The sequence below is a fragment of the Coptis chinensis genome, chromosome 4 (genome assembly GCF_015680905.1).
Source record: "Coptis chinensis isolate HL-2020 chromosome 4, ASM1568090v1, whole genome shotgun sequence".
NCBI lineage: Eukaryota > Viridiplantae > Streptophyta > Magnoliopsida > Ranunculales > Ranunculaceae > Coptis > Coptis chinensis.
Genome location: NC_141459.1, coordinates 53,300,631 through 53,425,939, shown reverse-complemented (window position 1 = coordinate 53,425,939; position 125,309 = coordinate 53,300,631). Strand labels below are relative to the sequence as shown.

Sequence of the window (125,309 nt, the reverse complement as noted above, 5' to 3'; positions counted from 1 at the left end):
AAAGCCCATGCACGAAATTGTAAACCTAGTCCTCTCTTATATAAAGAGGACTAAGGCATAACTCTTAGCTACCTAGGATTTAATTCATATAACTCTTTCATTAGTTTTAAGTTAGTTAATTATTCAATACTTAGTCTTTAATATAGTTAATTTTTAAACTTTCTTCCATTAGATTAATAAAATCAAGTTATTGTTCTTCATTATGTCTTCTTCTTATTCTTCTATTAATAATAGTCTAATGACTTCTAGCTAAACCTCCATTAGAGGGGTTTGATGAAGCTTGATGAAAACTTGATGTGTTAGTTAGGATTATTTCTTTTTAAGAGTTTCACTCTAGTAGGTTAATTAATTCGCCATGAGAATGGGTTGAACTTCCTCATATGCTAATTATTAGTTGGCAGAAATTGCCATGAATAATTAGGGATCAAATACTTAATTTTTATTGGTTAGGATTGCAATAATCTACATTAGCATATTAGGATTAAATCAAAGTGGAATCAAATCCCCCTAATCTCTTCTCCATATTCACATCTTAGTATTTAATTACCATAGTATAACTTAGAACAATTTAATTAGTTAAATTACCATATTAGTATAATCACAATCCATTACTCTTATTCGTTTTGTTATAATCGATTAAACTAGGGAAACTTACGTCTAAGGAACTAAGAATGGAACGAATTCTCTACTCCATATATTGCATGATAAACGAGAGTAGATAACTTTGATTATCGAGTAGTAAATAGTTTTAGTTTTACTTATTCATAGCATAATTAGTTAAGAGTATGTAAAACTATTATTTTTAACTTTATCATGTTATAAAATAAAAAACTTGAAAAACTTGAAAAGAAATGAAAAAGAATGAAGAAGAATAGTTTAGAAATGGTTGTTTGTATTCATCTTCTTCCCAAGCTCAGATCCATGACGATGGCGCCATTTGGCAAGATTGATTTTTAGTGGTAAGTATTCTTTATGTGGTAAGTTGAAATTTCATCGTAAATCTTAAGATGGGAAAAATGGTTGATAACTAAAAAGAAGAACTTCTTTAACTTTTCTTATTCATTGTTCTAGATCTAAAGGATATTAAAAAACAAGTTTCTTATGAAGGGAAAAACATTGAAGTTGGTTGTTGGATTAAAACATGAAATGAAAAGAGAGGAAAGAAGATGACTTTGTTACCAAGTCACACTCATTTGATGTCTTCGAATGAGTGTAACTTGTTTTCTTTAGATTTAAATGACAAGGAAAGTTTAGAAACAAGTTGATTGAAATGACAATATTGAAAATAAGTATTGAATGTAATGAAGAACTTGGAAACAAAGGAAACCAATAAGATTGAAATAAAAGGAAATAACTAACAAGACAAGAAAATAAATTGTAATAATATAAATCTATCTAAGAAAGCATGATAAAATTGATCTCAATTCTTGGGTTGTCAAACCAAGAATTGAATAAATGTTTTCTCTCTCTATTTTTTGTTTTTATACTCCTTTTACAATAACTGATTTGCCCTCTCCCTCTACAATTAATACACCTCACACTTTTGCTTTTATACTTTTCCTTTTTCCTTTATGATTTTTCTTTGCTTATTTCTTCATGACCAAGCTTAGGTTTAAGGAAGGCTACTTTTGAGACAAGGCTATCCATCTCTAGTCTTCTGAGTTAAGGACATAATCTTAACCTTCAGTCTTCTCGATTTGAGTCCTTGACCATTAACTATTAACTGTTGACTTTGACTTTTCAGCATTTTCTCCTATAAGCTCGAGTTTTCCTAAGAAGCATTAATAGAGCTCCTTTTGGCGCTAAAATGCATCTTTTATGATAAGTAATCTGAAATGACATGTAACCTACAAAAGGCAGTAAAAGCTATGAGTTGTCTGTTTATTATGTGTAAGAAAGGTTGTAATGCAATAATGTAAATGGATAAATATGCACATTTGGGGTCTGATCACCTTCTTGGACGAAACATTGTTAACATTTATTTCTACTTTAGATTGTTCCTATGTTTATGCTATTAATATCTTATTTCATTTTATGTAAGCTCGGGCAACCATTCAATGTATTACTGAGAGCAACATCAAGGAGTACTTCATAATTAGGCAATCATTCAATAAATTACCACTTAAGGCAAACATAAAGAATACTTCTCCTAGGCAGGCACTCACTGAGCTACACTTTCTAGGGCAACACAAAGAATACTTCCCTAACTCTAAAGAACTATACTACTAGAAGAAAAGTAAAGAATACTAACATGATATTAATATTGCAAAACATAAACCCTATTCTATATTTCCATCCTCTGGTGTGGGCAATGTGACTAATAACTAAAAACATAAAGAACTAACCTAATTGAAAAACATCATGAACCAGAAGAATCACCGAACCCTAAACACTAGCTTCATCTCCTGCTTGAAGGAGAATATTAGTCTTCCATCAAGAAGGAAGAACACGAAGAAGAAGAAAAGAACATAAGACTAGGGAGATTAATTTATAAGGACTTGGCAAGTGAAAACTGAATCTCTTATTATTAACCTCTCTCAGCCTCAAGTTCTGGAGACAAGAATGAATGAATGTGAATTGGCAATTACAACTGACACTGAAGTGCTCCTTATATAAGGGTTACAATGAGCTCTAGAAACATCTCAAAACATGGGCTTTTGGACCTAATTTCCTATTACATTCCAATTTCATCTTTGTTTCCAAAAGCGTTACGAGGTGGAGCTACTGAGTCGGTTTCATGCGTCTAGATGCACGAGACAGTATAAATCCATGTGTCCCAGACACATGAATCTGCTTTCCTCTTTTGTTCCATCTTTCGTTCCTCTTTTATGAACTTTGGTCTAAGTAACGTGTCTTTTTGCCTTGGACTTCCAAGTAAGCTCTAAAACAAGTCCCAGTCATATCTTTTCATAGCTTCAAAACCTTGGGCCTTCTTCATAATTATCCATGAGCTCCCATGTGATCATTAATGCTCCAAATTACTCCTTTTTGCCCCTTTAACTCTAATATTTTGCAAAACTCTCTTTTTCATATGTAAAGTCATAAAACACAACTTACAAGTACTATTATATTAGTCCAATAAGATGGCTAAACAAGAAATATAAATGAGGGTTAAAATACACTTTTTGAACACTTATCATTTTCCCATTTATTCCATGCAAACTAACCTATTTTCTAAATCTTTTTGTTATCACCTGGATACGTTAAATTCTAATTTTTGGTGAGGACTGAATGATAGAGTTCAACATAAAATTCATTTGTTGAACCGGCATTCTTGTTGTAAAAAATGAAGTGTGGGAGGTGCTGGTTTCAAGCACTCTTATTCTCAGAATAAGGCTCTCTTTGCAAAAACTTGTTGGAATGAAGCTAATCATTAAACCAGATGATCTTCTCTGGGTAAAATGTTTAAAATATAAATACTTTAAAATGTGCATTTCCTTAATGCCAAATCCACCAAGTCTGCCTCCACTTGGTGGAAGAATATCATTAGCATAAAAAAATGATCTCTCTCTTATACCTTGTTAGCCGCTCACTATATAAGAGGATGGCTGGATTCCTTCCATTCCTTTTTAAAATCCCTTTGGTCCAAGACCAAACTCTCTCCATCATATCAGGTATGTTTCATACCTCATTGATCATAATACTCACTCTTGGAATCTGACTCTTTTAAATAACTTGTTTTATGATGCTATTGTTACTGAGATTTTAAAAACTAAAATTCACCCTTCTAACATCTCTCCAAAAATGATTTGGTCCTTAGAAAAAATAATGGTATATTTTCTGTTAAATCTGCTTATTTACAACTGGTTTACTTCTCTCTTACCTAAAAAAAAGTGTCCACCCCTTTAACTTTTATGAAAAAAACTTGGAACCTTATTTGGAAAATAAACACCTCACATAGAATTAAATTGTTTGATTGGAAAGTTATGAATTGCATTATATTCTCCCTACTAGGAAAATTATGTTTGATAGCAGGCATCCACTGTTGTGATTATGATGTATGCCTCGTTATTTAACTGTGTGTGAAACTGTTGAACATGCTTTATTTGGTTGTACTTGTCTGGATATGATTTGGTTTGCTTTTCCCCTTGCTATTAGATTTAGTACTTGGAATAGAAATTTTAAAGTTAATGATGTGCTTAACATAATATTTTCTCATTGTTCATCTACTCACAACAGCATAAAAAATCTAACAATATTAGCTACCATAGCATACTCTATTTGGATTGACATAAATAATATTATCTTTGATCCCAAATACAAAATACTTGGCGTCAATCTTGTGCTAAACCAAGCTGCCCGATCCATTATCCCTGCTAAATCTCCCATTATCCTCAAGTATCTAATATCGGCAAGTCATATTCCTTTGTTGTTTATGCTAGCTACTAATATAATGGAGGATTTAATCCTCTCACAAAAATGGCTAGTGCAGGATTCACCATTAACTCTTGGAATGGTAATTGTAAGTACCCTCCGTTCTACACTACGGAGCACGTGTCCACAAGGCAGGACGTCTTACTTCAGCTCGTCCCACAACATCAAATCGTACCAACGACCCAACACCCAGGTCGTTACCAGCAGCAGTTACAGCCATTCATGGAAAGATATCAACTAGCGCAATCCTGGAGCTCAGTCAACGAACAATCAAGGAGTCATTTACTTTGTAACATCAGAGTAATGGTGAATCATCAAGATAGCATACAAGATATATCTACAATCCATAATGGTTCAAACACACATCTATAAATAGAGAGAGATGAACTACGTAAGGCTCTATTCAAGTTTACACCGAGAAACTTGATACGTAGGCAACTCTTATCCCAAGAAGAGTGCATCCACTTCCTATCCAACAAATCATAAGGTCGTAGTCCCAAAATAACCAACATCTACATTGGCGTCGTCTGCCGGTTCATTTCCTTAAGAAAAGAACAACCACTCTTTTCTAAAGCCCACGAAGCTGGTCAGAAAAACCACAATGGAGCCCAACCTACAAGCATTGGCAGACCAGATGAGGACACTCCAAGAAGCCTTCATCACTTTGCAACAAGAAAACCAAACAATGCGGGAGCAGGCCAACTCCAACGCCAACAATGGCACCACAGAAGTCGGGGAGCACAACACTGCTGCAGCCCCAACCAACACCACCAATCAGCGTTTAGAGGAATTCGCGCAAAAACTAGAGAAGTCAAAAGAAAGAGCCAGCGACGATCCAGATTGCTCAGAAGATGCTAGAACCATTCATCAGGATATCAGAGACAAACAACCTCCTTCAGAGTTCATCCAACCAAAGTTCCCGCTGTATGACGGTACTTCATGCCCAGGCGAGCACGTAGCTCGCTTCAATCAAATCCTTGCACTCTACAACCATCCAGACTAAGATTACACCGTGCAAACTTTTTCCAAATGCATTTTAAAGGGATCGGAGCAATAGGGATGGTTTTACACACCCCTCCAAATTCGATCAACAACTTCGACGACCTTCTTTGCGATGTTCGTGAGCGAGTTCGATCCACAATGAAGAAGCGGCGCCGACACGGACTCCTTGCTCCAGCTCAAGCAAGCTCATGGCGAAATGATCCGAGCCTTCCTAGGACGTTTTAAGAACCTCTCTCTGGAGTCAGGACTCAGCGACGGTTTTGCAATTTCTGCGTTCACAAACGCTCTCTTGGACGACTCCGACCTAGCAGGGTCCCTCATGCGCAACAAGCCAGACACCTCAACCGACCTGTACCACAGAGTCGACAAGTATATCAAGTACGAAAAGTGGATGGCCAAGCGCAAAGGCAAAGAGGTCCTCGCAGTTAGCAACGAGCCAGACCCCAAGGAAAGCAAGCAATATTCAAGCAACAACAACAACAACAAGAGATCCAACGCAAGCAAGCCCTCATACATAAAGAGGGAATTCTTCAACTTTTCCAGGATGCCACGTCAAATCCTAAAGAAAATCTATACAACACCATACTTCAAACCAAACATCAACAAGGTGATAGCCATACCAAAGCGTCCATACTGCCATTTCCACAAACTCCACCACCACGACACCAATGATTGCTGGAGCCTCAAGCACTACTTCCAAGACCTAGTGATTAAAAGAGTTATTGCCAGAAAGCGACCTGAGGCACAAGATGGATGCCAAATGCCACAGAAGCAGGAGCCGCAGTGCAATGAACGGCCTTCCACCAACAGAAATAGAAGCAGGGGCAGATCAACTCGATGATCTAAGTCTCCAGGTCGGTCAAGGCACAACAGGAGACAACACTCCTCCGACCAAGATGAGGACAAAGTAATCAACATGATTACAGACAGCTCAAACAATGAAACCTCAAGTCGGGAGAAGCACAGAAGAGTGGGAGCAATCCAAGAAATCTACCACCTCTCACACAAAGCCGAGATGATCAACCCCACCGACCCTAAGAGGAGAACAACAATTTCATTCACAGGAGAGGATCTAGACAAGGTGTGCCTACCTCACAATGATGCCTTGGTAGTACATGTCAAAATCAACAGTTGGATAGTCAAAAGAGTCCTTATCGATCCAGGGAGCTCATGCGACATACTGTTCTATCAAACATACAAGGACATGCACCTGCCAGACTCGGTGATGATAGAGTCCAATGCACCGCTCTATGGGTTCAACGGAGATCGTATAGATGCCATCGGAGACGTTATCCTACTAGTCTCCATTGGCAAAAAAGAGGACATGGTTAAAACTTCAACACGCTTCAGTGTGATCGATGTCAGGTCGTCTTACATTGCCATTTTAGGATGTCATTGGATTCACAAGATCCAAGCAATTCCATCAACCCTACACCAGGTCCTACGATATCCCAGTCCCAGAGGCATCATGGAGCTCAGAAGCAACCAACTAGAAGCTCACCGATGCAATTAGGTTAGCACTACGACCTCACCCAAGCCTCAGGTCGTCGAAGCCAAGGACGTCCCAAAGAAGTAGGATCCTCAAACATCCAGCCCTCCAGCAACGGCATTAGAAAAGCTCAAAGGAAAACAAGCTCAAATAGAACTAGGAGAAAAAATCAATTTGGGCACAACTGATGACCCAAAATTTGTTTATGTAAGGGCTAACTTAGACCCCAAGCTCAATAAGCAGCTTATCAAATTTCTATCTCTCAATAAAGATGTTTTTGCTTGGTCGTATATCCATATGCCAGGAATCGACCCTCAGGTCGCTTGCCATAAGTTAAATGTAGATCCAACCATCAAGTTTATCAAACAACGACCTAGAAAGCTAGCACTCAAGTTTCAAAAAGCCATCAACAAAGAGATAGAAAAGCTCAAAAATGTGGGATTCATCAGAGAAATCGAATACCCGACCTGGCTTGCCAACATAGTAGCCGTCCCAAAGAAGAACGGTCAGGTATGACTCTGCATAGATTTCACCAATGTCAACAAACACTGCCCAAAAGATAGCTTCCCCCTACCAAGAACCGACATACTGGTAGATCAAACTTGCGGCCATGAGCTTTTATCGTTCATGGACGCATACAGTGGATACAACCAAATACCACTTGCAAAAGAAGATCAGGAAAAGACGTCCTTCATAACCGAACAAGGTACGTTCTGCTATAACGTCCTACCTTTCGGCTTGAAGAACGCAAGCGCGACCTACCAAAGACTGGTCACCAAAATGTTCAAAGACTTGCTAGGAGACACTATGGAGGTCTACATAGACGACATGGTGGTCAAAAGCGAAAAGGCAGGTGATCACATCTCCCACCTACAAGAGGCCTTTGAACGACTCCGCCAAAACAAGATGAAGCTCAACCCAGCCAAATGTGTATTTGGAGTAGCCTTAGGGAAATTCTTAGGTTACCTCGTCTCACAAAGACGCATTGAAGCAAACCCAGAACCAACTACAAAGAAACAAATCCACAAGTTATCTGGCATGGTTTCAGCCCTCAACAGGTTCATCTCAAGAGCATCTGACAAATGCAGACCATTCCTACAAATACTCAAAAAGGGAGCAACATTCACTTGGACAGATGAGTGCCATAAAGCCTTTAACGACCTGAAAACTTATTTATCAACTCCACCCGTCCTGTCCAAACCAAAAGAAGGAGAAACATTAGGGTTGTACCTTGCAACTACCGACTTCGTAATCAGCTCAGTTCTCTTTTGCGAGCATAATGGAATCAAAAAGCCGGTCTACTTCACTAATAAGACGTTGGCAGATGCAGAAAAGCACTACTCTCCGATGGAAAAAGAAATGCTTTCTTTACTCTACTCAGCTCAGAAAATCCAACCTTACTTCCAATCTCACAGCATCAAGGTCATCATTGATGTACCTATCAAACAGGTATTGAGTTCTAACAACAAAACAGCCTGCATGGCCAAATAGGCTTAAGAACTCGAAGAACATCACATCGAGTTCGTTCCCAAAACATCTCGCAAAGGCCAGGTCATTGCTAATTTCTTGGCAGATTTCTCCGTCGAAAACACCAACTGGGAACCCGAGCTAATCACTTCACTCCATCAACAAGCCACCCCAGACACATGGCACCTCCACGTAGATGGCGCATGCAATAACAGTGGTAGTGGATTGGGGGCTGATTAACTTCACCAGAGGGAGCCCAGCTACAAAAATCAATCAAAATCGATTTTGCAACGTCCAACAACAAAGCAGAATATGAAGCATTGATCACAGGCCTCCGAATGGCACATCAACTACAAGTCTCAAAGTTTAAAGCTTACAGCGATTCCCAGCTAATCGTCAAGCAGATCACCAAAGAATATGTCACAAACGGAGCAAACTTGGCAAAGTATGCTCAGGTCGTTTATGACATAATCAGCTCATTCAAAACATTATTCTTAGACCATATTCCTCGAGAAGACAACAGACAAGCAGACAGTTTGGCTTTCCTAGCCTCCAAAACACAAGAGGCATGTCCAACCACAGTCTACATTGACATTCTGGAACGACCTGCCTATCAGAAAGAAAATATCAATAGCCTCACAGATTTTTAGCCCTCATCTAAAGAAGAGATCAATCAATCTTGGATGGGCCCATTCCTCAAGTTCATCTTACATGGTGATATCCCATCAAAAACAAAGAATGCTCGTGCAATACAACTCCGAGCCCCAAGATACACAGTGATCAAAGGAAGACTATTCCGCAAATCAATAGGAGGACCCTTCCTAAGGTGCATAACTCCAAGGGAGGTACAACTCATTTTCGACGAAATCCACAAAGGTGAATGTGGCAACCACGCAGGAGCAAGATCACTGGCACACAAAGCAATCGCCCAAGGGTATTATTGGCCAGGCGTGCATATCGAGGCAAAAAGGTACGTTCTTAAATGCCTCCAATGTAAAACTTTTGGCCACAATCACCTAAGTCCAGCAAGAGAATTGATTAACATAGCCAGCCCATGGCCGTTCCACATGTGGGGGCTAGACATCATGGGACCGTTCATCCCGCAAAAGAAATCAGGGCTCAAATACGTCCTAGCTGCCACAGATTACTTCACCAAGTGGGTTGAAGCAATCCCACTAGTCCAAGTCAAGGAAGTCAATATAATCAACTTCATCTGGACTAATATCATCACTAGATTTGGTCTACCCCACACCCTAGTCATGGACAACGGAACACAATTTGCTGGCACACAAGTCAAGGATTTTCTACAAAAATGGCGCATCACTCAAGCATTTTCTACGCCTAGATATGCACAAAGCAATGGCCAATCAGAGGCCACCAACAAGGTCATTAAAGAAAACCTCCAAAAGAAGCTGGAGAGCAAGAAAAACCAATGGCCAGAGCAACTCGAAAACATTCTATGGGCATACAGAACAACAGCTAGAGCCAATACAAATGAGTCTCCTTTCACACTTTGCTTCAGAACGGAAGCAGTGATACCATCAGAACTCACAATCACAACTACACATTCTAACATTGTGGAATCAGGAGTCAATGACAACGTCTTGGCAAAAGAAGTTGATCTCCTAGAAGAAGGTAGAGAAATTGCCACAATATCCCTAGCTTGGTACCACCAAACAATCCAATGTTCTTACAACAAGAGGGTCGTCCCAAGATCTTTCCAAGCTGGCGACCTAGTCCTCAAAAAGACTTTAGTACTAGCCAAGCTCGACCCAACATGGGAAGGCCCCTACATTGTTGACAAAGTCGTTGGAAATGGCGCATACTGGATTAAAACCCAGCTCGGTGATAGGCTTCCCCGACCTTGGAATACAGCTCTCCTCAAGCGCTTTTATCAATAAGTTTTTTTCTCCAAGTACATAATTCAATATGAATGAAATTTCATCAACACTTTGAGTGTAGCTATCATTTTTGCATTACATGAGCACCTCGCATTTCATACTACGCAGCCCGACCTAAGAAATCACAATGTCATGTCGGATATCAAAGATGAAATCCAGAACGACTCAACAACAGCCACGCAGTGGTTAATTTTCAATCAATTCAAACCAAAGTCCCCCAAAAGGACCTAAACCAACTTAAACACCAACACCAGGGTTAAGTATGGTTCAATTGTAATTGACACTCAAAAGCCAATTATCAGACAAATTCAATCTAGGGGACCCCAAAAGACCCCAAGTCAACTTACGACCTCACAAAAGGTTTAAGTCAGACTCAAATATAATGGCCACTCAAAGGCTAATTATATCAATCAGAAGTTCCCCCAAAAGGAACGAATCAGGGCGTACACCTAGGTGCCAACTACGCAAATGCATCAGGTCGTACTCAAACGCTCTACAACCTGTGACAAAAGACGACCTAGCAAAGTCAAGCAGTCCATCAGGACTAGTACTATATAGCACATGTCGTCAAACAACAAATCAGTCAAAACCAAAGCAATCACATGCATACTTCAAGCCGACTTCAATAAGTAAGTAATTAAAAATTTTCTAATTACAGAATCGGTTAGATACCGAGGCCCTCAGGTTATCCTAGGAAAACGACCTCAGTATCCCCATCAAAAAATAATATTGTATCAGTATCAAGAACAAAAGCTGTTTAAATATTGTTCAAATACCTCCCAACCCAAGAAAAAGAACAAGCATAAGACGTTGAAAGACCTCCCAACCCAATCAAAGACAAGCACAAGACGTTCATAATCAGTTCACACAAAAAGATTATCCACATTCAAAGGGTCCAAATCACCACCCTCTACAACACCAAAACCAGTAGCCTGATCAACAACAACTTCAGAAACACCTGACCCAGAAACAACAGGAACAACAGCTGGAGCAACCGGTAACATAACGACTTGGTCAGATGGCAGATCAGATGGTCTACTAGCATCTACACCAGCATCTGCAGCAGACACTGTTGCAGCCCCACTTTCAATAGACATCTTAAGGCGATCATACTTATCTAATGCCTCAACATAATCATCCAACAGAATGTACACATCGCCACTCTCCACCGTGTCCACTAAGTCGTTATATGAAGTCTCAGCTCGTTCAGCAACGGAGCGCAGCCTCTTGCACCCATCGACCCATTCTTTGAACCTCCGGCTTTTATGGAATCCAGGCGGGTTGCAGCAAAAGCACTTTACCACCAAGTCATTGCGGTTGATCTCCGACCGCAACCTCCGTTCTCTCCACTTGCTATTCAGCCACCAGTCTGCTACAAGTTTGCTTGCTGACATCCAGCTACTTCTTATAACGGTCGGAGAAAGACGTCATATCCTTCAGCTTCCGATACATCACCAGAACCTAGCAAACAAAATAACAAATACAGACATTAAAATGGATCAAAATCAACAAGACCAAAAAGGAGCAAGCTCAGGACGGAAGAATACTCACAAAGCACAACGACCGGTCCATCTCTACAAAGTTCACGTCCAAACCCTTACCATCCAGTTTGCACCTATCCCCAGCAAGCGCAATGCTCTCCAACAATGCCCCACCAACCAAAGGGGACTTGAAGCTACAGTCACCATTCTCAACAAACTTCTTCAACCCACTATAGGGGTATCAATGACAGCACGGTCACTCTTCTTACCTGGGTCCGTACTTTCGACCCGCCTCGCCTTCTTTCGGCAAGAAGCTCAGCCTCACCAACTTTCTTCTTTCCACGTGTCTCACCACCAAAGATCATCATCCAAAATCAATCGGGGTTCATCCTCTTTGGGAAGCCCGACTGAAGACGCGCCGACCTTCAACGAGGGCAGTCGGTCTTCAGACTCAGATCGGGCCTTCTTCGCTCCCTCCAACTTAACCACTTCGGAATGCCTTTTCAAATTAGGCTTCCGAAACGAAGTGGGAGCATCACCCCTCCCCACGACCAGACTACCACCACCGGCACCCACCGCAAAGACTTCCGGCACCCGCGATCTCCGAGGAGAGTTGGTTGGATGCGAATGATCTACATCACCGCGAGGAGAAAGCGGTTGGGCCAGAGCCTCCACCCCCCCCAAATTAACGTTGGAGTGCCAAACGATTTGCATCACCCAACTCAGAACGTTGGAATAGCAAACGATTTACGTCACCCAACTCAAGACGTCTAGAAGGCGTCCTCCCTCCAGCCGCCCTCACCGCTCTAGAATGGTGTTCAACGACCCCACCAGACGTCCTAGCTCCACCAGAACGGCTGTCACCAGCACCTCCACTCCTTTTCACTTCAGAAACAGGTGCTTTCTTGTGACTCTCCCTCTCCATGGCAGATTCCGAGCTAGAATCAGAAAGTTCAACCACAACCTTGCGAGCCCTAGCTTTTTGCTCCAGCCTCTTACCGTTGATTTTCTTCCCTCCACGCCTCTTAAAGTAATGCGCAACCTCACCCAACAAAGCCTGCTTATCCTCCAAACTCAAACAAGCAAATCTTTCAATAACACCATTCTTCGTACGATCACGGATTGTAATCTCTGCAAAAACAAACCAAATAAATTAGAACGTCCAAATTATAATTTAAAACACACACATTACGACCTACAACCAACGACCTACCACGAGGTTGTACAACACGTTTATCAATCTCCAAACCATGCGGGCAATATCTACCTACAGCAAACATTGGCTTACGCCCCCATTCCTCTTTGCTTACCCCCACAATAACAGAAGACTTCCCCTTATAAACATGAAAATTAAAGTTCACAGCACCCGACTTCCTCATAACAAAGTGCTCTGTTACATCGTGTAAACAGATGTTGTAGCCCCTGTCATTCAACAGGTCCAACACATGGAGAATCCTCCAACTGTTCCCCATGAGCTGACAAGGGGCTTTCCCCAAAAAGTTCAAAACCTCCACAGTAAAACGGGAAAAGGGTAGCCTCATCCCAGCCTTCATCTGCCTATAACAAACAACTACTCCTCCACCCCAAGGAACGTAGTCGTTAGTATACAAATTCTTCTCCCCAGCCAGATCGTACATAGATAGATCGGATTTCACCCAACCAAACTCCTTCCTCAAAGCGGCATAACAATTCACCAACATAGGCTTCCTCTCATCCACCGTCTCCAATGAGGAAGACGACGAAGCCTCATCACCACTATGAACCCTCTTCTCAGTTTCTTCACTTACAGTTCTCTCTCTCTATTCATTAACTTCAACCCCACCACTCAAACTATCACAAGTCATAGACATTGCACAATCAAAGAACAAAAGAAAGCTCAAATTTTTAAAGTTGAAGGACTAACCTGTTTCAAAAAGGACAAGAAGTTTTTTCTTCTTTCTTTCTCTTTTTCTTTTTTTTTCTTTCACTCTGGATTCTTTTTTTTCCTTTGGTTGAAAAGTGAACAAACAAAATCTTCTACAAGTCAAAAAACCCCTCAACTGCCCAAACACATCGAGACAATAAAAAACGTTTCATGTTCTCAAAACTTAAATCATTACTCGCCCACAAATTGCCGTAACTCCGGGCCCACAAATCCAGCCCAGCAGGTCCCGTACATTCCCCAAAACCTAAATTCAAAACAAACCAGCTGTCAGACACGTGCTTTCAAACTTTACTTTTTAAACCGTTCTTGTTCCATGCAACAGCTGTCCAAAGAACAAATAAAAAGTAAAGGGGGTTGTGTAAGTACCCTCCGTTCTACACTACGAAGCACGTGTCCACAAGGCATGATGTCTTACTTCAGCTCATTCCACAACATCAGATCGTACCAACGACCCAACACCCAAGTCGTTACCGGCAGATTCTGACCATTCATGGAAAGATATCAACTAAATAAAGTAATCCACGAGCTCAATCAACGCAACAATCAATGAGTCATTTACTTTGTAACATCAGAATAATGGTGAATCATCAAGATAGCATACAAGATGGATCTGCAATCCATAACGGTTCAAGCACACATCTATAAATAGAGAGAGATGAACTACGTAAGGCTTGATTCAAGTTTATCCCGAGAAACTTAATATGTAGGCAATTCTTATCCCAAGAAGAGTGCAGCCACTTCCTATCCAACAAATCATCAGGTCATAGTCCCAAAATAACCAACATCTACAGTAATATTATTTTTGTAAAAAGCAAGGACATCACAGCCGATTTAGCGAAAGATGCAGACTTGCAAGTGCTCCTCATAGACTTGCAACATGCTGCCTTTCAACTAAATATTGAAAAGGTGATCGTATGCTCGGACAATTAAACCATGGAGAGTCTCCTTCTGTTTCATGGTCGATCTCTTTTGAGTCTTTTGCGGGAAACTTTAGATTTGAAAAAATCCTGCGAAATCTTATCCAACATGCACGACATCTCATGGTTGAATCTGCTAAGTCCAATTTTCAGTTATCTTGTAATGCCTATGTCAGTGAAGTTAAGCTTCAGTCGTGTCCAAAACGATTTGTACCATCTCTTTCTTTGCTATATGTTAATGAAATGGTCTGTTTGTGTCAAAAAAATGGCAAAATACATAGCGAGATATTATTATCAATCAATCGATCGATCTGTTTTCTTATTCTTGTTCTTGTTCGAAAGATATTTATTATTAATTTATTATGGTTTGCAAGCTAAAGAAGTCGCTGTTCAGCCTAGTGAGCTGAGAAAGTACGTATATACCCCCTTCAGGATAAAGAAGGGAAACAAATGCCAAAATTAACAGAAGATTAGAGAAAGCTAAAAGTCAAAATAAGCAGGTGGGTGGTTCGGTGGTCCCAAACTAAAAAGAAAAAGTTATAGATTTATTAGTGGGTGTAAAAAGCGAGTCTAAATTTTTGCTTTCTTCTTCTTCACACATTTCACATTTTCATGGAATTTCGCCTTGAAACTTGAAAATTTTACCTCAAATTCACAGTTTTAATAAAGTAATTGAATCCCATTCCTCCAAATTTCATTAATTTGGGTTTAATTTTCATTTAAATTGACCACTTAAATGTTTAATTTGATGTTTTTTTTTTGTTTAGATATGAATAAAGGCAGACCACCAGAGCCTTTGGATTTCTTTATATGGACTGTTGAGGTATGTTAAAGTTAAAAAGTTTTGTTTTTTACTGTTTTTTCGATTGTTAATGATTGAATTATGTTAATTATTGGGAATTTTAATAGTGGGAATTTGTTGAGATCTGTTGGTAGATTTTTTTTTTGTTGGTAATTGCATCAATTTGACTTAATTTAGTCTTATGATTTGTTTAATTTTATGGCAATAAAATATGTTCATTGATAAGGATTTGTTTGGTATAACAAAATTTTAGACAGGTTTATATGAAGTGTATATAGACTATTTATAAATAATTAAGCCATAGTATTCAATAATTGGTGAAGTTTTAGTGGTTCGGGTTCAGTTAGTGCTAAAGTTATAGGATATTGCACTCTCTAGTGAATCGTGAGGTGATGAGCTACCGTTTCATGTTGGCGGTTTGTGAAACTGAATAGTGGGTCTTTCCCGTGAGACAAAGTGACATTCAGTAGGATACGATGTGTAATGGCATCTGATACGTCGAGATACCAAAAATGATTTATTGTTATAACCTTCATCCTCTGTGTTGGTTGAACTGGAGAAGGTGGAGATGCAGAGTGGGAGAAGAATGAAAGAGGAAATGAAGTGTTTTGGAAAAATGAAGAGGAAATTAATTCAAAGTTGTACTATTTTTATCTGAACCTTTTGCCCATGAGAGAGGACTAGAGAGCAGAAGAGGGGTGGGCAGTATTGGGGAAGGAGATTATTGGTGAAATGCAAATAGATAGGGATGAAAACAAAAGAGATCTTAATAACAGATGTTTCATAGTTCATAATACCAACGTTTTGTTAATATGTTTGTGACGGGGGGGTTTGTAACTCTGGGTTCATATAATGGGAGTTTACAACCAAAAATCCCTTCTTTTATTTTCTATGGTGGTTATTAGATCATGACCTATAAAATTGAAATCTTATTCAGTAAGTAGTTTGTCCATGCTGGAGTGTGTGGTTGCTAGGTGTACTGATTTAAAAAGTGATAAAAGAGAGAAATAGGCTAGTAGTAGGATGTAATAAAGGAGGAGAATAGAGTCAATAGACAACCATTAACTTTGTTAGCTTTTAGCTTGATTCCAACTTAAGTACGTGATGGCTCTTAGAACCGACTTTAGCAAGATCTCTCCATAATGTAGTTGTCACTGAATTATTAGAAGTTTACAGCATTTTTCACTAGCTCTTAACATTTGTCACTATGTTCAAGAATAGTCAAAAAAGCTTGATACTTTTAATTGTCTTTTCCATGTGAAGAACACAAAAACACATTGACTGTTAACATGTTAAAAGTTAATGCACTTTTTTTTAACATCTACACATCTTTATCAAACTAGCATGACATGTGGAAATGATATGAGAAATATCTAGTCTTTTAGGCTACTCTATCTAGTAACAAGAGTTTAAGAACCTAGTAACATGTGTCAAGATCTTGTGACAAGTGTTGTACACTAGCCTAGAAGCTATGACAAATCTATCAATTTTAAGGGACATCTGTCTAGCAAGAACAAAGGGATCTCTTGCTCAAGTTACTTCTAAGAGGCTACACATAGCATGATGTAACTCAGTTGGAGGCAAGCTGAAAAGCTAAAAGCTAATTAAGTTTTTTTTTTTGTCAAAAGTCTATTATTCTCCTCCTTTATTACATCTACTACTAGCCTATTGCTCATAGCTAGTCTATTCTCTCCCTTCTCACCTTTTTAATCAATACCACTCTTAGCTAACCTATCTCACCTAGCACACACACACGAAGACTAACACTGCTATACGCACCCCAAATGAGCTCCTCAGCCCAAAAGTGTATCTACGCAATGATTTGAGTACTGAATTTTGGTGAATATGATCTCCTTGCCATGGAGATTTCACACAAAAAAATCTGCTCAGTTGAGTACGTCTAACCTTACCAAATAGTGTTGCGAAGCGGAAAATGGGTCGACCGTTTGATAAATTCTAACAGTTGAACACATCTTTTGATATGGGCATATTCGAAGGGTTGTGTCCTGTGTCCATTTGGGGTGTTTGTTTGGGAAGTAAATGAAGGGAGAATAAACTATGAGTTGATAGTGTAGTATAGTACTAGGTTCTTAGCACATGTCGCTATGATTTAGACACATGTACATGTTCAAGTGTAGTCTCCATAGCTAGATATTTCTAGTATTAGTATCACATGTCATACCATATTGTGAAGAATATAGAAAACTCTAGAAAGTGTGTTAAATTTTGACACTCCTTAATGGTAGGTTCTTATTTTACACTTGCTGCATTAAGTCATACATTTTCCTAGGTACTAATCTACTCTGTTGACACTTCTAGGTTTCAACACATCACAGTTTCTAGAGAAATCTACAACAGTGAAACTTTTTAGTACTACATGTCTCAATATGTTTAGAAAGATATGGATTTCTCTAGAAATCACAAATGTGCATTAATTTTTAATACTTCTCCTAATTGCACTTTGTGTTACTCCAAGCTTTTTTGCAGTATCTTAAACTTTGGTAAAGCCAACACATCGACCTAAATTTGAGAAATTGCGAAGTGCACTCCTCTTTATTGCACTTTTTTGTTACTCCAAACGTGTTTTGCAGTATCTCAAATAGGGCAGGGAATCAGGTCGACCCGAGCCGAATCCAATTTGGATCAGGTTTGGGTAAAAAAATATATTTGTTTTTTAATTTGGATACAGATATATCCAGTCGGATTCGAATACGGAGAAATAATAAAATATTATATTATTTTCAATTAAATACAAAATTTAGTGTTACCCGATCGGGTTTTTATTCGAATTTGGATAGAAATATTTTAAGAAATTCGAATTCTGATACGATGAAAAAATTCGGATATGGATTCGGATAGTCATATCTGACCTGAACCCGACCCGTTCCCTGCCCTAATCTCAAACGTAGGTATTGCCATTTTCTTGACCTTAATTTGAGATACTGAAGTATGATTGGAGTAAGAGGAGTGTTAAAACTTAATGCACTTTAAGAGTTCTCTACATTCTTTTCAATATGGTTGACATGTGAAGCTAATACTAGAAATATAGCTATGGAGACTACCAGTCTGCTGGAGCATGTACGTGTTTGAGTCATAGTGACATGTGTGAAGAACCTAGTACAACTGTACTACAATAGTCTAGTACCCAAGACAAACATATTACTTCAAACAACAAATGTCAAGCGAGAACTTAGAGAGCTCTTGTAGATTCAGTTCATAGAGGCGTATAAATAGGCTTGTTGTACCTCATTTGTGTAATCAAGCCAAAAGTCTAAAAAGCTATCTAATGTCTAAGTCTACGTATTGTTGTCCACTATTTTTGTCCTCAATACATAGCACTAACCTATTTCTTCTCCTATATTGCATTGCTAGTCTATTGATATTTTATCCACGATACCCAATCATAAGAGATGCTTTGGTTGAGTTAATCTTCAAACGTGAGAATCAACTCAAACTGAAGAAAAATCATTTTGATGAAACATGATATAAACTTATAGATGATTAGGGTCAAGGAAAAGCATCTTCTGTAAACTTAAGCATATATTGATGAAGTCAAGAATGGTCCTCCTTATCTGCCCCAAGAGAACCCCAGGATAATTCTTGTTGAGTTAAAAGCTGCATCGTCCAATTAAATCATTGTTGCACTCGATGAAGTCTTGTTCAAAGTTGCAAGGTCCAATAAAACATTTATAGAGGGAGAAGGGTGTGCAATGATCTGAAAACAAAAGGCAGAAATTGCTTGTGCCAGCTAGCTTAGCTGGTCAAACCTCTGGGTGATTATACTGGATATCTGGGGTTTGACCCCCTCCAACACTACTGAGTTACTGATCTCATTAAAAACGGGCTTGTCAAAATAAAAATAAAAATGCAGATCTGTTTATCTTTTGGTATGGCATACGCTTAGTTAATTAATTTAAGGTAAAAATATGTTTGCGTATTTTTTTCTTTGATACGGTATTCTCTAGTACTGTATATGATACTAACACTGTGAATATTTTTATGTTTTTGTGTCTTGATGAACAAAAGTTTGTTAAGAAGCAAATCTAAGCGTATGAGGGCAGAGGAACAGCATTTTATGAAGCTAAAGTCCTTAGTCCACCTAGGTGACATTTGGCACAGGGTCAAGTGGTGTCGATGTCCAACACACGTACAATGTGCGGCGCGGCTTCTTGAAATCGTCGCTACTCGGCTGTGTGAATACTTTGTGTTTAGACTAGCTTTCCAACTCTTATTGATCAATTTAAACACGTGATTATTTTTTACCATCTCATTGTTGTCGACTATAAAACATAACTAAAGTTCATTGGCGGTGACACATGATTTACACTGAGTATAATATTTATTTTCTTCATCGTTTTTCTTGTATTTCCTTCCAGTGTCACTGGATATAGGAGTAAGAGCTTTGTCATTTCTCTCCTGCCTTTTCACTTCTTCTTTTCATTCTTTAGGGTTTTAGCTTTTAACTAAGCTGAAGTCATTTGCATCAGAATGTCCGTGTGTTTGACACAAGTATCGGTGTGTCAGACATGGTTTTTCTGAAATATGAAGGTCGATGCTACATAGGTCTGAACTAAGTTAGTAGTAGGCTGCGTGTCAATTGATTCTCATCCCCAAGATAAGAGAGGCATTGATTGGGAGCTTTCTGAGGATTACAAAGGAGCTAGCAAAACTCTTTCTCTATGTTTTCGTTTTCTCTAAAGCTGTGTCTTCTTGGTCAGGAGATGTTTTTATGGCTGACTCATGTTGCATGTTTTTAAGGATGTTGGATTATGGTTGGAGGAGATAAATCTTGGTAGCTATCGCCAAGTTTTCGAAGAAAATGGTGTCAATGGAGAGTATTTGGAGAGCTTATCCATGTTTACCACAGAACAGATTCTCAGATTTATTAGGCGATGCCACATGAAATGGGGAGACTTTATCACTCTGTGCAAGGAGCTCAGACGCATTAAAGGTTCTCTCTCTCTCTCATTTCTGGCGTTGTAATTTTTCATTAGTCAAATATGTCGACACTGATTTAATAAAGCAGTGCTTATCTTACTCTAAAATTATCTGTTGGAGTTCATATATTCAATTTGTACGACCTCAGGACCCATCTACATGTTCTTATGCTAGCACATGTTGAATGTATGATCAGTTCGTTATGCAAATTCAAGATGTGATGTAGAATGGTCATAGTATCTAATTGACTTGTATTTTGAGCTTGCTTGTAGTGTGAAGACTAAAATTATCGAAATCAACTATTTCTAGAACATTTCTTGTAGTCTTCTGATAATATTGAGTCACTGGTTGCCTTATATATAGTATCGAATATTTCATACACTGTCACTGAAATTCCTTTCTTTCAGTTTGTTATGCAAGTACCACATATATGATGTTGGATGTTCTTAGTGTCAACTTGACCTGTACTTTGAGTTTGCTTTTGGTGTGAAGACTAAAAATTATCTAATTCCACTATTTCTGGGACATACAGTTGCCCTTGTTTTGATGTGGAATGAATGGTTGTCCTTAGTCTGTTATTATAGAGTATGGAATTTTTACTACAGTGTCACCAATATTTTTCCACTGCACTGTCTGACCTCAAAGTTCAACAGTGGCTTGTTTGAAAGGAGAGCAAGCAGTACGAAGGCCATGGTGGGCCCCAGCCTGCCTTTCAGTAGTTTTTGTTAAAGTGGCGAAGCGCAACAGACAGTCTCGAGTTGTTTCCTTGAAGCTAGAACCGTGATCCAAGCTTCATTTGTATGTAAACTTTTTTCTAACTCTTTCTTTTTCTTTTTCATATTGTAATTTTCTTTTTTCTTTTAAATGGAAAAACATGTCTGTTTGTTCTGAAAATCTGCCGCAGTTTGGAAGAAGTCTCCTGCCCATAGTGGCATAGTGCAAGCTTTTCTGTGCATTTCATTTGTATTTGTTGGTTATCTTTTATATGTTTGTATTAATTCATAAAAAACATAGAATGTTTACAGGAAGTATGACGGTTCAACATATTTGAATGGAGTCCATAAGGCTTTGTTATCATGTTGTCTTTCTTTGCATTTACAATTATCTAGAGAGAAGTTGATCGTAAACCTTAAAAAGGAGATCAAAGTTGACAACACATGATACCTGACAGGGTATTTTAGTGTTCTGGCCCTTGGATACAAATGTTATCTTTTTAATTGTGTTGAGATTTTTAAGGAGAATTCTACACGTGGTAGTCTATGATCACACATTTGAGTATTTGACACAACAAAACTAGCTCAATCCATAAATATACTGTTTCTGCCCTGTGTGATTTTCATGCTTAAAGATGGCCATGTTTTAAACATGAAACTAGCATGATAACTTGATTGGTGCATTCATCAAGTTGGCTTCCCGTATCATGCATTTATTTGCACGTTTGTTTGACACGATTGTTTGACGCTCCAAAATATTTATATAGTTATTTGTTTATGCAGGATAACTATTTCTAACCTTTCATTTAAGTGTTCTTTAGGTATTGGCTTTAAAAGTGTAAGTAGTTGCGGACTTGTAGGAATTTTACGTTTTATTTTATCACTAATTTGAAGTAAGAGCTCCCCACTGTCACAAAGTCCTTTTAAGAGGACAGACGTGTAAGATTGACCAATGATCTCGGTGAAGGGTTGCGGGATTTACACTCCACATGCCTGATAGTTCCACGGCAGTGAGTTACCGCGAGATCTCACATATTCCGTGGCGGCTGCAAAATCCCACATTTCACGGGAGTGAATTTCTGTATAGGATTTTTTTGATTCTATTTTTTTTTTCACTTCAAATTTTGAACACATGGCTACGGATATCCCATCTTTTTCTTTAGAGTTTCTTCATACGCTCTAAGAACAACACCAAAGCCATGAAAAAAATATATACAATCGATGAATAGCCTTGCTATCATGTAGCAAATTTTTTCATACACTCTAAGGAAAAACTTGTTATCAAGTTGATGAAGAAGAGTTTTGGTAATTAATATAAGCAAAGACTCTATTGTGGTGAACATAACCATCTCCCGGTAATTGAATTTTTTTGCGGTGACTATCAAAAAAAAATTAAACGAAAAAAGGCTCACGGTAACAATCTTCCGTGTCTATTATCTTTTCGCAGCAACTTATAGTGAAAAAAAACGTAAATTATTCCGAATTATTGAAAAGTGCTGAAGTATTAAACGTTTAGGCCTTCAAAAATTTGATTTTCGTGTAAAATTCGATTAGTGTATTATTCATAAATTATTTAGAGAATTGCTAGCATGGGTGTGCGGACAATCTTCCATGAGTTTTATTTGTAGTATATTTCGCGCTGATTGCCCTATTTAGCACCTCTTTGAGTTTGAACACTCAGGAACAAAAAAAACAGAAGAAAAGAAGGCTCACCCATTGGATAAATCCAGGATCCTCGGTTCAAATGTTAATTTATTATATAGTCTTTGGGTCGTCCTCTAGATATAAAGCGTGATAACTAATTTCAGGAGCACCAGAGGTTGCTCCCCCTTGATAACAATCGTTTCTATAGCCAAAAGCGAAAAAAAATATAGCCAAAAGGGAAGTTCTGACAGACTAAAAGACAACAACTTTTGATATCTCCATGCGTTGAAAGTTTGAAACAAATTGGGTTTCTTGTGGATTTAGTGGAGTTCCTTTGGGTTTCTTGTGGGTTTAGTGGAGTTCCTTTGGGTTTCTTGTGCTTCTCCTAGTAAGTTCTGCACCAACATTAAGATCAAATGCATCTCCATAGAGCAAATAGTGTCAGCTCGGTATAGAGTTCGAAAGAACTATTGACACTAACTAACGCGCACATCTCATACGGCATGCTGAAAGTGACCCAATGTCTACTCCTGAAGGTCATATGCTTCTTGACATTTTAATACTTTATTGCTGTGAATAACAGAACAAAATTTGAAAAGCCTCACTTGTACGTTCTTGTCCATGAATTTGTATCTGGAAATGTTTATATGAACATGTTAGAACGGATTTTAGCCTGTATATATCGCTTTAAGGTTAGCTACTTCTATATAGTGATCTCCTTTTCAGTCACATCAACTATTGCCAAACCTTTGGGAAAATATTAAAACTTATTCAGTATCTGCTTCCGAGTTCAAGTTGGTTTGTTACCTTGAGTAGCATCAATTGTATCATTTTCATATGGTTAGTTGTGGTGCATTACCTGAGGCCTTTAGAATGAGTAGGCACTCTCACTGTTAAGACTTTCTTTTCACATATGATTTAGCGCATTATGATCCTATGAATGGACGTTTGGACGTTGTCGGTGATAATGTTTCCGTGGACAACAGAAAGTACAAAGTGTCTTCTTCCTCCGAACTTAAAGATTCTTATACATTGGGTTGCTCAGAAATTTTACAACCCAAAGCATATCAGTATTACTTTTGCTGAATGCTAAAGTCATTCCCATCCAACAAGTGAAAGACAGAGAGTTGGCGGAGGCTTGGGTAGGTATCTTTCTCTGTCCTCAACATTGTGTAAATTAGAGAAGGTAAAAAGCATGCATGATAGATTCTAGCTATATCTCTGATTTTTTAGTGTGATTTTAATCAGAACACCAACTCCAAAAGTTATTCCCTCCAAACTTGTCTTATCTGCACAACCTACTCTAAGTTCAAAAGAAAGAATGATACAAAATCATTACACAGCCAATCAGAAACGCTACCATCTTCCCCAAAGCCAAAGTGATATCATTAGGACAACAAGACAAATATTTCAATCAACCTTCTTATTCTTTCATAGACATCTTTCCAATAGCTACCTTCCACTCTTGTTTGGATTTTCTCTTCACTCTTTTCTCTCTTGCAAGTTCTTTTGCCTACACCACCCACCAAACCAAGCATCCTTAGGCTAGTCATAAAACCTTTACTTCTTGGATTTAGTACATTACCCGCCGATTCCTCTGTCCCCATTAGATCATCAAGAATAAAAAGGAGGGCTGTAATACAATAAGTTGAAGGGAAAAAACAATGTACATCTACTATATATACAAACATACACCCTATTAGAGCCTCTCATTGCTCTCACTCTCAATACTTCCAATTACAATTACTCATTCTAAAAGAATGGTTAGGCAGCAAGACGGTGATCTTATTGTTTCACATTCATCTATAGCTCTGCTGCAAGAGAGGTTCAAACAGTTGGAGAGAATGAAGGAAATGAGAGAACAAAAAGAAGTACTAAGACTCTTTCCAGTGTCCGAAAGGACGACTAGTCCAACCATGCATTATGAGCCTTCTAGGCGATACTGCAATCCGGAATTGAGCCTATCTCCTCGACCATCTCCCCAAGGTTCGCTTTCCTCTCGACCGGAGTCCCACCACAACAAGCAGACTGATTATAGGGATGTTGATACGCCACTCTTGATGAACTTATGGCCTAAAAATAGAGCTTTGCACAGAACCTCGTTTACCTGTGACAATAATGAAGTTGATACTTCTCTTCATCTCTAGACAAGCTAGATATCAAATTTTTCCGTCTTTGATTTGTTTTTTTGTTATTATATCGTTTTGGTATTGTAAAAGTAATGTAAACTATATATGGTCAGTTGTTAGTTGCCACTAGACCATCATCTTCATAGTTAGCAAATACGTGTTCAATAATAATGAGGCTGCGCGCCGCCCTATTGTTTCTCAACCGAGAGAGAAGCTGTTATAGCCATTGTGACGTAACAAAATAATGTACAACTACAATAAGTTCATGGACTACATGGTTAAAAACCAAAGATGTGAGACAAAGTTTTGCTGTCATGTATAGGGATTGACTTTTCTTGGGCGTTTTTGTTCATGTTCTACTATATTAATATTCATTTTGGATTAAGGATTAGAGCTTGTAAATTAACTTGATTGCGCCTGATGCAAAGTCGATCTAAGCTACTGCAGTACTGTGCACTGTCACTGAACTAGTTTACTTTGCATAAGAATGTTGTAATGAAAGTTGGATAATGTGATGTAAAATATCAAAAACAGAAAGAAAGAAAGAAAGAAAGAAAGAAGCAACTGAGTTCCAAGACTCGCAATTTATACTTGAGAGTAAGACGTTGCCATGTCACTCTTGCTTGTCCTGCTGGAGGTCTGGAACCGGGCATTTTGACCCATTCTCTAAAATAACAATGATAAAACTAGAATAAGGCAGGAGTTGATGTAAATGTCTAATTTTATCCCTAAGGATTAATAGGACATTACACCAAAAGATGATTTAGCTCAGGGTTTAGTAAAAAGAAAAGGTGTTGGTTGGTTGAAAATAGTTGCTCTTCTCAAGAGAGGAAGATATCTACGTATCCAGTATCTTGGGTGGAATTGGAATCAAACCAATGTAGTTCTGGATTGGCTTTTATAGGTGTTGGGAGCATGCATTTGAAAGGACACGTGATGGCATGGACATGTGTGCTGTTAGGATGAACCACACATGCTCATAAATTGCACGTGTGTAGTGAGTGGTTCTTGATATTGTGGTGTTTGAGTTGATATTAGGATGTATCTCTCGACTCTTTTGTAAAAGAGGATAGATGCACATGGAAAAATCTATGTAAGATATTGAATTTCTAATACAGGTAGGGTAGTGGTCTGCCTAACCCAATAACTTTGTTATAAAAAAAACTAATGATGGTAATGATTTGAATGTTATAGTGGACAAAGTTTTGGTGCTAATGATAACAATGATGAATCTTGCAAGTGATAATGTCATGAGATGTGGTTGTGTATTAGCTGTCTAGAACTGAATCGATCTTGAGGACTACACGAGTGCAATGAGTGTCTGAGTCGAGTCGACTTCATGTGTGACGAGTATATGGAGTCGAGTCGTCATCTTGAGTCATGTCTTATAGAGTTCTCTGGATACGAGTCGTGGATCATGTGTATATCACGTGAGCATTACATAAGATGTCCCTTACAGTTGATATGATTGAATTGTGCATTTTTGTGTAGGATACAGAAAGTTGAAGTATACACAACCCACGTTTTCTTAGAGAACTAAAATAAGATTATTCGTTTTAATACAAAATATTCTCCTTCAAAGTTTACTTTAGGCTGCTCAAAGTCCTTATCGGTGGCTGTAGCTGTTGCAAGAGATTACTAGCTCCATTTCTTTAACACCCCCCCTCCTGTTGGTGCAAATATTATATATATATATATATATATATATATATATATATATAACACCCAACTTGGACAAGATTATTATTTGTTAAACTGGATATATTTTTGTGGCATCTCTTGATACTGAATGGAATTGTCCTTGTGAGCAAGGTGACACACCTTTTAAGGAAAACCACAGGTTAGAGAAAAAGACAGAGGTATCACATTTGTCGCATTTAATTTCTTGAAACAATGGCAAGTGAAGAATCAGTAGGTGTCTCGTCGCCTTCCTCTACGCCACTGCTGCTGCCAAGGGAAGAAACGTACACTGCTAATCCTCTCCTGCTACTTCTGGCCAGAGCAGCGGCTCCCCTTGATATAGAATGGAACCTAGCGTTAATTGTAGTATCTGTTGTCATACTGTCTTGCACTCTGAGTGAATATACTACCACTCCCATTAGGATTTGGATTGGTGTGTATGCATTTCTTTGCGTGGTTCATGTGATTCTAATCTAGGTCGAAACGTATTACTCCAGGTGAGCTAATGGTTCAGAAATCAGGACTACTTGCACTTCTTGTTTTGCTATATACATCTATGGATCATTTGATTTATGTGCTGATAATTCATTAATTCATATGATTATATTGTTCCAGTACTGGGAAGATATGGAAAACTCTATTAACTGCAGCATCTTTTGCGTGGTGGATTATTGGAATTTACTGGATAGTATCTGGTGGTTACCTCCTGCAGCACTATGCTCCCCGTCTCTATTGGTATGCAATAATTTAAGTCAACTGCTTATTATGCCTATTAATTTATTGCACACATCCATTTTGTTTATTTATCTTTGAACCACTAGCTAATTCATTGCGGATTACTGATTTGTTTGATCACTCTCTAATAGTTTCGTGGTAAATTTGTGCAAGTTGGTTGTAGTATTTCTTGCAATGCATGCCATCTTTTACCTTGTTTCTTTGCCGTGTATGTGCTGTTGTATGCCTTGCATGATCATCCTCCTTTCTTACATAGGTGGCCAGGTATATACAAATGGAGAATTAGAGAATATATCACTAATGAGTCATTATGAATTATCATCACTAATTCACTGCTTACACCATTATTTCTGGCATGACTGAACAGGAAGGTGCTACAGAATCAGATGTTGGAGTCCTTACAAAATATACATACCAAACTTCTGACAATGCAGAAGAATTGTATGCTGGGGCAGGATCAACTGTACCTGTAGCTGGGAAGTCGACTGATGAACACGTTTAATACATTGTTTCTCATTTAGTTTCATTATTTTTTAATATAAAATGTATAAATTAACGTTTGCTCCCAATGCATCGTCTACTTGGATATAGATATGCACTGTTTGAGGCAAGTTGATCAGAAACCCGAATGCACAACCTACTTTGAAGCTCAATGCGAAGTCTAGCCTGAAATCCATTCTTTTGATTTGGCCGTTATTTGCTGTCTCACAATCTCTATGAAGATCAATTTGATTATTTTCTCCAACATTTAACTTAAATCTGTATCGTATATCCAACATAAGTGACACAATCTTTTGTCAAACTACGTAGGACATCTATGTGTACACTAATTAGTAGGACCAAACGCACATGTATCTCTTGTTACACTGGCCCTGTATGGCTGTATCATCAAAGGAACAAGACAAGTGAAATGGTTTTTGTGATTTCTTTTCAATTTAGGTTCTGTTTGCAGTGTGCTTGTTGCGGGGCCTTAGTTTGCTATTGGGCCATCTTGCAACCATGGCCTTAAAGATATGTTAAAAGAGTTGTGCGTTTTTATATGCAATACTATTATTCTTATGGAGATTTTACAAAAACTAAAAAAGAAAAAAGAGATTCATGGGTGTATGGCTGTTAAACTTGATATGCATAAAGCTTTTGATCAAATTGAATAGGTTTTCCTTTTTCAAATTTTAAAACAATTTGGTTTTTGCTCTAAATGGATTAACTGGATTAAAATCTGTTTTACATCTACCTCTTTCTCGGTTAATCTTAATGGTTCTCCATTTGGGAAGTTCACTGCTTCAAGAGGGATAAGGCAAGGTGACCCTTATCCCCATTTCTATTCATTATTTGCACTGAATTCTTTTCTAGGCATATTTTGCATTTGTTAGCTACTAAGCAGATTGATTTTTTTTTTTTCCTCAAACATTTTCATATTATTTAAACTAAACGGGGCGTTGAAATACCCATACAGTCGAAAAAAAGATCTTTACATATGATATCTGGAGGTCTATCGTGCCAGCTCATGTGATGAGCTAAAGAAATGCCATACTTGTGCCGCTGTGTCACCGCTTGCATTTCCTTCTCTCAATGATGGATATGTTTTCAACAAGGAGAAAAGTTGGCTTAATATCCTCAATGATCCCACCTCCCTCCATGGACTATCCCTCGTCTTCTCCCTTAATGCACCCGATCAAAGCCCGGGAGTCACTTTGGATATGTATGTGGGTGATGCCATAGGAGATTGCTAGGTATAGACCTAGTCTCATGGCCAACGCCTGATGTTCCGACAGGGCGTAATCCAATGATCGCAAATCACTACACCATAATAGGATATTTGAACACGCACCTTTTTGCTTTGCAACGCTTTATTTACCGTTAGAAATCGCCAACGCTAAATAAGCGTTAGCGAATTAGAAAAGCGTTGGTTTATTTGAATTGAATTTCCGAAATTAATTGCTAACGCTTAAAAAGCGTTGGAGAAGTGTTACAAATCCAAAAAACCAAAACAACTTCGAAATTTCAAAAATACGGAAACAAAAAAGAAATCGCCGTCGGTATGTCAAAATAGAAAACCTCTCTTTCTCTCTCACAGCCGCTAGGTTAGGTTAGGGTTTTTTTATTCTTGCTGGTGACCCCTCCTCCTCTTTCTGTCCTTCAACCTCCTCCTCTTTCTGAAAAGCACAAATTATCGAAAACAAATAACCCAAAACAAAATAGACCTAACTATTTTCTCTCTTTTCCAAACTAAACTAGGCGGCTGTAATCTCAAAACCCTTTTTCATACCTTTTACCGAAAGCAAAAGATTTCAACATACTACTAATTCACAACCAGGTTCATTGTCTTTTTTCCTTCTAAAAATTCATTTAATTTGAAGTGGAGATTCCTCATTGTTTTGGTGTTGTAATGGCAGTCGGTGGAGAGCTTTCCAGCCGAAATTTCTACTACTTTATCGGTTCAGGTATTTGAATCTCGAATTTTACATTTCTTTGCCTCTATTTTTTGTTTCTTTTGGGTGGATGAATGTTTTGGTCTTCTTGTTTTGAATACAAAACATTTAATAGGATTGCAAATTGCATTTATTTGCAGTGAGCATTTAGTTTCATGTTCTGGTGTGATATTGCTAATGTCGTTTTGTTTGCAGCTGTTGTCTTGCTTGGGAAAGGGCAATTGCAACCATTGGCATATACTCAAAGTACAAGAGAAAGATCTTTTGGTGTGTTTCCTTTTCTTTATTATCTATGGATTAAGAGATTTTTATTGTTACATTTCTAATACTACGTTATTCAACAATGGGCAAATTTTTTTTAAAAAAAAAAAAGAAAAAGTAAAAGAGAAGAGAGTAAGAATAAGGTCTTACTTATTTTAACTCTCCAAATAGAAAACAATAGTTTCAGAAGTTATTTTTACTGCAGTAAGTGTACAAAGCCAAGTACAGTGATTATTTCGCCTATACTATAAGCATATTAATAAGGAATTAATGATTAGTGATCATAGCTTAACGGTGAAATGCAACTTGCTGAATCTGTTTATGTCTGCAGGATCTCAAATTGTTGCTATCTACAACAAAGAGCTTAATTTAAAGTCTTACAATCCCAATTGCATGATGATTTACAAGTACTAGGTATGTTTTCATTTGGAAAGAAGGTTTATGTGGAGAAATGGTGTATGTTTCTATTTGTTTGATTGCAAATTTAATTTGTTATCTCCTGTTTTGATGCCTTGGACTGTGTCCCCAACTTCATAAGTTTATAAAGTGATCCCAACGCTAACCCTATTAGCAAAAAGGTATCTATGTGATTTCCTGATACTGAGCTCTAGCGCAACCAGACCTTATATAGCCATTTACAGTACATAGGATGATGAACTTGTAATAATCGCCATGTTCCTCCATTAGAAAGGCTTCAGTGTTCTCCACTATTGCAGGGGACAAGGTTCAAGAAATGTCAGTTGCTGCTCTTGGATATCAAAGAGTTGTAAAAGAAAATAGGGATCTTTATAATATGGTCCAGGATCTCAAAGGTTAATTTACTTTTGAAAATTTGATTATTGTCATTATTAAACTTTGAAGTAATAGGAACCAAAGGAGATTCTTGAATGTGTGCCTAATTAGCCTTTCCAGGAAATATTCGAGTTTACTGCAGGATTCGACCAGCCTTTGGTACTGAAACAAGAAGTATTGTTGACCATATTGGGGATGATGAATCTCTTGTGGTGGTAGATCCATTGAAACCAAGCAAACATGAGTTATAGTGGTTTACGTGCTTGAAGGTTCCCCCATTTTGGTATTCGATATGGGGATTGTGGTGTTTAGGTTATTTATTATTCTATTATTTATACTGATTAGGTTTAATTATACCTATACAAAAGCACTGTCTTCTCTATTGGCTTTAGTAGTCTATGCATGCTTAGGCTTTTTGGGTTTTGTATTATGTGAAAAATTTGGAACTGATTGTTGCGTTACAGATGTGTTTTGTGGGCTTGTTGCCCTGTAAGTTTTGAAAGGTTTGGTATTTTTTGTGTGCAGATTGGTCCAGAGCAGATTGAAGCGTTGTATCAGCATGCCAAGTTTCAGTTTGAATGTGGAAACTACTCTGGTGCAGCTGACTTTTTGTATCAGTACCGGGCTTTATGCTCAAACAGTGACAGGAACTTGAGTGCATTATGGGGAAAGCTTGCGCTGAAATACTGATGCAGAACTGGGCTGTTAAGCTTTGAAGAGCTCAATCATTTGAGGGAGATAATTAATGCAAAGGTTTGTGATGAGTACTTCTCTGCATATGTATACTTCTCGCAATCTCTGATGTATGTCTTACACCCTATCTGTGCTGCAGAACTTTCAAACTCCACTCAATCAGCTGCAAAGTAGAATTTGGCTAATGCATTGGAGCCTTTTCATATTTTTCAACCATGAAGGTGGCAGAAATGGGATAATAGATCTTTTCCTCTATGACAGGTATATAATTTCTTTTTAATGTATGATGTTTTTGTTATGTCTATCACTATTTCCTGAAAGAGCTGTTCCACCCTCATTCAGAATACATCATACATTAAAAAGAGTAGAGTCAGTGACCACACAAAAACCATAACTTGAAAGTAAAATAATCTGTATTTTTTTATGCATATGAAGTTGACAAATATAATTTCAGGTATCTTAATGCAATTCAGACAAATGCACCCCATCTTTTGTGATATCTAGCTACTGCATTGATTATCACCAAAAAGAGAAGGCCCCAGCTCAAAGAATTTATCAAAGTAATCCAGCAGGAACAGTACTCTTACAAAGACCCGATTACAGAATTCTTGCAGTGTCTATATGTGAACTACGACTTTGATGGTGCACAACAAAAGCTGCGAGAATGTGAGGATGTAAGTTTTGAAATCTGCATTATATATTTTATGTGCCACACGTCCTTACAATGACACATATTTTGTCTTCTGAAATATATTTCTGCTCTACCATAAGTAGTTTTTACTTTTTCCTTTTAAGGGAAGTTGCCATAGCTGGAACCCACGACAGCATGCTATAGTTGAATTTATAATTTATCCCATTGATGATGATTTTAGGAAAAAATGTTAAAGTTGAAAAAGAATTGAGGTACAATCCATTTTGAGAACTCGTGGAATACATGTGACAACTAGATAGTTATAGTAGCACTTGTGCCTCTGCACCAAATGCTTTCCTTGAGATTGTCCCGTCTACCATGACGTGTATACTTGACACAAATCCTGTATACCATGCCATGTGGTTTGCTTGTATGGTCCATGATGTGTGTAGGGTTGCGATTCTGCTACAACCAGTTAGCCATCTTTCCGTGTAAGTTGTTCATATAGAATGACTACTTGTTTGACAGGGATGTTTTCAGTAGAATACGACACCGTCACTGTTACAGCTGATTGCATCACTTGAAACCTTCTATGTGTGCGAACTTGTACCTATGCTTTTAGTAATTGTTTGGTGGGGAAACTCTATGGAACTCATTTACGTCTGAATGAAATTATTATCTTCTAACTAGGGGAAAAAATAGTAATCTCACTTCCAAAGATTTCATTTAGTTGTGTACTTGAGAGATGCTTGAGATGAGTGCTTAAGTTGCACTTTTTAATTTTATGTTTTCTAGTTCACCCCATCTCTTGCTTCAAGTTGAGGTTCCACTGAAAGGAGAGTTTGAATTTCTCACTTCTAGGTTTTGCTCTTCTTTAATCTTTTTCAAACACGAGGACAGGTTATCTTCAGTAGTTTCCAGGTTCTGCTCGTGTCTATTTTTTAGCTCTATAGGGAGAATCATCCACCATACGTTTGAATGATTGTTATGTCTTATTTACTGGGTTTCTTACTTGTCATATGAAAGTTAATTATCATGTTCGTACCTCATTTGAATGACACGTTTCTCTGGTCGCTTTTAGATTTGAAATCTGCACTTGGAAAGAAGCGTAATGATGGAAAAAGTGCACCTTTGCAACCTCTGACTTCATTGCAGCGTGTTCATATTGGTCGGCTGATTGAGAAACACGGGCATGACTACAAGGTTCGTTACAAAACTTTCTTCTTTTCTCTTTTCTTCTATTTTTTTCCTTGTATTCCTATTGAACTAGCCTTTATCTTATTATTCAACATGACAGAGGATGTTCATGGATACCAAGTTAAACTCTATGCAGCACTCGGTAGCAGTTTTGGAGAAACTATGCAAAAGGTATCACACCTATAAAGATAAAAATCTCATGATCAGGAACTCATAATCTTGTCCCACTGGCAAGGACTCCATTTTGATAAGAAGATGCTTCAACTTGTGGAAGCTGGTATCATTTTGTTTACCATATCCATACGGGTGGATCTACTTTGTCCCATCTGTTTGAGTGATCATGTAGAATATAAATCTGTATCAGGTATTGGTTATGAAGGTTTCTTTCAGACAAAAACTATGTTTTCTGTGAAACCAAATGATTGTTCTGTATTTGCCATTTAGATTAACGTGTAATAGATAGATTCTTCTGGATTAGTAATTTTCTTTCAGGCTTTCACCATCTTAGTTCTTTCATGTTTTCTTTGCTATTAAATTCTATTTTGTGAACCGAATGGATAACGGTTAGCAGTTTGGCTATACAGTTTTTTAAATGATAATATCTTTCTTTTGTTGGCTATTTAACCGCATTCACAAACAAACTCTGTAAGTTTGTAGCACTCATATCCGACACATAGTTCACTTCCCTGTTTTCGCAATTTCATATAGTAAAACCAGTTTACAGTTTTGCTGTTTTGCAGATAATGATTAATTTCCATTTCTTGTTTAACATTTCTCTTTATAAAAACAAAACATGCAGTGTCAGTACACTAAATTGTTCCAATCTATATATGCGTTGCAGGTTGTGATTTATTCGCCTGCTCGAACTGCAACCCAACAAGGGTCTGGGAAGGTTGGGAAGTGGAAGATTAATTTTGTCTCAACCCAGAAGTGAGTTCTTTTGCATAGCTTTGATATATGGTTGTCTTCATTTTAACTTGTATTGTGTTATATTATTATCCATTGACTTGTATTTTTTGTAGGTGGGAAAATCCTTTGATGGGCTGGACATCGACAGGAGACCCATACGCTAATGTTGGTGATGCTGGACTCAGTTTTGAAAGTGAAGAAGCTGCAAAGCAGTTTGCTGAGAAGTGATGGGACTATGTGGTATGTCAGTATAATGCTTTGAATAGATGGGCAAAGATAGTTTTTTTTTTTTTTTATTAGTTTCCTTCCGTGGTGATCGTTAATGTTTATTTTTTAAATATCATGGCTTGCATATTAATATCCTTGAGCACTGTGACTCTAACACCACATCTTTGTATCTATGGTGCAATTGCATCGCCTATAGCATTCTGTGGTTTTATATATTACTTTACCAATAATTGTAGTCTTATATATTACTTTGCTTTCAAACCTCTTGGTCACTTGTAGATTTAAGGAAATAGGAAGGCCAGAACTGTTTCTCTAAGATTGTACTTCCAGCTTTGGCCTCAGTTTGCAGTTTGTTTTTTATATAGATGCGACATCAGGAACCTTCATGTTTAAATGGTTTTCAATTTTTCGGTAATTTTCAAATTCATAGCATCTTGCTTTACTTGCCAATTTGTGGGATTATTTTGTGGAAACATTCAACCGGTTCAGGCATATTTCGAGATATATATATATATATATATATATATATATATATATATATATATGGAATTAATGGAAATATTAAGGATTATTCGTTGAAATTTCAGGGAATGTCCAAATGAGCCTTGGCAAATACTCAAAGCTCATCAAACTACGACAAAGAACTAGTTGGAGGGATGGGGCATGATCTATAGCATTTGAAATGTTAATAGAAGCTGTTGCAAGGATTTGAGACCTTGCTAGAGAAATAAACAGAAATTCACCATGCTGCTTAAACATATTAGAAATGTAAAGAATTTTTTTCATTTTGTTCCTCATGATTTCTTGCTAGGTCCTTAAACCTTTTCCCCTGACATCTGTATAACATTAAATGCTTGTAGCTATATATATATTTGTCTAAACCATTCTTGTATTCATTGGTTATTGTAGGTTTAGCTGGTCTCGCTACAAAATGAGAAATTATTATTTTTTTATTAGCAACCCATCAGCAACGGTTTATAACCGTTACAAATGAATTTTAAATTATTTTTTTTTAAATTAACTGACAACTTTGCAACGGTTACAAACCGTTGGTAAAATTTTTAACAAATTACCAACGCTTAAAAAGCGTTTGTGAAATTTCTGTTTGTTTGCAACGCTTTTAAAAGCCGTTGGAAATTTCTGTTTGCAACGCTTTGAATTTCTGTTTGTAACGCTTTTAAGCGTTGAAATTTTTATTTGCAACGCTTTTAAAGCTGTTGCAAATATTTCCAACACTTTACCGACGCCATATTTGCAGCGCTTAAAAGCGTTGCAAAAAATTATTAGCAACGCTTTTTTGCCGTTGCAAATAGCCTGTTATGGTGTAGTGAATAAAACCCCCGTCGTAGTTCCTTAATACACATCCCATACCTGCGGGGCTGGATTTCCGTGACTCGCACCATCGGTGTTTAGAGTTACGTATGGGTTGAATGAGGCTTCCAGCCAGAGATGATGGAGTTGTTTCGGACTCTTGGGTTTAAGGAGTAGTGACTGGGCATCCTTTGTGCTTCTCCAGAAAACAAGACTAGCTTTGATTGTGCCTTGAGGAGTGACCCTTTTTGTTCAAAAATCATTTCATTTCGCTTCTTCCGGATGTTCCAAACCAGATGATTACAAAGAGTTCCATAGCAAAGGGTATATCTACGGTTGATTTCTCAATAATTGTTGAGTCTTTGATATCCATCTCTCGGTGTGTCATTGAAGGGTGCGCTAACAATTTGGGGATTGGGGTGAGTCTCCATATTGTCCGAAAGTGAAAGGGCATTCTTTGAACAGGTGTTGTGAGGTATCTGGGTAGCTTTTACAGAAGACACAGTCTGGGTTAAAGTTTAAACCTATATTGAATAGGTTAGAGGATGAGTTTAAAGCATCAAGCGCAAGTTTCCACATGAATACCTTTACTCGCGGGGGGCATCGAAGTTTCCAGATGATTCTCCAATCAAAGAGAGTGGGTTTTGGTTGACGGTTATAGCTTGATACCCTGATTTCACCGTGTATTTTCCATTAATTGTTCGTGTCCAAACTCTTCTGTCGGGTTTCTCAGTATGCGAAAGTGGAATGGAGATAATTTGTTTCGCAGTATCTTCCGGCCAGCAGTGATAGATAGTGTTGGAGCGCCATTTCCTTGTGTTGCTATCAATGAGGTCCGAGACGAAAATCGGTTTGACAGTAGGATTGGAGTATATTGGAGCCGTGATACCTTCTTTATTTGGGATCCATCTTTCTGTGAACAGGTTGATATCTGAACCATTTCCTATTTCCCATCCCAATCCTTTAGTGAGGACTGTACGGGCCTTTAGGATGTCTCTCCAGACTCTAGAGTCAAGTGGTTTGGGACACACAGTCAAGAAATCTTGATTTCTCAAGTATTTTGCCTTGACAATATCGATCCATAAAGACTTGTTGCTTGCAATGACTTCCCAACCTTTCTTAGCAAGGAGAGCTAGATTTGTATGCTGAAGATTTCTGACTCCTAGGCTGCCATATAACTTTGGCTTTTCAATCACTTCCCAGTTAACCGAGTGAACTTTCCTAGTGTTTACTTCATGTCCCCTAAAAATGCACCGATGTACATCAATGGGATGAGTAATCACTTCGGTAGTTTAAAACCCCCATCCGATGATTTGGGATCATGGAGCAAACCGCGTTAATAAGTGTCGGTCCTACCCGCGCAGAGAGGGTAGATGCCTTCCATAACCCGAAATCCGCTTTGTAGTCTCGTAGAAGCGGGTTGAAGGACTTGCTTGTTACTCTGCTGAGGCAAGTTGGGCTCCCCAGATAGTTTGAGATTGGCTGCTATCTTTTGATGTCAAAAATTGTGCGAGAGTTTTGCTTAAAATCTCTCGTCGCATGAGTACTGAAGAGCAGATCAGATTTTTCAAAGTTGATTTTATGACCTGATGCTTGACAGAATAGCTTCAAAGCCTCGACCATTTCATTAACTTCTTTGAGCTCATTATTGCCAAAGAGTACAAGATCATCTCCGTATAGCAGGTGGTGAATCGATGGGACACCCCGGCCAATAGAGATTCCTTTAATGAGTTTGGCCTGTTGAAGTTTTAGGAGATGGGTAGACAGGACCTCCATGCCTAGAATAAAGAGGTATGGTGAGAGCGGATCTCCTTGACGTATGCCTCTCTTTGGACTAAAATAGCCGCATGGTCTGCCATTGACGATAATAGAGTAGGAGACAGATTGCACACAAAACATCACCATGTTGCACCAGTGTTCATTGAAACCAAATGAAGAAAGAGTTTTCCTCAGGAAATTCCAGCCAACACGATCATACGCTTTAGATAGGTCAATTTTTGCTCCCCATTTTTGTTTGGCTTTTTTGTTTCTAGTGTTGAGGTGGTGAAAAAGTTCGTTGGCTATAAGAATGTTGTCATTGATGCATCGATCTGGAATGAAAGCGCTTTGGAAAGGGCCTATTATCTTATTCAGTAGTGGTCGTAAAACGATTCACTATAACTTTTGACAGATTTTATAGGCCACATTACAAAGGCCGATTGACTAAAATGTGTAGGTTGTTCAGATTTTTTGTTTTTGGGATTAGTACTATGTTTGTATGATTCATTTTGTGAAATGGGCAAATGAGGTAGAATTGTTGAATGAAGTTTGTGATGTCCCTCCGATGATATCCCAATAGGTATGATAGAACTTTCCTCAGAATCCATCCGCCCCGCAGATTTCGTCCTCCTCAGAAATCCATCGGCCGCTTCTTCTAATTTCGGCCCTCCTCCGGGGTTCTCGTTCATGTCGATGTTGTCTAGATCGATCCTTGGTGTACAAGAGTTGAAAATCTGGCTTGTCGCATCATCATCTGACCTCTCAAAGTTTTTCTGGAAATGGTCCACAAAAACCTTTGAGATAGCTTCTGGATCCCTTTGCCATATGCCGTCCCTGTCTTTGACTGTAGTGATACCTGTGGCTTGTCTGTTGATGATAATAGACATATGGAAAAATTTTGTATTATCATCCCCTTCTTGGTGCCAGCTGGTGTTTGCTCTTTGTGCCCAATGACTTTCTTCCCGTAATACCAAATTTGCAAGCCACTCTGCTATACCTATCACTCATTTAATGTTTGCTGACGATTGCTTTATTTTCATGAGGGCTAACCTAGCTAAAACTCATAATGTTCTTAAGTGCCTTAATATGTATTGTGATCTTTCCGGACAATATGTGAATTTTAGTAAATCATCTCTTATCTTTAGTCATAACCTGCATAAGAGACATAAAAAGATCATTTCCAAATTCCTTAAGATCCCTTTAGCTAACTGTAATAACACCTATTTAGGCATTGATTTCAATCCTACTAAACCCAGTCTTATTAGTTCTACTAGAATCATGAAAAAAGTTTTAGATAAGTTCAAATCTTGGAATAACAAATTTTTGTCTATGGCTGGACGTAGTACCTTAGTTAAAAGTGTAACTTCTGCTATTCCTATATATACTATGCAAACTAATCTTTTTCACAAATCTCTTTTTCATCAATTAGATATGTTAAACTCTAATTTCTGGTGGGGCGTTAATGAGATTGGAAGTCACAAGACACACCTGTTAGATTGGAATGCTTGTTGTGCAAAAAAAAGTGTGGGGTATTAGGTTTTAAACACACCTTCTCTCAGAATAAAGCCTTGCTAGCTAAGCTGTGTTAGAAGCTTATTACTGAGACTAAATATAAAAATTATGGATAAAAATTATAAAAGCTAAATATTTTCAAAATGTAACCTTCCTTAAAGCTAAAGCTTCTAAATCTGCTTCTTTGTGGTGGAAAAATATCATTCGGATTATAAATGAGATCTCTTTTATACCTTGTTGGATCATTACTGATGGTCGAGGAATCGACATTTGGGTGGATAACTAGATTCCATCCATTCCTTGCAAAAGGCCTGTTGGTCCTCAATCACTATTGCATCATAACATCAGGTATGTCTCTGATCTCATTGACAATGTGATTCACTCTTGGAAATTGATAGGCTCCAATCCCTTTTTACTAAGGATATTCAAGATGAAATTTTAAAAACAAAGATTCACTCCTCTAATATAATATGGATCAAAGGATGGTTTGGTCCTTGGAAAAAAATGGTAAGTTTATAGTCAAATCCGCGTTTAATTGGTTTTATAACCAACTACCTACTTCGGTTGTGCCCCCCCTCTCTTTGAGTCATGTACAAAAATACAAAATGTTTGGAACCTAATCTAGAAGCTGAATGTACCACATTGTATCAAATTGTTTGCTTGGAAAATCATGCGGGTATTTTGCCAACAAAAAAAGTTTTGTTTGATATAGGCATACAGTTGTGACTCAGATGTTTGCTCGAGGTGTTTATTTGATTCTGAAACACTTGAGCATGCTCGCTTTAGTTGCTCATGCCTTGAAAGAATCTAGTTTGCTTCTTTTCTAGCTCTTAACTTTAGCAATTGGCCTATACACTTCACTATATATGATGTGTTCAACCGTATTATTATAACTCATAGTTTATATAAGACTTGTAGTATAGAGAATCTTACGATTCTTGTTACCATAGCTTATACGCACTATATGGATAGATAGAAATAATATGGTCTTTGTCTTGAATTATAAGATTCTTAATCCTAACTACATTCTTAATCAGGCCTGTAGGTCTATTTTACCTGTTAAGCCTTCTATCATTCTCAGATATTTTATTCCTAAGTTTCACATTCCACTTCTCTTCATGTTTGCTACTAATGGTGGTTTTGACCTTATTTTAAAAAAAAACAGGTGTCAGCTATACTATTAATAGTTGGAATGGTGAAATTCTCATTGAGGAAGCAGACCTGTCGCAGCAGATTTAGCAGAGGATGGAGAGTTGCAAGTTCTAAGACTTGGATTGCTTCAGGTCTCTCAGCTTAATCTATGCAAGGTGGTGGTTTGTTCTGACAACCAGGCTGTTGTCAATGTAGTTAATGGAGCGTCTTCTGATATCTCTTGGAGTTTATCAAGTCTTTTGCTAGAAACTGTGGCTCTAAATGCAACTTTTAGTTTTTGTAAATGTGTTTTTTTGTCCTAAAAGGCTGGTTCACCATGCCCACCTTTTGGCTGATGCAGCGAAGTCTAGTAAAACATGTAGCTCCGTATGTTAATAGTTTATACACACCCTAACTAATAAAATTTAACTTAGTAAAATAACTTAGTCAATACCGCGCCGCGCCCTTCATCCTTGGCTAATTGAGAAGTGTAGGTAGGATTTTTGGGGATAAAAACTGTACAAGTCCAACCCATGTTAACCCATTTTCGTAGAGTACGTAAAATAAAATATGCACAATTCTGACACAAAATAATGATCTTCTTTATTTGTAGTCTATTGGCCTGAAGGAATCAAGGACCCAGCCCAATTTTTCCATTTCGGTCAATATATCGGAGGGGTCAAAAACCAAATATATTGATATATCGGTTGATATATTTTTTTTTGTTGATTAGTTATTTTTTTTAGAAAAGTTGAAATATCAAAAATATTGCTGATATATATAAAAAATATCGGAGATTTTAATTAAAAAATTGGTCAAAGTCAACAAAATTAACAAATCTATTAGATATATCGGTCGATATTTATCAATATATCAAATATATCAGTTTGAAATTATATCAATATATCTATCCGAAATATCTTAATATCTTTATATTGTATACCTCAAAAACTAAAATATATCGCCGATATATCAATATATCGTTCGATATTTTTGACTCTGCCTTTAGCTGCTTCAAGATTATGATGTTTCGACTGTACATATTTTTATGGCATCTCTTAGATACTTGGAATTGTCTTTCACATCTCTTATTTCTCAGTAGCAAATTATGCAATGTACAGATTAAAGAAAGACAGAGTCACAGAGTTACCACCTTTGAATATATTCCTACTAGTTTTGAAAGTGTTTTATTCATGTAATAATTATTGATTTTAACTTAATGATTTGGATGCCTCATGATTATGTCTTAAGGAATTGACCAACCGTACACGAAATGAAACCATGGGAGACAATAGATTTGACAATAAAGATACATATCCATTGTTCCTTCCTTCTCAGTAGGCTTTTAATTTGGCGTACTTTTTTTGCTCTGTTCTTCCTTGCTTCCATGAGATAAAGATGGTGGAGTACTTTTCTTTATTGTTGAGAGTATTTGCAATGCAGGGAAATCAGGAGGGTTTGTGACTTTTTTCACTTAGTTGGGACCAAAAGCGCTGTGCAATGCATGGTGAAAAACTCGGTGACTATTTTCCCCAGTTCAAAACAAGGTGAAACCTTCTACCGAGATAGTCACTAATAATTTGTTAACTTCGAACGGGATATTGGATTCCGTCTGGATTACAAAACTCACCGGACGGAATCCAACATCCCGTCCGGAGTCTTAACGGCTAGTTTACCAACGGTCAAAAAGTCAGAACGGTCAAAAACGGTCAAAATAAAAAACTTAGGTATATATACAACATTTGTTTCATTTCAACTCACACTTCCAACAATCATATATCATATTTTTTCTTCTTCTTTAAAATCAGTTCTTAAAAAAAACCAAATATCAAATGGCATCAACTCAAGCATCTCAAGCAAGTGGTAGCACTCAAGCAAAAGCTAAAACTCACTTTAGCATGTCCGATAATCAAGCTCTATGTCTTGCTTGGATAAAAAATTAGTGAAGACTCCATTGTTGGTGCTTTCCAAAATGCAAAAGGATTTTGGAATCGTGTAACAAACAAGTTCAATCAAGCACGTGGGTCGGATAGGTCTTCTGATTTAATTAGCGGTAGATGAAAATATATTTCAAAAATGATGAACAAGTTTGTTGCAATTGTGAATGCGGTGGATGCTCGACATGCAAGTGGTACAACAATACAAAGCCGGGTAATTACAAAGTTGTCAATTTGGAATTTATTGATTATCTTAGTCTTAGTCTAATTATTTTCGTCTTAGTCTAATTATCTTAGTGTATTTATTATTTCCATTTTAGTCTTAGTCTAATTATTATCTTAGTCTAATTATTATTTTAGTTTAATTATCTTAGTCCTAGTGATTATTTTAGTCTAATTACCACCATTTTATTTTTTAGTTGTCCGAGGCAAATATGACGTACCAACTACAAGAAAAATCGGTTTTTTCACTTGATCATTGTTACGTTATACTCAAGGATAATCCAAAGTGGAGTAACATTTTTGAGGCAAGGTCAAGCCGCCCCACAAAGAGAAAAGGTCGCAAAAATGATAGTGAAGATTCAACTTATAATTCACCAAGTGTTGGTGGAGTTGAATTGGAGGGTTCTCAAGAAATAGAGCGTCCAAAAGAAATGGAGCGTCCTCTTGGATCGAAGAAAGCCAAGTCCAAAAGGAACCAAGAAAAATTAGTTGGTATGTTGGAGGGTTACTTTACACGTTTAGAGGATACATTTTCACAGGATGCAAATGAAACACAAAAATGCTTAGAACTTAGGGAAAGGGAACTTGCATATGGTCAAAGAACTGTGATGGCAAGAGAAGAAAAAAATCGGATTCAAGCTGTAATAATATGGAACTTTCTCAAGGACATTTCGGTAATATCACCATGGCAGGTAATTTATATGGTGTAATTATTAGTATTTACTTATTTAATTTATTTGGTTAGTTACACAAATATTTTAGGCTGTATTACTGTTCGTTTTATGTACCACCTGTTACGTTAGTGGGCCTATTCAACTGTATTGGGCCTTTTCTATTGTTTTGGTCTTTTGGGCCCTTTATGAAATTATGTTATTGGGCTTGCTTTTGTCTTCTGGGCCATTTTTATTGTATTGTGTTTTTGGGCTTGATGTATATGGGCTTGGCCACAAGAAAAGAGGGGGAAAGTCGAGGAAGAGGAGGTCGGCGAAAAGAGAAAGAAAAAGGGGTTTAACCTTCTAAAAAGAAAGAGGAGGGGAATCACATGGAGGGAGATCCCTTCGGATGTATGCTGTAGTCGGTTTCTGAACCTTCTTCTTTACATTATTCACTCCATACAGAGGAAAATACAGGTTTTAGGTATATGAAGTGTTGAAAATACAGAGGAAACTCTGCCGGATTTTTTGTAGAAAAAAATATATGATGGTTTATCGTTGATTTTAAATTAGTATATTGAATGTGGTCTTTTAACGCCTCGTAACATTTATTTAAGATTTTGGGGCGTTACACAAGCAGAAAAAAATCAGGTTCAATTGGAAAAAAATCGGCTTCAAAAGATGTAATATGAAGCTAAGATTTTAGCGACCGATACAAGTGTCCTCCATCCCGATACCACTTCTATAATCGAGCAACAACAAGCTGAAATACGTGCTGAATGGGCAAGGACTAGAGGTGGTTCTAGCTCTAACTAAGCTTATGTAATATCTAGTATTTTATTTTAATTAAACCACTATGTATTTTAATTAATGCACTATGTATTTTAATTTCATTGTCTTTTTAATTAATGCACTATGTATTTTAATTTCATTGTATTTTTAATTAATGAACTATGTATTTTTATCTAACTGTTTTTTTTTTTAATTAATGCACTATGTATGTTCTGTCCAATATAATTATTTTCATAGAAATACAATTACCAATAAAATTAAAATACATTGTAATATAGTTCATTAAAACACAACTCATTAAACACATAAGAACTTATAGGAATTACATAGGAAATACATAGGAAATACGTTGGAACTTAATAGTTCACGTTAGGAAATACATAGGAAATACACTTTCATTTCCATTTTAATTTTCGCCTCCTTCTCCCCCGCCTCCTTCTCCCTCATCTGGATCCGACCAATTTGGATCATAAATTGGTACCGGATCTGCTATTTCTTCAATGTCAGTCCAATTAAAAACATGTTCAATGCAACTAAGTCCTTTTGAAAATTAGTATGTGTAACTTCATTTCTGATCTTATTTCTTGCTTCAATCATCTGATAGACAAAATGAAAACCAAAGATCTTCCCGAAAAGAGCGGGGTATTGTTTTTTCCTCCGACTTTTCCAATTCCAAACTCAACTTTCACGCTCATTCTCAACAATCATATTATGCATTATAATGCATGCCTTCATTATGTCTCCAAGAACAACAACATCGCGACAACGCCAAGCAGAAGCCTTAACAATATAATATGCCATCGTATGTGCAAAAAACTCTAAACGCCCTTTCAACATCCTTTTCTTACAAATTCTTGACGCTGAGTAAAAGATCTTTTCATGCTTATTTCTTGATAACGAATGGTTGAACAAATGTGCCCCATTTTGGGTAAATACCATCGCAGAAGATAATATCCCATATCATAGTCATTACCATTCACATTAAATGCAACAGCAGGAGCCTCACCTTGCTCTAATGATTCAAAAACATGAGAACGATGAAGCACGTTAATGTCATTATGTGAACCTGGTAAGCCGAAGAAGTGCTAGATCCAACAATGTTTGTCTGCAACGGCTTCAAGTATCAAAGTTGGTTCCTTCTTGTACCCTACATATGTTCCATCCCATCCACTTGGACAATTCTTCCACACCCAATGCATACAATCGATTGATCCAAGCATTCCTGGAAAACCCCTTGCCACATTTTCAGCTAATATCCTAGCAGTGTCTGCCTCAGTTGGTCGTCTCAAGTACTCTTCCTCAAACGCCGTGATAATTGCCTTGCACCAACGCTTCATAGATACATTTGCTGTGGAATCTCCAATTTGATTCATCCATTGAATCAGAAGAACAACCAGTTGCTAATTGTGCAACTGCAGCTAGTCCCTTCTGTAACCTAGAAATTGTTTGCCGACCCAATCCATCCACCTTGTCTTTAAAGTAATCGTCGAATGATGCAACAATATGCAATATATACATAAAAAGCTCTCTTGTCATCCTGTACCTTCATCTAAACTTATGAGGAGGCCACCTACAAGGTGTTGTGAAGTAATCCCTCATTATTTTTTGTTTACTGAAATCACCACCATCTCTAAACGTGTACTCTCTTCCTTTCACAGATCCACCGCGTTTGTCTGTATCCACATCTTCAATTTCAATGGCTGTTTGAGTCATTAATGCCCCAGCAGTGGATAATAACTATAACCTCCTCCTCCTCCTTTGCCTCATCATATCATTATGCTCATCTCTTACTCTTTCCATGTAGTCATCTTCGCCTTGAATACCGTAGATCTAATCTCCGGTGAAACCGTAAGATCTAACTATTACTACTAGATCCTCCCCATAACCTTTGGTTATATGCAATTCTTTCTTCTCTAGACATTTTTCCTATTTTTAGCTTGGTTGTGGGGAAGAAGATGGCTGTTTGTTTGTTTGATCTAAAAGAAAGAAGAGTAAAACGAAATATGAAAGGTAAGGTCACATGTGATACTTTGATTTTGGTCCACTTACCAATTGACAACACATTTTATCAGATTTTTGTTCACTCTCCAAGTGACAACACATTGTATCCAAATGTATCCTCAATAATTCCAATGGGCCACCATCCCCATCCATAATTCCAATGTTTGGAATAGTAAAAGGTGTAGGGAGAAGGACTGAAAAACCAGACGGGATGTCACATTCCGTCTCGGTCTAAAAACCGCATCGATGTTACATTCCGTCTCGGTATCCCCATACACTATTCCTGTCAGAACCTGTCAAAACCAAACCACCTGCAAAAATGAGTGATATTCCATCAAAATTTTATGTTTCAACAAAGACAGGAAATGAGTGAAATGAATGTGAAATTTTTGGAAACATACGAACTTATAAATTTTTAATTTTTTTTTTTGCATAACCTCATTTGTTTTATTGACATATTCATATCCAAAACCTGCTAATATACTTTGAAAATAATAAATAAGACAAACAACAATCATGAACAACACCCAAGTCTAACACAGAAACTCGGTAAAAAAAACTAACTTATAATTTCTAAAAAAAATTGGACATAACCTCCTTTGTTTAATGACATATTCATATCCAAAACTCATCAAAGAAAAACCTGCTAATAAAAAATTCATTACAAAAAAACAATCCCAAACGCCATAAGACAAGTAATGGCGCACAGTTATTACAAACTACAAAAAAATATCTACTGAGATCTCCTCCCCTACGAAGGCTTTCGGTCGAAGAGCTCTCCCCCTACATCGTTGTCACCTCTCCTCGTTGAGGTTGAGCTTGAGGTACTCCACTTCCAAAGATTCTCCAACTCTTGCATACGCCTCCTCAAGGCGCAAAGTTCGATTTCGCTCTTCTTGTAAGTACTCAAAATCTGCGACGAGAGGACTCCATGAAGGACTCACGATGGCATAACCGAGAGAGTCAGTAGTTAAGGAGCTCCGACCTTTACTTCATCCTATTTAACAAAACAAATGCATGTTAGGGGTTATAGTGAATACTAATAATAACAAATCATGAATAAATTCAAATCATACTAACCTCCTACTAACCGCTTTCAAACTCAGATCGACAAATCTGCTACCACTTCGGCATCTACCGGTGGAATAGGTATGCTCATATCTTGCCCCCGAAAGTAATCATGCTCCAAAGCCAAAAAGTCATCATCATCAAATATCTGTGGAGTTCTTTCTGCGGCATCCGAATATCATGAAACACCCCGGGTGTGACCGCGGGCAACTCCACTCCTCCCGAAATGAATGTCGGGCCTCAATGCTCCGTATAACCCCCTTCAAAATTGGTGCCCCAAGATAACGCACCTAGCAAGAGACCTCGACCAACCCTCTTCCAATATAAGTCATAGTCGCCCGTAAAAATGAAAGCTGATGCATCTGGCCACTCATTTGGGTTTGCTCTATAGTGTGAAAGAACAACAGGAAGAATATCAGAGGCTGTCATATCTATGGCTGGTGGGTAAGGTATAACAATCTCTCTAGATACTTGCCGCCAACATCTGTCCCCAAAGTACCATGCAGTGACTGACCCTATAAGTATCATTCGCCGCTGAGAAAGAAACCTTGCTCTATGACACATATATGATAGTCTACGGTACTCAGTGTTCTCTAGAACATCTGGAATATCTGCATAAGGGGTCTGAAAGATGAAGGACTCGGCCCAGGGTTGCCACTCAATTTGGGTAGCTCCTAAAAGCTCAATCTGCTGACGAGTGTTATGAATATTATGCGATAGGTCCCCATACCCCCTCTGCCTACGATGAAGCCCCCATGCTTGAATACGTGGAATCAGGTCATGAGTCTCATCCTCTTCCAACCTCTTCAACACAGGATGCATCACACGAAAATGTTCGTACCACCAATACTGCCATCAATAGATAAAATACAATATCAATATATATATAAACATGTCAACATTAATAATTAGATAAATAAATGAAATGAAACAATAACTTAATAAATAAAACTTACCGGTATAATCCAAACAAAGCTGCACAAATTGCCTTTAGCAGCTTTCATCTCAACTGCGAGGTCTAGCCAGCGGTAAAGGTATGCCAAGATAGATTGACCCCAGTCATAATCCCACATCCTCTCTACGTTTGAGACAGCGGCCATCCACCTGATATGTAAATAACTATCAGCATATCCAAATAATACCGCACCAACAAAGTAGAAGAGGAAGGCACATACATACTCGTGGATCGACTCCTCACCAATATGAGAGTCTTTTGGCTTCTCCTTGAGTCTATTCAAATATTTCAAAGTAAACCAACTCATATTTATAGCTCCTCCCTTAAACTGCTCAGCCGATAATCTCAAAAACCCGTCTTCCTCATCATCTTCAACCAAATCAAAACCTTCAAAGAAACTCATCGCCTGATCATTGTGAAATCAAGAGGGGTAATCCCAAGCTCACCCCATGGGAAATGGAATGTGTGGTTAGTTTGCCACCACCGCTCAACTATCCCAAACAACAACGCCTGATCATTTTGTCCCAAATTAGAATTCAAAAAGTTCCCAAATGGTGTGGCGGATATAATGTCGGTAACTGTGACAAAATTAGGATCCGTTTTTGATTTCATACAATGCCACCACAACACAACATTTGAAAGTGCACAACGCACTTTCCATAGGTGTACTTCCTACATTCAACCAACACACAATACGATATAATTACAACTATTTTTTTTAAAACAATGCGACAAATTCAAACTAATTACACAACAACAAACTTGATATAAACTAACATAAATAATAATAATTAACATAAAAAAAATCAAAAACTTACTTGAGACTCCGCCACTCGATTTGCTACGTGTCGGACCGATGGTGACGCTAATGGTGGGTGTTCCTCGATTTCACAACACGGTGGAAAATTGAACCCAAGTTCAATTTCGTCCTCCTCGCCCACATTACGCGTTCTCGACGACGATCCTTTTTTCCCCTTTTTTTTTGAAAATTTTAACATTTCCAAACCATCGGGAGTGCTCTTCATGTGGTGAGGTTGGTGGGGATGCATTGGGGGGTGGAGAAGTCATTATGAATGGAAGTTTGTGTCAAAAGGTTGTTAATTGAGGCTAGAAAATCGCAATTTTAGCTAGGAAGGAAGTGAAAATGGAGCCTGTTCGCGTCTGTTCATATTGAGTCATTAGACGGGATGTTACATTCCGTCTCGTATCAAAAACCTCCAGACGGAATCTAACATCCCATCCGAGATATATTATTCACCTTTGCATTGCATAGCTTCACCTTGTTTTTCACCGTTTTGGTGAAAAGGGGGTGAATAAGTGATGAGGTGGCGGTGAATAAGGGGGGGAAAACTTTCACCTGCATTGCAAGTGCTCTGAGTATTAAATGAAAAGGGATAAAGAGATTAGAATCTTGTTCTAAAATTAATATATCTAAAAACAATCAATCCAGCATTGCCACAATTTTATAAGACATGTAATTTAGAATTGGGTCTTTTTGTAGTATGTCACACTATATTAGTGCTTTTTGAGGTTAGTCACACGAAGTTCAAAATTTTGATTTTAGTCACACGAAGTTAACAAGTCTGTCTTAAGCCACTAGTCAATGTATTTGACTAGGTTTGACCGTACGTTGACCGTATATATATATATATATATATATATATATATATATATATATATATATATATAAAACAATTTTATAAGACATGTAATTTAGAATTGGGTCTTTTTGTAGTATGTCACACTATATTAGTGCTTTTGAGGTTAGTCACACTTCGTTAACAAGTCGTTTTTAAGCCACTAGTCAATGTATTTGACTAGGTTTGACCATCGATGACATATATATATATATATATATATATATATATATATATATATATATATATATATATATATATATATATATATATATATATCGGTTTGTCTAGGGTGCCACTCTTATAGTGACACCCTTTATCTCACACTTCTTCTCGGTCTCTCGATCTCTTCATCGAACCGATCTAGTTCGAAATAAAAATTGTGAAATTTCAAAATTTCAACTAATTCAAAACTGAAAAACGAAAAACACGAAATTCTCACTAAAACCCAATTCCATCGCTCTAGAGAGAGTTCTTCTCTTGACGCCATTAATCGACCACCTGAGCTCTCTTGACAAAGACTCAACCAACGACCAAACCCCACCGAAATCAGTCGGTTTTAATCCCAAAAAAAAACCCAACGCTATGGTATAGCCAAAACTCGATTTCCCCACTCTTCACAAATCGCGATTTGACTCCATTACTGCCTTTCAAAGCTTCGCATGCAGAACGTATCCATACATATGGGCATTGTATATATTCGTATACGGTGGACTTGCTTTATGGACTACTTATAGATGGAGAAAACTTCGTAACACTGAAAACAGAGTCAGACTTCTTCAACAACGTCTTCGTTAACTTGTTGAAGCTGAAGAGCTTTCTTCTTCTTCTTCTTCAGCCACAATTGATAAACCCAAGGAATAGTTATTAGGTAATGTGTTTGAAGAAAATGTTAACCCCTCATTATATTTAGTTTTGTTTTTGGAATGTGGTTATGATTGTTTTTGGTGTTTTTTAGGTTGCCCGGCGAGGAAATGTGGAATTGGATCGAAATGGATAAATGGGTAGGAGTTATTTTTGGCTTTTGAATTGATATTTTGGGAGTATTGATAAATTGATTAGGGTTTAGGGTTTTGGTGAATGAAGGGTATTTTGGTTATTGTGATGAGTTTTACCGTAATGTGTTACGGTTTAAGATGTAGGTAGTGTGATACATTTGGTAGTTCACAAATGAATTCACATGTTTTATGGAATTCAGAAAATCGCCAAATGATAGTGTTTGTGATTTTTTGTAGAAGTTATATAATGTCTTTGAATGAATGCAGTTTGAATAAGAATAAAAATTATTGCATTATGAACCATAGTTTTAGTATAGTTATTGAGGCCGTGACACAATAACTTCATATTTGATCCCTATGGTTTTACTTGTAATTGTTTCCTGCTATGTGTTTCCATTCTTAAGCAGTCATACACATAGGTATTTAAGATTGTTTGGCTATGTATGACAAGATGAGGCCTTCTTGTCGAGTAAAAGCTGTCAGCCTCTAGCAAGGTATATGATCATTTATATAGTCATATCATATATTCTACTACATTTTAGGGTTAGTGCATATTCATGACTCGAATCTTTGGTACCAAGTCCTTTAGAATTGCTCACTAAAATTAGACTTTTATCGAAAGCAAAACCACTCAAATATGCATTGTGTTAGTAAAGTGAGATATGGGATTTTTATAAAAGTGTAAATGAAAACTGTTGCCACTTAGAAGTATGTTGTGGGCTATGAAACTTTTATGACTTTATATTTCTAGTGTTCTTACCTTCCATTTTTCTAGGAGCCGTAACTAAAACATTTCTTGAAGCTTTAAGCTGACATATTAAAATGCTTTGGTGTTGTACTTTTGCTGTCTTTGTCATGTTTTAGTTCCACTAAGATTTCGTTTTATTGCAATTATCTTGCACTTATCCTTTAGTGACTTTATAAAGATTGAAATTCAGTTCTTCAGAATCTTTCAGCTTTTGGAGCTTGATCATCAAATTGAAAAGAAAAGAAACACTATGAGTTTTTTGGAGGGCCGCAATTGTATTCTTAAAAGGTAGTTTCTCGTTGTGGCCTTGTAGGTCAAGTATCCATGTTTGTGTTTAACTGTCTTTTTATGATTTTCGATGCATTATAGGATTGAAGTTGTGGGTCAGATTGATTGAGGATATGTTCACGGGTATAAAGGTTGTTGATTTTGACGGGAGTGAAATTAGGCTCTCCCTGGAGACATTCATTCCAACTTTGGATGACTTCTTTTCTCAACAGAAGATGGTATTCACCAGTGATCCTCCTACAATAAATCATGAGTTGTTTATAGAAGTTTATAGAAGCAACTGCGGATCAACAAAAGCTGGCATTCAAGAACTCTGCAGACAATAGAGGAAGGTGGTGCAATGTTGGGCTCTGGAAATATTCTCGACATCCAAATTATTTTGGCGAGGTTAGTTGATCTTTCCTTATTTTCTTTTAATCTCGTGAACAGTTAATTCTCTTTAACTCGAGCAGTGATAGGTGCATCTTCTACCTACACACAAACATTATAATTTCTGATGAGTAGCTTTCTTGTTTGGTTATCTGGCGAAATGGAGCACTTGCTTATACAACCTATACTTCAAATTGATATTAAGTTCACTTTCCAAATTTCCTTTGTTTTTATGTCCTTAAAATAGTGCTATTACCAATATCTGGAAGCACAGACATGTACGGATGTACAATGTGAACATGCAAAGAGCATTACAAAGTTTAAATTATCATTGGTTTTTTGGGAGTGATGCAGATTTTCCTATGGTGGGGAGTTTTTGTGGCTTCCACTTCATTCTTTGGAAGGTCTTGAGAATGGCTTGTAATCCATGGACCAAGTATTTCTTACTCTTTTGTTACTTTTTGTCAGTGGCATTCCATTGCTTGAGGTTAGTATTCCCTGGTTTTAAATCTCATATGATGTAACAGCAAAAGATGGAAAATTTTCTAATGTTCTTGCAAAAATTTGTTGGTGCAGAAATCAGCCGATCAGAAGTTTAGCAATAGACCAGAATATGTGTTCTATAAAAGAACAACGAGGTCAGTCATTTTGCCTTAATACCTTCCAAGTTAAGTGTCCAAATAAGAAGAAATGTCAAGTACTATATTTTGTTATTTCGTGTTTTTCTGCATCCACTAATTCCATCGCCTCCATTTGTGTATGACAAGTGCCGGCTTGGTTCAAAGTTGTTTTCCTTTTCGAGTTCCCCATTTATAGTCGTATCTTCATCAAGGTGAAATGTTGAATTGGTAAGCTTTTGCTTTGGGAAAAACAAACTTCATTTTGGCTTGGACACAGATGCACAACACTCAACTTAAACATAACCGATTTTCATATATTATATATACAACAATTTGAGGTGTTTTCCAGTATGGCATTTCCTTGGTAATTCTCAAGATTATTTTCATGTTTGCAAGGTATAGAAAAGACCAGAGACAAGCAAGCAAGGAATTGAAGATGGGATGATGATTTGAAAATCCAGCTACGGTTTCACTGCTGACCATTTAAGTTCTACATATCGCAACTCCTTTCAAAATTCAAATTGCAAGTTTCTGAAGATTTTGAAATAATTTTGTTCTCATATCTTTGTTGTATATTTATGTATTATTCGTATGATAAGAAGATTACAGATGTTGGCGATTGATTGTCCGAGTTCAACTCAAGCTTTTCGATAACAATTGGCTATATCATTAATGGGATTTCAAAGCATTCTATGCCCACCATCCTGTTTAGTGCTGTTATGCTGCACTTCTAACTGCTGTTTTCAGTTGGTAACACAAGCGTTGTGTCTAGACTCTAGACAAAGATATCATTGAGTAATAGATGGAAGCTATAGGCGATGGATAATTAAACACCCTGTAATTCAATAGATGGTGGTCAATTTTCAGAATTAATTGTTAAAGCATCTATTATTGGAGTTCTCAACATGACCATCATTTTCTTTTTGCTAAAGGGTAATTGTATTGAGAAAAAAGAAAAATTTGCTGTTTACACGTGAGAGCCTTGTGTAGGCACTCCAACAATTTGTGAGTAGAATACAATGCAAAAAATTACACTGTAAATCTGTACTAGGTTCACAACAAAAAAATATCTGTACTACCTAAAGTGTTGATTTACATGACCATCTTGCTTGGTCTTTCAAAAAATTTCAAAGCCGAAAGAAAATAAATTTTTGAATAGGAGCTGCAAAGCATAGTAACGTACCATTCTACCAGAGTAAGGTAGCGTTTGTCGAAACTGTATCAGAGTTTACTGAATTGACCAATGGCTAAATCAGAAACTTTCATCCTCTCCATGAGTTGACGCTAGCAAAGTACAAAGTTTTGTGCATTACGACTTATATTGGGTATTGACTATTGAGTGGGAGCTCTGTGCAATAACTAGTGCTTGTTTATTTTCACGTTGTTTCAAAACCTCAAATTGCCACATTAGGACATCCCCGAAGTTTATTTTTGGAAAACTCACTTAACTTGGACTCTGATATTCACATTTTTAAAAAGGTTATGCAGTACAAGAATCACTCTATACATGGAATGACGACCTCACGACAAGCTATAGTGCAACAAGCTCGTGGTCCACTTGTCTTATTGATGCTTTCGGGAGAGATGATAGCACCGGATCTGGAATCGATGCTTGAGAATGTGACATGAATATATATGAAACCCAGAAATGAAGGCATACAAGGTAAACAAGAGCAAAAAATTTTGCCGAGGAGTTCCTTCTTAAGAAAGCAAAGACCGCAGAAAAATAACATCCAATTGTCGGCAATGATCCTAAGTGCCGACTCCCAGTTGAATATTGTTCGCAAACAAGGGCCTTAATTTTGCTTTGGACACCTCCCATGTCCCTGCTTCTAGATCCTCACTTGATGAAGGACTTGCTATATCCGACACCTGGGGTGCCAACTTGTGTTCTTCCGTAAGCCTTGATACCGTGCGCAAAAAAATGACATCGAGATAAGAGTATTAAAAAGGGGTTGCTAGTTTTCTGTTATCCGTGTAGCTAATTAACTGCTACATACCTCTATTCTCAACAAAGATTGTTGCCTTTTCACCGAAAAGAGCCTCAACCTGATTCAAAGTTAAATTACTATTATCACACAGAGTTGGTACTTTGCCAAAATATTATGATACATTGAGTTAAATTAGACAATACGGGTCATTTTCATAAAAAAAAAATTTGATACAACCTATGGAAATCACTAGTTATTTCCAACAAACAACTATTTTCAAACTTGATGTAAAACAAGAATCCTACTATCTAACATCTCGCACCATGCCAACAAGGATCATGCAATGGAAGCCATTTCTCCCATACATTAGGTACTATCTAACATCTCGCATGACCATGCCACTTCTCCCATACATAGCAATTGGAAGCCATTAACATAATTTATCCAAGATAGTTTGCACCGTCGAGCCGGTTGGGACGAAGGATGCCTACCTCTAGTTAGGCAGACCTGCATTCCTTGGAGTCGCCCTCTGAAAAGTGATATGAAAATAATATATATGAAAAGCTTACCCGAAAGCAACAACACCCATCTTCTCTAACTTTTGGACTGCATCATCCACATCAAAGTCACAGTTTCCACCAAATTCTTCAGATTGATCACCATAATGCGTGCTCCCAACCCAATGTAATGCGTGTTTTTCTACCTAGATTAATTGATAAGATAGCAAGGCCACAACGAGAAACTACCTTTTAAGAATACAATTCGCGCCCTCCAAAAACTCATAGTGTTTCTTTTTTCTTTTCAATTTGATGATCAAGCTCCAAAAGTCGAAAGATTTTACAAGAATGAATTTCAATCTTTATAAAGTCACTAAAGGATAAGTGCAAGATAATTGCAATAAAACGAAATCTTAGTGGAACTAAAACATGACAAAGACAGCAAAAGTACAACACCACAAAGATTTAATATGTCACCTTAAAGCTTCAAGAAATGTTTTAGTTACGGCTCCTAGAAAAATGGAAGGTAAGAACACTAGAAATATAAAGTCATAAAAGTTTCATAGCCCACAACATACTTCTAAAAAGTGGCAACAGTTTTCATTTACACTTTTATAAAAATCCCATATCTCACTTTTTACTAACACAATGCATATTTGAGTGGTTTTGCTTTCGATAAAAGTTTAATTTTAGTGAGCAATTCTAAAGGACTTGGTACCAAAGACTTTCGAGTCATGAATATGCACTAACCCTAAAATGTAGTAGAATATATGATATGAACTATATAAATGATCATATACCTTGCTAGAGGCTTACAGCTTACTTCGACAAGAAGGCCTCATACTGTCATACATAGCCAAACAATCTTAAATACCTATGTGTATGACTGCTTAAGAATGGAAACACATAGGCAGGAAACAGTACAAGTAAAACCATAGGGATCAAATATGAAGTTATTGTGTCACGGCCTCAATAACTATACTAAAACTATGGTTCATAATGCAATAATTTTTATTCTTATTCGAAACTGCATTCATTCAAAGACATTATATAACTTCTACAAAAAATCACAAACACTATCATTTTATGGATTTTCTGAATTCCATAAAACATGTGAATTCATTTGTGAACTACCAAATGTATCACACTACCTACATCTTAAACCGTAACACATTACAAGAAAACTCATCACAATAACCAAAATACCCTTCATTCACCAAAACCCTAAACCCTAATCAATTTATCAATACTCCCAAAATATCAATTCAAAAGCCAAAAAATAACTCCTACCCATTTATCCATTATGATCCAATTCCACATTTCCTCGTAGGGCAACCTAAAAACCACCAAAACAATCATAACCACATTCCAAAACAAAACTAAATATAATGAGGGGTTAACATTTTCTTCAAACACATTACCTAATAACTATTCCTTGGGTTTTATCAATTGTGGCTGAAGAAGAAGAAGAAGAAAGCTCTTCACTTCAACAAGTTAACGAAGACGTTGTTGAAGAAGTCCGACTCTGTTTTTCGTTGTTACGAAGTTTTCTCCATCTATAAGTAGTCCATAAAGCAAGTCCACCGTACCTACGAATATATACAATGCCCATATGTATGGATATGTTACGCATCGCATAAGCTTTGAAAGGCAAGAATGGAGTCAAATCGCGATTTGTGAAGAGTGGGAAATCGAAGTTTTGGCTATACCATAAGCGTTTTTTTTTTGGGATTAAAACCGACCGATTTGGGGTTTGGTCGTTGGTTGAGTCTTTGTCAAAGAGAGCTCGTGGTCGTTAATGGCGCCAAGAGAACTTTCTCTAGAGCGATGGAATTGGGTTTTAGTGAGAATTTCGTGTTTTTCGCTTTTCGGTTTTGAATTAGTTCAAATTTTGAAATTTCACAATTTTTATTTCGAACTAGATCCGGTGATCTGATGAACATATCTGAGAGACCAGAAGAAGTGTGAGATAAGGGTGTCACTATAAGAGTGGCACCCTAGACAAACCGTATATATATATATATATTATATATATATATATATATATATATATATATATATATATATATATTGGTTAAAGCTAGAGTAGGTCAACCGCAGGTCAAATAGTGATGGGTCGGGCGGGCGAGTCTAGGGGATACAAATCCAGTGGTCCCCGATGGGGCGGGCGCCGGGTTGAAGTGTCATGTCTTAGTACCATTACCCGCCCGTTAGGTCACTTTACAGTATGGTTTTGGGCGGTCATCCGGGTCGGGTGGAAATTATCATTTTAACCCAATTTCACTCAAAAAAAAAAAAAACTTTCTAATTCTGCAAGTAATATATTTCCAATTCACAAAGATAGAGAAAAAAAATGGAATCAATCAATAAAAAATAAACAAAAATAAAAAAACTTGAATTTGAACCCAAAACCATATCTGTAAATTTGAAACTTATTTATCGTGATTTATCATTTGTAAATTGATTATTTTCCATAGTATGATCAAATGAAGATGGGAACAAAGATCTATAGTACAAAACAATAAAATATAAACTAAAAGAATTCGAAATTAATACAAAGATGAATGATTTATCTTCTCCAAAATTCGAAAGTTGAATTTGAACTTTTAATATTTTCCCAATGTTCAAACTTGAATATATGAAATTGATGTTGAACTCATAAGTTTGTATTCATATCTCTCAAATTCCTACAAAAGTTAAAAAAAATTATAAACAAAATACAAAAATATTAAAGTTAGAGTCTTGAAATTGTGCGGGTCAACGAGATTGGGTCAACGACTTTTGACACGGTGTGGGTCGGGCGGTTTGACGGGTCGGGTTTGAGCATAGAACCTACACCCATAGCCCGACCACATAAAAACGGTGGCGGGGCGGGGTAGGTCTATTTTCGGGTCAGTGCGGGTTTGGATGGCGGGTGAAGACCGGGTACCCTACCGGATGATGGGTCAACGGTTTTTTTTTACACTCCTAGGCTAGAGTGGCACTCTTAATCTCTTATTGTGTCACTCTTATCTCACACCCCTCCTAAACCGTCCGATCTAATCTAAGTTTCAAAAGATCTAACACTCCAAATTTCAAAGACCAAAGTGGGGGTAAAAACATCTTTTCCTTTCTCAAATTAGAAATCCACACTTTGGATCTCTCTCTCTCTCTCTCTCTCTCTCTCTCTCTCTCTCTCTCTCTCTCTCTCTCTCTCTCCTCTCTCTCTCTCTCTCTCTCTCTCTCTCTCTCCTGCTAAGAATCAAGTTACTATGAACCCAATCAACACTATCGGGCCTTATGTATGTCTTTCCTGAACAAGATTTGCGTTTGAATTTGTTTCAAGGGTAAAAAGCTCATTTTCCTCTTTAATCACTTCCATAATCCATCAATAAGCAGGGCCTCGAGAGTCTGTGATCTGAAATATTTTAGTATTTGAAGTATAGAGAAGCATGTAACCTTGCATGAGTCATCTTCTCAAGAGAATTGTGACTTCTACATGTGTTCCTTCATTTGCGTTTTTTTATCAAACAAGTGTACTGGTTTTTTTAAAGAAGATGTAATTTTTCCTAATTAAAATCAGTGTTTTGTTATGACGAGGTACTTAGGTCATTAGTAGTTGATCGATAGGTCTAGTTTGGAAGTTCAGTAAATGGAAATAGCCTATGAGGGACATTATTAGTGGGAGGATCATCTTACGATTCACTATTATTGTTGAGGGAAGGAACATTTCATGATTTACTATTCTAATGAGGCGTTTTGGAAATAACAATGCAATAGGTAGACCGTACACAAGCATTTTTGTAACTTGCTGCAGCCACAGGGTAAGCATATGCTTTGTTGATCAGTTAAGAAGAACTCAATGTTCTGTTTATGGTCATTGTATTCTGAATTTTGATGCTAATTTTCCAATACTTGCAGCAAATATTATATAAGTTTGAGCCAAATTACAAGCAGATGGTCAAACACTCAAACTACAAGCAGTTGCAGGACTCCGTATACCAAATCACTTTGTTTAGTAGTGTGAGAGATGGTCAAACTACAAAGCCAAATTACATAACAGATTCATTGGTGTAAAATTACTTCTTCTCATTAAATAGATCACCAAATTTGCATCTTCCCAGTTACGGCTTTGTGATTGAGTTTTGCATTGGTCGGTCCCAGATTATTGCAGTTTACTTAAAGTTTCAGTCTCTTGAGAATTTATTCGTCCTTCCTGGATTCTCAAAAGCTTCATACATCTATAGTTCAAACATTTGGAAAACAATATTGCGATATAGCTCTCCATCTAAGAACCCCTACATGCATTCTGCAACTTGGTGAGGATCAAGATCGTTAAACGTACCTAAAGAAACACTTGCCTAAATTAGCAAGGCAGATGAATAGTTAATACAGAAGAAAGAAGGAAATAGCAACAAAAGAAGCTGTTGAGTCATAACTCATAAGCTCACCGTTGAACATCAGTTCCGTAACAAGAAGTACGTCTCCTGTGTCTATCAAGCATGTGGCACGGCCCTTTAACTGGACAACACCATCAGCATCAATATGGCCAAGCTTCTACAAAACGATTTTTTAGTTCATCACAGAAGTTTTGAAGTTGCACAATGAATACCGCAACTCTTTTTTTAGACGTAAGAAAAACTTTAATTACTATTGGAAGAGTAAAAGATCTCATCGGAAGAGTGAATCATGAGAACAAAGCAGAAATCACATGGGTAGAGGATATATAAAATAAATGAACAAATCCTCGTGACACCGACAAGAATGCTTGACAAGCTAAAGCGTAAGTTTTTTCATACATGACTCGACAATTTTTTCCTTCATACATTTCACATGATGCTAAATTTATATCTAAAACAAAGAATCACACGCGGACAAAGAGAGACCTCTATCTCTATCGGTTACCAACCGACAAACAAAGCAAATTGAACTAATAGTATAGTAAAAAAAAAAGCAAATGTCTAGAAGAGACCTTCCGATTTCAAAATTCAAACTTCTACACGGGTATTTATATCCAGTAAGAAAGTCGAATCCACTTTGATACTGACTTTTTTCTATCGATTAGATTGCCTCAAGATTCGCGTCCCCACTTCTCGATGGTTTTATACATTGAAAAAGAAAAATATGGAGAACCCTTAGAGATCAACTTCTTGAAGCATTTGGAATGAAAATAGGAAATTTTTACGCAATATAGATCTGTGGCTACCGGCTACAACATCATCATGACATCGACACCCTTCTCCTTCGCCTAAAAGATTCCCCCAAAAGGGATTCACTACAAGGAATTCTTCGAGGCAGCTAGCAATATCTGGTATTGTAAGTACTGTATTTTGGTTATCATAGTAGGAGGATGTCTCGCTCAATCGAAAGTTCTACTACATGATATTTTAACAGATTCAGGTTGAACAGGGAAATTACGATCTCGGTGGCCTTTTTTTTTTTTTTTTCGTGTTTTTCTCTCCCCTCTTCTTGTATGCATGAGTCTCCCCCTCACCTTTTTCTCTCCTAACCAATAAGATATTGATTTACCCAAAATAAAAAGACATGCCAATGTGCATGTTTCGGTTCTACTTCCTATTAATAATTACGGTTTTTGTCTTAAATGCCATGAACCATAATATACAAGTCGAATCAGTAAAAAAATGGCAAACTTACAACGACTTCATGAGCTGATACATAGGAATATTCAGAAAAAAGAGGGAACATGAATCCACTTTCCTTGTTCTAATGTCAACCGATTAGCATATGCAGCAAGAACACTAACAAGGGTAAACTCATTTGGAGAAAATACAACAGATCTAAATAAAAATAATAAAAATAAAAACATTAGATCTTACCATAGACAGTGTTGATTGGGTTCATAGCAACTTGATTCTTAGCATGCAAGAGAGAGAGAGAGAGAGTTCCAGCCACGACCATGGAGAAAACACAGAGAAATCATGATTTCTCTTGCTGTCGAGATAGGGGAAAGAGAGATCCAAAGTGTGGATTTCTAATTTGAGTTAGGAAAAGATGTTTTACCCCCACTTTGTTGTTTGAAATTGAGTGTTAGATCTTTTGAAACTTAGATTAGATCGGACGGTTCAGGAGGGGTGTGAGATAAGAGTGGCACAATAAGGGTGACACTCTAGCCCAACCGATATATATATATACGGTTTGTCTAGGGTGCCACTCTTATAGTGACACTCTTATCTCACTCTTCTCTTGAACCGTCCGATCTCGCCCTCAAGATCTAAAGATCTAAACCACTGATAAAACCGATATTTCAATATTCAAAATAAAAAAAAAACGAAAAATCACAAAAATCACGAAATTGGGTTCTCTCTCTCTCTCTCTCTCTTTTTTTCTTCTCGAGGGTTTACTTTGGCAATTCGGGCTCTTCTTCTCTTCAAATCTTGAGGTAATTCAACTACCAAATTCGTCAATTCAAATTTAAACTTCTTTTGACTGCCTTTGTGGATAGAATTGATAAATATGTAATTATTATAGTGCACTTTTGGTTATGGTGCTTGCCTATTGAACGCTTTAATTGACACTTGGATTGTCATTATACCATAAAAAAACTTGAATTTTGATTTAATTTAGGTTGATATGATTATAGTTATGATTGATACCCTCGCTTAAAAATGGCGACAATTTCAATTTCGAGTTCGGTGAACTCTATCGAGTTTTTGAACTCTTTAGAGTTCGGTGAACTCGTTGTTTTCTTCATGCCGATTCTCGTCGAGTTTTGAACTCGTCAGATTCTTCATGCCGTGATTCTGTCGAGTTTTGAACTCGGCCGAGTTCGTGAACTAGCATATTCGTGAACTCTGTCAGAGTTTTGAACTCTTTCGAGTTCGTGAAGTAGCATATTCGGGTTAACTCGTCCGAAGTTTTGAACTCTGTCGAGTTCGGTGAACTCTATCGAATTTTTGAACTCTCTCGAGTTCGTGAACTAGTTTTGAACTCGCCGAGTTCGTGAACTAGGATATTCGGTGAACTTTGTCGAAGTTTTGAACTCTTTATAGTTTTGAACTCGCATAGTTGGTTAAGTAGCATATTTTTTTAACTCGCCGAAGTTTTGAACTCTGTCGAGTTTGGTGAACTAGCATATTCGGTGAACTCGCCGAGTTTTGAACTCTATCGAGTTCGGTGAAGTAGCATATTCGGTTAACTCGCTGTCGAGTTTTGAACTCGTCGAGTTCGGTGAACTAGCATATTCGGTGAACTCGCCGAAGTTTTGAACTCTTTCAGAGTTTTGAACTCTGTCAGAGTTCGGTGAAGTAGCATATTCGGTTAACTCTGTCAGAGTTCGGTGAACTCTATCAAAGTTTTGAACTCTTTCAGAGTTCGGTGAAGTAGCATATTCGGTGAACTCTGTCAGAGTTCGGTGAACTCGATCAGAGTTTTGAACTCTTTCAGAGTTCGGTGAACTAGCATATTCGGTGAACTCTGTCAGAGTTTTGAACTCTTTCAGAGTTTTGAACTCTGTCAGAGTTCAGTGAAGTAGCATATTCGGTTAACTCTGTCAGAGTTTTGAACTCTGTCAGAGTTCGGTGAACTCTATCAGAGTTTTGAACTCTTTCAGAGTTTTGATGTTTAAGTTATTTACACTATTTATGTACATTGGGATTTTTGACTGTTTAAGTTATTTATATTTTTAATTTTTTCGATTTATAGAAATGGAGACAGAGACATCAATCAATATCGAAGAAGACGTAGTTGGGTTTTCGTCTACTAAAGCCCCTGTTCAAGGCACGCAAACAATAGCTGCTCCTTATATAGGAATGAATTTTATAAGTGTTGATGAGGCAAAGACTTATTACAAAGAGTATGGTCAACAAGAGGGATTTGAGACTCATGTTCGGACGACTTCCAAGCAACAAAATCAGGTGGATTTGGTTAGTGGTTGTTTACTGGTTTGCTCACGTGAAGGGGTTAACAAGAGAGATGAAGTCCGATCAAGAAATACATCAACTATCCGGTGTGGTTGCCAAGGTAGAATTCGTATTAAGAAAAGAATGCATGAAGAGATATATGAGGTCAGCGTTGCTCATAATGACCATAGTCACGGTCTGGTGACCCCATCGAAGAGAATTTGCATGAAAACTAACAAGCATATGCCTGAAGCAGCGAAGTGCTTGACCGAGATATTTAGTGATAACAGTTTATCTGTTGGGAAAGTGGCATCTGTTTTCCATGGAGAGGAAGTTGGGTTTACACAGAAAGATTGTTGGAACCATTATTATGGTTTGACCAGAAAGATGCCTAAAGAAGGTGATGCAACTGCCGTGCTGCAATATTTTATGTAGAAGAGTGCCGAGGATCCCCAGTTCTACTACGCTATTGATTTAGATGAAAATGGGACTGCGGTGAACTTTTTCTGGGTTCATGGGAGGTCTCGATGCCGCGATGACTATTTCGGGATGTTGTGTCTTTTGATACCACATATCGCACCAATGCATATTCCATGCCTTTTGCCCCTTTTACCGAGTCAACCATCATTATCGGTCGATTCAGTTTTGGTTGCGCGATTGTTGCTTGATGAGACGTAAGATACATTCATATGGCTATTTAAGGCCTGGCTTGCAGCCATGGGTGGTCGTGCGCCAACTGCAATCATCACTGACCAGGATAGAGCGATGACTACAGCCATTACCAAAGTGTTTCCTAGTACTCGCCATCGCATCGTCTTTGGCATATTATGCAGAAATTCCAAGAGAAGATGTCATTTACCAAATTTGAGACATTGGTAACTGAGTTGAAGAACACTATTTCTTTTTGTATAGGATTGTTGATTTTGAGAGAAGATGGTGTACAATCATTGAGAAGTAATGAGTTGTCTGAAAATCCTTGGTTGACAGAGATATATTCATCGCGGGAGAAATGGGTTCCTTGTTATCTCGGCACACCTTTTTGTCGGTATGCACACGACCGGGTCGGCGAAATCGATGAATGCTCATTATGACCAGTTTGTCAATTCGACGACTACGCTTATGCAGTTTGGACATGGTAATGAGAAGTCTTTAGCTTTGCTTGCTAGGAAAGAAAGAGATTCTAATTACCGCACCGACCATAGTTCACGGATTGTGCCTAACGATGCTTTCCTCCTTATGCATGCCGCGAAGGTCTATACGATCTTAATATTCAATAAATTTAAAGAGCAACTAGAAAAGGCAAAGATGGAGTACAAAATTGATGGGGAACAGTTTGACAGGTATGGAACCGGAAGCTACATGGTGAAATGGAGAGACCCGTTGAAGAATTCTGTTTGGAGAGTGAGTTTCGATAGAGGAACCTTTAGAGGGAGATCATGAATGCAAGTACTTTCAGTTTATGGGTTTGCTTTGTGGTCATATCTTAAAGGTTTTATGCGCCACGAGATTGAAGAGATTCCAAACCATTTTAGATTGACGCGGTGGATGCAAAAGGCTAACACTTATAGAGCGGAGTTTGATACTGGGATTGTGGTCGGGAATGTCTCAAATGAACCTTTGAGAGTGGCTCATTCTATCAAGGTTGCTTCTCAAGTGGCTTACAATGCGTCGCATACTTTTGAGGGTTATTCATATTTTATTGAAAAGATTGGTGAAATGGCTATTGAAATTTCAAAGTTTAATGAGACTTCCTACAAAGGAGATGCAGAAGTTGCAGAGCCTCCAGTTGTAGAGCCTCCAGTTGCAGAGCCTTCGATACCTTCGGTTAATACATCACAGGTTTTTTTTATTTGAATGTTTAATTTGATATAAATTTAGTGTTTAATTCGGTGTTTAATTTGATATAAATATTTATTTTAATTCGGTCTTTATTTCAGCTATTGATTTTGAATCCCAACATTTCTCAAACAAAAGGGAGGGGGAAGAAGAAAGCGGATAGATGGAAATCCCCCAAAGAGATAGCCCTAAACAATTCAGGAAAGAAAGTGTCACATGTGGATGATTGCTAACCATGACTCGAGAAATTGTCCGGAGAAAAATAATACGTAATCTGTCAATTGTAAGTATAGCTTTATTCAAAACTCTTTGATTCTAAATGTTCACTAGTTCTAATGATATTTTATCTGCGCGTCATGGACTTCATTGATGTCTGGACTTGTTAAGAGTGGTTTAGATATGGCAGCCTTGTTAGAGTTTTCTGTTAAGTAGAACTGTGTCGAGGGTTGTGTTCTATTGCATCATTATGTCCATTGGATAGTATCTAATGTTGTATGCTAGGCTCTAGATAGGAAATATCATAAAGATAGATCGGTGCTTTTTTGATAACTTCTTTCTCCCTTTTTATTTTCAAAGTTCAATATTGCTGGTTTAGGTTACATTTGGGGAGTTTAATTAGACTGAGTTCTAATCTCATTGATGTTGTAGAAAAGAGAAGTATGGCTCAAGGAGAAATGGAGAATCTGGAGGCAAAGCTTTGCTTTAGGTAAAAATACTGCCTACTCATCTTTTCATTTCCAGCCCCTCGACTTTGCATCAGTTGATCTTCTGTCTTTTCATCATTCTCCGCGGTTATGTTTCTGACTGCTACAGTTCCACAAGATGCCACAGTATCACTACCACCTTGACTATGCACCATTCGAAGAAAGTGCGTCAAAATTGAGTTATTAGCTACAACGGGAGAAATTGTCGTGGAAAGAGTGAGAGAAGAAGCAGAAGTGTTGAAAGAAGGTGGAGAAGTTGAAGAGAGCTGAAACTTGGAGTGAAAGGCTTGAACAAGCCAAAGCTAGGTGCAGGCAGGCTATACTTGTTGCTAATTCATTCTGATGTGCTTAAATGTTGTAATACAGAACAATAATATTTGGGATTGCATAAAGCATTTTGATGTGCTTATTATAAATGTTACCGTTTGTTACACAAGCTTTCCACTTGCAATTTTGTTTCGTAAGTTGATATGATGTATTGATGCAGATACTATACCACCAGTATAATGCCAACGTTTGTCAACAACAAATTTACCTCAATGCATATGATCATCAATCAACATCAACACAAACAAACCAAACTGATAAATTGCCAAAACACGAAACTTCTGTTTTTTTGCCTCTTGACCGGTGTGGCCAAGGGGCAAAAAAACAGACACGTCATTTTTTTATGCAAGTTCAAATCCAAACGATATGGCCGCACCGTTTGGACTTAGTCCCAAACGGTGTGGCCATGCCGTTTGGGACTAAGTCCAAACGGTACGGCCATATCGTTTGGATTTGAACTTGAATAAAAAAAATGGCGTGTCTGTTTGGATTTAGTCCCAAACGGTGTGGCCACACCGTTTGAACTTAGTCCCAAACGGCATGGCCACACCGTTTGGTACTAAGGCCAAACGGTATGGCCATGCCGTTTGGGACTAAGTCCAAACAGACACGCCATTTTTTTGCAAGTTCAAAGTCCAAACGATATGGCCACACCGTTTAGACTTAGTCCCAAACGGTGTGGCCATGCCGTTTGGAACTAAGTCCAAACGGTGTGGCCATATCCTTTGGATTTGAACTTGGATAAAAAAAAACGGTGTGTCTGTTTGGACTTTGTCCCAAACGGCATGGCCACACCATTTGGCCTTAGTACCAAATGGTGTGGCCATGCCGTTTGGGACTAAGGCCAAACGGTGTGGCCATGCCGTTTGGGACAAAGTCCAAACAGACACCCATTTTTTTTTATCCAAGTTCAAATCCAAAGGATATGGCCACACCGCTTTGGACTTAGTTCCAAACGGCATGGACATATCGTTTGGGACTAAGTCCAAACGTGTGGCCATATCGTTGGACTTTGAACTTGCAAAAAAATGGCGCGGTTCTGTTTGACTTTGTCCCAAACGGCATGGCCACCGTTTGGACTTAGTCTCAAACGGCATGGCCACACCGTTTGGTACTAAGGCCAAACGGTGTGGCCATGCCGTTTGGGACAAAGTCCAAACAGACACACCATTTTTTTTTTATCCAAGTTCAAATCCAAATGATATGGCCACACCATTTGGACTTAGTTCCAAACGGCATGGTTATTACCGTTTGGGACTAAGTCCAAATGGTATGGCCATATCATTTGGACTTTGAACTTGCAAAAAATGGCATGTCTGTTTGACTTTGTCCCAACGGCATGGCCACACCGTTTGGACTTTGTCCCAAACGGTGTGGCCATGCCGCTTGGGGACTAAGTCCAAATGGTGTGGCCATGTCGTTTGGGGACAAAGTCCAAACAGACATTTTTTTTTTTGCAAGTTCAAATCCAAACGATATGGCCACACCATTTGGACTTAGTCCCAAATGGTGTGACCACACCGTTCAAGAGGCAAAAAAACAGATCTTTTGTGTTTTGGCAAAAACATTGCGTACTACATTATATTTTTGTGTTTTGGCAAATAACATTGGGATTTTTGTTGATAACATTGGGATTTTTATGTTCTGCATTAGATTATTAATAGAGATACTTCGCTGTGACAAATTAAAATGCGCAAGTTGTCGGAGAGCACAAGAAGAGCTATTGAATGGATATAAATTGAGATCTAAGCAAAGCACATACGCGCAGCCCTGGTAAGTAGTATAACTGTTTACTCCACTGACAGCAGACGTCCTATTAAAATCAATGCCTGCTAATAGCAGAAACATAACCAAAGGCCATTCTTTGGTATGCCGTTTTACTAGATCTTGCACCAAAAAACCCTAGGATCTTAGGTGAACATGAAAAGAATGACAAGTCCAAAGCAAGATCACTATCATTTCATATTTCAACAATGTGACACCATGTGAAATACATTGTCCGAATTATCAACATAAAGCTAAGTTGCTACATATCAACAACTTGCACTTACAAAAGAGACCTAACATAACATTTTTTTTTACTACAAAGAGATTTCCAATCTAACTTTCTCGACTTTAGTTGTATATCTAACTCTTTGTTCTTTATCTCCTTCCCGCAAAACAAAAAATTGAATAAACAGGATAAGTCAAGCAAAGTTAAATCAAATTGCTTTATTAAGGTCGTGATTTAAAAACTAACCTCTCCACTTGCTTCCTCATGTTCACCATCTTCCGCCACCACCATTTGCCTAATTACCCCCAATAAAAACATGAATCAAGATAAATACTACCACATATGTCAAATCCAACACCAAATCTAGAAACCTCATTGATTGGAAAACTCTTGAACTTAAGTCATGATCAACTCTCAAAAGAACAAAGAAAGACAAATGCCAATAAACACTCCCCGCATCATCTCAACTAACACAAACTGAAAAGTAAAGGAAAACCCGCATCATCTCAAATGCCAATAAACACTCCCCGCATCATCTCAACTAACACAAACTGAAAAAGTAAAGCAAAACCCGCATCATCTCAAATGCCAATAAACACTCCCCGCATCATCTCAACTAACACAAACTGAAAAGTAAAACAAAACCCGCATCATCTCAAATGCCAATAAACACTCCCCGCATCATCTCAACTAACACAAACAAACCATTTCCATTTCCAACACTCGTCCCAACACAAGATAAAAGGAGGTAAACTAACCAAACTAACCACTAAACCCTAAACTAACCAAACTCAACATACCTAAATCCTATGCTCCTTCACGATATCGTCCGCCAATGAACTTGCACCGGGTCAAATTGTATGCCTCCATGAACTCGTTCTGTGCATCGTCTGGAATCGCAGTCCCACCCAATTGCAGGCCTTGATTGAGCAAGCGAGAAATTTCATCGACGACGGGGTGCTGTCAAAATTAAAACACAAAACTACATTAGTATATACATTTACATTTATAAAATACCAAAACAAAACAAAACAAAAATTAACGTTGTAAGATATTAACTCACCAGATTATGATATGGAAGACTCTGTAGGGAGTAGTGACTAAGATGATCAGGGTTTATCATTCGAATATGACTATTGTTTTCGTACCAACTCATGTATCTACTAACACACTCCCATGGATAAGACGGAATGGGTCCTCGTTGTTCAAGTTGAATCAAGTGATTCTGCCAATTACTCCAGTAGGAAGACGCAATATTAAATTTCACATCATACCCGCGTCCGGAAGTAGTTCGCGTCGAGGTCTTTGGTTTTGGGGGATCTGAGGGTACAAACTGCATATGACCCAACTGACGCACAACCCTCGCAACATTGTACTGCTCGACATTATCAAGAAAGCATATAAATCCCTCAAAAATGCTATTTCATCCACCGGCCGTGTAGCTCGGACTTCAACATAAGGATACCATTCAACCCGTCAAATAGCATATGATCGAGGAAATTAATCATTAACCACATACTAATAATATCAATTAATAAATAAAACTATTTACATACAAAAATGCTTACATCGGTACAAGTCATATTATCAATGGTGGCTCGGGTATGCTTCAATGCAGCTGTTGTGCTAGCATAAAAAGACTGAGTAACTGAGTACTTATGAGCACGGGACATGCTCAAATGATAGTCCTAATTTGGGTATGGCCTGAACACTGGGAAGTACTCATAAATCCATGCCTACATTAATATAGACACCGAGTTAATATTGTAATAGATAGATAAAATTGACATTAAAAAGAAAAACAAAAAAACTAATACATGTAGGAGAGTGAAATAGCCTGAAACACCCTTCACCTTGTCACTTGTGGCAGTCCCAAGACCCCTGTACAAGTAAGCCAGTAAGGCTGCACCCCACGCGTAGTCTCTGATCTCGGCAAATTTCGAAAGCAATCTCAAATAACAAACGGGAACTGCAGTTCCAGACGTGTCGGTGAAGGCGGTACATCCAAAGAAAAATAACAGATAAGCTCTCATAGCAAACTGCACCTCTTTTTGGGTTGACGCCTTCTTCACAACAACCCCATTTTCATCACGTAAATCTTCATATGTTACCTTCCCAGCAAACTGCTTCATCAAGAAATCCATCCTAACTTTGGAAGTGAACTTATTGGATTTCATCTCTGCATCTATCTTATCCATGGGTATGCCAAGATTTTTGTGGAGGAGTCTTTTTATCTGTTCCAAGGTCAAATCAGTGTCCCCAGTCACTGCTTTGCCTCTGATCGGAACTCCTAAGAGTTGGGAAACATCGTCCAACGTGATTGTCATCTCGCCCCACGGCATATGAAACGTGTTGGTCTCTGGATGCCACCTCTCCACAAACGCAGAGACCAACACAGGATCCTGATGCCTGTATACACCTAAGACCAGAGCACATAAGCCGGTCCTTTGAAGCTCCACGTGAAAAGTAGAACAAATCCCGAACACTCTCCGATGATATCCCATTGTACCAACTTGTTTAGGTGCCCATGGCACTTCAACACCCCTCGCTCCACCTAAAACAACAAAAACTTAGTATTAATGTATGCACAAGTTTCGTAATACAAAATTTAAATACTAATAGACACTATATGATAATATTACCTGCCCCTCCCAAACATCGCGAGCCACGTGCACTGCATAGTCATACAACAGATATGACACACAAGGGCCACCTCCATAAACACCTCTCTTGAACTCCAAGTCATTGTTAGACTTTCTCACAATATTCACTAGAGGTACTAGTACATGGACTTCCTCGTCATCCTTGTCATCCTCCTCCTCCTCCACGTCCTCTTCCTCCTCGTCAGTCTCCTCTTCTACATCATCAACACCCTCTTCTTCACTATCAGCATGACTTAGAACTACACTCTTCCCACGATCCATATTTATGTCATCGTCATCTACATCTACATCTAAATCTAAATCTAAATCTAAATCTACATCTACATCTACATCTACATCACTCAGAACTGTCCCCTTTCTTCTCTTTTGATTTCCTAACTCTACACCACTTACAACATTACTCGATCATCCGCTTTTCCGATCCCTCTACTTAACCGATGCGAAGTGGTTGTTCTCCTTCCTCTCTTTTTCTCAAGCTCCTCATCGCGACCCGAACTACTACTCCCCCCACCTAACAACTTCTTAGCACCCGTGAAAACACTTTTTGCTGCATTCTTCACATTCACATTCTTTGTTCGAGGCATTGCTACAAAATAAATAGGAGTTAAAAATAAGACATTCAACTAATTCAAATTGTTGCAATACCAACGTGAAAAAACAAAGAACGAAATAAGGCGGTGCATGCCAATCTATATCTAAGGTGTGCATGCTAACTAGGCAAACTATACTCCTCTATTAAATCCCCCCTCTACACACTAACAAAAAAAACCCAATCTAATTCAAGTATGCGAAATCGACTAGGAAAACTTTGCGAGAACGACTCATGTAAAACTTTAAAGCCACCATGGAGATAATGAACATCGAAAAAAGAAGCACATTTGTAAAACGAAAATAGTTGACGCGGCATAAGAGAAAGACAATATAAGAGTTGAAGCTCGATGGGGAAAATGAAAGGGCCATAATCTCACGAGTGGAGGAACGAAGAAAGACCAACATCAAAGGGGAACAACTGTCGATACTCGATCTTAAGTCTCTAACTCAAAAACTAAATTGATTTATCAATATACATTATTTTTATTTTTATTATTTTTGGGTAAATTTTATCAGTATACATGAGTATGTACTTGTTTTGCTATTGATGTTGTTCCAAAGGATGTGTAAGCTAATAAATCAAAGGAACACTTATATGAAGCTCAACAAAGATAGAATTGCTCATAACTTTTGGCGAGGATGATCTACACATCGTGGGTCTCGTGGAGATCGTCAGTAGCAAAAAACTTATTACTTACCTTGTTTTGACCTGATAGGTGTTAGTACTATTAACATGAATTCTATAAGAATTATCTGTACTTATATTATATATTTTTCTTGTAATAAAAGAACAGATTGGATGACATGGATTCTATAATAAAATATACCATCTTGGCATCTTCCATATTCCAATCATTAACGACTTTCATAGAGTTCAACCACCAGTAACATAACTAGTTCAGAACTTCAGATAAGTGAGAGCAAACGTAAGAGTCAATTGAAGCTCCGCATATCATTGTTTATTATATTTTTCTTAATAATCAGAAATTAGATGTTACTTGGGTTGTGACAAACCGCCTCCGTCCACATTACATCCTTTTCTTGTGAAGTGTGACTGAACACTACTAACAAAGTTCCCCAGGGAAAGTGCAACATGAAAGCCCTATAACTTAATGGAGACTATGGGCACCCTGTAAAGGGATTATGGGGATGGATGTGGATCTTACGGAACGTATCTATATATATCCGCTATACTTGCGAAAATATAAATTTTGTTATACTCGAAATCTTGTGAAACTTGTGTTAGATGGATGACCACTAGCTAGGTTCAGCTTTATTTTGGTTTTCATGCATTCTTAACTTCATTTTAAGAATGGGTGATATCAACAGGGAAAGTACAAAATGGGTGTCTAGAAGTCAAAGGAATTGAATCAAACATAACATTATATATATATAAAAAAAAATAGAAAGATAGAACAGTTACCTGAAACAGAGCTATATATTTATTTTGAATCAAGCAAGCAGTACTCCAGTCGATATGGCCTCAAATAAAAATCTAGTGATATCAACAGGAGAGACAATAAGTTCATAACTTCATTGCTTGATTTAATGATTTATTTATTTTGAACTTGGATAAACATAACATTGATGTCTCTGTCTCCATTTCTATAAATCGAAAAAATTAAAAATATAAATAACTTAAACAGTCAAAAATCCCAATGTACATAAACAGTGTAAATAACTTAAACATCAAAACTCTGACAGAGTTCACCGAACTCTAACAAAGTTCAAAACTCTGACAGAGTTCACCGAATATGTGTTTGTCACCGAACTCTGACAGAGTTCAAAACTCTGAAAGAGTTCAAAACTCTGATAGAATTCAAAACTCTGACAGAGTTCACCGAATATGCTACTTCACCGAGTTTTCAATGTTACAAAAGCAATTTTGTCAATAGTGTTAAACTCTTAATGGATCATCGATGAGTAAAACCTCTAGCAGATCATGCAGTAGTAGTAAGTCACTACCTTCTATATTTCTAGCCTAGCAGGTGTCGTTGAAAATTGGCATGGGATTGATAATTTTATTCACAACCAATAGAAATGGCATTTAGAGATTGGCTATAAACACCCCACGGTATAGAAGAACATATTGGAGTTTTAAACAAGCAAATTGAGGGGAGATGACATTACTTGTTCTACTATAAACACCTCTAAGTTGTCGAATGGCTTCAACTTCAACTAGAAGTTGAGAATTTGCATAGGAAATCGGAAGCAACTTCCACGGTTAGATGCCACTTATTCATACCGCTTCTATTGCCTTCTTCAGTTCTTGGAAAATGACCGATCATTCCTCCGTAACACATGTAAGCTAGGCATTACATGCCCATAATAATTCCTTAGTACCCCTCCATAGCCCACACTATGTGAGTTTACAAAACCATCAAGTATTTTTATCGCGACACCACATAAAATGAGTAGATGCAATAGCATCTTTTGAAGGAGGAAACCATGTGTTGCTCGGTTGATCTATTATATAAACCACAGATCATCACTAAAATCATTCTTCGGTCAAATTTCTTTGAAGCCGATAAAGAAAACATGTGCATTCAACATTTGAGATCCTAACTGATGTGATCAAGTCTAGGAGTAGGACCCAAAACGGTGCTATTGCCATACCAAACTTGTACATATCAGAGTAAAAGGAATATGAATAAACCATAAGCTTAGGCAGGTAGGGACAGAGAAAAAGAGAGAGTGAGTGAGTGAGTTAAGTTTTGGTTAAAATGATAACTTATAATGAAAGCGCGAATGAGTACATATTTCTAAGCAGTATTGATATCATAGATTATCACTGAACTCTGACAGAGTTCACCGAATATGCTACTTCACCGAACTCTGACAGAGTTCAAAACTCTGATAGAATACGGCATAAAGAATACAATAGAGTTCAAAACTCTGACAGAGTTCACCGAACTCTGACAGAGTTCAAAACTCTGACAGAATACGGCATGAAGAATACGACATAGTTCAAAACTCTGACAGAGTTCAAAGCTCTGACAGAGTTCAAAACTCTGACAGAATACGGCATGAAGAATACGACAGAGTTCAAAACTCTGACAGAGTTCACCGAACTCTGACAGAATACGGCATGAAGAATACGACAGAGTTCAAAGCTCTGACAGAGTTCACCGAACTCTGACAGAGTTCAAAGCTCTGACAGAGTTCAAAACTTTGACAGAATACGGCATGAAGAATATGACAGAGTTCAAAACTCCGACGAGTTCAAAACTTTGACGAGTTCAAAACTCTCGGCGAGAATCACGACTGAAGAATACGACGAGTTCAAAACTCGGCAGAGTTGAAAGCTCGGCAGAGTTCAAACTCCCGACGTATCACAACATGAAGAATACGACGAGTTCAAAACTCCTGAGAAACTACGGCATGAAGAATAACGACGAGTTGAAAGCTCGACAGAGTTCACCGAACTCCTGAAAGAATACGACAAAGTTTACTTCAATACGAAACTTGTTTACTTCCAAGTTTCGGCGTTTTAAACAACAATATAAACAATTTCATACCCAATTCATACTTGTTTACTTGTCTAAGTTCATAAACAGTTGAACCAAGCGTTTTAAACTTGTTTACTTGTCTAAGTTCATACCCAATTTCGCGTTTTAAACAACAATATAAACAACATCCAAGAATAAAGTTTATTAGGTTAGTTCATACCCAATTTCGCGTTTTAAACAACAATATAAACAACATCCAAGAATAAAGTTTACTAGGTTTATTTCAAACGAATCCAAGCTAATTAAATAACAAATCAAACGAATTAAAAGTGGAAAAATACCTTAATCCAGAAGCTTGGTTCAAACTGGAGAAGAAGAAGCCGAGAGAGGCCGAGAGAGAGAGAGAGAGAGAGAGAGAGAGAGAGAGAGAGATTTTTCCCAATTTTTATTTTTCGAAATTTTTTATTTTGAAATACCGCGAAATATTGAAATATCGGTTTTATCAGTGGTTTAGATCTTCAGATCTTGAGGGCGAGATCAGACGGTTCAAGAGAAGAGTGAGATAAGAGTGTCACTATAAGAGTGGCACTCTAGACAAACCGATATATATATATATATATAGGGGTAGGTTCCGTTTACAACACTTTTTATACAATGTTTTATACAACACTTCAAGATGAATATATACGGGCCGGCTACATCGACATACTATTCTAACATACTATCTTGACATACCCATCCGACCCTCAGATCAAACAAAATCTAATGGCTAGATCTATTTCTAGAAAACCAAGCAAATAAAAGAAAATGGGTCACAAATAACAACAGAGCGAAAATATTATTTTCTTTCACACAAATAGAAAAATCATTTTATTCTTTTCACAACTCGTTCTTCTTCTTCATACACATTTTTTTTTCTCCACTAAAAACAAGCTCTCGCTTGACGCGAAAGAATGAAATTTAAGGTCTTTTTTTTTCCCAAAATTTATGTTTGGTAATTTATACGATTCATCCTTCAACTTAAACATATTGAAGATGGTGTATTCATGTTCCTTTTATATATATTAATGATTGAACAGGCAACTCCAAATGTCATTTTCTTTTAGAAAACCGACTCTCCTATCTCTTAAAGGGGTATATCCTTGTGTATTTTCACTGGTTTAAACTTGCATTTCTATTTTATGTACATGGATTGATTTTTCTCTCATGTTCAAGGTTTCTACATATCTATTAGCTTCTCAAATCTGAATCATGCAATAAAGTACACCAAAGTTGGGCATGAAGGATGACAGCTTAGACTGAAAACTAGTGTAAATTATGTTTTTTGGGTTGTATTCTTGTCAAATTTTCGACTTCTCCTCGAGATAGTGAGTCTTCTTGACATGGACAAGTTGCCACCAAATAATCGAAGATTATATTTCCAAAACCTATAAAATTTAGATTTATGTAGGTAGAGGCAACCAGTTTGCACAGACATAAGAATTTATAAACTTAGCAACCTGGAGGTCCGTAGGCTAAAAGAAATCAAATACATCATTAGCTTAAACGAAGCAAAATATTTTACAGCAAATACTATACTGCGGTTGAGAACAAGAAAATCCCATACTATTTTTTTAAAATGGAAAACAAAGGAAACCCCATGTTTCTAACCTCATTTCAGTTCACTAATTTAACTTATATATCTTGTGGTGTTTGTTCTTTCTCTGTTTCACTTGTTTGAATTAAATTTTTGGTTAACTTCGATGGTTTTATACTATTATAAGAACTTTAATGGTTTTATACCAAAATAAGAACTTCAGTGCAAATGAAGTTATTGTTGGATGTATGGGTGTTTATTTTCCCTGAGTTTTGGGTTCTTTCTTACTAACAACATGTAGGCTTGAAGGAAATATTGGTCTTCAATGTCGACAAAAGACCAATATCAACAATGCTTATATGGATATTCTCCTTACCCATAGCTGCCTTTACTCCCTTTAGTTCGAAGCTCACAAACAAGAAGAAGATAAGAGAACTCCGCGGCTTTGACAAAATTGTTAAAAATTAATAATCTCACAAAGAAAGAATTGAAATTAATGTGAATGACGAAAAACAAGCTTGTGAAAAAGGCAAAAATATCAATTTTGCCCTTTCTTATTTGTTTGGTTTCTTATATGCACATCTAGACGTTAGATTGTATAAGATCTGACGGTTGACTAGGTATGACAAGATAGTATGTTAGAATAGTATGTCTAAGTAGCCGGCCGTGTATATATATATATACACGGTGAGGTGATGCATTACCTTAAAAACTGAAATTTCGAAATATAATCTCACGAGGATTTTCTGAAAACTCTCTCACTCGCTCTCTCTCTTCTATTCTCTCTCCAAACATAGAGTGACCTATCCCCCTCTGTACTCTCTCCCTCTCTCATGGGCTTCCTCCTTCCTCTATTTCTCTTCCTAAAATTCTGATTAAAAACGAGGTTGCAAATTCGCGTGTGAAGAATGGTGGAGAGATTGAAGAGAAACAAAAAGAAAGTCATGTGGAGAAGGAGGAAGAAATCGTAAGATTGTTTCAGAATTTATCTCCGGTTTTTGGTTGTTGTTGACGACATTACTGCAGATTCATATAATTTATCTCCCCGACGATAAAGTGGGAACCGGTTTGGTAGTTGCTCGAAGGTCAAATGGGTCATGGTCCGCACCATCCGCAATATCATCTATTGGTTTGGGTTGGGGTGCTCGTAAGCATATAATATTTATTGTCTTTATCATTTCATGTAAATTCATTTGTGGTGCATTGTTTTATATACGCAAAGGTATGTTGTATACGTCTTTGCATATATCCTTTGGCACCTTATAAAACTTGTTTTGGTGTGGATGATGCTGGTAGTAGTTATTTATTTTCAATTTTACTTGATGACCTCGCTCGATTTATCATTTTTCTTCGATGCTAAGATTCATTTGGCCAACTTGATGTACTTATGTACCTAAATAAAGTAAAATAAATTGCGCTGACAAAAACTTGGCAATGTGTTTCATTGTGACCCTCCACAGAATCAAACACTCACATCTTTCCTCTATTGCAAGTTATTCTAGCATTTTCCTTAGATATGGTATCTTCCAAAGACTATCAGATTCCTTAATTTTCTACTGTATTGCTATAAGCTTATAAGGCTTGTGTGTCCTTATGTTGATAAATTATTTGATAAGTGAAAAGAGAGTGATGTTTCCAATCAGAATAATACCAGACAAAGTGGATATAATACTTGGAGTGGAAAAAAAATTCATTCGAAGCATCCGTTTGTAAACTTAAAAAACACATGTTCTGGATTATATGTTTTGTTCTTATAGGATACATGATGCTGAATCTTAGTTTCCACTTTTCTACGGTAGACAAAATGTCAGTCACAGCCTATCCACTAAGATGGTCGGCCATTTTCCAACAACATAAGATTAAATCTGGTTTGTAGGCAATTCATCCATCACTTTAAGGATAAATTTCACCACAATTAGATAATGGGGCAGAATCCATTTTATTCTATCTTATAGAAAAAAACTCAGTCGAGAGTGAAACCAAATAAAGAAGCCTTATGGTAGGATTTTATCCCGAATTAATACAGTTGAGAGTTATTTATTCAAATATTGGTTCTTGTAGTTCAATTTTGAACTGGATGTGAAGCCTCATTACGGAATTCTGTAAGAATTTTTGCATATAGTTACAGTACGGATTAAACACTAACTCAGGTGGTTCGTCTACATGTGCAGACGGAGAATCTATGTATCATGTGACCTTGGTGCATGAATGGAAAAATGTAAAATTATTTAGAGAAACGAAGAAGAAAGAAGTCGATGGCTCTAATACACTTAAATAAAAAGCTTGTTTAGTATTTTAGTCCGGTGTTATTGTGACCCAATTAATTTAGTTTCTAATATTGCAAACATGATAGTGTTTAAAAATGACTGTAAAGTTTCTTTTCTTAGGTGGCTTGATATTTATTTTTGACAATAACCCTTTGATTTGAGAGATTGGGGGTGAGCTTATAAACTATTTAATAGTGCTTCACGATATCAAGGTTGTAAAACATTCTCAGTAGTTGTTTGCAATTTTCTCTTTTGGGGCTGGATGCAATCTTCTTTGTAGGACTGTAGGGGAGAGTTTTAGAAGCCGATCTTAGAGCCGGAGATAGAGGATCGCATGTGCTATACTTACAGCGCATAAAAGGTGAGATGAGATAGCTTCTATATAATTTTTTGTGGACTAGTTACATTTTCTTTTACATCCATACTAAAGAATTGATGTATGTGATGATGTACTAAAAAGTGCATTTATTGGAGTTTCTCTTGAAAGTAATATTGTTAAGGTCGCGGATGGATGCAAACCTATGCTTCTATGGTGATCCATATCTCACCATGATGACATTCTTCTTGGGATTTGTTGAGAGACCCAAAGTCAGCGAGCCTTTGTACTCTGCTTTGAGAGACCTTTATTCTAAGCTGCAATACTAAAGGTTACTTCTGAAACATTTCAATGTACATACATGTCATAGTATCTTGCCACCTACAAATCAAGATGTAGATTGGTCTCCCACAACAGTGGTGTCGAATGTTAATATTGTGGATATTGTTTAAAGTTCAAAACATGCTTTTTATTTATGTTTTATCATTTCCTTTACACAGCTTGAAGTTGCCTACAGTACAGAAGGTGGGAAAAAGAAAAGAAGAAAGAAGGGTTTAGTCATCTCATATGGAAGAGGAGTTTTTTTTTTCTTGTCCCTTATTATACTCTGCCATTAGCATAATGTTAAACTGTGGAGAGCCTTTATATTCTTTGTGTATATATACAAGGGATACTGACATTTGGAAGTATTATAGAAATTGCCTGGTCGTTCTCATTTTGAAACCGTTCTCGATCGATGTTAGTCCTCCTCGTGCCGAAAGTACCGCTTTTACATTCTAGGAGGTGATTAACCAATTTTTCCAAATACATTGTCCAAATTATGGCAGTGTTTAATGTTATCCATGTAACACAACATTCTAAGCAATTTTGGATTCAATATTTGCTCGGATAATGTTTATTGTCAGATCTAAACAAAGATGGCATTGGCTGCCTACAGAGCATCGTTATTCCACTACAGCTTTTCTTGATGGTCCAAAGGGAAAATAGAACAATAGCAAATACAGGTTATCTAGAAAAATGTATTCTCCTGTTAATCAGAGATACAAAGAACAAATACACCCAACAGATTAGGGAAAAGAATACCATCATCATCACCTAAAAAATGCCTAGTACTATCATCTCCAGAACTATATCATACTGCACTTGTTCATCTTCATTTAACCAGCTTCTTCAATGCAGAATCTTTCTTAAACTCTTCCATTTCATCAATCCACAAATCAGCAAACTCGCAATTCCAAGCATTGCGAGTTTAAATCCATGAAGGATGGTAGATGGGCTAAATCTATATGGTCATTAGGCGTTTCGTTCGGCTGTATTGGGTCGGTTAAACTCCATGAAGAAAATGTTCTTTCATTTCCACTCTGTAATGATTAATGATGATTTGGTAAGTGCTTGATAGAGATATATCAATGAAAGGAGAACACCTAAAAGAAAAGTTTAATATGCATGCAATTGCAACATTTAAATGAAAGAAAAAGCTTCGTAATTTTCAAATGGGAGAAATCCAATTCGACAAACAAAGCAAGCTTCTAAATGTTAGTTTGTAGTACAACTTCAGCTTATGGCCCCAAAAAGTAAGACTTGCTTCTTTCTTTGGAGACTATTCGAACTCCGTTGAATCATCCTCGAATCGGATGGAGTGTTTCTTTGAACATGCCCATTTCTATCAGTATGCTCAACTCCACAAGCTTCCCGTTCGTTGACTTGATGAACTTAGTTTCTTTCAGATTTTCAACTCTAACATTCCTAATAATCAAATCGAGAATGCACTAGTGTTAGAAAATATAGCCGAGTAGTGTCAAGTCAGCTTTTGTCGAGAATGAAAAAGGCAATAGCACTTACATGCCCAAATCTCATAAATCTTGGGACTGCTTTAAAAGATGTCAATTACACTATGCATGGAGCCTTTAGGAACCATTAGCAATTGTTTAGTAACCTCCAATTGCTTATTTGGATCCGACAAGAATTCAAGAGGAAATGGTAGTCATTGTTTCCAAGGCTCTTGTATTCTTCAAAAAAAATTTAAGGAAACATAGCTCATTCTTGCTTCCACTAAATTCCCAGACTTCAACCGACTTAAGGTTCGACAGAAAATCTCGAGGAGTCACTGACCATCACACCATCATCTTCTTCAAATTCACATACACCAAGTCCCTAGGTTAAAATCACACCAAACTTTAGGCCGGGCGAATAAAATACTAGTAATAAAGGAATAAATGAAGAGAACTATATACTAACATACTGGAAACTTACATAGTCAATGAAAAGACATTCCATGTTAGGCAAGTAGTGAAGCAACTTCACAAATATTCACCATTAAAAAAATCCACACCCACGCCAATCTCACATATTTCAAGTTTGAAAATTTTAGTAAATTTTCTGGAGACCTGCTTTAGAGAGCGCCTTGAATATCAAACCATGTTACAACATTTATCGTGAATCGGCTATCCAAAGGGTATAAAAAGTATTGGCAACAACAATGAGGTTATCTGACATGCATGTAAACTAGAAAAGCCAAAAAGAGCAAAGAACCTACCTCAATTGAATCATCAGATAACCTAAGATCCTTTACATCACAGATCGCTTTAAGAAGCTTATCCACACGCTGGCCAATTTTTCGGGTCCTACAGATATCAATAGATGCATTGAATAGAGAGAACAGGTTGTATAATGATAACTCATACGCCATATTGCAATCCAACTCCAAGGATACGAGACTCTCTGCATAAACCTTTATCTCACAATCATGAAAACTATCCTTATGCACCTTTATCTCACAATCATGAAAACTATCCTTATGCTCTAAAATATCAAGTATTACCAGTCTCTTCAGGACGGGAGCAGAAATGTTGATAGCCTTCATCTTCAACCATCGACAATTCAAGAAAACAAGCTCTTCAATGAAATAGTTAAGTTTGGACTTCGGAGAGAGAAGGAGCGAGTCATGAGAAAACCCTGCGTGAGAGTCTATTTCGTATTTCGAAATTTCGGTTTTTAAGTAAAGTCCGTAAATGATGTCCGTCTAAGAGCGGGGCTATATATATATATATATACCATGGTTTTCATACCTTGGTTTATACCATGCCCCACAACTTCACCCACAGGACAAACTAGAACCTAATTTTTTGTGGATATATCCAATAGACCATGAAGATCACCTCCACAAAATATTAGCTCATTTGATGGTGTTTAACAATGTCAAAAGATGATTGCAAAATCAAAAAATCTGAGCCGTTAAAAAAAATTCAAAGTTGACAACAATTTTTAAATAGGTTAGAGGTTTCTAAATGAACTGAATTTTTGTGGAGTATCTATCCATAGTTAGTAGATCATATGCACAAACTATTAGCTTTTAACTCATCTTGTAAAGGGGCGTGGTATAAACCATGGTATAAAAAACCATGATAAGCGGATCCCTCCCCATATATGTCAACATACGGTCAAACCTAGTCAAATACATTGACTAACGGCTTGAGACAGACTTGTTAACTGAGTGTGACTAAAATCAAAATTTTAAACTTCGTGTGACTAAACTCAAAAGCACACTAATATAGTGTGACGTACTACAAAAAGACCCTTTAGAATTTTATTGCTTTGGAATCAATAGTACGATATGCCCATTGTAACGCCCCAAAGACTTAAATAAATATTACGAGGCGTTAAAAGATCACATTCAATATACTAATTTAAAATCAACAATAAACCATCATATATTTTTTTTCTACAAAAAAATCCGCAGAGTTTCCTCCTCAGATTTCTAACATTTCATATACCTAAAACATGTCATAACCTGAAAATCAAATAATACACTTCCATATATCATATTAAAACCTCAACCGTAAACCCAACTACTAAAGATACTGATTCGTGGCACCGGCTACTTAACCATCTCGACAAATGCCAGTTAAATCAAGTAGCTGCAGCGCCCCGAAACCAATCTCATACCCCAGATCGGTCTTTCACATATATGCACAACCCTCCATGACATCATATATAAATTAAAGTCATGCAATACAAGCTACAATTATTTATGTACAACCAAAAAGGAATCAATATAATATACAGAAATAGGAAGCCACAACTTGTAACCGATATTAAGGTCACTGAACAACCCATATGATTCCAAGACGCTCCTTTTAAGGTTTCGCCTTGATTCCTTAATATGTATTCGTTTTTTAGATCTCGATATGGAGGGACTGTTCGTCCCCTCGTCCGTTTACACTCCGGCGATCAACATTAGATACGAAGTCAATATATAATAATCAACTTGAAAAGAAATTGAATACAAAAGACAAGGTTGACGTACCTTTAGCTGCTTACAAAAACTTACCGTTTGCTTATTAAATCATCGTTAGTGCCTCGATTAACATAAACTCAAGAAAAGCATTAGCCTTCAAGATAAATCAATCTTTCGATGCATAACACGCACCTTATATATATTTTTCATGTCCAAACCAAAAAACGGTAAAAGAATATAAAAACATCCGGTTCTTCAAAGGGTTAGGGGTTTTCCTATGGAAGCGGCTGAGCCGGGTGGCTGCCTACGTACCCGTTTAGGGATCAAGCCAATCGTAGTTCTCCTCTATATTGAGATGTAAAGATCTATAGGAATGGATTAAGTCATTCCGATAAGGAAAGCGACATGGGTTCTCTACCCTTTTGTTCTATCCATGCTTCTCCGCTGACAACAATCCACGGTTCTACCGTAACCAAAACACAAATTGAAACTGCTATAACTATCTACGGTTTCTGCGTCATAATATAAAACGAACATGCCAATAACATTTTCTTATAAAAACGTTACAATTGTACCAAACAGCCGGATTTAATGCTAACTTCGAAAACAACATAGCTTAACCCGTTTAGTCGAATACATCAAATTGACCACGCCAACAAGAACTATAATAACTTATTTATTTTTTTGGTTTAGGGAAAAGAAGGATTATTATAACTAGAAAATAATCTCCTCATATACAACAATAAAATCAGTCCAATAACATACTTCAATTAAATGGAATTCTTGTAAGTGAACTGAAACTACCCGTGATAAAGAATTAAATTCTAATACCAAAGACCTAAAATACCTAATATGCATAGTAACATACCCCAATCTAAGATTTAATCATACACTTCACCACATCAAAGGAATAATTAGTTAGTAACAAACATGTAAACTAAACAAATACCAAAATAGTAATCACCCTTCACGGTCATGAAGAGAAACAATACCCATGCACATATAATAACTAGCTCTAGTATAAGACAAGAAATATACCTAATCATTCTAATTAAGAAAGACAACAAAATGAATAGAAAGAGATGATTACTGCCCTCTCTGTTTTCCTCCCTTTTCACTTTGTTATTCTAACATCCCGCTTATAATGAGATGATTAAATTCATTTAATGAAAGCATACTTACGGATTAAGCCCCTCCGTTTTCCAACTAGCGGAGGTGTTGATTCCATAAAATCATAGCTATCTCTTGATGACATACCGACACCAAAGGTATTGCTTCTCATGCTATGCTATCCAATATAAGAGAATGATACTTGGCCGACTTGTATGCTTTGAGAAGGAGATGTCACTTTCGGTGGTGCTATTCCCTGGTTCATTCCCCGAGCCTTAAAGTAAGTTCCCCCTTTTTCCTTTTTGCACGACCTCCCTCTTTTTCTTCTTTTTCTCCTTTTTCCTTTACTGCCGACCTCTCCCTTTTCTAAGAGCCCAGGCCCAAAAAACCAAATACAAAATAAAAAAGCCCAAAATACAAAAGCAAGCCCAATAAAACAAAATAAAATAAAAAGGCCCAATATAACGAACAAGCCCAAAACAATAGAATAGGCCCACTAACGTAATAGGTGGTATATCATTCAAACAATAAAAATAATTAAACCATATACATTACCTGCCATGGCGATATTACCGAAATGTCCTTGAGAAAGTTCCGTATTATTACACCCATAGTTCGGGATTTTGAAATTCTCGGAATTCCGACAAATCTAAAAACCGAAATTCATCAAATTTCGATCCCTATCATATTTGGAATTTCAATTGATTTCGGAATAATCAATATTTCGACTTTATATTCAGATCCAGTTTTGAAAAACCGAAATATTGGACGGAATTTCGAGATTTTCGTTCGAATCACAAAACACCGGATATGCCAAGGATAAGACCCTAACTCATGGAAGTACGTCCGGACTTCCAAAGGGTACGGTATCGGCAAGGGAATAGGTCCGAATTATGACCATGCATTGAAGCTCAAGTCTTTGAAGGAGTTGGGAGTTGGGAGTTGGGAGTTGGGACCGAGACACCGAGATAATGATGATGGAAGGAAGGAGCGCATGGCATACGAGAGTATGATGCGGACAGCACTATTTCTCACGTTCCAAAGAGTGTCAAACTTCGAAGTTCCCCACCCCAGCGTTGAACCCATCTTTTGTTCAACCCTCATTCAGTATTGTTTATTCCTAAAACCAATTTGGAAAACTGCTGAGTTGCCCATGGTTTTTCTTGTATTCATAAACCATTTATTAGATTTTTGCTATTACACCAACATTATAAGATTACGTGAATAACCCCCGACAAACTTACATCCAACTCAAGACCTGCCCGATAATCTTTCATAGTATATTCGTGCTTTGGGGTTTATTGGGGACGGTTGCATTGGAGGAGAGAGTATTTAGATCGAAATCCGGAAGAAACTATTGCAGGAAATCGTAATGGATTTGGGGAGGTCGCAACCCCAAAAATTTGTAGAAGTCACATAATTTGTAAAATTTGTAATTTGTTAGAAAAAATAGCTAGACTATAAGGATCTTTGTTTGGATCTTCAAAGCATTGTAGTCTTTTATTATGGGTCCTGTTAAATACACGCCCCGGTTCCTAAGAGGGCACTTTCCGACCCGGAACCAGTTCTGGTTAAAAGAAAATACATCCGGTTCAATAGAAAATTAGGGCACGCTCCTTTGTAATCGGGTGACTTCTTTCCTCGGTTACCAACATGTGACTCATCTATATAGCAAAAAAAAAAAACAAAAAAAACAAAAAAAAAACAAAAAAAAAAAAGTCATAACTCTCGCAAACAGATCTGTATCTCTCCTTCCACATTTCAAGTGAGTTTTACTTTATACTTGAATGTTGTTTCCTTGTGAGATTTTTCGTTGTTTGAATTTAATCATTACAAAAATTCAATTGCTAGTCATTGGATACAATGGTAGAGTTGTTGTCTTACTATGTTGTACCAAAATCATAGATATAGCGTATATGATTTTTGAAATGAAATTTAACTTATTGAATTGTTAAAAAATGTGTTTTTGTAGATCCGATGTTGATTCTATGTTTTGATTAAGTATTTAGACAAGTGGGTATTGGAAATTTTCTATTGAATTTGAAGTTTTAAGTGTATGGTTAGTTTAGAATCACGTTAGAATACTTTAATTTAGCATGTTGAAGACAATTGAATCAGTGTAGTTGAAACTTTAAGTTGCTGGTGTTGATTTGTTAATGAAAAAGACTTATTTTTTAGTTCTGAATATTATTGGAAGTTTTGTTGTCATTTTATTGTGTTTGATGAGTGATGATCACTATTATTTAAAGTAGAAGTATATATTACATTTTGGTTGTTTGGATTATGCTTGTGTAAAGACGTAATAAACGACTTCATTTTATGCCTTCATGCATGTGTTGTTGTTGTTGTCATTGATTTTTTTCTTATTAGGTTTAAAAGTTGCTAATTAAGTGGTAATAAGTGTTTAAGTGTTGTTGTTGTTGTTGTCAGTTCAATTATTCAGCTATTGTGTTACGTCGCTTGAGTTCTTTTTCTCGGATAAATCCCATTTTGTGTTCTTTAAGTTTCTTTGAGCAAGTGTTAGCGAATCTTTGCACCCTTATTCAATTCATTCAATTTTAGTCTACTACTTGCCTATCTTAAGAAATAACCCTTTTAAATAATAAAATAAAAAACCTTTGTTTGGATATGAGTTGTTTGTAGGTAGTTATTACTTATTGCGAAGTTCGAGTTACTTCAAGTATATGAGTATATCGTTCTTTGGTACTTGGAGATAGTTTTAACTTCCTTGAGTGCTATTAGACCACAAGTTTGGTAAAGTAAAAGAGTATATATATGAACAAAGAAACAAGGTTCTTAAGACTAACGCCAGTAACAACTTCCTTGAGTGCTATTAACATTTCGGTACCTAACCGGATCGGCGTAGATGATATCATCACAACCTCTCTTTAACTAAACTGTAGAAGATTGTAACCTGCAACTACTGTATGAGGTTGCAAAAAGACAAACTTCATGCAGTCATACCAGTTCAATCACTGCCACTACCATCGCCAACACCACTACCACTGCCATTACCATTACCACCATTACCTTCACCAGTGAAATTATTTTAACTTGTTGTAAGAAGTACTGAAACAAGAGTACTTTGTTTTTTTTTTTGCAATTCTTTCTTTTTGGGTGTTTGATCGCTCACTTGTTTCATTTTGTTTCAGGGAAGTTATTTGCCGAGGAAAAGGGAACTTTGTCAAGGTATGTACATTTCTTTTTAGTCCACTAATAGTGTGAGCTAAATTTTGTATTTGGTCCTGCTAAATTACGATTTTGCATAAGAATGCTTATGTTAATCTCAATGTGTGGAAATGTGGTTCTCACTTTTGAAGTCATATGAATAGTTTTTTACCATGCTTTAATTTTAGTGCTATTTTATAGAATTGGTAGCAATGGCAAGGACAAAGATAACCAACCGGAGACAAGATAATGATCGGATGAAATTAAAATTGGCTAGTAATGAAGAACTTTTAAAAAATAAAAGAAAGCCCTCGACTGCTTCAAACCGAAGGAAGAACAAAAAAGTAGCAATAGATTTTGAAAAAACCCATTGTGACAAGGTCGAAGCGGAAAATAGTGAAATTCGTATGGATGTCAATGAGACTGAAAATGTAGATGGTGGTAATAGTTCTCATCTTGTGGCTAGGGATGGTAGTGGCGACGATAATTATGGTGAGGGTATGGAAGAAGATATCGATGGTGAGGGTATGGAAGAAGATGTCAATGGTGAGGGTATAGAAGAAGATGTCGACAATGATGGTGAAAATGAAAGTGATGGTGATCAGTCTAAGGAAATGGAGGAGGTCGGAGCGAATAAAAAAAGAAAAGGTAAAGCTCAAACTAAAGACTTGGAGGCTAACGAAGGCAAGTTTTGTGGTGGTCCTATGGACTCCTCCATTTTGTATGGTTATAAATGTCACGTGGCTCACGATGTATGGATTGGTAACTTAAATGAATTGATAATTAAGTCTTTTGGTATTTATAAACCACTAACTAATAGTTGTAATTCATGTTGTTCGTCGTTTCCTTTTCATGAGTTCGTAATTCACGTTGTCTTTATTTCAGGAGTGTAGTGTTATAAGGTGTATTCAACACTTGGCCAAATTGGATCAATGGAAATTGGAAAATGAATGTAAAGGTTTCCACAAGAAGCTGAGAGAAACCGGGTTACATGGTTTGGTGTTTGGTGTATATAGGCACGTGAATCCGGTGTTGGCTTGTGCCTTTTTTGAAAGATGGCATTCAGAGACCAACTCTTTTCATCTTCCGTTTGGGGAGATGACCATCACCCTGGATGACGTCAAACAAATTTTTAACCTTCCTATCAATGGAAAATCAGTGTCTGGTGAGTTGAAAATATCGAATGCTGAGGCAAAAACCCTGCTCCTTGAAGGTCTTGGGTTAGAAAAAACATTGATCGATAAAGTAATGCCAGGATGCGCCACACAAATAAAGCTAGAAGTGCTTAAGAAACATTTGGCAGAGAAGGTGAAAGACCCAAAAGAAGAAGAAGGAGATGGAAAAGAAGACAATGAGAAAGGAAAGGGAAAAGGGAAGAAGAAGAAGAAGACAGATGAAGGATCAAGTGAGGAAGAGATTGAACGTGCTGTTAGAGGATACATTTTGTTCTTCTTCGGTTTGCACTGTGTTCGGACCAACCGAGTTGCCGCTCCAGTTGTGTATCTTAAAGCACTTATGAAGTTCAAGGATATCAAAGATTTTGCTTGGGGCAGCAGTGTTGGCATATATATACAAGAACCTTGGGGGTCGCGACAAAAGCTAAGAAAAGACAGTACGTTGTTTATGACTCTTTTGCGGGTAATTAATATTTATTTTATTTTTACTTTTTTAATTTGTTTTTGCATTCACAAGTGTGTACTAAAACTATAATTTTTTTGCAATAACTATAGGCATGGATATATGAGCATTTCCCAATGTTTAGCCCTCCCCCGAACATGAATTATGTGAATACATTGCCGCGTGTTATCACGCGATGGGCAAATGGCATGTCAACCTATCTCGATCCGTTGGGGGCATTGAAGCATTTTAGGTTGATGATGGATAAGATGACACGTCATGATGTAAGCATAGTTTGTTAGTTTATTTATATACACATAGTTTTTGAAATCTTGTTTGTTAATTTTAATTTTGAACTTGATAGGTAATTTGGAATCCATACTTGAAACGTTCAAGACGCCCTCCGTTGGAGGATATTACATTTTACAATGGGGGTATATGCTTTTTGACATAGACGAGGTATATTTTGGAGAAAGGGTGTTGCATCGGTTTGGAATCCAACAATGTATACCGTCGACCATCTCCATCTCCTCATCATCAAAAACAAAACTGAAAAAATTAGTAGATGGGAATTGTGACCCAAGATCGGGAGTGTCGGGATCATTATATTATACCAAAGTCTGTAATAGAGTACCTCTTTCTCAAACTCCATGGGATTGTGTGGATAATGCACTTGGAGTGGTATAACGCTGATCACTATCCTTACCTTGTGAACTTTAACCCTCGTGATCCTCCTCCTTACATTACCCTATATAGACCACCTCCTTGTGATTGGGTAAGTTCAAATGTAGTTGAACTAATTTTGATTTTATTTTTTTGTTGAGATTATTTTAAGGTTAGAAGTGACTTTGATTTATGTTTTGCGTAATGCTATTGTCAATGAAATTGGTCGCCTATTAGAAGTCGGTATGTCTTCTGGAGGAGGTGAAATTCCTTCGGAGAAGCGGGAGTACTTTCATAGGGCTTTAGCACTGACGCAGTCAAAATATTGATGATGGTACGTACTTAAACTTACTTACCTAGAAAATATTTTGAAAAACATACCTAGAAATAGTTGTTTCTATTTCTAAACATCTGATCAAAATATTGATGATGGTACAACAATAACAAATGAAATAACTGTTTGGCTGTTAAGGAGTTGAGGGCTATGATCTTGTTTTAGGTGGTGACTCTTAAGATCTGGTATAGTGGTGTAGAAGTTCCCCGCATTGTTGGCAGAGCATGGTTTTGGAAAAATATGGGCCAAGGACTTTCAGTGTTCTAGTTTTACAAGAATAAGAAAGAGTAAAGAAAGAAAATTACGAAGGGAAGATGATTAGTTTTTAAAATTGGAAAATTTTGATAGGTTAAGGTATTCATTTCCGAGTGCTTACTTAAATACAAATGAGGGTTGTCTGGTTTGGGTACTTCGTAAATTTGTGATATTTTAGTTCTGCTTGTTACTATAATGTTGTAAACCTGATGTATTTGTGGATTGTCTTGATTTCCCTAGTATTTTTCTACTTGAGCAATTAGCATTTGGGTCTCGTTTCCAGTCTGTGAACCGCATGTTGTACTGTTCTTTGATCAACAAAATTCAAGTTACCTAAAGTTACCTCAGAAGAAAAGAAAAATGAAGTCGGTGTTACATGTTAATGTTTGTTGGTCTAAAATTATCTTTGGTGGTGTCTATGATAGGGACCGTGAAAGGGAACAAGCAACAAGGGTTTGCAAAGGACCTTAAGGAACCATCTTGAAGCCGCGGTACGTAAAGATTTGAGTACAAAGCCCACCATTTTGAAGCACAAAGCTTAGGAGCAGATAGTAGTAGCATTTTTGGAAATATTGCGGTGAACAAAGAAGTGGTACTTTCGGGAACAACTCAAAGTCGATGAGGAAGAATTGGACTTGCAACATGCTCGATAGAGTACCAAGTATAAGACTTTTCTTATAAAGCTTTTAATGCCAATGTAAACTAGTCAACTTCTTTTAATGGGGAGTTCCATCCTTGTATGGTCCAAGGTTTGCTATTGTTCCGATATTTTCACTTTAATGATTGATTACCTAAAAAAAAAATTTGTTGGTCTTGCATGCTTGTAGGAAATTTAGTCCATCCACAACACATGAAGAGGGATGTGATGTGAGAACCTCACATCGTAGAAAGAAAACTACATGTAACGAAAAAGGCACCAAGAGTCCTTAAGCTCACAAAAGCTCTTATTGAAAATTGTATTTGTTAAACGGTAACCGGTTACTAAAACTCAATTTCGGTATCCCCAACTAAAATTTGTAATAGTAAAGTGGTAACCGCCACCTAAATTAAAACTCAATTTCGGTATCAATTGCTAATTTGATAAATGGTATCTAGATGCTGAAAATTGCTCAAAATTTTGGTGTTCAGTTGCTGAAAATTGTATTTGTAAAACGGTAACCGGTTACTAAAACGCAATTTCGGTCTCCCTAATTTGAGAAAATTGCTCAAAATTTTGGTGTTCAATTGCTGAAAATTGTAATAGTAAAGTGGTAAACCGCCACGAAATTAAAACTCAATTTCGGTATCCAATTGCTAATTTGATAAATGGTATCTAGATGCTGAAAATTGCTCAAAATTTTGGTGTTCAGTTGTTGAAAATTGTATTTGTAAAAGCGGTAACCCGATTACTACTAAAACACAATTGCGGTCTCCCTAATTTGAGAAAATTGCTCAAAATTTTGGTGTTCAATTGCTGAAAATTGTAATAGTAAAGTGGTAACCCATTACAAATTAAAACTCAATTTAGGTATCCAATTGCTAATTTGATAAATGGTATCTAGATGCTGAAAATTGCTCAAAATTTTGGTGTTCGGTTTGCTGAAAATTGTATTTGTAAAAGCGGTAACCCGGTTACTAAAACGCAATTTCGGTCTCCCCTAATTTGAGAAAAATTGCTCAAAATTTTGGTGTTCAATTGCTGAAAATTGTAATAGTAAAGTGGTAACCCCGCCACGAAATTAAAACTCAATTTCGGTATCCAATTGCTAATTTGATAAATGGTATCTAGATGCTGAAAATTTCTCAAAATTTTGGTGTTCAGTTGCTGAAAATTGTATTTGTAAAACGGTAACCAGTTACTAAAACGCAATTTCGGTATCCCTAATTTGAAAAAATTGCTCAAAATTTTGGTGTTCATTTGCTGAAACTTGTAATAGTGAAGTGGTAACCAGTTACCGAAATTAAAACTCAATTTCGGTATCGAGTTGCTAATTTGATAAATGGTATCTAGTTGCTAAAATTGCTCAAACTTTTGATGTTCAGTTGCTGAAAATTATATTTGTAAAACGGTAACCGGTTACTAATCCCCTTCATTAATCAATATTTATCGGTGTTCCATCGTAGGTTTCTTCAGTTACAACTTGGGGGATGCCTAATGACCCAAATGCCGCTGCCCTTGGCATTAGCCTTAAAGCCCAACTTGTCGCTAACAACATCGATGTTGCCACCATTGCTTCATTGGTGGAGGAACGGGACATGCTTCTACAAGTTCAATATTTACATAATGACATCCATGCACATGAGTTGTGCCCAAAACTCTCCTCATTTTCTCCGGATCTACTGGGGATCGTAGCGGGAGGATACAATAGCACTGGGGATTCCCTAAATGAACAAGTACCTCATCAAATCTTGATGAGAACATGTATCCAACAAAAGGCATACTCATCCATTTATTTGGAGGGGCGGGACCACTTTCATGATACATTTCTTCTAACATGATTCCGACAAATGAACCGAAGACAGAGGTATAAAATGCGAGGTGGTTGTGGAGCTCATCTAGCAACTGACTTCTCATCCATGGCCATTCACTTTGTGGTCGCCCCCAACGCAACACATAAAGCTCTGTACTCCACGGTTTTCCATCACCCTCAACGTCTTTCACCGCTTTAATGTACTTGTGCATTTGTTCCTAATATCTAAATTATAATATTTAGGATCATGTATGGTATAAGCTGGTGTAGATGGCCGTGTGGGTGGTTTAGTCTTCCTTAGCGATGTAGATGGTTTTGGTGAAGGCTTTTCGATTGGTGTAGATGGTTTTGGTGAAGGATTTTCGATTGGTGTAGATGGTCTTGGAGGAGGCTTTTTGATTGGTGTAGATGATCTTGGAGAAGGATTTTCGATTGGTGTAGATGGTTTTGGAGCTTTAGATTTTTTAGGAGAGAAACACTCGACAAACTCTTCATGTTCACGTTGGGAATGCTCAAAACCGGATGGATCACGTTTAGAGGAATTTTCATCATCGGTGCTAAGCTTTCTTTTAACATTCTTACTACCCTTCGGACGCCCTTTGGTTATGGCTTCCTCATTTGGCGGCTCTATCCATGTAGATTCGGGAACTGCAAGCTCCATAACACTCCTAACCAAAATCCTCTGTTGGTCTTCGGAAGATTTTCTAAACCTTTTTAAAAAAAGATCCATGGCAGGTCTATAATCGGGACCAACACCAAATGATGTATCAGGAGAACCGGATAAAATTTTCCAGAAGCCATCAATTGCTCTCAAAGGAATACTTCGTTGTTCTCTATCAAGTGCAACGAAGTTCGGTGCACACATGGCAATCCATGGGTGGTAATGTAATAGATGTAGGCACTTACTCTCATCCTTTCGAACATCTTCCATGTGGTTCTCCATCTCTTTAAAAATCAAATCCAATGCCTTCATTGAAACTAGGTTTCTGAGCTCACTAAACAATGGAATCCGGTGCTCGTGCTTAGTTTGTATCAAACTTCTCTCAAATGAAGCTCTGATTTCTGTCATTTGGATATTTAGTTGTGGGTGGATTAAGGACCACATACCTAGAAAATTATGGGTGCATGACTTTCCTAGAGACCTCTTTAGTTGAGCATGAGCGCCTTCGACTCTGCTGGTAGTCGTATTACCAAAATGCAGGTGTTGGTCTATACAATAGCCTACAAATCGTTCTTTATACTGCAACCAAGTGTCACGGAGATAAGAAACTAGAGAGTGGAACGACCGAGCCATCAAATATTTCTCTAATGAGGCATATCTATTGACAAAATCTTCCTTCGTGTGTGATGCTACCACCCAAGCCCACTTGATTTCGACCTGATTTATCGTCTTCTGATCTGGAATCAAATCGTTGCATTTTGCAAGCACACAGGTGGAAATGTGCCATCTACACAAATGCTTATATGAGTTTGGAAACACTATGTCAGCTGCTTTCATCATTGCTAAATCTCTATTTGTCACTATCACTGACGGGTCTCGCCACCAAGTAAGTCGCGAAACTTCTTCAATGCCCATGTAAAATCTACCTCCTTCTCGGCTTGCATCAACACTTGACACACCGTAAATGACTTCCATGTAGAAGTCACTCCCACAATTTATAGAAATGGCCAACGATACTTGTTGGTTTTATATGTAGCATCCATCATAAACACTCTTGGAAACAACATAGCTAATCGAGTTGTGTCCGGATGAGCACAGAACAATTCCTTTATCTCGTTAGTGTTTTCGTCATATCTTACCTCTCTCAAGTATTTTTCTTCTTGTAGTACCTCAAACAATTTTTGAATTTGTGTTCTGCCCCTCATATCAATCAATCTTGCCTTGTATCTTGCATTGTAGATTTGTTGCACATGTGAGTAGTTGTTTGGAAACTTATACTGGATGGAAGTCATTACCTCCTTAGGCTTTACACCATTTTTACTAAGCTCACACAAATAATTGAATTCTTCCTTGGTAAGTCGACTAGCATAAGAATGGCCCACTAGAGTCTTTGACAAGGTATGATTGTGAATACCACAAACAACAATGATTTTCCAACCATCGGAAGTTCTTTTGAAATTCTCCTTTTAATACAAAAGGGCATCCATTTTTTTTGTTCCAGTCTTTCTTAGAGTCTTATTTGCTTCTTACGCCTTCTTATGGGACCGATAGCTTCCACCACACTTTCGCAAAACTAAGATCACCCTTGGTACTCTATTTTCGGTTGCTTGATGTGAACTTTTAATAATCACAACATTTCCTATTTCTTTTCCTCTACCTTGTGCCCAACTTATCATTTCTTTTCGACTCATCAAGATCCGTGACACATGTAAAATAGGTCATTAAATCCAATCAATACTTCTTTGTCAAAATTCAAAGTTTAAGTCAACCGTAAACTCATACCTCTTCTGTAGTAAATTTGCATGTCACATCCACCACAAGCTGTGAAGCATCCTATAATGAAAAGAAAATGTTAATATTAAATGAACTTGTTTATTATCAGGAATATCAGGAAACAATCGGTAACATAGCAACGCGATACCGAATAATGCTACAATATATAGCAACGCTGATACCGAATAATACTACAATATATAGCAACGCGATACCAAAATGGTTTTGACAAACGGTATCTCGTTACCGTGAGTTTGTTGAATGCCTTTCTTCAATGCCCCACCTACACCTACCTTTTTTTTAATTGCATACAAATTTCCGCCAACATTCAAATTATAAACTTCGGTACTAAGATACCGCGGACAAAACAAAAAACAAATTTTAAAAAATTACATTGTTGTTATGCCCTTCTTCAACATTGAGATATGGGTTGTTATATTGTGATGAATCATCCATATGAGAGTTGGGTAATGATGGCTCTTCCATTTGAGATGAGGTAAGAGGTGAAGATATTAAGAGTTGAGAAGTAGAGGAAAGTTGAGTTGAGTTAAGAGTATGGATGTAGATGATTGGAGAAAGAGAAAAGTGTAGTTGTATTTAGGATTTGTATTTTGATGGTGTGTAGTTGTATTTTAAGGTTGTGTATTTTGAAAGTGTATATTAGTTAAGAACAATATGGCAAAATATTGAATTTTTATTGAAATAATTGGGTGAAATATTGAATTTATGTTAAAATAATTGGGTGAAATATTGAATTTATGTTAAAATAATTGGGTGAAATATTGAAATATCGAGATGTCTAACCCTAAACCCTAAACCTTAAACCTTAAATTGAAATATTGATAAATGGTATATAGTTGCTGAAAATTGCTCAAAATTTTGGTGTTTAGTGGCTGAAAATTGTATTTGTAAAACTTAATTTCGGTATCCTAATTTGATAAATGGTATATAGTTGCTGAAACTTGCTCAAAATGTTGGTGTTCAGTTGCTGAAAATTGTATTTGTAAAGTGGTAACTAGTTACCGAAATGAAAACTCAATTTCGGTATCCAATTACTAATTTAATAAATGGTATCTAGTTGCTGAAAATTACTCAAACTTTTGGTGTTCAGTTGCTGAAAATTGTATTTATAAAGTAGTAACCAGTTACCGAAATTAACATAAGATTGGGAAGATTACAACATTCTACATTCTACAATTCATTTTTTTTTCCCTTCCCTTTCATAACAACTTTTGTCCCAAACCCATGACATATGTTGTCAACTTCCACTTCCAATTCCAATGTAAGCTTTCAATGTGCTTAAATTAGACTTAAATTCAACAAAAAGGAAATAGTTAGACATATACCCAACTTAAAGAAAATAATTGAAGTGGAGAAGAGAAATCCTTGTAAGTGTGTGGATTGGGTGAGTTTTCTCCTATAGTTTTGAATTTTTGTAAGTTTCTATATTAGGAATGGAGAAGAAGTGTTTAAAGAGAAGTAGATTTGAGGGTGGGGAAAGAAAGAGAGTAGAAAAAAGGCTAAAATTTGGGTTTGAATTTCAATTTGAATTTGAGGGGGAAACAAAAAAGTTGAAAATGAGTTTTGAGTTTGATTTTGAGAGGGAAATTCAAATCAACTTAAAAAGAGAATAAATTGATTTCGAAATTTCATAAAAACAATTGGGCAAAATATTGAAATAGTATTGAATTATTGAATAATTGGTCGAAATATCAAAATTGTTTTGAAATATTGAAATAATTGGTCTAAAATGAAAACTCAATTTCAAATGTTGAGATATCGAAATAATTGAAATATTAAAATATCGAGATGTCTAACCTTAAACCCCAAAACCCTAAACTCTAAATTGGGAATATCGAGGAATCTCAAATTTTGATACTATTACAAATTGAAAAAATAATAATAAAATAGGTGTTAGATTAGATAATGAATATTAACTTCCAAATGTATTAGATGTTAGATACTAGATTCAAAATATAGTTAGAACTATATTGATTTTTTTTTTTTTTTTTTTATAGTTCTATTATTGTTAGAACTGTATTGGCTAAACCACAAACATATGTACAAATGCTACATATCAATTCTAAAATCATAAATAATAATCAAAATGTTTTATTATGGAATGGAAAATAGGTTTAAATTATATCATTTAATCAAACTTTAATTTGTTGGTAAAAATTTAGATGTTAAATCGATTCAAATAAAGTCTAGTTAGAACTAGGGGTGACAGTTTTGTACCACCCTCTCTGACCCGACCTAATCCGACCACCTAAATTAGCGGGTTTGGATTAGGAAAAAGGCTTTTGGGTCATTTAAGGGTTGACCTGCCTAACCCACAAATAAATGGGTTGGGGGTCACATATGTTAACCCGAGTTACCCGTTGGTAGACCCGATTAGTTCTCGGGTCTAATGGGTCGGGTCATCAACCCGTGATATGTATAACCTGTTTTAAGACAAGTGAATTATTTTTTAAAATCTCACTATCCCAACAACTTAAAATAAACGACTAAAATGAGAAGGATTAGCTGTCATATTGATTCATTCGATAAATACATGTTTCGTTATTCAATTTTCATTGATATGTAATTGAATTATGAATGATTCTTGAGAATTAATATATATATTTTTTGATATATTTTTTTGATAAATAAAATCGTGAAATACTAAATATTTTGCATTTAGGTTGTCTCAGAATCCGATCCAAAATGATTTGAAATTGACCCGTTGGCTTAGCGGGTCACCCTGTTAGGTAACCTATTATATAGGCGGTTGGGTTTGGGTTTAACAAACTCGACACGATTAATAATTAAGTGATTTGGGTTTGCTCTCCTAACACGCGACCCAGATATGACACAAACACCTAATCCGACCCAACACGCATGACCAATTGCCACCCCTAGTTAGAACTGATCTTGTTTCAAACCTTAAATCCTAAACGTAAGTAAAGTTGCTACTAATTCTAAAATAAAAATTACAACTCAAACGTTTTATTATAGATTGGATAACATAACGGGTTAATTTAAATAATTATATCGCCTAATCCAATTTTAATATGTAGGTAAAGTTTTAAAGTGTAGTTAGAACTGTACTAATTCAAACATTTTCCAAAATAAAAAATTATAATCTAAACGCTTTATTATAGATTGGAGAATGGGTTTAAATTATATTATATAATTCAATTTTAATTTGTTAGTAAAAAATTTAGATGTTAGATTCAAAGTCTAGTTAGAACTATATTTATTCAAACCCTAGAGACATGTACAATTGCTACCAATTCGAAAATAAAAAATTATAACCTAAATGTTTTCTACTAAGTTATCACCTAAAACAACTACAAATAAGTTAAAATATGCTAATTATTAATCAAATGATTATCAAATAGATGATGAAATATTTAAATATTAGAATTTGACAACACAACAACAAGATACCGAATGGTTTATGAATTTTTGGTGTCTATTTGTTGTATCTTTACTTGGTAAGTGGTAACCCGACACTGTAATTTATGGTTATGTTTCAAAGAACCCGCTACCGTGGTTTATAATATTTTACGACAATGTGTTACCGCTCATCAAAATAGCACATACATCAAGATTACACAAAATTTATTTTGAAATCTAAGATTCAAACTATCATAATTCATTTAGTTTCAATTCCATTAGGCAATTTCAATTACATTAATCTCCAATTTATTTATTTTTCATGTTCAATTGATTCTTCTAACATCATATAATCTTCAATTTATTCGAGATTGAGATGTGGTATTTGTAGTACGATAAATCGCTCATTTGAGAGTTGGATAATGATACATACTTCATTTTAGAGTTAAAATATAGAGGTATTGAGAGTTGAGAAGTAGAGGGAAATTGAGTTGAGTTGAGTCAAGGAAAATTGAGTTGAGTTGAGTCAAGAAAAATTGAATGAATTGGATGTAGATAATTGGAGAAAGAGAGTGTATTTTGATAGTGTATAGAGTTGCACAGTGCAAATTAGTTAGTTAAGGGCAATAGGAGGTTACCACTATTTTTGATGGAGAGTGCCCTCTTAGAAAACATGGGTTTTAAGTTGGGACACAAATGTAATAACAAATTCCGGGTTGGAGAGTGCCCTCTTAGAAATGGAGAGTGTATTTAAGAATAGCCTTTATTATATTGCTCTAGTTTTGGTTATCTCTAACGGCGCTTGCTCATCAACCCCTCATTTCGTCTTGATGGTCTTGGCATTTGTTATGCAACTGACGTTATATGTTTTTTTGCCTTTGTAGCTCACAAATTCAGATTGAGGAGACCCAAAATCACAATATTAGGCAGTATTGGAAGAACACCACATTGGTTATACCTCGTGGGGGTATACTGGAAAAGCGTCTATCCTGTGGGGAGAGGTTATGTTAGGTACTTGGAAATGTGCCTAGCTAGTCTGTAGGGTGAGGGTTGTGCAAGGTATGCATTCCACCATCTAGGAAGTTGTTCAAGATCTGGGGCTTACGTAATTGATGTACAATATACTGGTGTTGAGGCCTTCTTTGGGTTGTTTGGATGCATATTCGGTGGAAACTCCCTAGTTAAGCATACTCTGATGGGAGTAGTACTGGGATGACTGACCCCCGGGGAGCTATCAGAGTGAATACCCTACAATGTCAGATGTTCACAATGACAAAGTGAGGACTTAACAATGTTTAGTATGCGACGAATATACTAGAAAGACACCTATCCCATGTGGAAAGTTTGCGCCAGGTACTTCAAAAGGCACCTAGCCTGTGTGATGAGGGTTGCGCTAGGTATGCATTCTACCATCTAAAAAAATGTTCCAGATTAGGGGCTTAGTAATTGATCTGAAATACATTGACGTCGAGGCCTTCTCCAGATTGCTTGGCTGCAAACTCTGTGGGAACTTCGTAGTTAAGTGTGCTCTGGTTGGAGAAGTCCTAGCTAGGATGTGTGACAACCTCTTTGGAAGCTACTATCAGAGTAAAAAACTCACTCACTGTTAGATGTCCGCAGTGACTAAGTGGGGACAGTATTAATTGACGTGTAGTATGTGGCAGATTGTTATGACGCATGTGGGGATGTGTTTGATAGTACCACAATGAGTCTAGATTGATCATTGCCTTCTAATTTTGATCTCATAAGTATGTAAGAATATTCTATGTTCCACATATTGTCATGTGACATGGGGCAAGTAATAATCAACAATACTTGGACTTTACCTTTTAAAAAACATAGAGTTATTAGTGTGCATCCATTACCTTCTAGAATATATTGGCAATTAGAAGTGTTCCTATTTAGTAATATAATTCTTATGGAGAATTATAATAATTGTTGAAATATGAAACTGTCCTCTTTCTATGTCTTTGTAAACCACAGTAGTACTCTAGTTTTAGAGGTTATTGAAGTTTGTGTATAAGTGGTGGTAACTTCAAAGAGTATTGTAAGAAATGAGATTCATCCTAAATTGTTTGGAGTTAAGTATGGGAGTTAAGAAGAAGAAAGGTATACTCTTGGTATAGATTTGATTGGTTTTAAGTTAATGAAAATATGAAAACTCAAGTTGTTGGTATGGAAATGACATTAAAACATTGAAAGAACTATTGATTGAAGATTGAAATAAGAACAACAAGATAAGATAAGATAAAATAGATTGATTAAAGCAAACAAAGTAAAATACAAGATTTAAATAAAGGAAATGAAGAACAATAAAGTAAAGGACTTGAATTGAAAACTATACAAGAAAATTAAAACAAACCAAATGGTTTGGACCCTAAAGCAATTGATGTTTTCTCTCTCCCTAGCTTTTATATTATATACCCCTACTTTTGATTTTTACTGATTTGCCCTCCTCCATCACTTTTGAGACACCTCACACTTCACTTTTGCTTTTTCTTTTCTTTTTTTTATTTCTTCTTGACCAAGGTAGGTTTTAGATAATGTCATATTTTGAGATAAGGGTCTCAGCTCCATCTTTGGTCTTCTGAGTTGAGGACTTTGACATTTGACCTTGACCTTTGACTTTGACCGTTGACTTGGACTTTTTTAGCACTTTTCCATAGCAACTTCTGGTTTTCATAATAAGCCCGATTAAGGCTCCTTTTGGTGCTAAGACGCAGCTTTTATGATAAGTGGTCTGAAATTCTCCATATCCTGAAAAAGGCAATAAAAGCTATAAGTTATCTTTTCGTTAAGCGTAAGACGGGCTGTAATGCAGTAATATAAAAGTAATAAAATGCACATTTGAGAGCTGATCACCACCCCCAAATAGCATCTTGCTTGTCCTCAAGCAAGGATGAAAGAAAAAACTAAGATCACAAATGAGTGATTTATTATAAGTTATACTAATCTCGTTTTGCAGAGTGCGATTGCAGTGACCATTTGCAACAAGGCCTTAAACCACTTGGAATCCCATAGTGGACGAGCTTAAGTCTTGTGAGAGTTTTCCAGTGAAGGTACTCACAAACTTCAATTCTTCTATTTAGTATAAAGGTCTAGCTTGTTTTCTTATTTATTCTCAGAAGTTCATACATCTCATTAGCAGAGAATACGGACAAGCTCTTTTGAACTTAGAATAACATATGTACAGTAATTTAATCATCTAAAGATAAATGTGCAAAACATGAGCAATGAAATACAAAAACATAGTTGTTTCTGAGACTTTTGGAGAGCGCCCTTAAGGTGGGTTCTCACACGGGTGTGTTGCAATCACAACTCTCTGATAAATTCACTCAAGGTTCGTTCTCTCAAGTGCAGCAAGCACTTATATTCCTCGCATACTGATAAGAGCCCAAAACTGTAGTTTTAACCCCCTAACAATAATACTTTTAGACCAATTATGTGAGTAATAAATAAGAGTTAATGCTGATTACGTATTTTTATGTATTCCAGGCATTGGAGTCAATTATGTGCAGAAATGTGTCACTTTTGCGAGATAAAGGAGCAAGGGTTGGTTGCTAAGAAGTTATGTGATTAAAGGCCAAGATTCAAGGAGAAAACGCCTTTTTAAAAACCCGGTCAAAGCTGAAAAGTCAAAGTCAACGCGGGCAGAAACAGCGCACAAAAGTCCGCATAACTTCTGAAGGCCGTATCTTTCGACTCAGACCTCGGAATTGGGCCTACCTTATGTCAAAATGGCCGTCTCTGAAAGAGCTTTCCAATGGTTTAAACCTTGACCCAATAAGAGAAGTAGAGGTGGACGAAAAATCTGTTGAAGCAAAATCTAGCTAAAAGGCCTTTATGGACTGAAGAAATTGGGTTTTAGGCTCGATTTTCCGGCCCAAAACATGGCTCCTCAGCCCATGCACAAAATGTGGATCTTGTCTCCTCCTTTTGAACACACAAAACTTAACTCTTAAGCAAGTAGAAAATTAGGTAGCCATTAGAGAATAGTTTTAGATCTAGATTTAGACTCCATTAATTAATTAGTTTTTTTTATCTTGTTTTAAATTCAGTTATTGAATTATTGTTATTGCTATTCATTAGATCAATAAAGTTAATTAGTTCTTCATAATCTAATTTCATTTTCATTAAATTATTGTAGTTTCAATTCATAGATTTAATTATTTATCATTATTAGTTCAATTAAATCTTGCATGAGTAGATTTCCATTTAAGTCAAATAAGCAAATTTAGAATCTTTATATCATGTCTTGCTTCAATTCATATGGAAATGATAGTTTGATGAATCAAAGCTAAATCTCCATTAGAGGGGTTTGATGAAGCCTTGATGAAAACTTGATTGTGTAGTGTAGAACTAGTTGTAAGATTCTATTCCACTCTAGAAGGTAGTTGATTCGCCATGAGAATGGGTTGAACTTCTTCACATGCTAGTCATTATTTGGTAGAGATTTCCATGATTGATTAGGGATTAGAACAACCAATTCTTACGTTCTTACGATAATAATTGGATTACAACAATCTATACTAGTTTATTAAGTTAGATTCAAGGTAGAATGAAATTCCCCTAATTCTTTATCTAGATTCAAACCTTAGTATTATTTGTTAAATTATCGTATCTTGTTAGCATAATTTGCATCGTAGTATAATTCCCATCATACTCTCATTAACTTTGGATAGGACCGATAATAATAGAAAACGCCAATACTAAATAATTAGGAGTGGAACGAATCTTCTACTCAAACTCTATTGCGATAGCATTCGAGAGTAGAAAACTTTGATAAATAGACACGAAAATAGTTTTAGTTTTACTTATGTTTGAGTCTCGTTACTTATTCGTAGGTAAAACTATCATTTTACATTTATCACATACTCAAATGACGTCAAAAGAAACCAGGGTCGATTGATCACGCTTGCCATTTACTATCACACCATCCTATTCCTAATTGAGCTAGAGGTCTTTTATTTGGAGTTACGGGGTTAGGGTGATGGTTTAGAAGGAAAAAGGAAGGGAAAAACAAAATATGATAAGTTGAGAAACTGGGTCTTCAAGATACTTGCAACCAGAGAAAAACCTCGTTTTGTTCTTTTGCTTCCGCATTGTGATACATTCTTTTAGCCTTTTGGCTTTGTGACTCCATATGATTGTGAATTTTTTGGAGTTCTAACTTTGCTTTTGTTTCTTTTTGTTTTTGATATCGTCTCCTTTTGATTTTAAACTTTTGCGAGATTCGATTTTTTTGACTCCTTTGATTTTTGGAGTTTTGGTTTTGGATGTGTATTTTTTTTTTCGAAGAAAATAATTGTTTTATTTTTGTACAAAGTCATCTTTTTTTTTTTTTTTCCAGTTCTCAACTTGTCAGCTGGGTAAGCTTTTTATTGTGTGTTGTAACGGGTTAAGAATTTTTGGTGAAAAATAAAAAGGCTTTAAGAAAAAGGTGAAGGCTCAAGAGGGGTAACTAGAGGAAAACTATCTTTTTGGGGTTTTAACTCTTATTTGGCTATATCAATCCAAAAATGGCCTAAATTCTCTCTTAGAATATGGCGTGGTGATAAAGCAGGTGGACGTGTGGTCTTTCTATCCGGACATCCTTTGGGTCATCACTCAATAATCATTCAGATGAGGTTTTTGGCTAGATTCTCACAGGATATGGAACTTAATTGTTTTAACATTGGCTTCGAAAACTCACTGCTATATACAAACAAATGCTGATGAATGTCATTAATGAAAAAGATGCAAAAACTATTGTACGTATATTAGTCTAACACTTAATGGTCATAATGTACAACGTACTTTGCATCTTTTTGCAATTTAGATACTTTACTTTTTTTTTGTACGGCAGTACTCTGTACAATGGTTTTTCTTTCAGGTAACAACCATGGGCCAAATTCCAGTCAAAAAATGCTGACATGTCATTTTTTTTGCTACCGTGGCATCATATCACTGTTTGGTATGCCACAACAGTTGAAAACAGCACATGAAAGGCACGTGACCCATTTTACTCTCCTTCCCCATTTTTTTCGCACCCATTTAACCTTGTTTGAAAATTAAAAATGGGTATGGCTAAAAAGACATCAACTAACAAGTGTCAACACCTAATAAACCATGCATAAATATTGTCTTGTAAATAGAAATTATTTGAAATTTGAATATGTGTGAGGATTGAGAAATGGATTAATCAGTTGGATGTATTTATTGGCTTAAATTGCTATAAAAACTCAAACAGACTTTTTTTTTGCTGGGTAAGAACTCAAACAGACTATAGTTAGGTTTATTTTGTGAAAACAAATAATGGTGAAGGGAAAGGTATTTGAAATTCAAGGAGATAGTAAACAATTTGAGAAATCAGTTGAAGCAGTTCGAAAAATGATGTAAACAAAGAATGGTAGGAGGATATTTATGGAGATTGCGATGGAAGATGATGAGATATGTTTGAGAGTTTGTACTGATTGTGGCAAAATTTGTTGTATTGAAATGATGGAGGAGAATGGAGAGGGAAGTGAAGCTCGACGAGAACGAGAACCAAGTCCAGAAGTTCCACCAAGATTTAAGAGACGCCTTAGAAGATCACCCAGGCTACTAGCAGAAGTAGCAGTAGTATCACCATCAACACAAACATCAATACCAACACCAACACCAGTAGGGTCATCTAGGCAGCAAGTTAAAGAGGTTGTGTTGGCTTTACATGCTGCTGGTGTATGGATGACGAGCATGACGAAGAAGAGGTTGTGTTGACTGAAGTGTTGTTGTGGTGTTTGAAGTTAGGCTTGGATTTGTGTCATGTTCTAGGTTTAGTTTTTGTGTGTTAAGTTTGTTTTAATTTCACAGTCAAGTGTGTCGTGCTTTAGGTTTAGTTTTTGTGTTTTAAGTTTGTTTGATTCTTTTATGTAATAGGGTTTATGTGAACTGGTTTCGTAGAGAAGAAGTTGTGAATTTGGTATTTAATTTCTTTTTTTAGTTTTTAAGAAAAACAAAACATGTTTCTCACGTGCTTTATTAATGCCACCTAATGAAATGAACGGACACGTTGTGTATTCCGGTGGCCACATTAGCATTAACCGACTAGAATTGAGTCATAGTCTAAAAGTGTAAAAAAAAAAACTAATTGTATAGAGTACTACAGTGCAAAAAAATAATAATAATAATAATATATATATATATATATATATATATATATATAAATTGCAAAAACATGTATAGTACGTTGTACATTATACCCGTTAAGTGATTAGTCTAAGTACGAAGAACGAATCTTTACTCTATTACTATAATGAGACTTCTAAATTTTTTATTCATCATAGAAAAAGGAAACAAGACTTTTTGATACTAAATGGAAAAATATTTTTGGTCTTTTTCAAAAAAAAAATTAAAAAGGAAGAAATATACTATTATATCTATTATATAAAAAATGCATAGTTTTTGCAAAATGTTACTATACCATACCACCAAATAGAACTATGCTTGGTCCTCAAAATATGAAGAGATAAGAAAAGAGATTACCATAGAAACATGAGCAAAAATAGTGATACATCTGTATTCTGTTTTTTATGATGAAAATACACCACCCCCAAATAAGTTTGGGGCATGGGCTGTTTGATATAGAATGAGAAATACATGGTTTATTATACTAGGGATATTTATTCTACTATGAAATCTTTTTGGGTTTTTGTATTTTTGAAAACATATATGAAATGCATGAAAAAATGGAAAATTTTGGCATGATGTATTTGTTTTACCTTCTACTCATATACCAATTCCACAAGAAAACAAAACAAAACAAACAAACATATAATATTAAACATATAATTAAACTTATACTAACGTCATACATGTAAGAAAGAAAAAGAAAAAGAAATATATCCAACTATACGGACACTAGGGAAATGCCTCATCAGAATCCGTGCGTGACATGTCTCGACGTCGAGAAGATCTTTCTCCTTGATGACGTCGGGTCCTAGCATGTCTATCACTATGCGGGAGCATGTCTCTGATGCTCTGCAGTGCTCTAGTGACACTGTGCTGAAAATGTCGCTGCTTCTGCTCGAAGGATCGCTGCTCCTCTCTGAAGGTTCGATGTTCCGCTATAATGTTCCCCTGAGTTTCCCTGAGCTGGTGGAGATACGAATGTAGAATCCTCTGACCGCCATGGAGGAAGTGAATTCCTTCCATGGGCTGAGTGAAATGTCAAGTGGCATCTTCAGCGAAGTAATCCACTTTCTCAGTTGGGCATGCTTGCTCAGCGGCTCTGGCTTCAGGTGGAAGCCATAACTTCTGGACGCAGTGGGCATATATAGGACATGTGGTAGCGTCCTTGACCTCCACTAGGGCATCTGTGGCCTCGAACCCCCAGTGCTGCATGATCCTGGTGACCAACACTAGTAAAGGAGCGGTGGACTTCTTTGGTTTGCAGAGTTGCTCAAAGATAAAGGAGACGATGCAGAAGCTATTCTTCTGTTCTTGAAGAATCCATAAAAGATGAAGTATCGCCTTACCTATATCCGAAGGCTTGGCTGAGCCTAGCAAGTTGTAGGTTGTCCACTGAGATACTACCAACTGGTTCTTTCGTAGCGAACTCTGAAAAGTGCAGTAAGTGAAACTTGGCTTTTTTCACCCCCTCGAGAAATGTCTCTATCATCACGTCGATGGTCTTACATTCTGGGCACTGTTCCATCTGAACATAAGCCTTCAGAGGAATCCCCAAAACTCCACTTACCACCTCCTTGGTAAGCTCCAGCGAGCGACCATCCTTGACAACCATGATGTGGTCATCCTCCCCTCTAAGCATGCAGTTATAAAATGAAACAATAAGAGAGGGAGAATACACCGCACCTTCCAACAAAACCAAAGGTTCCCATCCTCTTCTTCTAATCTCAGCCTTGAAGTGCACTTCAAATAGATCGGAATTGAAGAGGTTTTGAAAATTTTGCTCCTACATGATTTTAAGAACTCGAGCCATTAAGAGTAAGGATTGATAAAATTGGGGTTTTAAGTTGGAATGAGGGTTGAAAATGGAGCAGGCTGTAAAATTTGGAGTGGTGGTGTTTTAAGGTGAGGTCGCGGTCGCGAGTGTATGAGGGGGCGGTCACGAGCTAGTGTAGGCTAGTGTTGGGGATTTTGTGAGGAAAAAGAAGGGAAGTTGGGAGGTCTCGTGGGTTAAATGGTTTGAGAGGCACGTGTCTCTTTAATGAATTTGAAGTTTTGGCCCAAGCCCAAATAAAATCTGGAAATTCTGATCTTGTCCTCAGTGCCTTGCTAACTTCAAGAGCCGATTCGCGCTTCGTTACTCGTCCGATCTTGACCCGTGAGATACCAAAACGATCAGCATCAAAAATACATTGTAACGGTATAGGGGACACTCATATCCAATGGTAGATAAAAAAAACAAATGATGGAAAGAATTGTAAAGGAACTGTAAGGAAATATGTATAGATAACAGAAGGAAAATTTAATTATTATTATTTTTTGGGTTTTGCATAAGTTCGAATGAAATTTTAAAAAGGTGGGTCGTTTTAAGTCAGATCCCCAAGACTTGGAAGTTTTTGAAAACTTGAGTCAATCCCAACCAGATGGCTCGATTACTCTTTTAAACCGAGCGTAATGCACTTGAGGATAACACGTGTAGACTTTATAAGTAGAATTATTATAAGGTTGAAGACCGGGGCAAGTTGGTGTTTGACAATTCAAGCACCAGCCTTCACTCATAGCTCGTCTCTTACGTGCGTATGAACTCTTACCTAAACCAGGAATAATTTTCGGTATATGTGTCCATAAGCTGCAGTTATCTAGGAAGTACTTGTACACGATCATTGAAACTGATCCATCTAGTCTTGCTAGGTGGAGGGTTTTTGTTTGCTACAGAAGATATTTTTGAAATTTTTTCCATAAAAGTGAGGGATTGAGAAGGGGAAATGATTTTTAAGAAAGGAAGTTTTTGAAATTTTTGTACAAGTTTGAATCTTTTAACGTCAGATTCTTGAGATAAAATAGAGAGGTGGAGGCAAAAGATAGAATTAAACATTAAACAGAGGATAATATCACTTTAGTTACTTTATTTGTTTAATTCTCGCTTTGGAGACACCTCGTTTTGTTGTTGTTGTTGTTTTTTATTTATTTATTTTTTTTATTATTTTTTTTTCAATCAAGATATATCTCTAACCATATAGAGGTTTTGTCAAGAAGATAAAAATATACGTTAGTTTGGTATCATTTTGGTTACTATGGGGCGTATAACTTTCATTTTTATATCCTCTGATTTTGAAAATTATAGAGAGATGTTTTAAGTAACTCGTAGTCAAAAGTTGTGATTCTAGATTTTACTATTTGAAAACAAACCATAACCGATAATCTTAGGCAACTTTCATGTCGACTCTGTGGTGAACCCAATTTTGACAGACAGAGCTTCAGCTACGCGAGTTGGGGGATTTACTACGCAAGACATGGAATATTCTGACCCGGGTGAATAGCTCGGTGATATAGGCGACCCTTAGTAAGCAAAATTGATCTCAAACCGCCACTAGATTGTGTTGTTATAGGAGTTGGTGTGTGTAAAATCCATCGTCTATTTTGAAAAATCACTTAACTATTGATGTATCGAGAACCATCTATTATAAGTGCGGTGAAAACAACAATTTTATTAAAGAAAGAAAGAAACATTTGTTTTTGGCTTTTTGGTTTTTATGTTCCTAAATTACTATGACAAAAAAAATATAAACTATAAAACTACTAAGAAAAATCACTATGTCGAAAGTGATCCTCCTAATAGAAGGTACTTGAAATTATGTGATTCTAATTGAGAACTTGCGTGGGGTTTATGTTATCCTAGATTGTGCATTTCCTTGTTTTGCAAGAAAGCAAATCTAGTGAAGAGGACTAGCTCTATTGCTAGATAATCTAGTCTCTCCTCTCCTAATATCTAGTTAGCCTTATTTTGTAGCTATTCCAACCAGAGAGAAAGACGAAGCTCAAAACAATTAGAAATCACCCATAGAAGGAAAAAGTTTTAGAAATTAAGGGCTCCAGCTGCCAACCATCCCACAATATGGCATGCCTATGGAAGACGAGATATGTTAAACAACCATGAGAGACAACTGTAAGACACATTCACTCAATCCCCATCGCCCTCTGCTTTGTTTCACATCTCTTCTTTATAGAGGAAAGACTACTAAGCGTCAAAGGTGAAGATTGAAAGAAAAATGCTTATGTAAGACAAAAAACATAAAAATAGAAAATAGAGAAATTAAAATAAAGACAGGAATTGTAAATGACAGGAATATAAAAGCTATTCTAAAAAGAAGAGTAAAATAAAGAAAAGAAAAATTTTATACTTGCTCCATAGGGGTGCACTACTCAAACTACGAGTAAAAGTGCTAACGTGGAATGCGCAAGAGATATACTATAGACTTAAGGCTCCGGCACTTACAACCACACCTTCCAAGTGGAGAGGTCTAGTTACCTTATTGATGTATCCCCTTAAAGCAAAAGATGGAATGGAATAGGAAAGGAATACATCGGAAAAAAGGATTTAATCCTCGTAGATGTGATGATTAAGAAAGAGTTTTAAGCGCTCCAGCTTCATTCACGTCAATTGTTGCTTTAGCTCGCACGACTAGATAGGACGATGTACTCTCTTACGTGAGTAAGTTTTATGCTTGCTATAAACTAATAATCTAAACAGCTGAGGATCAATCCATAAAAACATATAAAAGTATACACCTCCAAACAGAATAAGATGATGCATGTGGAATGTAAGATGTAGAATGATAAGAGGATGTTTGTGCAACCCATCATGGAACTTATGTAATAACCTATCATAGTTAACTTGTCCAAAAGAGTGAAAGGTAGGTAGTATACGTCCTTCATGAGGCTCAATTGATGGGGAATAGGACATACTAGGTTTCTCAACTACTGAAATGATGGACTCTTGTGTTTCTCAACTACTGAATGATCTCTAAGGCAATAGGCTTTAAGTGTGAATTTAAGGTTTCTTTGAAATGGTTTCGTGGTGCAGTCCTAAAAAATTGGTGGATTTTCAATAAATGGAGGTTGGATTTCAAGAGGTGTTAAATTGGGATGGTAATAGTTGGGTGGTGGTTTTTCACATGATCTCGAGGACTCAGAGAATTCTTCATCTAGTTTTGGTGTTTTCACAAGATTGTGGTTCATATCTGCAATAGTAAGGATGTCACAAATTTGTTTCATCGATAAGTCTTGAATGGCCAAACTAAATTAAAGTCCACTTTCCACCATAGGGTTTATTCCCTCTCTTCCAAGCACTTTATTTTCTTTGTCCTCTCTACCTAGATCCTCATAAATTTACTCAATGTCATTGTCCAAGTTTGTTGAGTCCAATACATGCTTTTGAGTTTCTTCTACCGAAGTTTCCTCATTTATAGGTGATGATGCATTAAGGCATGTGAGAGAAATTATGACTTCGGGCATATAGTCATCCTCATAAGATTTGGAATTCACACGATATTTAGGTGGAGGTTGATGGGTCTTTAATTGGTTAGAAGTATCAGGATGAGCTTTAGCAATTGGCTTTGTTATAATAACACCTTGTTTCTCTTGTTGGTTGGGTTCTAGATTGGTGGGAAGAACAGTAGTCTCAAATATGGCATTATTTGAATCGGATTGGAGAAAACATAAAGTAGTTGCTATTTGCTGAGTTAGTATTGTTTGCTTTGCCATTTCCTGGTAAAGTTGGTCTGTAATAGATGGTGGAGTGGGAATGTAGGATATGAATTTGATATGGATGGTGATGTGATTGATAATAGGTTTTGGGTGAAACAGTACTCTGACTAACCAAATGGATATATAAATGGTGGTTGACTATTTGTGGTGGAACTCCATGAATTGTCGACATGATTAGAAAACTCTTGAGTGTATGGGGTATGATAAGTACCCAAAATTGTGTTTTAAACCCCGTAGAGACATTACATTTTATGTGTTTAATAAATATAAATTAATTGTATTTTCATGTTTTCACAGATTTCGACAATCAACGAAAAAATACACTTAAAACCTGCGTTTTAGCACATAATACGGTTGAATAAAGCTTGATCTTGAAATCTTCCATCTCAGCCGTTCAAAGCTCACAGATGCCAAAATAAAGCTCATGGACTCAACGGGCCAGAACAGGTGACCTGCCCAGAAGATCAGTGCTACATGCTCTATCTAATGCCAGATTTTGTAAAAAGTCAACTTTTGGGTCTCACTGGTAAAAGCTACGGGTCCCACCACAGGAATGTGCCTCACCATGGAAAGAGCCATGAAACAAGTCAAAAGAACAAAACTAAGCCCCTGAGCTAGCCAAAAGAGTCATTTTCGAGTCAATACTTGGTCAAACTGACCTAAAACAGCCCGGGAATCAGGAGAAAGTTCAAACGGCGACATCTTTCGTCTCCTAACTCTGATTGAATTATATGACCTGTCAAAATGATCAGCACAAAAATCTCTACACAATGGTATATTGCTTCTACAAAATGGACGCACGGTTTAAAATCAGAGATAAAGCCAATCACATCACTATTCATTGAAGACGACGTAGATATTTTAGATTTTTTATTATTTAACTTTTTGTAAAGTCAAAAGATGAATAGTTCTAAATAGTGTCAAATAGTGTTAAATAGTGATTAATATTCCTTAAAGTCAAAAAGTTGAATAGTGATCAAATCTCAGTCGTTGGATCAGATTTCTGAGATTTGATCACAACCGTCCATTTAACTATAAATAGAAGGGTATAGTTTAATTTTTCTCATTGAATGGTTAGCATTCAATCATAGGATTTAGAGTAGTTTACTGCTTTTCTAGTGTAATGAAGAATTTAATTTCCAGTTTTAATTAAAATGTTTTAATTCAGTTTTATTTTATGTTAATTAGAATAACACTTTAGTTTTGTGATCTCGGAGTAGAAACTCAGCCCGAAAGTGAGGATTATTTCCATTAGGGAGGGTGTTTCGATAATTATAATGATTATGAATCGAGTAAGTTCACCTAGATATGGGGTTCTGAATCGATTCCACTCACTAATAACACTGGTTCAGAGATGAAGAGTTGTTATTAGGGATCAAAAATCGAGACTAACTCTTTTAATGGAGATATGATTCGCTCAAACCGATTTTCTATCTCCGTAATCAAAGTCTATTTTCTTTTATTTTCATCATTTTCTCACCAAATTTCACTTTCACAAATTCACGTGATCAGATTAGTTTTGTTTATAAATAACATTTTGCAATTTTATTGAAATGTGAATGAAATGACAAACCCGACCGCTGTTTTACAGATAGATCGGGTACTTAGGGGAAGTTTGAAAATTGAAGTTCATAAGCGGAAGGATTTCCTGTAGTAAACTCGAATTTGGTATATGATGTACAATGAGATAACCAATGATAAAGACTACCACAAAAAGAACAAGGTTTTTGGTTTGTATTGTAATTCCATGACGGTTGCAATGCATATTGATAAGACATGAATGCTCAATCAATGATGATGCACAAACAGTAGAAATTCATTTTTTTTTTAAATTTTTTTGAAAACTTTGCTTGGTTTATAAATTATTATGCCCTGTTCAGGGGAACAATTGGGCGCGAGACTAGGATGGCTCTACTACACGTCTCAGAAGAGTAGACAGTCACTTCACCAAGTGGTGTGCTACCAAGAATCTCACTCACGATGAATATGGGGGAGGGGAGTGAGAAAGATAGTTGGTCCACCGAAATCTGGTAACTGATTACTCTAAATCCTCGTGGCTATATTTTTGTCTTTTTTTGGAGGAGCATGACTACTTTGGGCTCTAGTTGATTGATTTTAATTCATTTTTTTTGGTCCAGGGCTTCAATAATCAAGCAACGTCCAATTTGCCTACATTGGGGAATGACTTCCCAATGGTTGTTATGTGGCTCGGGTTTAGCCTTATGCACGAATGTAAATTGCAGTGCAAAAATTAAATTTCAAATAATCACATAAGCATGCTTGAACACACAAGGTATCCTCTTACTTGGGCTTCGAGAAGGTTTAGAATTTACCTCTCAAGCCGTGCTTACACGCTGCTTGAGGAGAAGGCGACGTCGGTTGGCGCGTGATCTGCTAAAGTCAAATAGACTTAGAGTGTTGATTACCAAGTTGATTCATAGTGTGTGAACTATGATCCACAACTTGTCTCACACACTTGAACTTCCCAAGGCAATGAAAACTCTAATCCCTTGGTAAGTATACAACTTAAACCAAGTTTAACTCATGTTTATCCACACAAATCAATTAAAAACCAATTTTTCTTAAATATTTTCATTTTTCTTTTTATCTCTAACTATTACAAACAAGTTCCATTGATTTCTCCTACTATATTACAAAATCCGGGCTTGGTGTTCAACCATTCATCAAAAAACAACTGAACTGCCAAAAAGCTGGACCCTTATGCCCGAGGTGGATCAAGCGGTCGCCCCTTGTTAGCTCAAGGCCTCGCCCAATCGGCTCGGTGAAGTTTTTCGTCTTCGTGTTTTTCAGCTCCTCTCCAGCTTGTTGGTCCTGAATCCTGATTTGCAAGAAAGTAAATCAGTACTGAAAAATAACAAAATAAAATGACGATTTAAAAAAAAATAGAAATGGAAAGATGAGAATGGTGCTTCCTCCTTAGATTCTCAACCAAGCACTCTTGCTCCTCAAATCCATGACGGCGGCATCATTTGATGCTTTTGTATAGTGGTGGTAACTTCAAAGAGTATTGTTAGAAGTGAGTTTCATCCTAAATTGTTTGGAGTTTGAGTGTGGGAGTTAATAAGAAGAAAGGTAGACTTTTGGTATAAATTTGATTGGTTTTAAGCTAATGAAAACATGAAAACTCAAGTTATTGGTATGGAAATGACATTAAAACATTGAAAAAAGTATGAATTGAAGATTGAAATAAGAACAACAAGATAAGATAAGATAGATTGATTAAAACAAACAAAGTAAAATATAAGATTTAAATAAAGGAAATGAATAACAATAAAGTAAATGACTTGAATTGAAAACTAAACAAGAAAATTAAAACAAACCAAATGGTTTGGACTCTAAAGCAATGGATGTTTTCTCTCTCCCTAGATTTTAGATTATATACCCATACTTTTGCCTTTTATTGATTTGCCATCATCCATCACTTTTGAGACACCTCACACTTCACTTTTGCTTTTGCTTTTTGATTTCTTCTTGACCAAGATAGGTTTTGGATAATGTTATATTTTGAGATAAGGTCGGCCTCTATCTTTCGTCTTCTGAGTTGAGGGCTTTGACCTTAAACCTTGACCTTTGACTTTGACCGTTGACTTGGACTTTTTTAGCACCTTTCTATAGCAGCTTATGGTCTTCATAATAAGCATGATTAAGGCTTCTTTTGGTGCTAAGACGCAGCTTTTATGATAAGTGGTATGAAATTCTCCATATTCTGAAAAAGGCAATAAAAGTTATAAGTTGTCTTTCGTTAAGCATAAGACGGGCTATAATGCAGTAATATAAGTGTAATAAAACACACATTTGGGAGCTGATCAGTTATCACCCCTGTAAACCAGATGATAGATGATAGATGATGTCTTAACGAAAACTGACTATGACTATTGTAGTTGGAGAAGATGTTTCTCTAAGATCAATAACAAGAAACTGGTGAAAATCAAGAACAAAGATTGAAAGAACCGGAATTAATCTTTTATTACTTAGTAGCAATGGTGGTTATACATTTTTTTTTTCTCTCTCTCTTTGCTCTGGTTTATAGGTTTTTCTTGAATGAAAATGGAATCACCCTTTCTTCCTCTTTCCAGTCTTTATATAGTGTTGCAATGGTAGTTTCGCCCAATCATTTCCTGCCACATGTCCCTTCTCTTCTTCTTCCTCCTTTTCCCGCTTTGAACTTGCAACATACAAACTACAGTGTGAAATATTGACAGTCACGTCGATATTTTTTATTAATCATGATATTTGGGCTGGAATATCGGGTTGACGATATTTGCCTACGACATCGCCCCCTCTCGAAACTTTCAAATTTCGACCACGAAAAATTTGAATGCTTCGAGAACCAGAACAAATTTAACAATTTCAAAATTCAAAAAATCAAGCGGTTACGGTTGGAAACCGAAATATCAGATATAAAAGCTTGTTGTTACTTTCTCTCTCTTCACTTATTAACAAAAAAGCTTGAGACACTCCAACCCTACCACCATTAACAAACTAAAAGCTTCAACTTGGCTCTATTCGCTGTCTTCATCACGAAATCTTTCTGCACATTTATCGGGTTAGTCAAAATAACAACTTAATATGTGACTTACTGGAAAAACGATATCTTTATCTTTCATTATCTTATCGAATTGTACCTGTTTCGCTTCCCAAATCACAAAAATTAGGGTTAGGGTTTTGAGTTATAATATTTGTGTATCCCTATACTAACTAGATCTTGAATTATAATTTTTGACAGTATGGCTAGAAGAAAAACTTGTGTTAACTTTACACGCACTCTCTCGAAACAATCCTGGCTTCGACGTCAAGAACGCATGCTTTTGAGTCACACATCCTTACCTTGAAACCCGACACTATCACCTCAAAAACTCGATATGTTGACAAATAATACATTATACAATTATACAGAGTATATCGATAGTAGCTCAAATAATGGATATAATTCTAATAAAAAATTTATTGTTTCTAGTGATACCACTATGTCGAATGAAGGCAACGAGTCTGCAACTCGAATCACCTCTTCTTCCTCAGCGTCATCCTCACAACGTACTGAGACCGATGAACCCGTCTGGTGCCCATCGTATCTTGCTGATGGTTTAGCATGCCATCCTTTCGAGACTACGGCCTCGGAGTCAAAACGGGACATAATGGATGACAACAACATATGGAGCGGTGGTGTAAATCCTTACTTTCCAAAAAGACCCAACCTATAAATAATGAGAACTGCATATCAAATACCAGATACGGTCACCCTCCGACACTATGCTGGATGTAGAAAAGGGACCAAATGCCAAAGTGGCGATGCCCAAACAATCATCATCACTGTGGGGCAACTAGCTGCTGGTTTGCGACTCCCCTTAACTGACCTCGATCGAGAGGTATTAAACTACTTGACTATCTCTCCTGGTCAAGGCACTGGCAATTTCTGGAGACTATTACATATTTGCAACTATTATAATTATCATCTGGAACCCGATGTTCGGAGATCCCAAAAAAATTGGCTTACCGACATTATAAATCACTATACCTTTGTTGGACGTATGGAAAAAAACAAACATGGTCAATCGGAGCCCAGTGGATATTTCTATCCCAAGAAATGAAGCCACCAACAAAGTATTATTAGAGTAAACCGTGATAGTGATTTTAGATGGCCACTCTATCCTATCATGGTATCTAGTCAATGGGACTCAACTGCTCCAATCGTGGTCCCTACCATGGCACATCATGTTTTTAACCTTAGAGGTACATTGTTCATAACCCCCTTTCTTGAACCCAGCTTTCATCACAGATCTGTTATTTGATTGATCTAAAATTATGACCTTGTTTCAGTACTAAAACCGACAACACCGCCCAGTTGTGGCAATTCTACTAGAGTATCAGATCTTCTAAGAGGCACTGATGAAGAAATAACTACTCGAACTGGTGCTGATAAATATGGCAATCCAAAATCGAATACCTATCTTCCAGATGTCGATGATTATGTTGCTCCTCTATATTTCCTAAAAAGTAACGTCCTTTGAGGTTAAGATCCTTTACCTCCCTAATCTGTTATGCCATGCAAAACTAGTCCATGTCCCTTACAACCTTGTTCATCTAAAAAAGTATTAAGAAAAACTTTTGATTCCGCTGAATTGCCTGCTAACACTCCTCGATGTTATTTTGATTATATGCTAAATGGTTTTAAAATGACTGAAGATCTTTTTCCCAAAATCAAACAAGAGATTCCCGATTTCTATAATTATCCATTTTTGCAAGATGTGTTTGATCACTACTGCTTATTGTACACAGATATGGGCTCTCGCATTCCTCATGTTCAAGACAAATCAACCAAACACCTGAAAAGGTTTCTGCAAAAATCAATAAGTGGTAGCTCCTCCCAGGTCCCTACCCTTTCTCAAAAACAACCTGTCGATACCGGTCTTCACTAAAAGAAAAGAAAAGAAAAGAACCTGGTTCCACTGAAGCACCACCAACCTCGAGAGTACCGAAAGCTGCAAAAACTACCATCATTGAAATAGTTGTCCCTGTGCCGGCCAAATCATCAACTATACCATCCACTCACAAACCCACTGTTCCATCCACAACTTCAGGTTCCTCTTCTCATCCTGAAGTATTCGTCGCTGATTTCGTCTTTCGAAACAAACAAAAAGTACTTAAATCTGCTTCTTTATTTTCTGATCCTTCCGACACCTGGACTCGGAGAAGCTCTTGTCATGAATACTATACTCCCTCGAGATAGATCAGTAATGGCTAAAATTTGCACAACCGAACGCTTTCAAATATTGTGCTCCTCCCTCGAAAAGGTAAGGAAACAGCTTTGGTCGTACTCCTGTCCCAGTTTGCTCATTATGTATAATGTATTCATGAACCATATCTTCATTTCAGGTTAAAGTTGATGTTGTTGGCCAGTTTGAGCATGATATGAGTACCTTCCGCCTTATCTGGGAAGATAATGACAAACTGAAACAAGAGAAAGAAAGAATACAACATTCTTTGGAAGAAGAAAAGAAAAAACATGCTTTCACTTGCTCCTAACTCAATTCTGCGAACGCCGAGATAAGGAAATTTATTGATGAGAATATCGAGTTGGTCTCGAAGTTGAAGGACTCTTATAATGAAAAAGTAGCGAGCCTCGAGCGAGAAAAAACAAAAACAGCTAATCTCAAAACAAAGACAGCTGGTCTTGAGGCAGAACTTCAAAGAGCTAAGCTTGATATGGTTGCAGCTAACAATCATATGAAATATTATGTTACAATGATGAGGAGTTTCAGACCATATCTCCCTACTGATGTTATCGCTGAATATAATATTGATTCTAATGACGAGAGCGAGATGCCTTCCAACATTGCTGCCCCTGATCTGGAAAAAGATGTTGTGGACTCTGCTACTCCTACTGTTGAAGCTGTCGATACAGCAATAAGTACCCCACCTTTCAATCGAGACTCGTTCATCAGTACACCCAGCTGTTTGGAGGGAGTCAAAGGGTGGACTGCCCTCAACACCCTTCTTGAAACTAAATGCCTTCATGCAAAGCCTACCAATAATTCCTCCCAGCTCTAGTCTTATTTTTCTGATAGTTCTTGATTGTAATATTGATACAATGATCTAACTATCTCTCTTAATTTCTTTAAACTCCTTTTGAATTATGCAACTAGATCCTTTTGCTTGCTATAATCTGCTTATGTATGTAAATATATATGATATTTACCATCTATGAAAAAGAAGAAAAAAATATAATTTTTGATACCACTCCTAACCAAAAAATAGTATCAATACTTAGTAAATATTTTGAAACTTACATTCGAGTTTCAATACCACTAAAATCAAAAGCAGTATCGATACTTAGTATATATTTTGAAAATCACCTTCAAGTTTCGATACTGTAAGAACTGTTATGGTTTCATGTAATGATTTACAAACCGTGAGAACCCATGCGCAACGGAATAAGGGGTATTCACGATTTGGTTAGGAATCATACTTTTGATCAGCTGTGATATCTCTGAGAATCCAAGCTCTACGAATCAGCAACTTCTTGATCTTTTGTTGTATTCCTATCTTAGAATGGACGTTGTGTGGGCAACGATCTACTAGCCCCTTCTTTCTCTCTTGGCCTCTCTCACTCACAAGATCATAACCGAATTTGGAACTTGTCTTTCTTGAGAAAACACTTAGTAAAAAACGGCCAAAGAAGAAGGGTTTCTTTTTATAGGCTACAACAGGGACCATGAGGAGAAATTAGGGTTAGGTCCCCCGACGGGCTTGGGCTTCCCATGTTAGCCCATAACACACGGCCCAAGTCCGTCAACAAATGGCTTATTCCACTAAAGGCCATTGTTGCACTACCGCCCTAATCCCAAATTACGTGTATTACGTTTATGGGCTCCATATTATATGCTCGTTGATCTCCCCATGTTTAAGATATCGAATACTCGTTGATTAAGTCAAGTTATTGACAGCTACATTAATCAACTTCTTATGTCCTTGAGTAGTACCACTCAACCTCATTGTCATGTCGGATTAAATCCACCTGTAGGGTTTACATGACAATCCTTATGAGCTCCTCAAGGGGACATCATCAACCCGACTTCCCGCGGGTCACGGATTCCTTCTATAATCAGCATCACACCTTACATACAATGTCATTACCCAATCTATCGAGTTTGTTGATTGACAAATGAATCTCACTCATTGATGATTTAAAGCAATGTACAATGCACGTAAGTGCCCGTTATTATATCCGGATTAAGAGGACAAGCATCCATAATAACAGAGGTGTTTGTTCTCTTATATAGTCAATATAAAGAGAAACAACCTCACTTGGTCCTGTTCAATACACACAAAGTGTACTAGTGTAATCCTATAGCCAAGATAGACTAATACCAGATTATACTACAACCGTACCAATGGTTTGTCTAAATCCATCTAGGTTGTGAACGTTTACTTATACTTTATAAGGTACTGATGATATAATCTTATGTGTGTCACCACACACCATATTATCTACAACATAAAGTATTAGACGCATGCATATAACTAATAACATATATAATATGCATAACATTTGTCCATATGATTCTCATTCAAAATATAAAGAATTAGAGTTAATACAAAAGTAATGCTTTTAGTATATAACCCTATCAGATACCACTCCAACCAAAAGTAGTATCGATACTTAGTACATATTTTGAAAATCACCTTTGAGTTTCGATACCACTCCAACCAAAAGTAGTATCGATACTTAGTACATATTTTGAAAATCACAATTGAATTTCGATACCACTCCAACCAAAAGCAATATCGATACTTAGTACATATTTTGAAAATCTCCTTTGAGTTTCGATACCACTCCAACCAAAAGTAGTATCGATACTTAGTACATATTTTGAAAATTAGAATCGAATTTCGATACCACTCCAACCAAAAGCAGTATCGATACTTAGTATATATTTTAAAAATTAGAATCGAATTTCGATACCACTCCAACCAAAAGTAGTATCGGATCGATACTTACTACATATTTTGAAAATTACAATCGAATTTCGATACCACTCCAACCAAAAGTAGTATTGATACTTAGTACATATTTTGAAAATCACCTTCGAGTTTCGATACCACTCTAACCAAAAGTAGTATCGATACTTAGTACATATTTTGAAAATTACAATCGAATTTCGATACCACTCCAACAAAAAATAGTATCGATACTTAGTACATATTTTAAAAATCACCTTCGAATTTCGATACCACTCCCACCCAAAAATAGTATCGATACTTAGTACATATTTTGAAAATTATAATCATACCACTCCAACCAAAAGCAGTTTCGATACTTAACTTTAACATCGATATATCTCCATACATCCGTTGAATTAAACCATCCCATTAACCCTTATTTAATATTATAAGTGATACCACCCCACTTAGAAGTAGTATCAATTGATACTTAATAATATTTTTGAAATGAAAATTCGCCCTTCGATACCACCCCACTTAGAAGCAGTATCAATTGATACTTAATAAGATTTTGAAATGAAAATTCGACCTTCGATACCACCCCTCTTAGAAACAGTATCAATTGATACTTAATAATATTTTGAAATGAAAATTCGACCTTCGATACCACCCCTCTTAGAAGCAGTATCAATTGATACTTAATAATATTTTGAAATGAAAATTCGACCTTTGATACCACCCCTCTTAGAAACAGTATCAATTGATACTTAATAATATTTTAAAATAAAAATTCGGCCTTCGATACCACCCTTCTTAGAAGCAGTATCAATTGATACTTAATAATATTTTGAAATGAAAATTCGACCTTTGATACCACCCCTCTTAGAAGCAGTATCAAATTGATACATAGTAATATTGATATATCTCCATATATCCCATCGCCTTTGGATCATTATTATTTTTATTTTTGACCTAGTATCGAGATGAGGATCTACAGATCACCAGGATTTTATGTTTGACCTTACACCTATCACCATGCATGAATACAGCAATTAAACATTCATATCTAATAATAAACAAACCTAACCAACTGACTCATAAACCAACATTCCTCGTTTAATTAACCCTTATTTAAGTAACATTCAAATCCTAAACTGTCCCGCGCACAGATAACAAAAAGTTACTTTTTCATTAATGTTCATCGTTTTTTTGCTCACCTACCATTAATATTCCTCGTTTTCTTGCGAATCACCATTAAATTCTCTTATTTGTATAAATTTTACTACTATAAAAAACCCTTTAAACATCTGATTTTGAATCGTCTCTTACAATTTCCCTACTGATCAATCCTCATTAGTTTTACTGACTAAAAAAAATGTCTCTCATCTCCCTCTTCCTTATTACCTTAGCCATTTTTATGGTTCTGCCCGACTGGCCTCCCCACTGGTCTGATTGTCCTACTACAGATTACTCCGATGATGAGGAAAAACCAGAAGAAGAAGAATAATAATATGACGACGAATCGTTGAGAGACCCATACTGCTATGATTATATTAACGATGGCGATGGGTCTTCCACCACCCGTGATGATGAGGATGATGGTGAAGATGGTGATGATGAAGATGAATAAGAGGATGACAATGATGATGAAGATGATGATTAGCCTTGTTTTCTATATTTTTAGTTTTTATTTCAATTTTTAATAGGCTATTTGGCCTATGCTTATGAAATATTATTGCACTGTCTCGTCCACTGGCATTCTTAATTATTAATACGTGCTTCGACCTTCAACATTGTATCCATAATTAAAAACTAACATTGACATTCGACATCGACACTGACATCACATTTCTGACCTCTTTACCCAAAGAAAAAACCAAAATATCACTTCTAAAGACATACCTTATTTTCTCCTTATTCTTTAACCTGGTATCGATCACCCGATACCACATATTTCATACTTTCTGTTATCACGATCTTGACCTAAGTTTGCATCGCTGCCCAGAGCTGGATATTTTGACCTTAACTCACATTGCTGCCAAGAACATGATTTTTTTACCCGAACTCGACATTGCTGCCAAGAACTGGAAATTTTTACCTGAACTTGACATTGCTGCCAAGAATTGGATTTCTTTACCCGAACTTGACATTGCTGCCAAGAACTGAATTTTTTTACCTAAACTCGCATTGCTGCCAAGAACAGGATTTTTTTACCTGAACTCGATATTGCTGCCAAGAACTGAATTTTTTTACCCGAACTTGACATTGCTACCAATAACTGGATTTTTTGACTTGAACTTGCATTGCTGCCAAGAATAGGATTTTTGATCTAGTACCAAGATGAGGATCTACAGATCACCAGGATTTTTGTTTGACCTGGTATCGAGATGAGGATCTACAGATTACCAGGATTTTTGTTTGACCTGGTATCGAGATGAGGATCTACAGATCACCAGGATTTTTGTTTGACTTGTTATCAATCATATAATTCTAGAGATACGAAGATCTACTATATTTGTATATACATTGATTTTGAGAATGACAATATCTTTATTGAATGTATAACCTCAATTAAAAAAATACATCATGATACTTGAAATAGTCTTTATTGATAAAATGCTTTTAAATTATTTACATTTTGAGGCTTTGGTAATATTATACCTTCAACCATTTTTAGTAGTAAGCTCCATTGATTCCGACTTTGTGAATGATATAAGGCCCATCCCAGCTTGCTACTAGTTTGCCAGCCCTTTTTTTCTTTAGTAACTTGAGTGACCACTTTCAAGACCAAATCACCTTACTGAAAATGCCTTTATCTTACTTTCTTGTTGAAAGTTTTTCTGAGCTGCCTATGATAGGTGTCGAGCCTTACCCTTGCTTGATCCCTTGTTTCCTTGAGATTGAGAATTTCTGAAGCCATTCCTTCATCATTTTGACCATTTACTAAGATTTTGGTTCTGGATGTCGACACCACCATTTCAGATGGAGTTACTGCTTCCATGCCATAAGCCAAAGTAAAAGGTGATTCACCTGTGGCTGTTCGAGGTGTCGTTCTATAAGCCCATAAAATGCTGTTTAGCTTATCTACCCAAAAACCTTTCTTGTCTTCTAACTTTTTCTTGATATTATCCATAATGGTTTTATTTGTTGCCTCGGCTTGCCCGTTACCCTGAGCATAGTATGGCACAGATGTGAAATGCTTTACCTTATAAGATTCCAAGAAAGTTTTCACCTTTCCTCCCTCGAACTGCGGCCCATTATCTGATATAATGGCATAGGGCAACCCATATCGACATATGACTCGCTCAAAAAGGAAGTTTATGACATCCTGCTCTTTGATGTGCTACAAAGCGATGGCTTCTACCCACTTTGTGAAATAGTCTGTGACCGCCAGCATGAACCTTCTTTTGCCTCTTCCTGGTGTTAGCGGACCGACAATATCCATACCCCATAGAGCAAAAGGCCAGGGGTTTGAGACACAATGTAACTCTTCAGCTGGAACATGTATGGCTTTCCCATGAATTTGGCACTGTTTCACATATCGAAGATAGTCTCTTCACATTTGAGGCCAGAAATATCCATGCCTTGTGATTTTATTAGCTAATGATCTACTAGCTGAGTGGTTTCCACATTCTCCTTCGTGAAGCTCGGCAATGATTAGCTGCACTTCCTTAAGCGATATGCATTTTAAATGTGGACCTCTAGGATTTTTTCGATATAACTCATTATCAATCAATACATATCTTAGAGCGCTAGACTTAATCCTTCTGGCCTCATTTTTGTCCTCCATTACTTTGCCCTCAGATAAGTATGAGATATATGCTTCCATCCATGACGCTCTCAGTGTATCAATCTCTATAACTTCTGAGTCATCGATGTTGATGCTTGGCCTCTGTTAAACTCTGATATGTAGAGTACGGCCCTCTGTGTTTTTCAGCATTGCTGCAACATATGCCAGGGCATCAACATGCATGTTCTCATTTCTATTGAGATGGTGAACCTTTATCTTACTGAAGTCCCTCAATTTGGATTTTATGAAGCTCAAATAATCCACCATGTTTTCACATTTTGCCGAATATCCTCCATTGACATGGCTAACCACGAACATCGAGTCACTGAAGATTGACAACTCTTTTATGTTGAGAGATTTAGCCATTTCGAGATCAACTATTAAAGCTTCATACTCAGCCTCATTATTAGATGCATGGAAACCCAATGTTATTGCCGTTTTGAGTCTTTGATTTTCAGGAGTGACCAACACCACTCCGATGCCACACCCCTTACCTCCAAATAATCCATCGACAAATAATCTCCAACCATTAGTTCCCGCCCATGGATCATCTGTATCAATAACATCTTCAGGCTCTTGTAGCATTGAGAATTCATCTTCTTCCATGCCCCAACTAGCATCCTTAGATAGAAAATCTGCCAGAAAGTCGGCCAATACCTAACTTTTCTCTGATACTCGGTTTTGATACTCTACTCCAAATTCGTTTATTAGTATCGACCATTTAGACATCCTTCCTGACTTAGCAGTTTTTGCTAAAGTTTGCTTTAACGGTAGATTCATCATCACTATCACAGAATGTGCTTGAAAATATGGCTTCAGTCTCTGAGATGAAAATAAAAGTGCTAAAACATATTTCTCCATAATGGAGTACCGAGTCTCCGCCTCGAGCATTGTTTTGCTCTGAAAATATACCGGCCTTTCCAACCCATTTTCTACTTTCACAAGGACAAAACTTATAGCAAAATCTTATACAACCAAATAAAATAGCAAACTTTCTCCCTTATCTGGTTTTGTAAGTGTTGGCATTTCTTGCAGATATTTCTTTCATTCAGAAAATGCTTCTTCACATTCCTCATTCCAACAGAATTTAACATTCTTTTTAAGCAACTTAAAAAGCGACTTACATCGATCCGAAGTTCTGGATATGAATCTATTGAGCGCAACTATTCTTCCCATCAACCTTTGTATCTGCTTTCTGGTTGTAGGTGATGGCATTTTCTGAAGCGCTCATATTTGATCAGGATTAGCATCGATACCTCGCTTCGTAACGATGAACCCAAAAATTTACCAGAACTGATCCCGAAGGTACATTTTTCAGGATTAAGCTTCATATTAAACTCTCGCAATATTTTGAATACGGTGTCGAGGTCCTTTACATAATCTACAAC

General features: G+C 36.8%; 2 protein-coding genes, 5 long non-coding RNA genes and 1 pseudogene across 9 annotated transcripts; 6 read left to right on the top strand and 2 right to left on the bottom strand.

Annotated features, from left to right (window-relative positions):
- Positions 1 to 15,003: 15,003 nt before the first annotated feature.
- Positions 15,004 to 21,369, top strand: LOC147503976 (Sterile alpha motif (SAM) domain-containing protein). Of its 2 annotated transcripts, none has more exons than XM_086557100.1 (4): positions 15,004 to 15,055; positions 15,323 to 15,378; positions 20,116 to 20,308; positions 20,949 to 21,369. In XM_086557100.1, the coding sequence occupies exons 2-4, from the start codon at positions 15,325 to 15,327 to the stop codon at positions 21,077 to 21,079; spliced, it is 378 nt and encodes a 125-aa protein (XP_086413226.1). In that variant the 5' UTR covers positions 15,004 to 15,055; positions 15,323 to 15,324; the 3' UTR covers positions 21,080 to 21,369. The 2 variants fall into 2 exon arrangements, with proteins under 2 accessions (XP_086413226.1, XP_086413225.1); XM_086557099.1 differs by lacking the exon at positions 15,004 to 15,055 and adding an exon at positions 15,081 to 15,223.
- A 5,139-nt stretch (positions 21,370 to 26,508) lies between these two features.
- On the top strand, positions 26,509 to 28,123 carry LOC147503975 (uncharacterized). The gene is made up of 3 exons (XR_015192891.1): positions 26,509 to 26,958; positions 27,077 to 27,196; positions 27,564 to 28,123. It is a non-coding gene; the product is annotated as an uncharacterized LOC147503975 (long non-coding RNA).
- Positions 28,124 to 29,269: 1,146 nt separating this feature from the next.
- LOC147503974 (eukaryotic translation initiation factor 3 subunit E-like) lies at positions 29,270 to 35,220 on the top strand (annotated as a pseudogene). Its single transcript, XR_015192890.1, has 13 exons — positions 29,270 to 29,640; positions 29,824 to 29,895; positions 30,221 to 30,303; positions 30,606 to 30,701; positions 30,802 to 30,896; positions 31,207 to 31,434; positions 31,514 to 31,635; positions 31,829 to 32,048; positions 33,087 to 33,208; positions 33,303 to 33,373; positions 34,044 to 34,132; positions 34,225 to 34,351; positions 34,927 to 35,220. The product of XR_015192890.1 is annotated as a eukaryotic translation initiation factor 3 subunit E-like (transcript).
- Positions 35,221 to 51,260: 16,040 nt separating this feature from the next.
- On the top strand, positions 51,261 to 52,112 carry LOC147503973 (uncharacterized). The gene is made up of 3 exons (XR_015220312.1): positions 51,261 to 51,350; positions 51,432 to 51,737; positions 52,074 to 52,112. It is a non-coding gene; the product is annotated as an uncharacterized LOC147503973 (long non-coding RNA).
- A 374-nt stretch (positions 52,113 to 52,486) lies between these two features.
- On the top strand, positions 52,487 to 53,038 carry LOC147503972 (uncharacterized). The gene is made up of 2 exons (XR_015220311.1): positions 52,487 to 52,567; positions 52,736 to 53,038. It is a non-coding gene; the product is annotated as an uncharacterized LOC147503972 (long non-coding RNA).
- A 14,671-nt stretch (positions 53,039 to 67,709) lies between these two features.
- Positions 67,710 to 68,870, bottom strand: LOC147503971 (uncharacterized). Its single transcript, XR_015220310.1, has 3 exons — positions 68,529 to 68,870; positions 68,266 to 68,425; positions 67,710 to 67,760 (listed from the first exon to the last, which is right to left on the bottom strand). It is a non-coding gene; the product is annotated as an uncharacterized LOC147503971 (long non-coding RNA).
- Positions 68,871 to 69,039: 169 nt separating this feature from the next.
- Positions 69,040 to 69,969, bottom strand: LOC147503970 (protein MAINTENANCE OF MERISTEMS-like). The gene is made up of 2 exons (XM_086605029.1): positions 69,283 to 69,969; positions 69,040 to 69,201 (listed from the first exon to the last, which is right to left on the bottom strand). Exons 1-2 carry the CDS (start codon positions 69,967 to 69,969, stop codon positions 69,154 to 69,156), a joined length of 735 nt encoding a protein of 244 aa, XP_086461155.1. The 3' UTR covers positions 69,040 to 69,153.
- Positions 69,970 to 76,448: 6,479 nt separating this feature from the next.
- LOC147503969 (uncharacterized) lies at positions 76,449 to 79,042 on the top strand. Its single transcript, XR_015220309.1, has 3 exons — positions 76,449 to 78,372; positions 78,472 to 78,658; positions 78,828 to 79,042. It is a non-coding gene; the product is annotated as an uncharacterized LOC147503969 (long non-coding RNA).
- The last annotated feature ends 46,267 nt before the right edge of the window (positions 79,043 to 125,309 follow it).

What these genes read in the sequence shown, in the direction of transcription:
- LOC147503976 (XM_086557100.1), top strand. Translation starts at nt 15,325, where the DNA reads ATGAATAAAGGCAGACCACCAGAGCCTTTGGATTTCTTTATATGGACT. An exon ending in TCTTTATATGGACTGTTGAG is followed by an intron (nt 15,379 to 20,115) that starts GTATGTTAAAGT and finishes CATGTTTTTAAG; the next exon opens with GATGTTGGATTATGGTTGGA. An exon ending in GGAGCTCAGACGCATTAAAG is followed by an intron (nt 20,309 to 20,948) that starts GTTCTCTCTCTC and finishes AAAGTTCAACAG; the next exon opens with TGGCTTGTTTGAAAGGAGAG.
- LOC147503970 (XM_086605029.1), bottom strand. Translation starts at nt 69,969, where the DNA reads ATGGGATATCATCGGAGAGTGTTCGGGATTTGTTCTACTTTTCACGTG. An exon ending in GCTATTTCACTCTCCTACAT is followed by an intron (nt 69,202 to 69,282) that starts GTATTAGTTTTT and finishes ATATTAATGTAG; the next exon opens with GCATGGATTTATGAGTACTT.